General features: G+C 43.3%; 3 protein-coding genes and 1 pseudogene across 11 annotated transcripts; 3 read left to right on the top strand and 1 right to left on the bottom strand.

Annotated features, from left to right (window-relative positions):
- Positions 1 to 3936: 3936 nt before the first annotated feature.
- Positions 3937 to 16843, top strand: ZSCAN25 (zinc finger and SCAN domain containing 25). 9 transcript variants are annotated; one of them, XR_009047472.1, is made up of 8 exons: positions 4257 to 4343; positions 5250 to 5371; positions 6276 to 6692; positions 7844 to 8048; positions 8644 to 8735; positions 10217 to 10343; positions 13841 to 15327; positions 16212 to 16843. XR_009047472.1 is itself a non-coding variant. In XM_057695610.1 (7 exons), exons 3-7 carry the CDS (start codon positions 6306 to 6308, stop codon positions 14671 to 14673), a joined length of 1644 nt encoding a protein of 547 aa, XP_057551593.1. In that variant the 5' UTR covers positions 3937 to 4144; positions 5250 to 5371; positions 6276 to 6305; the 3' UTR covers positions 14674 to 16190. The 9 variants fall into 9 exon arrangements, 7 of the variants coding, with proteins under 7 accessions (XP_057551593.1, XP_057551590.1, XP_057551594.1 ...); XR_009047473.1 differs by lacking the exon at positions 16212 to 16843 and adding an exon at positions 11550 to 11682 and having other exon boundaries at positions 13841 to 13980; XM_057695610.1 differs by lacking the exons at positions 4257 to 4343; positions 16212 to 16843 and adding an exon at positions 3937 to 4144 and having other exon boundaries at positions 13841 to 16190.
- Positions 16844 to 49798: 32955 nt separating this feature from the next.
- On the top strand, positions 49799 to 51600 carry LOC130861065 (acyl-coenzyme A synthetase ACSM1, mitochondrial-like). The gene is made up of 4 exons (XM_057749555.1): positions 49799 to 49904; positions 50129 to 50229; positions 51298 to 51417; positions 51545 to 51600. Exons 1-4 carry the CDS (start codon positions 49799 to 49801, stop codon positions 51578 to 51580), a joined length of 363 nt encoding a protein of 120 aa, XP_057605538.1. The 3' UTR covers positions 51581 to 51600.
- A 17009-nt stretch (positions 51601 to 68609) lies between these two features.
- Positions 68610 to 78034, top strand: LOC130861064 (transport and Golgi organization protein 1 homolog). The gene is made up of 10 exons (XM_057749554.1): positions 68610 to 68676; positions 68831 to 68932; positions 70263 to 70335; positions 70512 to 70650; positions 72038 to 72139; positions 72803 to 72863; positions 72966 to 73001; positions 73276 to 73357; positions 74441 to 74511; positions 77969 to 78034. Exons 1-10 carry the CDS (start codon positions 68653 to 68655, stop codon positions 78032 to 78034), a joined length of 756 nt encoding a protein of 251 aa, XP_057605537.1. The 5' UTR covers positions 68610 to 68652.
- A 4095-nt stretch (positions 78035 to 82129) lies between these two features.
- On the bottom strand, positions 82130 to 117580 carry LOC130861616 (acyl-coenzyme A synthetase ACSM1, mitochondrial-like; annotated as a pseudogene).
- Between the last annotated feature and the right edge of the window lie 26599 nt (positions 117581 to 144179).

Genomic DNA, 144179 nt, shown 5'->3' with positions numbered 1-144179 from the left:
GGTTAGGGCTCTGTGTTTCAACTGCAGGGGACATGGGTTCGATCCTTGGTGGGGGAACTAAGATCCTGCAAGCTGTGTGGTGCGACCAAAAAAACAAAAGGATTTATCCAACATATACACCTGCGCACATCTTTAAAAATGACATAGGTGCAGGGTGATTAATTGCTGCAGCATTTGCAATAACAAATGATTAGGAGCAACTCAAATGTCCATCAACAGGGGACACTTTAAATAAATTATGTGACATCCACACCAGCTTAAAAAAAAAATGAGAAAGATCTCTGTGTACTGATATGGAATATTTTCTAGGACATATTACATGATAAAAAGCAAGGTATCTAGTATATTTCCTTTTGTGTAAGAAAAGGGGGGAAGGTAGGGAAAATATATGAATATTAGTATTTGCAAATAAATAAACACTTGAAGACCATATAATAAACTAATGAATCTTTAGGGATAGGGGTAGATTAAGAAATGGGGTGGGTGGAGTGGACAGAGGGAGGAGTAATAGTTCTGTGTGTAACTTTATGAGAGTTTGGCTCTTGAATCATGTAAATGTATTACCTATTCAGTAGTTCATATTAAATCTTAAAAGGTGAGTTGCATAATACCAGTCAAATATCCAGGGGACTTCCCTGGTGGTCCAGTGGGTAAGACTGCGCTCCCAATGCAGGGGGGCCTGGGTTTGATCCCTGGTTGGGGAACTAGATCCTGCATGCATGCCTCAACTAAAAGATTCCCGCATGCTGCAACTAAGACCCGCGCAGCCAAAATCAATTAATCAATAAAACAAAAACAAAAAAAGAAACATGAAAAAAAAGTCAAATATCCAGAACTGCCCGTACCAGCACTTTGAACTCCTCTAACCTTCATTTCTATAGTTAATGCTAAAACAACGTTCCCATCTTTCATTTCACTTTGTCCTGCTAAAGACAAGCCAGATACAATTCTACTCATTTTCTTATTAAAGAAATAGGTGAAGCGCTCTGATGTTCAGTACAGCTTTTAAAATTTTAAAGTAAACTCTGCTGCCTCTTTAAACGGTGGGAGTCAGTGATATAGAAGATGTCTTCCAGATGTGAAAGCATAGTATATAACTGCAGTAATTAAAACAACCTGGCAGGTCCTGGCACAGGGTACCCATAGATTACAGATCAGAGTCCTAACATAGAGCCTACTCTATAGAGGGATATAATATTTGGTAAAATTAGCCTTTTAAATCAGGAAGGATTATTGATCCTTCCGTAAATGGTGTTGAGGAAAACTTGCTAGCAATTTGGGGAAAAAAAAAAGCCTGGCTGGATTTTCATTTTTTTTTCCTTTGACCAGAATGCGTTTCAGACAGATCTAAGATCTAACCGTACAATAAATGTATTGGAAGGGTGTACAGGGGATTAAAAAAAATCATCTTGGAGGATGGAAGGCACAAAAAGGAGAAGATTTAAAGACAAAGGAAGGATTAATGTGAATACATAAAACATCTACTCTTTTGCAATACATGAAGTTCCATTAAGAAAGACAAAAGGCAAATAGGAAAACATTTGCATAACATATGAAAAGGGGCTAATTTCCTTAATGTTAAAGAAAAAACCCTCATATATCAATAAGAAAGAGATAAACCGACAGAAACAGAGGAAAGGATAAAAATAGCCAGTTCACAGAAAAGGAAATGCAAGCAGCTAATGAAGGTAGGAAAAACGACTTCACTCATAATTAAGAAGTCCAAACAAAAATGTGGGCATCATTGATTTCACTTATCAGATTGGCAAAGATGAAAACGTCTGATGACATCCAGTGTTCATGAGACTGCGGGAAAATGGACATTATCCCCCACTCCCCACTGTGGAAGTGGAGGTTGGTGCAGCCTCTTTGCAGGATAATTTGGCAAGAGCTGACAAACCTTAAAATGCATGTAACTTTTAGATCCAGTAATTCCATGTACAGGAACTCATCCTTTAGATTTATTTGCCAAAAAGTGCACAATGAATTCTGTATAAAAATGTTCATTCCAAATTTCTGGTAAATCCAAATGCTGGAAACCACCTAAATGCCCCTTGATAAGCTTTATAAATCATGAGAAACACAGTACATACAATGGAATACTGTAGAGCTGGTAAAGAGTGGAGTAGAGCAGTATGTGTAGGTGTGGAAAGATATGTTGTTTACCGGATAAAAGCAAAGTGCAGAACAGACTATAGTATGGTTCTAAAAAAATTCCTGAAACCTGCTTCATGACCTCACCCTAACCTCTGATTCCTCAGGTCTCCTGTTTTTCTTGTTGGTTTCCACCCCTCCCCTGCTCAGCTTGGACTCCAGGGTCACTCCATACAGTCTTCTCCTACTAGAGCCCTCACTCCCTCCCCCTTGGCATTCTTTCATAATCGTCCTAATGACAAATCCTAGCACTGGATTAATCCAGCTGTTTTCTGCAGATCAGCCTGAGACTGCACAAACAATTGTGTGGACTGATTCTGTCATTTTTGTTTTGTTTTGAGTATCACTCATTGTGTCCCTTGACAATCTTTTCATTCATTCTATGATTTTTTCCTATATCATTCCTCAGAACATATTCCAATTTTCACTCCATTATTTAAGCTCCAAGCCTATCATTGTCCTCTGCACTTTCAGCAGATAACATCACTGAGAAAAGAGGTTAAGAATGAACTCCTTAAACCCCTCTCTAGAATAATTTTAAAATAATCTATTTTAGGGGTGAGCAAACGACAGCCTTGTGTCAAATCCAGCCCTGGCTGCGAGCTAAGAATGGTTTTTACGGTTTTTAAAGGATTGTAAAAATGAAGAACTGGTGACAGACTGTGTGTTCCAAAAAGCTTAGGACAGTTACTACCTGTCCCTTCATTGAAAAAGTTTGCTGAGCCCTAACCTAGAATGTAACCCATCTTTGATTCTTTTTTTCCCAATTCAGAGGAGCCCCTTTCTCTTCTCCAAGGTGAACCTGGAAACCTGTGATCTGATCCAATCTCTCTCTGCCTCTTCCAGAATGCTTTCTCCCTTGTGTCTTCTCCATGGCAAGCTGAACAATGGTTTTTGATATCGCTAGGTATAGTTCAGTTTTCCAAGACAGATTTCCATCAGGCTGTTTCTCTTGGTCCTGGATGGTAAGGTTCAGCCTTGTCCCTCTTGGATGTGAGGGCATGTTAGTGCATGAGGAGGCCATCCCACACCGTTTCCAAGGTGGGTGGATAATATAATTTGTAATATAAAAGGGTGTGAGACCCTGTGAGCAGGGTTGGACTTTGCCCTGGCATGTGGTATAAGGAACGGACTTACCTTCTTCCAGATGACCAACCAGTTCTCCACTTTCTAAAAGTCCAGTCTTATTGCTATGAGATGTGGCCTTTGTCATGTACTAGATGACCCCGCTTTCTCTCTCATCCTTCAGATCCAATCAATCCCTAAACTTTGCCAATTTTACTTTCCCAGTAGGTTTCATATCTAAACCCTCTTTGCAATCTCTAGTCTCACGACTGCCCCAGTCCTGTCGCTCATCCTCTCTCTCCGAGGCTGCATTGTTTAGCCTGGTTTAACCCACGGCCAGCCTTGTCATCTCTCCACCTCCCCGCCTCTGGTTCAGTCTCTCACAGGTTTCTCTGTCTTATCTTTCTAAAATCGGTTCCTTCCCACCCTTTAATCTTTCCGCGGCTTCCCACTGCCTCCAGGTTATCACCCGAATTACCCAGCCCAGCCACCTGCTCCAGCGGCTCTGAGGGTGAGGGAAAGCCGCCAATCCCCACCACTCGCTGGGCTCGTCGTGCTCCCTCCGCTGGGGGCACCTGACCTCACTCTTGGGTCCACCCATCAAATGTGAGCTCAGGTGCCTACTCCTCCAGGAAGCCTTCCATGACTAGCGCCTACCCCTACGCCCCCACACTACCCAGGGTGGAGGCCTCTTATGTGAACCCACAATACTCGGTGCTCCCCTCCGTCACCCTCCGCCCCTAAGCCTCGCACAGAGCGCCGGAGGCTGCACTGAACACGTGTTGGCCGTCGGGGCTCTAAAGCCCCCTAAGGGAGGCGCGGCATCCGGCGGTGTGTCTGGAGGGCCCTTTCCATCGAGGGAACGCAGGTGCAAAGGCACGGAGGCGAGAAGGGGCCTGGCGCCCGCGAGCCTCGAGTGGAGCAGGTAGCCGGGGCGGGGTGGGGCGCCCCTGGTGGTCCCGCGCGCGCTCCCGAACGGTCCCCGGGGACGACCGACCATCGAGAGTCACCGGCCTCCGAGCGTCCTAGAGAGGAAACGGAAGGGGTCCTTCCTTGACGCACCTGTCTGATAGCGTCCGTCGCCCATTTCCGGTCCGCCGCGGGCCCGGGCGAGCCCGGCGCAGGTGCGGGGCCGGCGTGGGGAAGTCGCGGCGGGGCGGGAGGAGGCGAGGGCGGCGGGGCCGGGCGGCGGGGCCGGGCGGCGGGCGGCGCGTCTCCCCGGAGCGGCCTCCCGCGGCACCGAGGGCTCAGGTAGGAGCGAGGCTCAGATCCCGCCCGGCCAGGGTCGGTTTAACGGAAGAGTGTCCACGACCCCGGTATCTTGAACCAAAGCGGAACACTGTGAAGCGCGAAGGTGGTCATTTTAGAACGTGTCGCTCATTTAAAGAAGCCATGGGACGCCTGTTTGTTAAGTGCTAGGGGTAAAAGATGAGTGAGGACCTTTCTTGCCTAAAGGGAAGGAATCTTGTAGACGGTGGCACCCGGGTAAACATTCGTACTATGATACGATAAATGCAGTCATGAACAAATGCAGTAGCTAGAACGCCAGGAAAGAAGTTTCAATTGATGCAGCAGAGAAAATGAATAGACCGAAAATGAATGTAGATTTAAGAGGGATAGATAAATACACAAACACCCAATAGAATATTAAGCAGACGCTTGGGACGTACATACGGCCAGTTGCTTATTCTGTGCTCCATTTAGGGTGACCCCCCCCCCCCCCCCCGCCCCAAGTCTACTACAGACCTCTTCTTTCTCATGAGTACTTGAACCTGCATAAAGCTTTCTCTCTTTAGCTTCCCATGTTTCTCATCTGTACCACATGTTTTGGGAGGCCAGCGTTGGCCTGCAGTCTAACCTCTTACATCTTCAGTTTCTAAAAAGCAGGGGGAGTAGTACTCACCCAACAGGATGGTTTAAGTATTAGAGTGTGTGCCCACGTGCTTTCTGAACGGTAAAGGCCACACAAGTTAGAAATCTTTTGATCAGTTATAGTGATGGTATATGTGGTGTTCTGTTGTTTTCTTTAGGCTGAGCACACAGTCACATCCTCGCCACCAGGAAGTATTGGTTTTACCTCCAAATTGTCTTGACTTTGCTTCTTTTGCCACCACCCTGATCTAAGTCTCTATCATCTCCTGCTTGGACCACGGTAAGTGCAGCTTCCCTTCTTGACCCTTCTTATCTGTTCTCTGCTGACACTTCCCAGGCAGAATGACTTTTGAAGAACATGTATGTCTGCACAAAAATAAGGAACAAGCGTAAAGCCCATAATTCTTACTGTGTGCCCAGGCCCTGGATTATCTGGTTTCTGCCTGCCCCTGAGTTCTGTCCCGCTCTCCCTCTGCTGAAGACACACTGCACTTTGGCTTGTTGTCAGGCTGCCAGTAATGTCCAGCCCCCAGGCTTTTGCCTGGAATGTTCTTTGAATAACTGGCTCATCCTCATTCATTCGTTAGGTCTCATCTTAAGCATCATTTCTTCAGAAAAGCCTTTTCCAAGTTGATTGGCTCCAGTAACACCCTGCTTATTTCCTTTTTAGAACTTATTCCCATTTATAATTGAAATTTATTTGCTTATATTTGTTTTTTTTTTGTCTGCTGCACCAGTTTGTGAGTATCAAAAGGCAAGCACCTTATCTGTCCTGTTTTCTATTTTATTTCTAGCTTCTGTGTGCCAGCCATACATGGATGTGTGCTGAATGTGTATTTTCTTTAGTGTTGTAAGAGTGGACCCTGGTGACTGACCTGGTTGTAACCGTCTTGTATTATTTTATGATTATAGTATTATCTCCCTCATGAAATCCTAAGCTGTTTGTGGGTATAAGCTAAGTCCTGTATGTTTTTTGTTTGCTTTCTGCACATAATAAGTGGTTAGTAGGTACTTACTGATTAAATTGACATGACTTTCAGGATATATGTTCACTCTTTTGAAAATGCCTTGTTATCATGTTCTCCAGAGGAATGTTCATTGGTGTAGAGACAGAACTGGGATGGACTGACTTTCCCTGTGTCTTATTTATGCTGTCCTCATTGTCTGTCTGGTCTTCCCAACAGACCCTCAGTCTTCTGGGAGGGGATGTGAAGATGCTTAAAGAGTGTCCAGGGATGGCGGGAGATCCTCAGCAGCAAATGGGTGTCCCTGTGGTGAAACTGGAGAAAGAGTTGCCATGGGGCAGGGCGAGGGAGGACCCCAGCCCAGAGACTTTTCGCCTGAGGTTTCGGCAGTTCCGCTACCAGGAGGCGGCTGGTCCTCAGGAAGCCCTCAGGGAACTCCAGGAGCTCTGTCGCCAGTGGCTGCGGCCCGAGCTGCACACTAAGGAGCAGATCCTGGAGCTGCTGGTGCTGGAGCAGTTCCTGACCATCCTGCCCCGGGAGTTCTACGCCTGGATTCGGGAGCAAGGCCCAGAGAGCGGCAAGGCCCTGGTGGCCATGGTGGAGGACTTCACGGAGAGAGCCCTGGAGGCCAAGGCGGTGGGTGAGAAGGGGGTATCTGGGTCTCATTTCGTTGGTGTGGGAAGGGAAGCTTTAAAGGATTGAAAGATTCAAGGAAGCAGTGGGAGTGGATGAGGTGCAGAACCTCCCGCCTCTGCTCCCAGACCACTTGAGGTGCTTTCTGGAGGGCAGAGGAATTTTCAGCAAGGAAAGCCATCCCCAGGGAAGATGTAGGGCTGGTGGAAGGGCCGTTAGCTTCTTTTTTAGTCACCAGGGGAGAGGCCAGGCCATGTTTCCCTTGTGAACCTCGGGTCCAAAGAAGGCAGTTGTGATTGGTTTCCTGGTACCTGGTGGACCCATTCCTCTTTGGGCAGAGGTGCATGTGGGAATGCAGGGAATTCCACTTGGTGAAATGTTCTTCCTGAGAAGCGTTGTCTGTAACAGTGCTGTTTCCACGTCTGGGATGCTGCCTCAGACAGCTCACATGGTGAGTGACTTTGCACCTCAGATGTTTCCTTGGGACTCTGGCCATGTGTCTGTCCTTCTCTGGTACGGTTTGATTGCTGTCTGGGAAACAGAGGGCAGGACTGAATGTTACTGTTTTGCTTGCAGGTAACAATCTTTCTTCAGTGTATCCTCCCTATCCCCCCTGCAGTCACCCCTGACTTCCTGTATAATCCTAAAACAGTTATTTTGTTTTGTTTTTTGACTGCCTACCAGGGTGCTTAAAAGTGGACCAGGAGGGCCTGTTTTTGTGGGTTTTGGTTTTCCTTGCTATTTTTAGAGCAGTTTTTTCTCACTAATTCACTGCACAGTCTAGGCTTTGTATTTTTTACTTTCAGCATCTGTAACTGGGAAATCTTTTTTCTAATGGTGAGTGTTTTGGGCTAAAGTTCTCAACAGATTACTAACAACATCTCCCGGTGATGTTGGTGGTGGAGTTTGATCAGTATGGAGGTGGGTGGAAGGGACCCTTGTAAAATGGCATGGATACATAGAAGTTGCCCGGAGCCTAATAAAGACAGTTTAGCTTCCTGTTCACCTGTTCACTGATGTCCTAGGGCAGAGCTGAGCTGACTGGTCCTTCCTCTCCCCTGCAGCTGGAATGGGTCTCTTTTTCAGGTTTTAATTCAACTCCTTTCACAGCCTTATGCATCCTCATTCTAGTAGGTGTTGGGGATTGTTCTTAGGTTCTGTGCCACATGCAGGGAGAGCAGGAGGAGACAGCGCTTTGCAGAGGTCCTTGGGAACCAAGTGCCCACCTAGGGCCAGTGGAGGTCAAGCCCGAGTGGGGGATGCCTCATGGAGAAGGAGTTCAAGGCCTAGGCCAAGGCACTGAGGCACAGCAGCTCAACCAGGACCTCGGAGAGGGGACGCAGGCCTTCCAGGAGCAGGGTAAGACGCAAGCAGTAAGAAAGAAAAGGCGCAGAAAATGGTGCTTCGTGCCCTGCCCCTCCCCTTTCCTTTACAGACCCTGCGGTTGTAAACTAAGTTACCTGCAGGGTGTGGTTCTGTTTCCCCAGCTACTTCCTTGACTTGTAGGAGACAGATGAAGTGAAATTGTTTTCTATAGCTTGATCTCTCGATTTCTGTGGGGTATATCTGGTATCATGCTCTTATCATTTCTTCTTTCCTTCACATCCCTTATAGAAACTGCCAGGAAATATGTAGCTGACATGTAGGGATTTTTCTCTTAAGTGGGCAGATAAACTGAATCCCTGAAAGTAACATGTGACTTTATTGTGTTGCTGAATCTCAAAGGGGGTTATTGTCAGAGTGTGACTTGGGAGGGGTGAACAGCCCTGAAGGGCAGCACGTGTTGGGTTGGGCCCTTCTTCCCAGCTGAGAACCGGGTAGGGTACACCCACAGCCCTGCCTGTGTGGAGTCTCCTCATGGTTCCTGGGGTCCTGTGTGTTAGGCGGGGGACGCCTGTGAAGGAGCTGCTGCAGGGCAGCGCTAATCCTGCTCCTGGTGTATTTCCCTGCTCAGCTCTGCCAGTTCTTCAGGCTGGTCCTGGCCTCCCTGCAGTGAACACCAGAGACCAGGAGATGGCAGCGGGGTTCCTTACAGCTGGATCCCAGGTGAGCTGTGACTGCCCTGCAGGGATCTCAATGTTGCTTTGAGTGAGGCTCACCTTCCCAGAGATTTCTCCGCACAGCAGAGCGCCATGCACAGAGTTGAATTATTCTACCTTTCTTGTTCTGATGGGTGTGACAGCTTCGTTTTCCCCACTTTACTGTCCTCAGTGATTAGTTTGAATTGAGCCTTATGCCTTAGGGTCCAGGCATGAAGCTCAATTCACTCATTTGTATTACTCTTTGGTTTTTTGCCCCCTTGTTTTCCCTCCAGCGACTCAGTATTACTCCTGTAATTGTGAGGAGGAATGCATCAGCGGTGGCAACCCCACAGGCGTGACCTAGGCTGTTCTGGGTGGCCAGGAGATCAGTAGCCCTTTGTGGAGAGCCTTTGTGGCTCCTGCTGCCGCTCTGCCTGTGGACCCCACGCCCCTGTGTCAGCAGGAGTGTAGCTGACTTGGGTGGGGGCTCCCAGGAGCACCGTGCAGAGTGGTCTCTGGCCCCTCCTGTGGCTGCACCAGGAGTTTGGGCCTTGTTAGCACTTCTTGGCCTGCCACAAATGGGGGTCACCAGAGCACAGGTGGGGCACTCCCGCCATGGTGTAAATGTCTCCCATGGGATGCCCAGAGTTCCTAGGGAGGTGGGGGATTTTCAGTGTGGCACTTTTCTGAAGGGGACATCGAGTCTGAAAGTGAAGAGCTCCTTACAGAATAAAAGATGTCATTTGGCAGAAAAAAAGAAGTGACTCACGTTTGGTTTTTTTTTTTTTTTGGCCATGCCACGTGGCTTGTGGGATCTTAGGTCCTGACCAGGGATTGAACCTGGGCCCTCAGCAGTGACAGCATGGAATCCTGACCACTGGACGGCCAGGGAATTCCCAGAAGTGACTCAAGTCTGAGCTCACTAGAGCTGTGTTTGGGCGAGGTTTGATGCCTGTGCTGTTTCCTGTTTCTGTTTTCCAAGGTGATGGTTTAGAGGAGATGAAGAAAGAATTCAGCGTTTTTGAATTTGGTCAGATATTCTCCTTCTGCCACAGTAGTTCTTCATGCTGTTGCGATGACAACACAATGATTTTAACATGGCGCTGTTTCTTAAGACAGGGCCTGCCCGAGTGTTTACTTTTCTCTGAGGAAAAATCAGTTCTGGATGAGGGGCGGAGCAGCAGCCCCCAGTCTCCAGCGAACGTGAGGGTCGCGTGGAGGGGATTGAAGGGTGGACGTTGGAGGCCGCGGTTGTTGGGGACCAGCTAAGTGGCTGCAGCAGAGACACAAAAATACAGTGGCTCAGACAGGTCCACCCCCGCTCTGTCACAAACCTCGAGAGGGAGGCGCTTCTGGGCCCACTCGGAGCCGTCTCGGGACCCCGGGTCCTTCTGTCTTCCTGCTCTGTTCTCCCCTGGAGTGTTGTCCTCTGTGTCTCTCTGCTTTTTTACTGCTCCAACCTTGCGATTATTTCTTTATCCATCGCCATCTCCTGTGCTGTTTCAGGGGTTGGGTCCATTTAAAGACATGGCCCTGGCTTTCCCTGAGGAGGAGTGGAGGCACGTGACCCCAGCACAGATAGACTGCTTTGGGGAGTATGTGGAACCCCAGGACTGTGGGGTTTCATCTCCAGGTAAGACTGTTTCCATCCTGGAGGTAAGAAACTGAGGAGCTTTGAAAGCTGTAGGTCAGGGTTCTTGCCCCAGATTTCAGAACCTGAGGCTGCTGGTAAGGGTAGGGAACGTCATGGCAGACGAGCAGACGGGTCTGCGGGAGCATGTGGACCGAGTCAGGAGAGGAGCGGACAAGGGGCAGGAAAACGTGAGGTGGTTATTCCAGCTGAGATGGGACGGGTCGGTCATTAGGATGCCCTGAACGAACTCCTTCTCTGCGTCTGCGAATGGAGGGGACCGAGGCTTGAGAGCAAGAGAAAAGCAGCAAAAGAGGGACCCCCCCAGCCCGGCCCGGTCTCGTTCACCAGCAGGTGTTACTGAGTGCCCCCCTGCGTGCAGGCCTCACGTTAGCAGCTCTGTGTTGGGGCAGGACGAACATCTGTGAAACCTCAGAGCCCGCAGTGTGTGTGTGGAGGAGGGCACGGGGCTGCCGTGGGATCTCAGCAGTGGGAGGGGCTGGTGTGGGCCCGTGTCACAGAGCAAGCAGGGCCCCAGGTGGGTGTCTTGGGTGGCAGCCGGGTTTTATCTGGGGTCAGAGCTGGGAGGAAAGGAGCTCATGGGGGAGGAGCGGCAGGAGAAGAGAGGAGGGAAGGGTGAGCCTGGGACGTGCAGGCTGAGGGCCCATGGGGACAGCCGGCAGACTCCGCAGGGGCTGGGGCCGTGGAGTGAAGGAAGAGCAGTGCGGGGCAGCCCTGCCCGTGGGATGGGGGGCAGTGGGGAGAGGAGAACGGGGGCTGCGAAGGGCGCCCTCCTTTGTTGCCTCTGACTCTCGTTGTTTCATAACTTCTTTGTAAGCTGTGTGCTGACCACTCACCTGTACTGACATCACCTGGTCTTTTTTCATCTTAAAACATGTTTCACCTTGAAACATGCAAAAGTATCATACAGTCGACCCAGTAACAACGGAGGTTTGATCTCTGTGGGTCCACTCATACGTGGATTTTTTCAATAAACTTGTGCTGCAGTCTGGCACGATGTGCTGTTGGTTGAGTCTGAGGAGTAGGAAGCTTGGATACAGAGGGCGACTGTAAAGTTAAGTGTGGGTTTTTGACAAGTGGTCGTCATGGAGTAGTGTCAGCGGGACTAGCCACGGGGGCTCAGGAAGCCTGGGTCCAGGACAGGGTTGCTACGTGTGATGAAAAGATGTGATATTTCTGTGACGGCAGAGGACGTGGAACCCCTCTGAGGTATCGGCACAGTGCAGGGGCCATGCACAGTGCCCGCACGGAGGTGCCAGCACCCCAGCGCCTTCATCCTACTGCCAGGGACATGCCTCTGCCAGAGACGCCACCGTGTGGGGTAAGGGTTCCGCCCTCCTGTTCCCAGTGAGTTTTTACACCCTCCTGACCATTCTGACTGTTCTAGAGACTGGCTTTACGTGTGTCCTCTTATCTGCTCCCTGTTTCAAAGCAGCCCACGTGCTTCCTTAACGTTTAGGTTGAGGCCAGGTGAGCCAGAGGTCGGCTTCCAGAGCGTAGCATCCTTTAGCCGCCTCAGCCTTGAGTCTTCCTCAGAGTCCTTCCCACGTGATGGCAGCTCTTGCACTGACAACTACGTAGGCTTGGGCCTGAGAAAATAAACGTAAATTCCATGATACGTGATCTCTAGCACGTACTCACATTCCCCATGGTCCGGTTAGGTTCATGCATTGCATTTAATTTTAATTTTGCTCTTCATAACACCTCAAACCCGGAAACCACCCAGATAAATATCAGCCAGACGAATAAGCAGAGTGTAATCTTACAGTGTAACATCATACACGGATGAGAAAGAATGCAGTGCAACCGCAGCTACACCACGATATGGGGGAATCGCACAAGCTTAGTTGAGCAGAAGTCAGACACAGTGTGTGAATCAAATACGTAAAGTTCAAGAACAGGCAAAAATACTTTATGGTGATGAAAGTCTGGACAACACGTCCCCCTGGGGGCAGGATAGTGTCTCTGGAGGGGATGGGAGGGAACTTCTGGGTGCTGGTGATGTTATTTCCTGAACTCGCTGCTGTTTACATGGTCGTGTTCATTATGAAAATTCTTTCAGCTCTATGTGTTTTGCACATTTTTACTTTCGTTAAAAGTGCAAAATAAAAGACTACATTAGAAATGAGAGTTGTGTCCTTCCTATTTTTATCACGTCAGGAGGCATGAAGTGTCCTTTTATCTTAACGGGCTTGCCTGAAAGGAGTCTTTCCCATTTAAGCATCACTTGTCATTTCCCTCTTCTTTCTTGGTTTCTTTGCTCCCTGGTACCTCTCTCCTCTCGCCGTGGTCTTCTGTAAACAACTGTTCTGTCAAGTTAGAGACAGTATAAGAGGGATCAGGGGAGGGCCTTGTAGAAGGGCGATTCGGTCCTAATAAACACCCTGATGTAGGGGCGGCCTGTACACACTGGGTTCATTCCTCATGGCAGTCCTGAAGCGTCTCCCGAGTCAGCCCCTGTGCCAGGCTCCCAGAGACCCCAGTTAATAAAACAGGGTGAGGCAGAGGGCACGGTGCCAGCAGGGACAGCGAGCTGCGGGAGGACGTGGAGAAGTGCTGGGACCTCCCCGTTGCTGGGACAGGTCTGTGTTCCTGGGGCAGCTGAACGAACATCTCGGCCATTGGAGAGTAGCACGTGCAACAAGGTCACGTGTAAGTAAGTGTGGAATACACAGTGCTGACTGAGTACATGTGCTGACGCGACCCAGGGAAGGGAGTAAACGGGGCATGTTCCTTAGAGGAAAACATTGAGTCAGATTTTGAAGGAAAGCAGAGTCTGACTTGGTAGGAAGTTAAGAGGGAGGGCATTAAAATTTAGCAGACTCTTCCATGGGAAGGCATGGAGGTTGTCTGAGCTTGGGCTGAAGTAGCAAAATAGCACAGAATGGGCAGCTTAAACAGCAAGGCATTTATATCTCTCAGTTCTGGAGGCTGGGAAGTCCAGGGTCCAGTTGCTGGCGTAGTGGTTGTCTCAGGGGAGGGCCTCTCTTCCTGGTTCATGGATGGCCACCTTCTTGCCATGTCCTCACGTGGCAGAGGGAGGGAGAGAGAGATTTTGTGTCTCTTCCTCTTTTTATAAGGACGTTCATCCCATCAGGGATCATGCTCACGTGACCTCTGTGTGTGCAGAGAGCCAGCTCTGGCTTCTCCTCTTATAGGACACTATCCCGTCCTGGGGGCGCCACCCTCACACCTCACCTAATTAGCGCCCAAAGGCCCCACCTCCTAATAGCAGCACCTGGGGGCTTAGAACTTCAACCTGTGAATTTGGGAGGGAACACCAACATTCAGTCCCTAACAGATGGAAGGAAGTAAGGGAATGTCTGGTTTTAGAGTCAGAGAGTGAAATGTACTGAGGTGGTTGGTTAAAGGGAAAAAGAAAGAATTGTTAATGGGACACCCTCAGAAGCCAGGTTCTAACATAGAAGTCTGCTTTCAGGTGTGCTTCAGAATCAGTCTGTATCTCCTTTGTCCTCTAGGCCTGGGGAGCAGGGAAAAGGAGGCGAAGATCCAGCCGGCAGACCCCAAGGGGCCGCTTGCTCGGGGGCCGGCAGAGAGGTTTGGGGACACCGCTCTCCAGGGCCCGGAGCTCGGAAGAACCTGTGAGCAGGAGGCCGGGAGCTCCGTGGGAAACGCGCCCGGGCCGCCTCCTCCCCCGCAGGGCGTCACCCCTCTGCTCAGTGACCTCAAGTCCCAAAGCTCCTTCTGGAAGCCTTTCCAGTGCCCCGAGTGTGGAAAAGGCTTCAGCCGGAGCTCAAATCTGGTCAGACACCAGCGGACCCACGAAGAGGACAAGTCGTACGGCTGCGGGGAATGCGGGAAAGGGTTCGCGCTGCGCGAGTACCTCCTGAAGCACCAGAGGACGCACCTGGGCAGGCGGCCTTATGTGTGCGGCGAGTGCTGGAAGACCTTCAGCCAGCGGCACCACCTCGAGGTCCACCAGAGGAGCCACACGGGCGAGAAGCCCTTCCAGTGCGGGGACTGCTGGAAGAGCTTCAGCCGCCGGCAGCACCTGCAGGTGCACCGGCGGACGCACACCGGCGAGAAGCCCTACACCTGCGAGTGCGGCAAGCGCTTCAGCAGGAACGCCAACCTGGCTGTGCACCGGCGGGCCCACACCGGGGAGAAGCCCTACGGCTGCCAGGTGTGCGGGAAGCGGTTCAGCAAGGGGGAGCGGCTGGTCAGGCACCAAAGGATCCACACCGGGGAGAAGCCCTACCGCTGCCCTGCCTGCGGCCGGAGCTTCAACCAGCGGTCCATCCTCAACCGGCACCAGAAAACGCAGCATCGCCAGGAGACCCCGGGGCAGTGAGGGCGCCCTGCCCGAAGGCCCCTCTTTTACTCACGGACGGTGCTGCAGAAGGCGGGACCTCCCGGGAGCACTAGGCGGAGGGAGACCTCATCGGAAGATGCACCCGTCTTTACTCACGGAAGGGCTGGGGGCGTGGAGGAGTGTTGGGGGCAGAGAGGCGCGTTGACCCATTTTCTTTCCTCTCGTTCTCAAACGTAGGGGAAGAGAGAGAGAGAGGCCTGGTTTGTTTGAGATGCCAGCGAGCACAGCGTCTCATGTCTCCTACCCAAGTGGTGCTAACACTTTCTCTGACCATCTTTTGAGGAAGCGACAGCCCGAGTTTCAGTTCAGGTCGAGGTTTTTCTCCTTCAGTGGGTGTTTTCACATCCACCTCCTGAGCAAGTCTGGTTGTCAAGGCGAAGTCTTGTCCCGTGTCAGCAGCTTGAACCTCGTTTTTCTGAGAGCTGTGTCCCTGCAAGGTCATTTGCTCAGACTCTGACTCCCTCCTTCCCCACACTGTCTTCCATTTAGCACGTATTTATTGAACACCTGCTGTGCGCCTGGCGCTAGGAGTACAGTGGAGGAGACCGCTGAGACCTCGCTGCCCCAGCGCGCCTGATCGGGCCCTGGAAGCAGACTCGCTGACAGCCCAGAGCGTCCTGAGTTTCGCTGGCTGTGAGTGCTGCGCGGGGGGAGGGTCCTCTCGCGCTCGCCTGCCCTGTTCTGCTCTGTGCTGCCCGCCCCCGGAGCCTGGTCTTTCTCTCCCAGCTGGGGTCGCTCAGGCAGCCTCATTTATTTTACTTTATTTGTGGCCCCTTTGTCTCTGAGACATTCTACTCTCATTGGTAGTGCCCCCCATTCCATTATTCCTTGAACACGAACAACTGCCCACACATCTGTTAGGAATTAATATTCTGCTGTTGCTCACTGTATAAACTTGGGAGTGTTTTGAAAATCATCCAGTCCTGTATAAAGTTCTAATTCAGTGAGTCCAAAAAATGAGCTAGTATCAATACCCTGTATTTGATGGCACTTTACAGTATATAAAATGCACTTCCCTGCTTCCTCACTTGACCCATTCCACAAATATTTATTGAGGCCGCAGTGTGCCAGGAACTCTTCTAGGTGCTTGAGGTACATCAGTGAATAAAATAGGGGAAAATCCCTGTCCTCGTGGAGCTTGTGTGTGAGTGAGCGTATTTGATCTTCAGAACCACCCAAGGTGGAACCCATGGATGCCCCCAGGAACCCTCTGGACCTGGCATCTGAGCCCGTGCCTTGGTCCTGACAGCTTCTGGCCCTGAAATGCATTCGCCACCACCTACCTCTTGTTCCTGAATTATCTCTGTCCTCGGTACATCTCAGTCCTTGTCATCTGAGAGGTGCTTGGGGTCCCTCAGGGCCACCTGGGGATGATGAGATGGTAGCTGTCTGTTTTGCACGAGTGCCAATTTAGGAAAAACAAAGATGTTTGTAGGTGTTAAAGAAAATCATTAAAAAAAGAGGAGATCCAGTATTTGTAACTGTGTTTAAGATTTCTTATTTTGCCATCGTTAAAGGGTTTCCTTTTTCTTGGACATTCTGGAAACGGCCTAACTAGCCTGGACCACGCTGCAGTGTTGTAATGCTGTGCCTTTGGACGCCGGCTGCTGAGTGATTGGTCTTCTGATGGGACTGTAAGTTAGGCTTTGGACTGTGTCCTGTAATTGCAAGATGTGATTTGTCTAATGGTGCCTCGATATTATATTCTTTCATTGGGATCCACCCCCCCGCCCCTATTCCCCATTTTAAATAAGGTAAATGGTAATGACTTTAGTACAGAGAGTTGCGTTACTCAGTCCACTTTGAAACACATTATTTTATCACTCGTTTCTTGGCAGATAACCGTGGTGCTTACTTTTGATTTAGTGAATGACCTCCTGGCCCTTCAGTTGTCCCCACAGGGCTACACTGACCAGGGCCCTTTGAGACGTCCACTCTCTGAGATGCTGGGCTGCTACTTCTCAGCAACGTCGAGGTCCACGTGCAGGGTCAGCGCTTTTCTTCCCCACGCCCCAGACAAGCCAGGCAGGGCTTCCAGCCACCTGGAGGCCAAAGCCAATGGAAGGCTTTTCCTAAGCCTCTGGCTTCTAGTCTGTGGGATGTGGAGGCTGACCTCCCTGAGTTTGGCCTTTTGTAGGAAGTGTGTATTCCAAAGCTGGGGGTGGGGGTGGGGCGGAGTGGGGGCAGCATGGATTCAGAGTTGCTCATCAGTCATCAGTTTACCTGAATTAAATAGTAGATTCTCTGATCTTACACTGGGTTTTCAGCCAGTTGGGATCGCTTAAGGGAACTTCTGTAAGAGTCAGGCCTTGCCGTCTTTCCCACGTGGGCTCCCCTGTCTGCTTTGAGATCAAAGCTTATGGACAGTTCCTCAGAAGAGTCTCAAAAGAAAACTTTTTCAGTGGAGTTGTAGCAGCCTTATTTTTGATACCTATTCAAGTGTCAAATATTGTTTTCTGTATTTTTCTATCTAGGAATTTTTCATAATAGAAAATGTCAAACATTCACCAATGAATCCTCATGTATTTGTCATTCAGCTTTAACCATGGTTATATACTGATAACCAGTCTTGTTTCATCTCTGCCCCATCCTTCTTCTCATCTTCCTCCCCAACTGAAGTATTTTAAAGCAAATCCCAAATGTTGTTTATATTTTAGTGCATACCTCTAAATAGTAAGGATTCTTTAGAAAAGAAAACCCACAATGCTATTATCATACCTAAAAAAGTCGAACAGTTCCTTAATTCCCAATTAATGTTTTGTTAAAAAACCACATAATTTTTAAAAAGCTTTGTTGAGATCAAAGTAAGATCCATAAATTGTAATTTGTTGCTTTGTCTTCTAAGTCTAATAATCTATAGTTCCTATCCCTTTTTCCCCTTGAGAATCTTTTTTTTTTTTAATTTTTTATTCGGCCACAAAAGCTGCACGGCTCGCGGGCTCTTAGTTTCCCGACCAGCGGTCGGACCCATACTCCCTGCAGTGGAAGCACGGAGCCCTAACCACTGGACCGCCAGGGAAGTCCCCTTCCCCTTGAAATTCATTCATTGAAACAACTGCATTATTTATCCTGTGGAGTTTCTCACATTCTGAACCTTATTATTTGCATACTCATGGCATAATTTAATATAGTTCTCTGCTGACTGATTGAGTAAAAAAACTTACAGGTGTAGAGGTGTAGCCAGATTCATATTTCACATTTTGGCAAGAACGTATTGCAGATGGTGGCATGTCTGGTTGTTCCTCATTATATGATGTTAGGAACCTGAATGCATTTATTTCACTCAGTCTGTGAAAGATTTTTCGTTTATTAGCTGGAAAGCTTCTGTAAGAAGTGTCCCCTCACTCTTAGATACAGTTCATAGAGGAAAGGAAATGCTTGATTTTTCCTTCCTCTTGTTTACCTGTTTTCATAATAATAATGATCTGGTGGCTTTGCTTCTTGTGAAAGCGATCAATTATTATTATTTTTTAATCAAAATGCATTCATGAATTTAAACCAGTCCACCATAGTTGTTATTGATGCTCAAATCATTTCACTTTTGGTCAATTTGAAGTGGAGGCCTCTTCACATTGGCTCCTGATTCGACATAACCTTAGTCATCTTTGATAGCTTTTTTGCTCTCTGGTGTGACAGGGTATTACAAGCTCATCTTGTCCATTTCCTGCCCCTTTTGAGAGTGAAAGGAAGTGCTGTTAATTATGTCAGGACAGTGGTGTAAACTGGGGCTCCGGGACAAACAGGGACATTTGGTCCCTTTATTTTTAGCCCTCACCGCGTAGGATTGAGTGTCTGCAGTGCCCTCACGCCGGACTAATGGGCGCTTTCAGGGCCTGGCTGTGTGCGCCCTGCTGCTGTGACCGTGAGGAAGGGTGCCACTCCCAAGGGGTATGGCCTTTGTAAGAGAAACCCTTTTGTCCCCGGGGTAACTTTCTGCCCAGGGTCTGTCCCTGGGCAGAAATGCATTAACAGTTTGCTTCTCACAGCGTGTGCCAGGGTGAGTGCTGTACACAGGCTGAGTGTGCTGATGTACTTGCCATACCTAGGGGAAAGTAGAAGAACCTTTGTTTATTAAAAAATAAGCTGGTTTCAAGTCCACTCCTGAGACAGAAGAACTGGCAGAACACATTTCTCTGGAGTCTACTTGCTCTTTTAAACTCTGCCTGAGTTTCTCAACCTTGGGACTGTTCTCCCTTTGTGCCGGGAAATGCTTTGTTTTGGAGGCTGCCCTGGCTGTTCTGTGAGTCTGTAGGCTGCTTAGCAGGATCCTTGGCCTCGGTCTACTCAATGCCCAGTTGTGACAACTGAAGATGTTTCCAGGCTTTGCTAAATGTCCCCTGGGGGCCAAACTGATCCTGGCTGAGAACCCTTGCCCTTAGGTTCAGGGTAAGAGCTGAAGCAAATTAGATGGTTTAGCTGTTGAAAGAAAGGACTGAGCTTCCAAGGCCTAGAGCTATTGCCTGCTAATTAAAGACCTTGTGGCCTAATTTCTAGAAAACAGAGGATTTACTAGAGATCAGAGGGTTAACTGTAGTGTTGCTAAGCGGAGCCCAGAGTTATTGAAGCGGAATCTCAGGGCTGGATGCTCGGATCCATCACAGGCACCCTGGCTGGTTGCTTGGGTTCCTTTCAGGCAAGTACCTGCTCTGAAGCCTCCACACGGCAGTGAGCTTTTGCCCGGGCCTAGATTCACCATCCCCAGTGAATGCATGTGCATGGTGGGGGCCACTTAAGCACAGTGTAGCCAGTTCCAACATTTTTGCCTCCATAATAACATCTTCAAGGCCCATAGTAGATCTAAATACTTGAATGGATGAAAGATCTGGATTTCTACCTTTTCACAGTTAGAAGGCTCTCAAGGGAAGAACACTGCAGGAAGTTGCCCCGCAGCGGGCCCCCAGTCTGGCAGTCATCTGTAGCTGCTGCCCTGCCAGTTGCAGGGTCTGTCCTGGGGAAGTAATGCGTCAAATTCACTTAGAATTTCTACAAGTCAAAGAAATTCCCTTGGGCTTCTTACCATTTCATATTCCTATTGTTAACCAAGTCCAAGCTTGCTCTGCTTGCTGCACGACAGGCCAGTGAATCGGAAATGAGGTGTTGAGGCAAGGAATTCAACTTTATTCGGGAAGCTGGCAGACTGAGAAGATGGCAGACTAGTGTCTCCAAAAAACCATCTTATCAGGGTCTGGATGCCAGTTTCTTTTGTAGAATCAGAGAGGGAGAGGTGGGGAAGTAAAGTAAAAAGGGTTATCAGTCTTGCAAAACATCTCCTGGAATGACTAGCCTTGGGGAAGGGATGTGGGTGGGTAGGGTTCCCTGAGGCAGGCCATTGTGTATGATTAAAGCAACGAAAAGCAAAAGGTTAAAGTCAAAGCAACAGATCCAACATGGAGTCCAATTTAGCTCTTCCATGTCACACTATCTTGCCTTTCTTTCTTTCTCTCTCTCCCTTCCTTCCTTCCTTCCTTCCTTCCTTCCTTCCTTTCTCTCTCTCTCTCTTTCTTTCTTTCTTGGCTGTGTTGGGTCTTCATTGCTGAGCTTGGGCTTTCTCTAGTTGTAACGAGTGGGGGCTACTCTTCACTGCAGTGTGTGAACTTCTCAGTGAGGTGGCTTCTCTTATTGTGGAGCATGGGCTCTAGGTGCATGGGCTTCAGGTGCAGGGGCTTCAGTAGTTGTGACTCACAGGCTCTAGAGTGCAGGCTCAGTAGTTGTGGCTCACGGGCTTAGTTGCTCTGTGGCATGTGGGATCTTCCTGGAGCAGGGATGGAACCCATGTCCCCTGCATTGGCAGGCGGATTCTTACCCACTGTGCCACCAGGGAAGTGCTTATTTTTTTCTTTATTGTCTCCAGTGAAGGGCATACTTCTGGAGATTGGTCTTGTCCAGTCCATTCTCAGGACTGATGTTTCAATAAAAATTTTCAGAAAACATTTGTTATGAAGTGGGGAGGGTAGGCAATTGTCTTCCTTATGTTTGCCTCTGGGAATTTAAACTGCTAGGAGAGTGAGGATGGACAGGGTGGGTGTTGCACGTGTTGTGCCCTGACAGCAGAGGGACTTGGGAGAAGCAGTTTGGAAGAGCAAAGAGGTAACAGTAAAAGGGCCGCCATCCCTGCCACGTGTAGTGCAAGTCAGCTCCATTGTCTAAGTGGCCAGAATCCAGGAAATACAGCAGGTGCAAGAGCTTGCTTCATGTTTTCCTTTCCTAGTTAAAACATGTACTTTATTGAGAGGGTGGTATATTAGCTTTTAGAGAGACTGGGAAAAAGAGGTGGTAGAAGTCTGTATTTGCCTTCTTGAGTCCCACCTCCAGAAGCTGTTTAAGTCTTGCCATCTCCATGTCTGTGAAGAATTTGAGAAAAGCCAGTCTCTATCATCTAGACGTTTCATTGACTCCTGCGGAAGGGCTCAGCATGTGCTGTGAACGGGAAGAGCAGAGTGGACGATAAGCAGTTCTTGTTGGGAACCTGTCCTCTCCCTAGGTTTCCCAGTCTTCATTTCTCAGAGTTCCTGCTGCCTGGTCTGAGGTGCTAATGGAAAGAATGAAAAATAAGAGATGGAAAAACCAAGAGTTTAAACAGTGTGGTAGTAGCACAAATGGACAGATGCAGTGGAATACATGTGTCAGAAATGGATCTAGCTCTGTATGGAAATTTAGCATATGAAAAAGGTGGTATCTCAAATCACTGGGCAGAGACTGATTTTTAAAATAATGGTACTGTGATACCCAGATAGCCATTTGGAAAAAGATAAAAATAGATCCGTTTCTCATACCATATTGAAGAATAAACTTCAAATAAATCAGAAATCTAAATGTGAAAAAATGAAACTATGCAAGACTAGAAGACAGTGTGGACGAATTCCTCTAAAACACGGGTTTAGAAAAAAGGCTTTTAAAGTATGATTCAAATTCCAGATGTCATAAAAGAAAAGACTGATGAATTCCTACGTAAAAAAATCAAAAACTTCTGAATGGCAAAAACAATAAGCAAAGACAAATGACACATCAGAAGAAATAATTGCAACATAATGCAGAGATCTAATATTCCTAATATACCAAGAAACAAAAGACCTAAAATCCTATGGAAAAATTGACAAACTTGAATTTACTAAAAAGATAAAAACGGCTCTTAAACATATGAAAAGGTTTTCATCACTCAAAATGAAGTAAATGCCAGTTAAACTACCCTAAGATATTATTTCTTATCCCATCAAACAGGTCAGAATTTGAAAGCCTGATAATACATGCTGTTAAGTTTGTGGGGAAACAGGAATTCTTCTGCACTGCTGATGCAGTGCAAAATGGTGCAGCCTCATGTGGAAGGGAACTTAGCAATGCTGTATCTGACAAAGCTGTGTGTGAATTAACTCTGAAGACACGCCCCTCACAATGTGAAAATACATCTGCCCAGGATTGTTCATTGCCGCATTCTCTGTAACTGCAGAAATATCGGAAACTGCCTAAACAGGCAAGACAGGTAGTTGGAAAAACAATGGCACATCCACGTGATGGAGTATTAGGTAGCTTAAAAAAAAGAACATTATTGGGTCATTTGAGAAAATTGAAATTTGGATCTAGATTACATTATTGTGTCAAGGTTAAAGGCACTAATGCTGAGAACTGTGCTGTGGTTATGTAAGAGAATATCCCTATTAGGAAATTACAGGAGTATTTAGGGATAAAGGACTGTTGTGTGTCTGTGTGTGCGGGGTGTGGTAGAGAGGTGGGAGTGGAGAGAGAGGAAGAAGGAGGGGGAGGGAGATGGGGAGGGAGAAAGAGGAAGAAGACAGGAAATGGGGTAAAAAAGTTAATGATAAGTGAATCTGGGTAAAGGATATATGGGTATTTTGCACCATTCTTATTGCAACTTTTATGTAAGCTTGGAATTATTTTCATATAAGAACTTTAAAGGTAAACAAACAAACAAAAAACAGGATTTACTAGTTAGTGTGGGAGGAAAAGGGTTCTAAGCCCTTGTCAGATGATAATTGCCCCAGGGGGGAGTGGGAGGGCGGGGCAGCATATAGGTAATGAGGTGTGCGGGTTATGTCACACCTTGTCTTACACCACAGCCGCAGATTCCTGTTTTCACCGTGTGCCTGCTTGGCCAGGGCTTGTTCACACGGTGACTGCAGGAGGACCTCTGGTGCCGGCAGCTTTCTTTCTTTATGGAAAGTCTCATTTTCAGTGTCTCTCTTCATCCTTGCTCTTGGTTTTGTGTTGGTATCCTCACAAAAGACTTTCACCAGCCCTTAGACTGATAATTTGCTTAAGGCTTCGTGGTCTCTATAGGTGATCTCACCCATGTTACACCTCCTGCCCCACATTAGAGACTGTTTTTCCAGAAACTGCTGGTTTTAGGCCATTGCTTCAGTGAGCATCTTTTGTAGTTAATGTGCGTTCTGGTTCATGCATATACGCAGGTGTCCCTGTGGACATTGAATCTCACAGTGTTTGGAAATTATCTCACAGTTTGTGGTTTACTTGGTGCTCATGACAGACCTCTACAACAGGACAAAACTGAGGCTCAAATAAATGAAATGTGGAAAGGTAACTGGTTTGAGCAGCAATGAGTTAAAAGGGAAAAGTTAGTCTAATTTTAGAATTGTTGAGTCTGAAATAACAGGTGGTTAGATGTTGGGGACCAGTCCAGAAGGCAAGTCAGGACTGAAGGTCCAGTTTTTGTTTTCTTAAATTCAGCTAACTGGCTGGGAATTCAGCACCCAGACAGCATTAGGTCCATACTTCCAGTGTGTGATGGAGTTTATGTACCACCCAGTGACTGGGGGGGTACATCTGGAAGCCTCCCCAACATCAGGCCCTAAGAAACCTCAGAGGAGCTCAGCCCCAGCCCACATACAGTAGCCTTTTGGGCTGTCAGGTCAGCAGGAGCTGCCACACCTAGAGCCTGCAACATTCCGGGGTCCACACTGTTCCCTAGCTTCTCTGCCCTTCCCCGCCCCAGAAGTGCCCCACATACCTCCCTGGTAAATCCCACCTGGTGCTGATCACATCTCTGTGTTGAAGTACTTTATATTTTGGGGAACTCGGGAGCAGTGGGGCAGGTAACTAGATCACGTGGGGCTTGACTGTAGGAGATTGTTTTCTCATGGGATAATGGCATCTGATTCGAAAGATTCAATATAGGGGAGCCAGAGGGGACCAGATCCATTGTCTTAGAACATTCCCAGGCTTCCCATGATACCGAGGGGATATTGCTGCCTCTGGTTGGTACTCAGCACTCAGTCAGATCAGCTCTGTCAACTTGCTGAGGTGTTATATATGGCTTTGCCAGTTGAGAGGTTGGTGAGTCCCTGCTTACTCAACGCTCAAGGTGAAAACTATCCTTAGGATATTCCGGACTGAGGTTTTTGTCCTTCATGCTGTTAAATTAATTAAACAAGGAGGCCATCAGACAGAGGTTATTCTAAAGCCTTGGCAGCCTGCATAAACAAACCAAAACCTAAGCCTGTAAATGCCTCAAGGTTAAAAAAACCTAAGGACAACCAATCACAAACAGCCAACTTGACTTTCCTGTGTAAGGCCGCTGTATGCTATAGCCACTCAAATAATTTCCTCGCTTTGCTTTCTTGTCTTCTCTAAATGTCTTTCCCCTACCTCCTGCAGCTGGAATGCTGCTAACCACTTCTGGTTTGGTGCTGCCTGATTGGAATGAGTTTTGCTCAAATAAACTCTTAAAATTTTTAATATGCCTCAGTTTATCTTTTAACAATGCTTTTCAGCAGAGATTCTCAAAGTGTCACCACTTACATCAACATCATCTGGGGAACTTGTTTGAAATGTATTCGGGGATGGAGCATCTTTCCACTGGGACCTGGGAATCTTCATTTTACCCAACTCTTCAGGTGATAATATGCATGTAAATTTTGAGAAAGATTGCTGTGTCACTGCGTGGAACACTGTGGCTTCACCAGAGCACTCACTGAAACATTTGAACAAATCCACCAGCCCAAAGCAGATATGAGATGGTCCTGCCAGCGAATAGCAAGGCATGATCTTCACAGCAAAGTGTTGTTGCCACTTTCAGCTGTTACTACACAGGAATCTCCTCAGCAATACAGGGTAGTCACACCCTGATTTCACACTAGGAAAAGACTCTGATTTTGGGGGGGATGGGGTGGGGAATCAGAAGTTCATTTACTGCTGCTATGTCTGAGCACTCAGCACAATGCCCAGCTTAATAAAAGTGCTTAATAAAGATTCTTCAATGAATCCATTTCTTCTGCAGCAGTTACCTAGCGCCTCCTCCGTCTGTGCCCCTTCCCTAACTTTCTCAGTTGCTGTCGCTCCACTCCACTGAACAACCCGTGATGAGGGAGGCAGATGAAGTACTTTTCCTTGGGCATCCCAGGAGTGCAGCTCTACGGAAAATGCTTGAATTCTCTTACAGAGGAGGTTGTGCTTATCCAGGACCAGGCGCTGGGTTGGGTACAGAGATCACAGCAGAGCTGGTGTGATGGAGCTGGGAGAGCTGAGTGTGGAGGAGGATTCTCCAGGAACTCTAACAAAACCACATCTGTAAGTTATTCTGAGGGCCCAGCAACCGCCAGAAGTACCAGAGAGCAAATACGTGATTGCTGTTATTTTAAGCCACTGAGTTTGGGTGGATGGTTATGAAGCAGTAGATAGCAAGCATAACCCAGCCACGCTCCCTGTCCACCTCTGGTCCCTGATCCAGTATATTTTTCTTTATGGCACTTACAACTCTCTGATATGTTCTATGTTTGTTTGTTTTTTTCCCCTCTTCTTCCCTATTCCCTGGAACATCAGCTGCTGCATGAAAGTGGAAACTTTGTCTTGTTTGCTGATGTCTCCCCAGTGCTTATAAGGTACCTGGGACATAATTTTGTTAAATGGATGCAGTACCTGTGGCCCCTGGCGTGGGGAAGGCACCCTCTGTGAGCTGAGGAAGTGTTATATGACTTGGGAAGATGCGATATAGGAAATATTTATTATTCTAATTATTGTCGAAGATACTTCTGCTTTGCTGTTAGAAATGCTTGGAGAAAGAACACTAGGAAAAATATGCCAAAATATTAATAGTACTTTATTTGCGTGACAAGATTATGCCTGTTTTCTTTTTCTCCTCCTCCTTTTCTTTAATATTTCTTTAGATTCTGCAAGTTTTCCACAATGATTGTGTTGCTATTATAAAAAGAAAAAATAAAATCTAAACAAAGTCTCATCTCCAGGGAAAAGATAGCCTGATATAGCAAAGATGACTTTAACTCCTAAAACACAGGTGGACAAATATGCCCATAACCATAACTTTTCAGAAAAAAAAAAAAAAAATCAGTAACAAGTGGATATTTCTCGTCTCAAAACCCTTGAGTTTTATGAAACCCCTGGAAATAGGGATGGGATTGTAGCACAAATAGTTCCTCTCTAGAGTTGTTCTTTTAATATAAAATCGGGGGGGGGGGGAACTAGCTTTTCTAAGCTTTTCTACTCAACTGTTGTTCTAAAGTAAAATTTCTATAAAACATCAAATAACAACAACAACAAAATGTTCCATTTTGCCAAAATAGATCATTGTTTTCAACTGGTCTTGATGAGAACACTCAAAAACAATGTTCAGATCCTACCTGTCTCATACATAGTTGTAGATAAATTTTACATTATGTTGGATCAGAGAATTTTAAAGCTGAAAAACACTCTCAGAAATAACACATTGATTGAAATGAAAGCTCAAAGAGACAAGAAATCATAATAGCTAGCCTTTACTGGGCGCTGGCTCTTTCCGAAAGGCCCATACAACAGGATTTATCACCCTTGGAACTATTGGTATTTGAAACCAGATAATTCTTTGCTGGAGGTGGGGGGGCTGTCCTCTGCATCACAGGATGTTTTGCAGCATCCCTGGCCTCTACCCATTAGATGCCAGTAGCAGCATCCCTCAGTCACGGCAACCAAAGTGTCTCCAGACACTGCCAAATGTCTGATGACACTTGAGAACCACTGCCACACAACCTTTTAAAACAATCCTTCTTAACAGGGACTTCCCTGGTGTCGCAGTAGTTAAGACTCTGCCTGCCAGTACAGGGGAAATAGGGTCGATCCCTGCTCCAGGAAGATCCCACATGCCACGGAGCAACTAAGCTCACGCGTCACAACTACTGAGCTCGCGCTCTAGAGCCCACGAGCCACAACGATGGGGCCTGTGTGCTGCAACGACTAAAGCCCGTGCGCCTAGAGCCTGTGCTCTACAAGGAGAGAAGCCATCACGATGAGAAGCTGGTGCACTGCAACGAAGAGTAGCCCCCGCTCACCACATCTAGAGAAAGCCCGGACGCAGCAATGAAGACGCAACACAGCCATTAAAAAATAAGTAAGTAAGTAAGTAAATAAACAAAATCCCTCTTGACAAAGGAGATGCTACGATGCCCATTTTACACAGAGGTAAGTATCCTGCTTACAGTCACAGAACCAGTACGTAACAGAACCAGGATTCAAATCCAGCTCTCTAAAAGTCCATGTTATAGTAACCTTAACTACCAACGAGTAAACATTTACCCACAGTGTCAGGCATCACGCTAAGCACTTTACTTGTATACCCTCAGAGAATCTTCGTATTAACTGTAAAATGGCAGTATGCCCATTTTTCCAGCTTTTTTGTAGGAGCAAACGGAGGTTTAGCGAGTTTATCTAACTTCGCCAAAGCCGCAGAGCTAAAACGCTGTGAGCCTGCATTAGAATAAACCTCTGTTTGATTTCACAGTTGACATTATTTACCTTCGTTATTTACCAACAACCACATAGGGGAGGTGGGAGAGTTGAGAAAATATGATTTGCTCATACAATTAGAGGTAAGGTCTGCCGTAAGTCAGCTCATTGGTCATTCATTTACTCATTGCACTTGCCTAAACACTGAAGAGCATGGTCTCTGAAACTAACACAATATTGTAAACCAACTATACTTTGTCATTTTAAAATTACAATTAAATAAACATTAAAAAATCAACAAACAAAGGGCGGGACTTCCTAGGTGGTGCAGTGGTTAAGAATCTGCCTGCCAATGCAGCAGACACAAGTTCGATTCCTGCTCCAGGAAGATTCCACATGCTGCAGAGCAGCAACTAAGCCCTTACACCACCATTTACTGAGCCTGTGCTCTAGAGCCCGTGAGCCACAACTACTGAAGCCCGTGTGCCTAGAGCCCGTGCTTCGCAACAAGAGAAGCCACCACAGTGAGGAGCCCACGCACCACAATGTAGAGTAGCCCCCACTCGGTGCAACTAGGGAAAGCCCGTGTGCAGCAACAAAGACCCGATGTAGCCAATAAATGAATAAATAAATTTGTAAACAAACAAAGGGCATGGTCTCAAATCCTGCTCCACCAATTACTCGCTGTGTGAGCTTGGTCATATTGCTTTAGTTCTCTGAGCCTGAAACCTCATTTTCCTCATCAGGGATAAATTGGGATAAATGCCTGCTTTTTAGGATTATTATGAAAAGGAAGTAAAATAATGCATGGGAAACGAGGAGCATAGTATGAAACACTCTAAGTGATCGATAAAATTTTTAAATAAATGTTATTAGTGTTGTTGTTACTTCCCAGAAAGAATTGAGCTGGCTACGTTCTGAATGCCTGCAGAGTTTAATAATATGAAAACAGCCAAAGAAAACTCATCATGCAAGGAAAATGCAATTGAAATGCCAAAGCAGTCCCAAATCAGTTTAATATGATAGCATTTACCTGCTATTCTATAAGTTAGTTCTGGGGGAAAAAAATCCACATTTATCCATGTTTCTCATTAAAATTTTTTTTTTTTAAAAGGAGAGTGACTTTATTTTAGCAAATGCAATGAGATATCCTTACAACACAATTGCACTCTAAAGAAACTAAAATATATTTACAATTTTCTAGATTTCTTATCATCGTTTTGCCTGTTTCTACTTTGAGGATTTGGGGGCAAAAAAGAAAACAACTTCTGTTGCTAGGAACATGTCAGTAAATGAAGATATTTCTCTGCCCACAAAGATGCCCCCGTGAATCAGTTCTCCTGTTCTCCCCCAAACCAAATTACACACAGGTGTATAGCTAAGCCTGAAGATGTTTATTAAGGCCGGTCATTTTGATTCTGAATTTAGTTACAGATTCAAGACACCAAATGGGAGGGGGAAAAAAACCACATTGGATGAATAATATAAATTCTTTCTCCCAGGGAAACTTTGCTTCATCTACTTTGAATCTAATCATCTCTCCAGTTTGTATTTATCCTTATGCAAATTGGTCAGATATTCTAAAAACATCATATACAAAGGCTAGTCTAATATCTAGGGGTCAGGATTTAGCATTGGAAGTCAAATGGTCATTAGTTTTATTTTCTAGAGTTACTCCTAAATAAAACCCGTGGAACTAGCTAATTCACCCACCCTGGATGTATCTTTCAGCTTCCCCCTCGGGAGATGAAATTTAAAAGCACAATCCATTTGGAAAAATTCTAGAGTCCATGTTAGAATAACCGGATTAATGTTTCTAAGATGTAATCGGGGTAATTTGCCTGGCAAGACAATAGCGCACAGGGGTTTACTGTGGGGCGCTTCAGGGTTTGAAATGACTGGCTTCAAATCCTAGTTCTGCTACTTAGTTGATGTGGCAGGTAGAATCTATAAAGTTCTCCAATGATTCTCACCTCCTGGTATCTGTGCCCTTGTGTAATGCTCTCCCTTTGAGTGTGGGCTGGCCTGGTGACTTGCTTTGAACCAACAGAGCATGGCAAAAGTGATGGGAAGATACTTCTGGAATGAGGCCACATAATATGTGAGCTCTGTCTTGATAGAAGATTCTCTCCCTTACTGACTTTGATGGAGCAAGAACCCATGTTGTGAGCTGCCACATTGGAAAGGTCATGTGCCAGGAACTGGGGGCAGCCTCCAGCCAACAGTCCTCAGGGAACTGAGGCCCTCAGACCAACCACCCTTGAGGAACTAAATCTTGCCAACCACCAACCATGCAAGCGAGCCTGGTAGCAGATTCGTCCCCAGTCAGGTCTTCAGATGGGACCCCAGCCCCAGCTGACACCATGATTGCAGCCTGTGAGCTGAGCATCTAGTTAAGCTATGACCAGACTGCTGGAAAATAACAAATATGTGTTGTTTGGGACGTCCCTGGTGGTGCAGTGGTTGAGAATTCACCTGCCAATGCAGGGGACACCGGTTCTATTCCTGGTCCGGGAAGATCCCACATGCTGTGGAGCAACTAAGCCCATGTGCCACAACTACTGAGCCTGCATTCTAGAGCCCGTGAGCCACAGCTACTGAAGCCTGCATGCCTAGAGCCCGTGCTCCACAGCAAGAGAAGCCACCACAATGAGAAGCCACCGCAATGAGAAGCCTGTGCAAAGAGGAGCCTGTGCACCACAGCAAAGAGTAGCCACCGCTCACCACAACTAGAGAAAGCCCACGTGCAGCAATGAAGACCAAATGCAGCCAAAAAATTTAAAAGATAAAAATAAATGAATAAAAAGACCCAAGACCTTAAAAAAAAAAAAAGAATCCATCTGCCAATGCAGGGGACACAGGTTCAATCAATCAATCAATACATATTGTTTTAAGCTGCTGTGGGTGTGGTGACCTGTTATGTGACAGCAAGTAACTAACACAGGGGCTATGCCAACTTGGGTGAGCCACTAAACCGCTCTGAGCCCAAGTTTCTCATCTGTAAAATGGGAATGGTAACACATTTCCCAGGGTGGCTGTGAGGAATCAATAAGTAAAAAGCTTAACACTGTAGCTGGCACCTTGTAAGCTTACTTCATGCTTTTAAAAGTTTTTAGAATTGAAGTATAGTTGATTTACAATGTTGTGTTAGATTCAAGTATACAACAAAGTGATTCAGTTTATATATATATGTACTTTTTCAGATTCTTTTCCCTTATAGGTTATTACAAAACATTGAGGATAGTTTCCTGTGGTATACAGCACATCCTTGTTGGTTATTTTATACATTGTAGTATGCATATGTTAATCCCAAACTCCTAATTTATCCCTCCCTTGCCTTTCCCCTTTGGTAACCGTAAGTTTGTTTTCTATGTCTGTGGGTCTATTTCTGTTTTGTACATAAATTCACTGTACATAGGTGTCATTTTTTTAGATTCCACATATAAGAATATCATATGATATTTGTCTTTCTCTGTCTGGCTTACTTCACTTATGATGAAGCGTGATACTGTCAAGGTCCATATCCAGGTTGCTGCAAATGGCACTATTTCATTCTTTTTTATGGCTGAATAGTATTCCAGTGTGTGTGTGTGTGTGTGTGTACCACATCTTCTTTATCCATTCTCCTGTCAGTGGACATCTAGGTCACTCCCATGTCTTGGCTATTATAAATAGTGCTGCTATGAACATTGGGGTCTGTGTATCTTTTCAAATTGGAGTTTTCTCTGGATATATGCCAAGGAGTGGGGTCACTGGATCACATGGTAGTTGTATTTTTAGTTTCTTAAGGACCCTCCGTACTGTGCTCCATAGTGGCTATACCAATTGTAAGCGTACTTTAAACTTTGCCTTCATTTTATCAGCACTCTGTATGCACAATGCACACCACTCTTAGAAGTTAATAAACACAAAGCACAGGAGATCTAAACATATAAGTCAGTTGCTTTTAGAAATCACATTTCAGGAAATTCTGCTAACAGCTGACATGAGAGAAAGCACAGTGCAGGTTTCCACCTCCTGGTTTCCGTGTGGTACGGAGCAGGGGAGGCAGTAGTGTATGTGTATGCCAGAGGAAAGATGACTCCGAAGGGAGGCAACTGCAAACAAAATTCCACAGAAAAACCTAAAAGAAAGAGGAATGCATCATGCTTGATAAGAGTGAACTGGTCTACCCATGGCTTAGTGTGTGGATGTCAAGCGTGGAGGGCCATTGAGAGGCCTCATACACTATTGGTGGGAAGAGAGGGAACGCTGACAAACCCCATCAGCGTTTCACATGTGTAGACTCCTTAGCTTAATGACGCAACTTCCAGGAACTTATCCTGAAAAAAGTATCAGAAAAGTGCACCAATGCGGTTCAGCTGTTCATTGTAGTATTGCTTATAAACATTAAGTTGAACCACATGAAATCGCTGATATTTGACCGCATCTGAACTATGAAAACAGCAACTTCATACAGTTCTCCTGAAAAGAACAGAATTTGAAACAACTCCAGAATCCAAATAGAACTGTGGGACAATGGGGACTTCCCTGATGGCACAGTGGCTGAGACTCCGTGCTCCCAAGGCAGGGGGCCCAGGTTTGATCCCTAATCAGGGAGCTAGATCCCACATGCCGCAACTAAGAGTTCGCATGCTGCAACTAAAAGATCCCACATGCTGCAGCTAAGACCTGGCACAGCCAAATAAAGAATAAAATAAATAAGTATTAAAAAAACAGAATTGTGGAACAGTGGAATTTTACACACACACACACACACACACACACACACACACATTCCTACAGGCATTAAAATGTTGGAATATGCTATATATGCCACTGTGGTAATGTCTGGGGAGAATGAAATTACAAAAACACTATCTTTTTCTCTTACTTGATTTAACATTTTATAAAGACCATACATTTGTAAGGTAATTGGACTTTCAGGGAAAATTGAAGAAGTCCCTTAAATTTCATTAAATTTCACACATGCTATCATTTACATTTTTCATAATACCATACTACCCAAGTGGCAGACAAAACACATGAATGTAACACCAGTAAAGAAGGGTCATAAAAGAAGGAAAAAATCAAAAAGGATTTGATGTTATGATATTTCAAAAATATACGCATCTAAGTGCCAATAATGGAAAAAAAATCAAGTTTGTTGGACTTCCTTATCCTTATTTTGGCACTATCCTCAACTATAAAGGAGGAGGCACCATGATTTCAAGTCAGGCTCCTAAAATTCTTAAGCTAGCTCTAGCTTCATGGAATTTTGACATAAATTTGATCTCTCCAGGAACTAGTGTTTACAAAGAGTGGCTCCTCTAATGAAGCACTAAGGGACAAAACAGGAAAACAAATCTCTTTGCTCTCTTCTTTTTGAATTTCTCTTCCACTAATAGTCTCTGTCAAGAAGTGTAGGGCTTTGGAATCTAAAAAAAATGGTACTGATGAACCCAGTGACAGGGCAAGAATAAAGATACAGGTGTAGAGAATAGACTTGAGGACATGGGGTGGGGGGCAAAGGGAAAGCTGGAACGAAGTGAGAGAGTAGCACTGACATATATACACTACCAAATGTAAAATAGATAGATAGTGGGAAGTTCCTGCATAATATAGGGAGATAAACTCGGTAATGGGTGATGACTTAGAGGGCCGGGATGAGGAGGGTGGGGGGAGGGGTATGGGGATATGTCTATGGATACAGCTGATTCACTTTGGTGTGCCTCGAGAACTGGCACAACAGTGTAAAGCCATTATATTCTGATAAAGAGCTTTCAAAAAATAAATAAATAAGTATTTCCTGGAAAAAAAAAGAAATGCAGGGCTTTGAAAAGATACACATACCCCAATGTTTACTGCAGCACTATTTACAAGAACCAAGACATGAAAGCAACCTAAATGTCCAACAACAGAAGAATGGATAGATGTGGAGTGTCTATACGTACCCCCCCCCCTCCACACACACACAATGGAATACTACTCAGCCATAAAAAGAATGAAATAAGGCCATTTGCAGCAACACAGGTGGACCTGGAGATTATCATACTAAGTGAGGTAATCCACACAGAGTAAGACAAATATCATATGATATCACGATATCACTTATATGTAGAATCTAAAAAAATGATACAAATGAACTCATGCACAAAACAAAAATAGACCCACAGACGTAGAAAACTTATAGTTACCAAAGGCGAGAAGGGGAGGGACCAGTTAGGAGTTTGGGATTAACACATACACACTATTATATATAAAATAGATAACCCGTCTTCCCTGGTGGTCCAGTGGATAAGACTCCACACTTCGAATGCAGGGAGAGCAAGTTCAATCCCTGGTTGGGGAACTAAGATCCCACATGCCTTGCGGTGCAGCCAAAAAATAAATAAACAAAAATTAAAAAACAAAATAAGTAGATAACCAGCAAGGACCTACTGTATAGCACAGGGAACTATACTCAATGTCTTGTAATAACCTATAATAGAAGAGAATGTAAAAAAAAAGAATATATATGTATATGTATATATGTATGTATAACTGAATCACTTTGCTGTACACCCGAAACTAACACAACATTGTCAATCAACTGTGTCAATAACATTTTTAAAAATAAAATTTAAAGAAAGATTCTTGATTCAAGCTGGAAAAAAAGAAGTGCAGGAATACGTGTCATCCTGTTGTGTGGTGCTCATGGCTGATTGCGGATGTTGCTAGAGTCCTAACAACTGGACTGTAGGTTGTCCAGCATGGAGTTGGGCACAAGGGCCAGCTTTGCTGAAGAACACAGGCTGAGTGACTGGTTTGTGGTCACTTCTACTGACGGTACCACCCAAGGCCTTTCACAAAACTGTCTGTTTTAAGTAGATTTATTGTGTATCTGACAGATCCTAGTGGGAAAGACTTAAAAGGGTCAGGTAGGATGAGATTCCACGACTCTTTCTTCCCATACTATGAGGTCCTTCCCTCAAATGAGGTGTCATCTTAGTTTCCTAATGCTGTTGTAACAAATTATCACAAACTTAATGGCTTAAAACCACACAAGTTTATTATCTTGCGGTTCTGGAGGTCAGAAGTCCAAAAAAGTTACCTCTGGGCTAAAATCAAGGTGTCAGCAGAGCCATGTCCCTTCTGGAGGCTTTAGGGGAAAATCAGTTTCCTTGCCTTTTACAACTGCTGGAAGTCACCTGCATACCTTGCCGCAGGTCTCCTTCCCTCCATCTCTAAAGGCAGCAGCATAGCATCTTCTGTGCTCTCTTTGGATCTCTGACCTCTGCTTCTGTTGTCACAACCCCTCTCCACCTGCTTCCACAGTCCCATAACCTTCTTTTTCCCTTCTTCCATTTTATAAGCACCCTTGAGATTACATTGGGCCCATCCTGATCATCTAGAGAATCTCCCCATCTTACCTCGTCCACATCTGCAAAGTCTCCTTTTCCATGTAAGGTGACACATACACTGGTTCTGGGATTAGGACACAGATATGTTTGGAAGGCCATTATTCAGTCTACCATAGATACACAACCAAATTCAGGTGATACATACTCCAACATCAGGTTGAAGTCACATCATGCTTAATGTTTCTGCTTTCTCTATTCCCTTTCACTCACACCAATGACAAGGGGAAAGTCTCCGTTGGTACTAGCATGCCTTCAGGACCTTTCTAACACTTGCTAATTTTCCCCCTTTACCCAAGAGAAGGCCTCCGGCTCAGAACTTTCAGCAGACAACATATCTTCCTGGATTCCAACATTTTCACTGTATTTGTTTTCAGAGTTACCTTCTATTACAAGAGTCGATAGGAGGTTTCCATTTTCAGTGGTGAATATAAAGTTACTTTTAAATTCAAGATTTAAAAGAGACGATTTTAAAATGCATATTTAATGAGTAAATAGTCCAGAAAGGATACAAATAAGACAAAAATTGCAGAGACTGTTCCCAAATGGCTGAACTTTGAGAAAACACTAGTCTAGTGCAAAGAACTCCTAGTCAGAGACACCAGGCTGCACTTGCCTCCTCTGGGTGGCCTTGTCAAGTCTAATTCTGAATCTGTTTCTACTCTATAATCCACGCATAATAAATGAAGATAATGTATGTAACCTGTGAAACATGACAGACCCCAGTAAGTAGTGAGTGTTATTATAATTATTTCTGTGAACGTCCATGAGTCAATTTCTTTAAAAGCCTCTCTGTAATCACTGTTCATTTCTCCTTTATCATTCTCCGGGCATGACTTTCTCACACAGTATATAGTCTCCATAGACAAGCTACTACTCTTGGTGACAAATGGCCTGGGATTATCCTAAATTCCCCCATGAAACCAATAAGGTTATTTACAATTTTTACTTAAAATATATCCCAAACATTATACCTCCTGAGTGACCCTTCTCCTGATCTGCTCTGTATTGCAGGGTGCTGGCTCCTATGAGCTGGGATCCCATGTTCCCACAGCAGCTGGCTCAGTTCAGCCAATGATGGCAGCCGTGGAAGAGTGCAGAACAAAAGAGAGATGCTTCTCCTCCTTCCTCTTTGCCTTGAGCAATGTCTCTAGCAGGGGTCATGTCTCCTCCATGGCTCTAGCCCCCAGCTAGACTGGCCCACCATGGAACCCACTTCTCCCAGGTGATGCCTGCATGGTACCACCACCTCCTCCCTCTGTCCCCAGCCTAGGAATGGGAGTGGTTTCCTGCTATTGCTAAACTCTGGTGGCCTCACGGATCCCTGTTTGGCTTCTCAGCTTTTCCTTCCCCTGTGTAATGAATCCCCTGTATTAAATTCCCTCTGTTGTAGACACTTGGAGAGCACTGTCTCCTGGTGGGACCCTTACAGATGTAATGATGTTAGAAAGATGAGAAGAACCAGTGACACAAAGCAAATCACATAAACACTCAGATGACACAAAGATCTTCTGAGATGGGATGATATCATCACTTGTCAATCAAAAAGGGGAGAAAAAACTGGCATCCTCAGAAATTACCCCAGTTCAGTCAGAAGGTCAAAAGTACAGTCAGTGACTGAAATAACTTGAAAAAGCCACCTTTGGTTGTCTTTTTCAGCTGAGTATCCTTTACATAAAACGTGCACCAATTACTTCTCTGCTTTCATTCCCCCTCAACCCTTGATGGCTTATATTCTGTCTTTGGGGACACCCTATGTGCTTAAAAACGAGTGACTTGTTCTACTGGTTCTAGATTTCCAAGAATTTGTGGGAAATGCCTCATTATATATGACTTTGGGCTAGTTATTTACACTTCCAGAACCTCGGTTTCCTTATTTGTGAAATAGGAAAAATGATGGTACCCACCTCATTGGGTTACTGTGAGGATAAAATGAACACACATACATGCTCAATATGTCAGCCATTGCTATAGTTTCTCGTTGTTCCTGGATTCCCTGAAATCTCTCTGACTTCTACTCCTTCTAGAGACTTCTTTTGTTTCTATCAAGCCGCACTGTCCCTATCCATCTAAACTCTCCTTTTCCTGTCTTCTTTTTTACCTTTCATCTTTCTCCTGTCCTTAACCTTGACCATGCTTAGCCATGGGTGAATATCCTCTACCCTGATTCTCTCCTCTCCTCTCCTTTTTCTACATTTATACCCACGGTACAGCTCAAGGGTTTAACTATAACCTGTCATGTAATTCCTGAATCTGTACCCCAAACCCTGACTTCCCATTAGACTTGTATTTCCAACTGAAAATGGAGGAAAGATTTAGACTTTCTGAACTGAAAGGAACTTTAGAGAGTGTCTAATCCAGGGATTTCAAACTCCATTGCCTCAGAGGGACCAGGAAGGGAACTTAAATGTGTGAAGCCAAATGGGTATCGATGACAATTTGACCTCAGTGTCAGGAAGACAATAGGGCATGGTGGAGGCTGTGGAAAAGCCAGAGAACATATTCATGGCCAGTCTAAAGGGGGCAGCTGATGCTCAGTGTTAGCCAGCTGCTGGAGGCAGAGATCTGGGCTTTTGTGTAAAATCTCCCAATTTCAAAATGTTGGCAGCTGAGTAAATGTAAAACCCTGTGTAGAATAAACAAACCACATTTGCCACGAATTTGCCAATTTGGGTCTAATGCAGTGCCCTAGATTTTCTTTTCTTTTCTTTTCTTTTTTAGGGAAAGCTCCTGCCAAGTTTAATGAAAGAAAACTTAATTTGGAAACAAGTGAGTCTTCATTTGGTGATCTTTGGTAGAAATGAGGAGACAGAGAGAGAAAGAGGAGAGAGAGAGGAGGGAGAGAGGTGTCTGGCTTTGCATGGCTCCAGGGTGTACACATTTCAGTGAGTATGTGAGATCACACCAAGAGCCTAACCACATGTTTCAAATACCAGTTTCCACAACTGATGAACTGTAGCTGCATAAAGTACAGTTTGCTACTGCCTCTGCACTCTGCAGTGACCACAAATAACAAACGTGCATGCTCCCCTGTCCAGTGACCGATCCTCTTTCAGAGCCTGTCAGTGATTGCCTGGTGCATATCTCTTTTCCAAGGTCAGTCACACGCAGCGCCCTCAATTTTTAAAATCAAGTGACTGAAGCCCAGAAGAGTTATGTGTTGCATTCACTGTTAACATGTGGCTCAGCCACGACCATAATCCACTCTTCCTCCCTCCAAACTCCCTCAAATTCCACTTGTTCAAAAACTAACTCATCCTTTTTTTTTTTTTTTCCTTCCCCAAACTGGCTTTCCCTTCCAACTAAGCTGTTTCTGAGACCAGATTCATTTTTTCTTCTGTTTTCTCAGGCTAGAAACCCAAACTTTTTTGGGGGGCGGGGGTGGAGGCCGGGGGGTGTTTTAATTTTATTGAAGTATAGTTGATTTACAATGTATTAATTTGTGCTGTACAGCAAAGTGATTTAGGTATACATATATACACATTCTTTTTCATGTTCTTTTCCATTATGGTTTATCACAACATATTGAATATACTGTGCTATACACTAGGACCTTGTTGTTTACCCATACAATATATACAATACATCCTGTTTGCATTTGCTGACCCCAAACTTTCAATTCTTCGCTCCCCCACCCCCTCCCACCTTGGCAACCACAGCTCTAGTCTCTATATCTGAGTCTGAGGAAACCCAAGCTTTTGATTCTGGTCTTAGAGTCCCTGCATCTGTCCTGTCACCGGGTTACCTCTTTCATGTTATCTCTGTCATTTTTTTCTCTTCCCTTCTGACAGCCAGAACCTTACCCCTAGCCAGTCCAGGTTTCAGCTGTTCTCTTTATGTCCAGTTCCTTCCAACCACTACCGTGGATTTTCTTTCTTGAAACAGCTCCTCTGTTTGGCATTCACGTTTCTTCCCCAACAGTTCTTCCACCTAACCTGTCTTACTTCCCGTTCTTCCCACAGGTGTATTTCTCCCCTTCCTTCCTCTCTTCGCATCGTTTGTTACCCACACTCACCTCTAGGGGACCTCAAGACCCTCCTCCCTTTCCTCCTGTCGCGTTTGTTGGCCAAAGACAATTGGGCCAGGAGAAGGGGTGAAGCTGTAGCACAAAGTCAGGAGTAAGTTCTGATTTCTCCTTCTCTGGAGAGCATCCTGGCCAGCTTCATCTATTATTAACGCTAATATTAATGACAATCATTACAGGTACCTTTTTGTTTCGTTTTGTTTGGCATTACAGGACCATTTTTGAGAGTAAGTCAAGGTATTTTTTTCCTATGGTTTCTCTTTAGGGAGAACTTAATTCTCTGTAAAACTCTATGAAGTACTGTGTTTTGGAGATGAGAACATGTGGCTTAGCGAGACTAAGGGACTTGCCTGTGGGCATATGGCTTGTAAGCAGAGGAGCTGAGATGCCCCCAGGTCTGTCTCCTCCACAGCCCAAGCTCTTCATCTGCACATGTTGCTTTCCTGCAGACCCGGTGTAAACTCTGGTGGTGGGGCCCACGCGTAACTTCTTTGTACCTTCATGCTGCCTGAGTTTTCTCATCTGTCGAGTGGCGATAATACACATCTGTATCAGTTTCCTAGGGTTGCCATAACAAATAAGCACAAACTGGTGGCTTAAAACAACAGGGTCCATGAATAAATCCTCTTTCAGTTCTGAAGCCTAGAAGTCCGAAATCGAAGTTTCAGCAGAGCCGTGCTCCCTCAGAAGGCTCTAGGGAAGGATCCTTCCTTGCTGCTTCCTTAGCTTCTGGGGGCTGCCAGTACCCCTTGGTGTTCTTTGACTTGTGGCTGCATCACTCCAATCTCTTCACCTGTCATCACATGGGCTTCTTCTCTGTGTCCTCACCTCTTTTTATGAGGACATCAGTCATTGGGTTCAGGGCCCACCCTAATCCAACATGACCTCCTATGAACTTGATTACATCTGCAAAGGCCCTGTTTCCAAATGAGGTCACATTCACAGGTTCCAATGGACATGAGTTTGGGGGACATTATTCAGTCTTTCAAGATTGTAGTAAAACTTAACTGGGGCTCCATATTATTTTCTTTTTTAGTTTTTATTGAAATAAAGTTGATCTATAATGTGTTAGTTTCAGGTATATCACAAAGTGATTGGTTTTTATATATATAATATACATATATATATTTTATGTATAATTATATATTTTTATATATATACATATTTTTTAGATTATTTTCCATTATAGGTGATTACAACATATTGAGTATATGACTTCCTTGACCCAACAGTAGGTCCTTGTTGTTTATTTACTTTATATCTAGTGTGGAGCCCCAAGTTAAAAGGCACACATCCCAGCATCCAGGGACTCAGCAAATCTTACTGCACTACTTGTCACACCTGCAGCAATAGGCTGTGATCGTCACTTGCTATTCACCTGACTCAGATATTGGCCTCATCATAGAGTCTAGACAAGCAATTCTCCACCCTAACTGCATATCAGGATCACCTGGGACATTTTTAAGACCAGTGCTCATGTCTCACCCAAGACATATCCAATCAGAAACTCCAGGGTGAAGTCTGAGAATAGGTGTGCTTAGAAAGCTTCCTGGGTGATGGATTCTCACGTATAACAAGGCTGAGGACCACTCACTGAGACTAACGTCATCAGAGAGAAAATCCAGAATCATGCTGTTGGAGTGACTTTAGATACAGCCCTTATTTCTCTGGAACATTAGCTCAAAAACAAACTAGGCTAGAGCTCTGGAAAGATAAAAACCAGTAAGACTTGTCAGATTCAAACCTGTGCATAGTTGATCCTTCTTGTGGGAAATAAAACCATTGTTGTGACATTAGCAAACACAAGATTTGCTTTCAGTCAAACAGTACCCAGCAGGACGAAGATGGAAAAATAAAATGAAAACAAAGGAAGGGCCAGTATGTCTGCAGAGTTTTTCAGTGAAACCAGTGGCTTTCAGTTTGGTCCTGAGTCCCCAAAGGCAGAAATGCCATCCAGAGAGGGCCAGGAATCAACTGCAGTTACTTTGCATAAATAACAAATTAAAGAATGCACAATACAAGGGGCAGGCTCTGAAGTGCGTGGCATTCTGTCGTTGTCATTCACTGTGAACTGATACAATACCAATGGAAAAACTGAGCAGAATTTGAAATCTGCCCTCAAGACTCTTAGCGTTATTAAGTTTGAGAAGCAATTCAATTTAATTTAATTCAGCAGATTGACTGAAGGCTTCCTATGTGTCAGGTTTGATGCTGGAAATTGGTATATTCCATGCAGCTTATATTTCTGCAAGGAGCTTAAATTGTACACTAGATGTACAATCTAGTACACTAGGATTGGAGCTTTAAGAACACTAATTCTTTATTTAAAATTTATTTTAATTTATTTTATTTATTGGCTGCATTGGGTCTTTGCTGCTACGTGTGGGCTTTCTCTAGTTGTGGCAAGTGGGGGCTACTCTTCCTTGCGGTGCATGGGCTTTTCATTGTGGTGGCTTCTCTTGTTGCAGAGCACGGGTTCTGGGCATGCAGTCTTCAGTAGTTGTGGCACGTGGGTTCAAGAGTTGTGGCTCATGGGCTCCAGAGTGCAGGCTCGGTAGTTGTGGCACATGGGCTTTTTTGCTCCACGGCATGTGGGAATCTTCCCAGGCTAGGGTTTGAACCCGTGTCCCCTGCATTGGCAGGTGGATTTGTAACTGCTGCACCATGAGGGAAGTCCCGAGAACACTAGTTCTTGTTGAGAAAAGGAAAAAAGGATTTTTCACAACCCAAAGTGAGTAGTTGTGAAATATTTAAATGCTTCAGGAGGCTGAGCTCAGTATTCAGATAAAGCAAATGAAGATTAGAAAGGGAGAGTAAGTCCCTACAATCACGCCACGTTTCACACAAGGGGTATTAAGCAACGTAGGGGAGCCAGAAAAGAATATAAATGGATGAACAAAAGCCTAAGTGAGGAAATTAAATTCAAATTTTGGGAGGAAAAATTATTGGAATAATTTGTATTATCTGTTTCAAAACCCTTTCTATAGGGATACTTTGGGCTGTTTGTGCTCTACACGCCTATCCCGTGTCATTGGACAGAAGAACAGAAGTAACAGATGGGTTCATTAGCTATAAGTTGCTCGTTGAGGTTCTTTTTATATGTATATAAATTTATTTATTTATTTGTTTGTTTATTTATTTATTTTTGCTTGCTTTGGGTCTTCACTGCTGTGTGCGGGCTTTCTCTAGCTGCAGTATGCGGGCTTATTGTGGTGGCTTCTCTTGTTGCAGAGCACAGGCTTTAGGTGCGCGGGCTTCAGTAGTTGTGGCGCAAAGGCTCTAGAGCGCAGGCTCAGTAGTTGTGCATGGGCTTAGTTGCTCCACAGCATGTGGGATCTTTCCCGACCAGGGATCGAACCTGTGTCCCCTGCATTGGCAGGAGGATTCTTAACTACTGTGCCACCAGGGAAGTCCCGTTCATTGAGGTTCTGAAGCACTGCTGTCCAGTAGAGATTTCTGCAATAATGAGAGTGCTCCACATCTGTGCTGTCCAATATGGCAGCCACTAGCCAGATACAATTTGGAGCCCACTTACATTTGACTTTAGATAAACAACAAATGAGTTTTTCATCTAACTAGGTGGGGACACACTTCATCTGAAATGCAAGTTTAACTGAGTGTTCTGTATTGTTTTTCTCCCTAAAGCAGGTCACCCAAGCCCCATGTGGTTATTGAGCACTTGAAATGTGCTTAGTATGATGGAGAAACTGTCATTTAATTTTAATTTTGATTAAGTAGCCACATGCAGCTAGCAGCTTGCAGATTGGCCAGCTTGATCTGAAGGAAGAGGCTGAGAGGATGTCTGCCAGCATGAGACTTCATTAGGGATGGTTTTTAAAAATTTTTTCATTAAAGTATAGTTGATTTACAATGTTGCATTAGTTTCTGGTGTACAGCAAAGTGATTCAGTTATATATGTATTTATATATATATATAAATATATATATTCCATTATAGTTTATTATAAGATATTGACTATAGTTCCCTGTGCTATACAGTAGGACCTTGTTGTTGATCTATTTTACATATAGTAGTTTGTATATGCTAATCCCAAACTCCTAATTTACCCCTGCCCCCAACTTCCCTTTGGTAACCATAAGTTTGATTTCTATGTCTGTAAGTCTTTCTTTTTTGTAAATAAGTTCATTTGTATCATATTTTAGATTCCACATATAAGTGATATCATATGGTCTTTCACTTTCTAACTTCATTTAGTATGATAATCTCTAGGTCCATCCATGTAGCTGCAAATGGCATTGTTTCATTCTTTTTTATGCCTGTGTAATATTCCATTATATATATATACATACACACCACATCCATTCATCTGTTGGTGGACATTTAGGTTGTTTCCATGTCCTGGTTATTGTAAATAGTGCTGCTATGAACTTAGGGGTGCATGTATGATTTTGAATTACAGTTTTCTCTGGGTATATACCCAGGAGTGGGATTCCTGGATGGCATTTCTATGGTATCTCTATTTTTAGTTTTTTAAGGAGCCTCCATACTGTTTTCCATAGTGGCTGCACCAATTTACATTCCCATCAACAGTGTAGGAGGGTTCCCTTTCCTAGGGATGATTTTTTGAACTCCAGTTCTCCATTCCAGATTCTGAACGCCAGGAAGCCCTGCCGCACCGCATGAGAAGCCGGAGTGTGCTGTCGTACTGGGAGGTCTTCAGTTGCTTATCTGAAATGATACCAATGACAATAATAACAAGCAATTTATGGAGCACTTATTATGTGCTGTGATACACACTAAATCATCCATGCTCGGAATCCTGCCAACACCTCTGTAGGGAAATGTGATTATCCCCACTTGAGGGATGAGGAAAACAAAGCTCAGAGAGGTTGAGTTACTTGCCTAAGGGCACAGAGCTAGTAAGTGGAATAAACACGTTTATACTCAGGTCATGTGACTGACCAGCCTGGCCTCTAAATGGGTACCTCCCTATTGACACAAGTTTTCAAAGTCAAAACTTAAGAAACTTAAAATCAAATGGTAGGCAATAGTGAGGCTTCATATATGTCTAAGGAGTACCCAGTAGGCCTGAAAATTGACCACAAGAGGCAGAAAGAACGTGGAAAGAGGATTTCTGGCTTTACCACTTTTGGTATATGGTGAACTGACTCCAGGCAAGTTACAAAGCTTCCTTGAGGCTCTATGATTTCGTTTTTAACACAAGGTGGAACTACGTTTTGTTTAGGGGATAAAAGGAGAGAATGTGCATGAAAAGCCCTGTAGATACTTGCAAAGAATAATTACATATAACACACATAATAGTTATATTTTATTTCTAATAATGAGAACAAAAATATGTAAGCTGTACAACTCACCTAAGAGATTTGCAATGATGTCTCAAAGGTCTCAAGGATGTGATTTAACTTTCATGCTGGAGAATATAGGTATACCTGGAACATTTCAGAAATTTCTCTAATATCTTAAAAAGGGAGAAAAAATTGTGAAGAATCTTTTTAATACCAAGCTTATGACGCTATCAATGAAGTCAGTAAATTAAAAACACAAAAACTATAACAGTCATTTTGGGGGTCTGAAGTATAATATTTTGACCTGGTCAAAGCAAGTTATTTTCAGGTTTTTTAAAAAAATGACCCGGGGTCTTCCCAGGTGGCACAGTGGTTAAGAATCCACCTGCCAATGCAGGGGACACGGGTTCAATCCCTGGTCTGGGAAGATTCCACTTGCTGAGGAGCAACTAAGCCAATGTGCCACAACTAGTGTGCTTGCGCTCTAGAGCCCACAACTACTGAGCCCACACGCCACAACTACTGAAGCCCGCATGCCTAGAGCCCATGCTCTGCAACAAGAGAGCCACCATGATGAGAAGCCCACACACTGCAAGGAAGAGTAGCCCCAGTTGCTGCAACTAGAGAAAGCCCAACCTCAGCAACGAAGACCCAACTCGCCGCCCCCCCCCCAAAAGAAAAGATCAAATATGTAAAACTGACATCTTCATGGACTTTCCTTTATCCCGATCCCATCCCATCCCCTAGTCCATCATCCTTGAGTCCCACCTGAAGAGTTTCGGGTCAAGACTGGGTAAAGGTGGGGGGCATCTGGTGCCCACATTGCTTAATACTTACATTGAGCTTTCACACTTCTGTGTATCTCAGATATACTGTCAGGATACCATCCTTCATTCCAGAATGATGATACCAAACTGAGTTAGGAGCCCAACTCTGCAACTCTACTGCTTCCAAAGTAGACCTCTGATAGTCTGTATTAGTCCAAAGGAACAGAAACAATAGGATGTATAGATACACAGAAAGATTTATTTTAAGGAATTGGGTCACACAATTACACAAGTCCCAAATCTGCAAGGTGGGCCAACAGGCTAGAGACCCATGAAGAGCCGGTGCTGCAGGAGAAATCCAAAGGCCATCTGCCGGCCGAACTTCTTCTCTCTTTTTTTTTTTAAACTTAAAAAAAAAATAATTAATTTATTTAATTTTTTATTTATTTGCTGCATTGGGTCCTTGTTGCTGCGTGCGGGCTTTCTGTAGTTGTGGAGAGCAGGGACTACTCTTCATTGCAGTGTGCAGGCTTCTTATTGCAGTGGCTTCTTTTGTTGCAGAGCACGGGTTCTAGGCACGGGTGCTCAGTAGTTGTGGCACTCGGGCTTAGTTGCTCCACGGCATGTGGGATCTTCCAGGACCAGGGCCCAAACCCATGTCCCCTGCACTGGCAGGCGGATTCTTAACCACTGTGTCACCAGGTAAGCCCTGAATTCCTCTTGTTTGGGGGAAGTCAATCTTTTGTTCTATTCCGACCTTCAACTGATTGGATGAGGCCCACCCTCATTATGGAGGGCAATCTGCTTTGCTGAAAGTCCACTGGTTTAAATGTAAATCTCATCCAAAAACATCATCACAGAAACATCCAGAATAATGTTCAACCAAATATCTGAGCCCAGGGTTGGGAAGCGGGGGGTAGCCTGGTTGACACATAAAATTAACTATCACACAGTCTAACCAGGAATGACGATGTTCATGAATGTAAAGCCCAAGCGGACGTCTCTAAATGAGGCCTCAGGCTCTTAGGCCAAGCCTCCTGGCTGAAGTCCATAAACCAACGTGGCTTAGAATCCTAGCAACCATTGTTGTCTGGTTTTACAAACCGGGGCAGGTAAGAAACAAGGAAAGAAGGTAAAAGGGAGGACCGGCTAGAGGCAGATGCCAGAGCAGTGAGAAGAGACAGCTCACAGCCTGACAGTGAGGAAGAGACAGAAGATCTATAGAAGCTCAGCTGCCTAGGGCCTCTGAAGTGTTAGGACAAATTGCTCTGCTTGCTTCATGGAATGAGGCTATAATATAGCCCAGTACAGCAACTGATGTTCTTAGTAATATACCTAGGTCTCTAAATTACAACACATTTGGATTAGCTGTTACCAGGGGTAGGATGGAAGAAAGGGGGCAGTTTTTAAAGAGTGGGGAAGGGGGCATAATAGTCACTAGCAGATATGCTGCCCAGCAGCACACTCCCCTCTGGTTGCCAGAGCTATAAGCTCTAGGGGTGGGACTTCCCTGGTGGCGCAGTGGTTAAGAATGTGCCTGCCAATGCAGGGGACACGGGCTCCCTTCCTGGGCCAGGAAGATCCCACATGCTGTGGAGTTAACTAAGCCTGTGCGCCACAACTACTGAGCCTGCATTCTAGAGCCTTCGAGCCACAACTACTGAGCCCACGTGCCACAACTACTGAAGCCCACACACCTAGAGCCCACGCTCTGCAACAAGAGAAGCCACCACAATGAGAAGCCCTTGCACTGCAACAAAGCGTAGCCCCCATGCACCGCAACTAGAGAAAGCCCGTGCACAGCAACAAAGACCCAACACAGCCAACAAGTAAGTAAGTAAATAAATAAATTTATTTAAAAAAAAAAAGCTCTAGGGATCCCCCCTATGTGGGTTGCATGGGCCCTTCTGTTCTGGCAGGGCCAGTGACTATGGGCATGCTGGTAGGCAAAGGTGGCCCTCGGCCCAGTTGTCTGCCAGGCCATGCCTTGTGTGGAAGCGGCCAGCCTGCTCGTGGGCAGGGCTGAGCCCTGGCATGACTAGCTGCACAGCCCAGGGAGTGCTGGGGCTGGTGCCAGCCTGCTGGTGGAAGTGGCTGAGTCCCGGGTTGGTCGGCTGTGGGGCCCACAGTGTCCTGGGATTAATGCTGGCCCACGGATGGGGGGGCAAGCCCCATCACTAACAGGCTAGAGGGAGGCTCCAAAATGGCTCTAGCCAGCACAGGTGTGCTTATGGTAGAGGGAGCTCCCCCCAGTGGCTGCCACCCATGGTTCTGTCCCCAGGTGGAGTCCCATGTGGCTCCTGCCTCTCTGGGAGGGTCTCCAAGATCAGCAAGTACGTCTGACTCCTTTCAAATTACTCTCTGGGCTGGGACTCAAAGTGATAAGGAAATTGAAACTTCCTCTCCTCTATCTTGCAAAGGCCTGCTCGCCACTCTCAGTTAAACAGTAAAATGAATGACTAAGAGTGATCAGATAAGGGAAGACTGTCTCGCTCTCAGGCACCCACCCCAAGCCTTTGAGACCCTTTGCACATAGACTTGTTAAGTGACCATTAACGTCAACCCGCAACCAATGTGAGAATGCAAATTGGGACCTTAGTCCTGATAGGAATGGAATGTCCGGCTCCTACAAGTTCCTGTTAGGACCCCCTACTATGTGTGTAACCCCTGGCAACTCCCGCGCTCTGTAACTGCCCGTGACCTATAGTAATTTGTAGCCAATCAGTTTGTACCAATTATAGCTGTATGTTTTAACCTATATAAGGAGAAGACTCCCCTGAAACGGGGGCCCCAGAATTTTGGAGCGTTAGCTCGTCTGGGTCCGCCGGCTCAATAAACCTGAGTTCTCCAACTCTCCTAGTGTTGTGCTTGGTTTCTCGTGGGATCAGTTTTTTTCTGCAACAAAAGCACGTGAGATTTTGTGTGCAAACTTTTATTGACACCTCCCACCTCTCCAGGTACTGTGTGAATGCTGAGCTGATAACAGTGAATAAAATAAACCGAGTTATGCTCTAGTGGACATTTTATTCTCCTGGAGTGCCACAGGAACGTGAGTTGTGAGTTTTAAAAATTGTTTTTAAATTGGCTTAGTATCGTTCAGTAACTGATCAGTAGCATGTATTGAGTGCTGGCGTGTAATGAAAGCCGACTCAGAGAGATGATAAACATTGCCCAGGTTCCAGGCAGAGCCAGGAGCAGGATTCAAACCCAGATCCAAGCCCTGTGTTGTAGCTCATCATCTCTAAACTCACTGTTTTCAACAAAGGAGTGCTGTTCTCTTTGCAGAATAACCCAGTGAAGACAGCTGAAGTGGAGTGTGGGGACGTTTACAACACAGGGGACAGAGCAGCTATTGATGCAGAGGGCTACATCTGGTGCCTGGGGAGGGCTGTTGATGTCATCAATGCATCCGGGTAGGTGTGGCTGACCCTGAGCAGAAGGTGTCACCCTCACATGCCTGGTGGGATCTATCTTGCCCAGACATCCCTTCATGCATTGGTGATGGACTCTCAGCCTGACTCTGAACCATAGTAAGACATCACGCAATTTAAAGTGAGTGGGAAGGAAAACTTCACTTTGGTCCCGATTTGTTGATGGAGCTTATTCTGTGTGCTCCTCTGATGAGGCACACGTCACAGAAAAACACAGTGATGTCAACTTAAAAAATATATCCACAATGTGAAGACTGAGACTTATGAGGACTGCAGCCTGTGAGTCAACATTTCAGATAGCTCAGAGAAACTGCTCCAAGGAGGCAAGTGGAGGAGCCAGGATATAGAGGAGTTTTGCAACAGAGGACAGGTAGTCCAGAGAGTCAAGAGATTATTGTTAATTAAAAGAAACCAGATATCGTTAAGTTAAGGAATTTAGTGCTATTCTATGTATGGGAAGATGCAAAGTCTGGGCTCTCTGAAATCTTTCCTTTGATATGCACTTCAGCTATCTGGGCCAGTATCCTGACACATCCTGAGTTTCCTAGGCTTGCAGTCTGATGGCTCCTAGAAGGTATGCATTCTTTTCATCCCTGAGTTATCTTGGTTCACATTGGAGGGCTACAATCCTAGATGACTGTGACATTCTTTATTGACATGGCAGGAAATGTCCCATTTCTCAGTGACAACAGCAATAACAAAATTCACCTTTATGGAATATGTACTATGTGACAGCACTCTCTGTAGTGCTTTATACAATCCATCTCTCAGTGCTAGAAGGTAGATGTGATTATATTTATTTTATTTTATTTTATTTTATTATTTTATTTTATTTCGGGGAGGCCTGCACTGCACAGAATGAAGGATCTTAGTTCCCCGACCAGGAATGAACCCGTGACTCCTGCAGTGTAAGCATGGAGCCCTAATCACTGGACTGCTAGGGAATTCCGGTGACTGCATCCACCTTATAAGAGGAAACTAAGTCAGTGACCACTGAAAACAGTTGCCTGAAGTTTCAAAGATAGCTGGGATGAAGTGAGAGAGTAGTACTGACATATATATACACTACCGAATGTAAAATAGATAGCTAGTGGGAAGCTGCTGCATAACACAGGGAGATCAACTCAATGGTGGGTGATGACTTACAGGGCTGGGACAGGGAGGGTGGGAGGAAGTCCTGGGCGGGAGGGATTGTGGGGATATATGTGTAAATACAGGTGATACACTTTGTTGTACATCAAAAACTGGCACAAAAACTGTGTATAGCAATCATACTCCAAAAAAGAGCTTAAAAAATAAATAAAAAATAAAAAGCATAAAAGAAAAATGTTAGTACAGGGTGCAGCCCAGATTTGAACAATGGCAGTCTGACTCCAAGTCTTTATAAATCATGTAACTCTGACATGTTTTATAAAAAGGAAAAGAAAATAATGCATTGCACTAGAATAACATGTTTTCTTGGATATTTCAGGAAAATTGAGATTGTATTATTTTTTTAAATTTCTAAAACAAATTCTGATACAGTGAGGAATACGGTGTAAAATTTGTACCGATGTTTAAGATAAAGCGTTTTCATGCCAGAGGAAGCTGCTTGAGCTTGAGCCAAGCCGCAGAGCTCTGGGAGGACAAAGCATTCACCTCCTCCCTCACCTGGGGCAGTGAGGTGAGCAGCCCTGGGGAGCACCTGAGCCTCGTATTTCTTAGCATGGAATGTTCAGGACTTCCCATTTCAGTCCCTCTACATAGCCTTTGCACAGGCCTCTGGCTCCCTGTGACAGATACCCTCTGTGCCAAGAGAAGATGTGTCTCCAGAAGATGAGGTGTGAGGGCTTGGGTGGCCCTAGCCCTGGAATGGGCTCAGAGGGAACCCTTGGCCCTGCAGGTTACCGCATTGGGCCTGCAGAAGTGGAGAATGCGCTGGCCGAGCACCCAGCAGTGGCTGAGTCAGCTGTGGTGAGCAGCCCGGACCCGATTGGAGGGGAGGTAAGGAGGCGGACGCGGAGGTCATTGTGGCAGGTGTGGGGCTGGAAAGGTAGGTGAGGGGGAAGTTTCAGGCCATACCTACCCAGCCTTGGACCTGGGGTGGAGGGAGGGCGTGGTTGGTGGGCATGTGCACTTACCCGACATGGTCGGCAGGGGGCACTGTGGCCTCCTCTGGGACTGAAGTACTGCTGACCGTGGACTCGCTGCTGGCGCCATCTAGTGGTTAATGAAGCCTCACTGTGCACCGCTCATTCATCCTCCCAGGACACAGGGAAGGCTGGGCTCTGTTTATACCTTTTTCACTGAAGGAAACAGAGGCGGAAAGAGGGTCAACGACTTGCCTAATTACACAGCTGATAAGTGGTGGGGTCAATGGGAGATTCAGCGCGCTGGCTCCCGAGCTCGCGGTCCTTGATCGCACAGGTGTTCACTGCACACCTTCTGTGTACTGTCCCTGCGAAATTAAGTGAGGACATAAATAGTAACATGAACTAATAAATTACCAACCTTTATGAAATGCCCACAAGGTTTAACCATTATTAAATGCCCACAGAACTCTCCCTACGATGCAGTGAAAATGGTGATGATAACACTGGTAGGAATACACATAAATGTCAACTCGCTTCACGTTTTATATGTACTATCTTGTGGCATCTTTACATAAACCTGATGAAGAATGAACCTGTCCGCCCCCACCCCCCCTTCACAGAAAAGGAAACTGAGATTAAGCTGGGTTAAGTAACTTTCCGAGGCAAAGAGTGGAAATTGCAAGTATTGGGATTTGAACCTGGGATTTCCAAAGGCTCACCTGTCAATTTGTTTTTCCACTAACTTAATAAGCATTTACTCTTTAGTTTTAAATTTTTCTTTCTTTATTCTTTTGGCCGTCCAGTGTGGCATGGCGTGGGGAATCTTAGTTCCCTGACCAGGGATGGAACCCGTGCCCCCTGAGGGTGGGAGCATGAGTCTTAACCACTGGACTGTCAGAGAAGTCCCAGGCATTTACTCTTGAAACTCTGCATTTGGTCGTCACTCGCCCTGAGCCTTCACTCTGGTTCTTCACTGCAGGTAGTGAAGGCATTTATTGTCCTGACCCCGGAATTCCTGTCCCATGATCAGAACCAGCTCACCAAGGAGCTGCAGCAGCATGTGAAGTCAATGACAGCCCCATGCAAGTACCCGAGAAAGGTGAGTGAGAGTGGAAGGAAGGGGCTGCTCCCGTGAGTGGTGCTGGGGGCGCCACTGCCTCAAGTCTCACAGGGTGGCTGGCGTGAAGCTTAAGTGGTCAAGAGAACTAATATTTTTTTCTCTGCAGAAGAAGTATTTCAGCTTAGGGGTGTGGGGGAGCTAACTGAATCGGACGGAACCTCTATCCTATGTCAGAAACTCATGCATGCCTGGCTGTCAACCTAAAGGAAAAAAATTGGACAATTGCTCAGAGATATCCAAGAAGGTTGTTTATAATGTTGAAGAATTTGAAAACGACATCCAAATCAGCAACTTCTAAACTGTGGAAAAACAGTATTTGTAGTGAGACATACATTCTATATTGCAACCCAGTACACATATACGTACATAAAAAACAAACAAAAATGTACAAAATAATATTTACCCTAACAACATGTAATACATTCTGATTTTTTTTATTCAACTCCCTTTGTTGAACTGCCAGGCACAACCTACAAAAAAGTCCAACAACAGAGACATAATTAAATTACTCATGAAATTTAATGTTATTCTGTAATTTAAAATGATGATGTAGATTTTGTATTTTTAACATAAAAATATCCCGACAATACATTATTCAGATTCAGAAAAGCAGGTTATGAAAGAATGTACATAATACGATCCTATTTGTTTAAAAACAAAAACAGTTAGTATTTCCTTCTTTTGCAATCATACTTGGCTGCATTGTCTGAGTGTTTACAATCAACACATATTATACAGCTATATAACTAACATTTGTTGAGCATTTACTATGTTTACCAGGCCCTGGACTCAATGCTTTACATGCATTATTATTTCATTTAATCCTCTCCGCAATCTGAGATAAACATCCCAGTTTTCAGAGAGGAAACTAGGCTTCAAGACTCAAAGTAAATTCCCTGAGATTAGAGGATGCAAAAGCTGGAATTCAACCCCGTGTGTGTGTGACAACAGAGCTCATGCTTCTAACACTAGGATCTGATGCTTTATGGAGGGTAGGATAGAGGATGCATACCAGTTAGGAAGGGCTCGATGTTATTGTGGGTAACAAACAATCCCAAAGACGTGGTGGATTATGACAAGGAAAGAGTCTTTCTTGCTCTCGCCACTTGTCCAGCATGGCTCTCCTGTGGCCTTTGCTCCACATCCCCTCATCCTGGGACCAGGATAAAGGAGCAGCCACCAGGTAGGTACCCACCAGAGGACTAGAGGAGATGGACACGGAAGGTGGCCTGTCTCAGTGACTCCCAACTGCGCTGTTGAAGTGAGGTGGCACACCCCACTCCTACGCATATTTCATTGCTCGATGTACATCACAGGGCTGCATCCCACTTCAGGGGCCAGAGGAAAATCAGACGTGAATGGTGGACCGCATGGAGGCCCCCACAGGGTTCCAGCCTGTCTGGGGGACTGTGAAGGGGCAGGGGAGGAGAGCTGGGGGTGGATAGATGATGACAGGGGGACTTAGTTGGAATGGGCTTGCTTTATGCTCAACCAGGTGGAGTCTGTCTCAGAGCTGCCCAAAACCATCACTGGCAAGATCAAAAGAAGTGAGCTTCAGAAGAAGGAGTTTGCTCAGGTGTAATTGGCAATAAACGCAGAAGCCACTGTGTGATCCTGGCCAAATCCTATGCTGCCTCACTTTTATCATGATGCTGAGGGTGAGGAGAGGAACGTTGAGAGAGGTGACTTGAAAGAGAACCAGGAATGCCAACAGTCCAGGATTTTTGTTCTTTGATGTTAATATCAGTCACTATCCTTCCTCCACACTCCCTGCTCCTTTCAGATTGCCCAGGTGAGTTCCCAGAATGAGACTGAAGGAAATAAAATACTGACTCAGCATCAACAGTGATTCTCTTGTGCACGTCTCCTGCGAAAGATCCGGTGCTAACTGCTGTCCCTCTGAAATCCCCCCACCCCATCAGAGATTGCCCCAGGGCCTGATTCTCCCTCCTGGTCCCAGAGACTCTGGGCCACCCTCACCCCAATTCAGTGACCAGGACATAGAGGTCTAGCAGGGACAGTCCCTGTTGCCCCAGGGCTTTGCGCCTGCCTGGCTCCCCTCTACCCAACTGGAGGGTGAGGCGGGAGGCAGGGCAAATGTGGTGTCTGGTGAATGAGGAAGAGGCAGGGAAGCCTAGCTTGGTGCCCACACTCACTGCCCGACCTTCCTTCACCTGCCACCCTCCAGTGGGTCCACGGCCTCTCCTCTCTCCAGGAATGCTGTTGCTACTGCTTGCAGGTCCCAGCCTGGACCAGTGCAGGTGAGTGAGGCACCTGACCTCTGAGCACCCAGGAATCCTGCAGGACTCCTCCAGCCCTTCCCAGGGACCTGGGAGCTTTGTTCCCCAGCCCCTGCCCAGAGGCCCAGAGGCCTCCCCAGACACCCTTGCTTACATTGCATAATCCCCTCTGACATCCATAGCCCTCTGACCCATCCCTGGTCTGTGGTCCTGTGACCTAACCCTTCACTCCATCCATCCTTGTGGCCTGAGATGGAACCACCAGAGGCTGGAAGGAGCAGAGGCAGAAGAGGCTGAGCCTGGGTGTGAGAGAAGCACACATGGTCTCCTTCTCACCCCTTCCTGGGGGTCCCCGAGAAGGAGATCCCCTCTGCAGCTGCCCTCTTCTGAGGTGCACAGATACACACATGCACAGGGAAATATACAGACACCACCAACACAGAGATGCACAGGCACAGAATCACCCCCAGCCTCATCTGGGGACTCAGGTGTAGGGCTCATGGGCGGTTCACTCACAGACCAACACAGGCAATGACACCCTGAGGGGAACACACACACACACACACACACACACACACAGGTACACATATCCTGGGCTGTGTGAGACAATCCCACAGGGCAGACCCCCACTCCCCACGGAGGCACATGGGTGTGCTCGCCCACGCACACACACACTCACACAGGCAGAGACATAGACACAGAACACAGACACACACACACAGGCACAGAGACGAAGACAAACACACAGATACCCGCAGGGACACCCAAAGGGACAGCAACTTCACACACAACACGTTCACACACATAGAAAACACAGACACAACTCCATGGACACATATGCCCTGAGTCACAAACACACACACACAGATTTGTACAAATAACATACACTCACTCAGGGACAGAGATGCAAACAACACAAATACGTACAGAGAAAAACACACAGAGAAGAACAGAGACATTCAGTGTCTCAGTGCTGTGCAGTGGGAAATTTATGCTCAAAATCAATATACTCACAGAAACTCCGACACACAGGTCCATACATCAGACTTATACAGCCACAAGCACACACACGTACTCTGGCAGTCCAGTGGAGACCCCCACAGGCACACAGCGTGAGTAGACCCTGGCCTGAGGTAGCAGGTAGATGGGCTCCAGGCTGAGCAGCTGGAGCTTGTCTCCTGCTGACAGTTCGAGGCAAAGAGAACAGCAGGAGCAGGGAGGAGCTGAGCTCTGCTTGAGTAAAAAGATAAGATGACCACATTTTTCATTCTCGAGGTCAAGGAGCCCTCCCTGACTACACATGTGCAAAATGGTTCCTCAGGGGTCCAAAAAGGGAGGCACACTAGCCCATAATATGTCCGGCCAACCTCCCAGAGACCCTCATGCTGGAATCCATCATGGCTAAAAGATGCTTGCGCACATTGGAGAGGACCCTGAGTCGGACCACACATGGGCCAAAGCAAGATGAAGCAAGATGCTTGGCTGAGGGAACCTGCGACGCTGCCCCCACATAGGCAATTTAAGCCCCCCCAAAAGTGTGCCTCTCTCTCTCTAAGCCCATCCCTGAGCCTTCCGCCTGTGCTTTTCTTCTCATAAACACTTTACTGCTTCACTAACTTTGGTGTCTTTGCTGAATTATTTCTTCAAAGAGGATAGGGGCTGAGGTCCTGTTTCAAGCCCACTGGTCCTCAGGGTCCTGTGGTTAGGATTCAGCACTTTCAGGGTCACAGCCTGGGTTCGATACCTGCTCGGGGAACTAAGATCCCACCTCAAGCCACCATACCCCCGAGATCAGCACGACCTGCGCATCGAAGCTGCACTGGAAGGGGGTATCTTCCTGGCTCCAAACTAGTGCTAGGCATCTGCCCCATTGCAAAGCCTTCCAGAGGGCTGTGGCTGTGTCTTGAGACCCAGAGAGTGGCCATGGTCGGGTGGCTCTGGGGACAGGGCACAGGCTAGGGCCTGGGCTATGACAGCATGCACTTAAAGTGCGGGTGTTGCGTGGGGCTTAGCACATCCCAAGGTCAAGAGAGGGGAAGAAGGAAGCCTTCCCAAATCCTCCACTGTGTGCCACAGCGGGGCGTGCCCTCTCCCACAGTAACAACATTGACAGCAGACACATCATCAGGACGCTTGTATCATAATAGCATCCTCACCACAGCAACGACTGACCATCAGCCCAGGGTGGAGGAGTGAGGTGTGACCATGGCCGCCTGGTTTGCTTCATCTTCTGTGCAGGGCTCACCCTGAGCAAAGTGGGACCACAGGCAAACATCGTCTCTGGCCCCTTCTCTCTCCGGAGAGACTCCAGCCTCAGCTTCTTCCTCTCCCCACATCGCCTCCCAGACCCGAGTCCCCTCTGCCCCTTTTCTCATCCTGGGTACAACACCTCTCCCTGACCACCCTGACCTCATTTTCCATCTGTGCAATGGCGATAGAGATGGTATGGACCGTAAGAAGAGGCCTGTTTCCAGTTACAGGCTGGTAACAGGAGAGGCCTTTAAAGGCTTCACAGCTTCTAGGGTGCCAGTTCTGGGAGGACAGGTGCCCCTGGGAGAGGATGCTGCTAATGTGCACATGGGCTCAGCACATGGCCTCCCTTCGTCCTCATGGCAGTCTTTGGATGCAGGAATGGACACTCCCGTTTAGGGAGGAAACCCACCCAGGGTCCCAGGGCTGGTAAGCAGCACAGCTGGGTCTCAAGGCCAAGGCTCTTGGCCCTGCCTCCAGGGGCCATGGAGGGCTGCCCTGCACGGGAGGCTGAACCAGCTTTGGGGATGCTTCCTCAGCTGCACGAATGGTCTCACCACTTCCAGGCCCCCTGACTCTGTTCACTTCTCCTTCTTTCCCTCACTGCTGCTTGAGCTATAACCAGGGTGACCCTGGCACTGTTCATGGAAGTCCCCAGACCCTTAGAGGCTGTGTCTGCCTCCTATTCACTTCTGGGCTAGTCTGGCTTCTACCCCTTTTGTGCCTAGTCTGTCTTCTTTAAGCAGACAGCACAGTTCTGGGCCTAGGTAGGCAGGCATTGGCTTCTAAACAGATTTTAACCCTATTGTTTTGTTATTCCTGTTGTTTTTTTGTGTGTGTGTGTTTTTTCCTTGTTTTTTTTTTTTTTTTTGTTTCTTTGTACTTGTGGTAAAAAACATTAATTTTTCCATTATAACAGTAATAGAATGTTTCCTGTTTACAATAAATTTCCATAATAATAAAAAGCTACGGAATTAAAGCAACACTTTAAAGTTCCCATGGGCCTGAACAAGCTGGAAAAACAGTGTCAATTATGCAGAAAATCATCTTTAGGAAGCTCACCTCAGGACAGAACTCAGAATAGAGGATCACCAGCGGGGTTTGACGAATCACCTGGGGCCCTGGGTCCCAGCCCACCTGCTTGGCTCTCCCAACCCCCAACATTCCTGCTGCTGCTAAGCTGTTTGGGTGCTGTCCTCAGGTCCCCCAGAAGAGAAACTGATGAATTTTCTCTGTTAAAATTCTCAATTTCTGGAGGTCCCTGCATCAATAATGAGAGTCAGATTGGATTTGTTCCCCTGCTGAGGTTCATAATCTAAAGGCCCTGCTAACACGTGATGTCTCTAACCCCGTTTCAGGTGTTAAAATGTCTAAATTATTATGGGATGATTGAAACCATACTCAATCCATCTTGTCACACAAAGTGGGATTTGCAAGCCAGAAGGAAGCATATTGTATCACCATATGATCATCACCATGTAATTCAGTTCCCCTACAGCCCCTTTCCCTTTGGGATTTCTTGTTACTCACATTTCATTCATAAGGGCACTTCTCAATTTCCAAACATGGGACATTCTACTTAGCTTTTCATCAGTGACTTTTCTGGCACAATTACATCACCAAAATCATGCTCTGTGTGATTTCATGCCTCTGACATATGTTGAAATTAGCATTGTGGCCAAAATAAATAGGGTTAGCTTCTGTAAATATGCTATATGTGCCTCCAATTAATGTTTCCTCTACAGTTGTTATATGATATTGATGGATATATGGATATAGCTATATGATTAAAATGCTTTGCTGTTAAGACCTTCTGCACCTGACAGATGTTCTGTGTGCTCACTGTATGACTTGTTGAGGGAGAGGTGTGAAAACCTCCCAGTGTGCTTGTGTATTTAATTATTCTTGTATCTCTGTCACCAATGGCTTTGGGCCACTGCCGATGGGCAATCATGGGAGCTCTCAAAGAAAGGAAGAAGTGCCCAGAAGTGGGCAACAGGGGACCCCGGTTGAGGAGGACGAGAAGCCATAGGTCTGAAACCTTCCAGAGAGGTCCTGGGGTAGGACCGCGAGCCAGGAAGCAGCAGGTGGGGGAGGGGCGTTCTAACAATGGGGTCGTGCGGCATGTCCATTGTGATGGACCAGGGGCGACGGCAAGTGATTGGTTGAGATAGAATATAAAGATCCGCGTTTCTATGGCATCGTCCAAACAGGAGAAGACTCAGAGGAAGATGGAGCCTCGTCCCCTCCAACTGCTCCTGCGAAGCCACTTTACCTGCTACTTGTGTCCTGCTGGCCTGCTACCCTGCTGCCCTACTGACCTACTGACCTGTCTGAACCCTCCTTCCTCCCCTCGAGGGCTTGGTTGACCTCCCCGGTACTTTTCCTGACCCACTTTTACTCCGCGCAGGTGCCCAAACCTCCTCCCTGCCACACCCCCTCCTCAATCCCCTGCCTGATTGATTCCAATCCCAGCCCCGCCCCCCCTCCCCACCCCTCCCCCCCCACCTCCTGCCTGGCGACCTCAGGGCCCTTGAGAGGACCAGGGCATGGAGGTGAAGAGGCTGCTCTTCTGGCTCCTCCTGCTGGGCTCTCCCGGTTACTCAAACACGAATGTGAGTAAATCCCAGACATGGGTGGTTTCTTCCTTTCTGTTGGGCTCTTTCACACTGTAGTTAAATAACTGTTTTTTCATGGGGTCCTTGATGGGAACTAGGTCCTTTGTGAGACAGAGGCCCTCAGGGCAGATTTCTGGACCAGCCTGAACCGGCTCTGGCCACAGCTTTCATCATCACAATCTGGATCCTGTCACGGCTGCTTGGACCAAACACAGCAGGGGTGGCAGGATGAAACCTGAAATAGTAACTTTATTGTGTCAGAGGAGGAGATGGGGATGGACAGAAGCCACTGACTTGTGTGCCCCAAGTGGGGGAATTGTGCCATAGGTGAATTATGTCTCAATAAAGCTGTTTTTAAAAAGTAAGGAACTCTTACTGCCATATATACATTACTAACAAGAAAAAAAAAATCAAATTGTACACTTTAAATACATGCAGTTTATTGTATGTCAATTATATCTCCATAAAAGTTCTTAAAAAAAAAAAAAAGGAAGGAACTCTTATTGATTAGGAGTCCTGGGAGTTAGACTGGCTTCTGGAAAGCTTGTCAAGATCCTGCTTCAAGCAATGAAAGTTTCGGGTCCGCCCCCTGTGTAGGCTGTTTTCCTGTAAGTACACTCTAGCGCCCTGGGAAGAGTGGTATCTAAGCATTCGGTTGGTACTAGTCTGTCAAAAAGTGAAATGCCACTTCTGCTCTGTGCTTTCTGGTTTGTTGACTTTTAGCCACTTCTGAGCCATCCTTTTCCTTGTGCTTTGGAATGCTGCCCCCAGGGACTCTGTCCAACCAGGTTGGTGTGGGAGCCCTGAGAGCCCAGCCAAAGTGGCTGCATCCTGCTGGGATGTTTCTAATGGGAAAGCCCTGGGAGTGATGTGACCAGGAGGTGAATGAGTCATTGTCCTTTCTGCAGTGACGCATCCATGTGCAGAGTGTTGATTTCCCCAACGCAGAACGCGTCCTTCAAGGCCTTGGAATTGTTCAAATATAAAGAAATGCCAGGTTCCTAATGTGAACGTCTTCAGTCTCAAGAGGATTCCTCGCCACACTAAGGAAAAGAGAGAGAAAGACTGAGAACACCCCACAGAGATGAGTGGGTTTGTTCTGATTGCTGTGCAGGCAGTAGGTTCTGAGGGATCTGGAACGGTCCAGTGTCAGGAGGCCTCTTTGCACGGAGATGGTGTCATGCCACAGGTATACCTCCAACCAGAGAAGAGTCTATTCTGTTTCTTTGGTGTCTACAAAGGAGGACATGTCTAGATAATCTTTGCTGGAATTTTTCCCTCGAAGGGGATGAGGCTGTGTTCGCAGAGATTAGTTAGGCTCTCTTTCCCCACCTCGCCTTTGGGTACTTGGATAAAGTAACCTGTCTTGCATGTCCCACCTCCACTGTTGTTCGTGGACACTGCCTGGGAGCACCTGAGTTTAGGGCTATGCTGGATCAACACGAGGCGGGAGTCAGTTGCTGATGTCAGCATTCACACAGTTGCCGTATGTAAGAAGAGGGCCCATGACTGAGGATATTTTTTACCCATTTGTGAACAGATGAAGTTTTTCCTTTTTGTGCATTTGATCTGTATGTTTAACCTTTGTGCTGAGGGCCCCTGCTCCCTCTCAGACAGTGGCTACTCAAAGGCAGTGCGTGTCTCCTACCAGCACACGTTTTACCGACCTCAGCTGTGAGGGTTGGCAATGAAAAGGTTATTCATTTCAGAGGCTACTTTCTAAAGAGGTTCCATTTGCACAAAACTGGAGCTTGGTATGTGGATTAGTATGAATCACATTGAGTTTATTTCCTCCTAAAATGCTTATAGATCTAGATTTTTGGAAGATGATGTGCTTGCCTTTTGCTTTCACTATCCAGAAATTCTGATATTTTTTTACAATTTAGTGTCCGTGGTTGTTGTTATTTTTATAGGTGCAATACGATGACATACAAAAGTGAATTCTTTTTATTGGATTTTGGAATTGTATTTTTAACTAAATTCAATTCTTCTGGTTTTAATCCTAATATACAAGAGATCACACTATTGTGCGAATCTTGATGTACTTCAGAAGTCTGACATTATGTGCTCTGGTTCAGAATCAGAGTGTGCATTGAAAGAAAACCTTAATGGTTTTACAGGCTAGGGCTAAACAGTAATTTGTCATTAATTTTGGTTGGAAAAATAGTCACTGTTTTATTCTAACAGCAGCTGCTCATCTTTCTTACTTATATCCATATCTATAAACATTTCTCTATTATTCTCACGTCTTTAACATACATTTTTATTGTTATTTTTTCCCCACCCTTTCATATATTTTGGGCTTATTTTGGGAGATGTTCAGTAGGACTTTATCCAGGTACCTCACAAATATACAACAGAAGACATAGGCTTCCCATCCACTCTAAGTTTGTATTTACTTATTTTTCAATTTTAAGTTGTCTTCTACATCCATAAATTAAGTTCCGTTAAGTATTTTTAAAATATTTGCAGTGTGTTTGTAGGCAAAATAAAATTTCTAGCAGTTTGTGTATCACATTTTTTTTTTCCCTAGAGCTTAAGTAGTGTATAACTTACCTATGGTAGCAGCACCTCTGTAATGAATACAGCTTGGTGCTGTTTGACACGGGTGTGCAGCAATGAAATCGTCACCGTATTAAGGTAGCAAACACAGCCACACTCCCAACAGTTTCCTCCTGCTCCTTCAGAATCCACCTGAGCCCTCGCTCCTCCATGAGGAGACATACGAGGGGTGGGGCTGCCTCCTGGGGCTGGTTTGTGTTTCCTAAACATGATTCTTTGTGACAGATCTACTGTAAATGTCTTCGAGTTTCCTAACATCTCAAATGTTGTTTCAGCTGGTCCGTATTCTGCCTGAGTGCTACCATCTTGGGCCTGATGCTTATGACCTTCTGCGGAAGCTTGCCGTTATCACCGCCTCCTTGGCAGTTTCTGGATTTGTCATTTTCCTTTGGAGGAGTATCCTTGCTGTGAGTATTACTCAGGTACCTTATAGGTATATGTTTAATCATATATAACAGGAATTTTTATAGTCATGGGCATTTTATTTGCATTCAGTCCTACAAATTTCCCTCTCAACAGCGCTTGCACTGCATCCCACAAATTTTAATGTCCTGTATTTATTATCACTTAGATTGAATTATTTTCAAATGTGTGTTGAGATGTCCTCCTTGACATGTGTTTTCTTTAGAAGTGTGTTGTTTAGTCTCCATTTTCCTTTTGGTGTAGCTTTCCAGTTATCTTTCTGTTACTGATTTCTACTCCACATCCTTTGTGGTCTGAGAACAGCCTATCTATGACTGCTATTCACTTTAAATTTGTTAAGAAGTGTTTTATGGCTCTGAGCTATGGTCTGACTTAATGAATGTTCTATGTGAGCCTGAGAAGAATGTGTATTCTGCTGTCATGGGACGAAGTCTCCTACAGATGTCGTTAGATCCAGCTAATCGATGATGCTGTTCAGTTCAAGAGTATTCTTCCTGAATTGCTGTGTGCTAGATCTGTCAGCGACTGCTAGAGGGTTTCAACCTCTAGAGCTAATGATGAGTTCATCTATGTATCCCAGAAATTCTGTCAACGTTTGCCTCTTGTATGTCGACACTCTTGTCAATGCACACACATGCAGGTTTGTGGTGTCTCCTTGGAGAACTGACCTCTTCATCATTCATGGCCTTCCCAGTGACGCCCTTCATTAGCTCTGACAATTTTCCTTACTCCATAGTGTGTTTTGAAGGATAAATTTGTGTTTACAGTATCTTGGGTTATGGTTCTTTCTTTGTAACACTTTTAATATGTTTCGTTCCCCTTTCTTCTTGACTGCATGCTTCCTGAATAGAAGTCTGATGTATTTCTATCTTTGTAGATAGGAGTTATTACTGCATAAGGTGTTATTACTCCTGCACCCCTCCACCTGGCTTCTACAAAAGTTTCTCCTGGCTTTGATTCTCTGTAGTTCAACTAGTGTATGTTATATGAATATATCAATAACATACAAATATATATGTATGTATTCATCCCCACCTGGGATTCGGTGAGTTCCTGGATCTGCAGCTTGGTGATTATGATTATTATCATTATGTTGGAATTTCTCAGCCATTATTGCTTCAAGTGGTTTTTTTTTTTTTCCTTTCTTCTACCTGTTTTCCTTTCTTCTTCTACGTTCGTCATGGTCCCACTGTCTTGAATAATCTGTGCTGTATTATTAATTTTTTCTTTGCCTTTCTGTTTAAGAAGTTTCCACTGACATTTCTTCAAGTTCATTGATTCTTCCTTAGGTGTGTTGAGGGTTAAGAAACCCATCTAGGGCATCCCTCCTTTCTGTGATGGTGTTTTTGATTCCTAGGTTTTCCTTGGATCCTTTCTCCTCATCTCTTCTTGCATGCTGTCCACGTTTCCCGTTGGATCCATTACCGTGTGGTCACAGTGGAATCATAAATTCCCAGCCTAATGATTCCATCATCTCTGCCATGTTCTGTGTGATTCAAACACTGGCTCTTTGGGCTCAAACTGTGTGGTTTCTTCTTTTAGTGTGCCTTGTAAGGATTTGTTGAAAGCTGGATATTGTGCCCTGTTGTAGTGGAACTGAAGTAAGCAGGCCTTTAGTGCGAGGTTTTATGTTTATCTGGCTAGGAGTTAGGCTGAATTTACTCTTAGTTGTGACAGGAAGAAGAGAGAGAACATTGAAATTGGGTATTTCCCTCACCTATGTCACCCAGTCTTTGGGAAAAAACAGTTAAGCTCCGATACATTGTTTCTCTTGAGGGCCTGACTTTGTTGAGGTATAGTTGATGTACAATACTATATAAGTTTCAGATGCATAGTATAGTGATTCACAGTGTTAAAGGGTAGAATGCTCCATTTATAAGTATTATAAAATTATTATAAGATATCTTTAATCACACGGCTGAGACAGTGTTTGTCAGGCTCCCCTCGTCCATAGTGTACCTTCTCTTGGATGAAATCACTATGTGCCCATCACAAGGAGAGGGAAGTTGTATTTCACATCTTTTAGGACTGAGCATCTACATAATCATGCAGATTTTATTCTGTATGGGAAATATTAATTTATTTATTTCTCTATGGACTGCTTGAAATTTATTGTATATTTTCTAGAATAACGCAATCCCTCTCTGTTTTGTTGCTCAAATAGCTCCAGCTTTGGCCCCTGGGTTCTCTTTCAGGTGGTTGCCGTCTCCTGCTTGCACACCCCATCTTTGCTTTCGTTCTTTTGTTGGTTAGTTTGTGAGAACCACCTTACTTCCTGGCACTAAGGAAAGTTGCGGTGCCCTCGTTTGCATATCCTGCTTCAGTCATTAGTGTCAGCCTTTTCTTCAGGCAGCCCTTGTTTCTCATTTCGGCACATTGCATTTAAAACCTAAGTCAGGGCGCTAAGTGGGCTCGTCCCTGCTAAGGTGTCCTCGATTCTTGGCCCTCCTAGCAGACAGTGCAAGGAAAAATGTGCCTATACACCAACCTGTGCGTATACATGTTAACAGCACCATTTATATGGGACAAGCTGAGTGTATAAAATCCAAACATGAAACTCATCCAGATGACTCCACCTGTTACCCATCCACATGCTTGTCTGCTAAACTTCCACTCCCAACTGTGCTGCAAAACCTGGCTCCCGCCATCTGCTGTCTGTTACTGGTCAATTCTAATATACTTGTTTGGTGGTTGTAGAATTCTCCAGTCTAGTCTTGGGAAAATACTTTATCAACAAGAATCCATGGCTCATGTACATTTCCTTTACTTTGATGTATTGCACTCATTTCCAAAGCTAATAGGTGAGCAGTCTTCCTCCCATGAATTGCACTGAGTTCTTCTTTTATTGAAGTATAGTTGATTTACCATAATATATTAGTTTTAGTTGTATAACATAGTGATGGTATTTTTATAGATTCTGCTGCATTTGAAGTTATTATAAAATAATGCCCATATTTCCCTGTGCTGTGCACTATATTCCTGTTGCTTTTCTATTCTATACATACTCACTTTGTCTATACACACTCTTCTTTGTTTCCTTTTAGATTACTAACTTGAACAGAAATTAGTTTTGAAATGGAAATTCTTTGTGAAATAATCTTTTTAGTAAAGACCTCAGTGAGCAAGACAGAATATATTCTCAGTGGAAAAATGACAATCTGTAAACCCCTCTCTTCGTGATAAAAACAGAAATATTAAGTATCTGGTGAGACCATCCCTCATCCCACATGCCCCTGCCTGTGGGGTTGGGTGACCAAGACAAGGAAGGTCGCTGTTTCCTGAGCAGTGTGTGAAGTTAAAGGAATATCTTTAATTTTCTGTTTGCCCTCCATGGATGCATTTTCCTATAATGACATGATTATGATGAACATTTTCTCCTACAATGATGTTTTAATATCTTGGCAAGTTTTTTGGGCTAGCCTCAGAAAACAACCTCCAGCCTCCATCTGATCATTGGTAATGATTTCGAATGAGGAAATTTGTTTTAAGGGTCTGGAAAATGTATCCTTATATGATATTACAATGAAGCCCTTCCTGAGCTACAATTCCTTAAGTTATAACTTATGTCTGGGAAGCACATTGTGCCTCTCTTGAAACATTTGTTGTCCTTTCATTTGTTGCTTGTGCTTTTTATGTTGCCACCTCCAAGTTCTTTCTCGTTAATGACCCTCTTTTTCAGTGGTCTGGAAAAATCAAAAGTTCTATGGTTTAATGTTTATCAGTTCAGCAAACAGCCAAGTCTGTGTAAGATTTCAGAAAAGCGTCTAGTGAGTGAAGAGGCATATCTTATCACAACGATTTTGCCTTTTCTTTTCTTTTTTCTTCTTTCTTCTTTTCTTTTTTCTTTTTGTTTTGGAGGCTGTCAAAACAATCCCAGCTTCTGAACTGCAGTGTGGACATTGGGTTTGAGGGGAAAAAAAAGTCAAGTAATGATGCTTTAGTATGTTGATAAAATTGTATTAGTAAAACTAAATAGCTTGATTATCAAAATTGTTAAAATCAAATACATTGCTTTATCAAAACTGAATAAATTGATGTTCATTTAATAGAATGTAAATAGTTCTTTTTTAACTATTTACAAGAATAAGTTACTTAACTTTGTGATCTTTATCAGAAATGGTGCATGAAGTAACATGACTTAAATAGTAAAGTCTAATTTAAAAAATTTTTAATCATATGAAGCATTATCCTGAACCAAAATGATTATTCTAATTTTCTTGGAGTATTATTTTGATATTTTATTGGGAACTATACATTGTTAAAATAATATGTTTTGACACCAAATTTAGTTTTGTTTCTTCCTTTCCTAGGTAAAGCCTCCAGTATATCAAGGTAAGAGTTTCAGCTTTAGACTTCTCTGTCATATTTTCTCAGTACTGGTATCTGATGTCGGTTTTAATTCAACTAGAAGTAAATACAGTGTCTTCTGATGTCTAATTGACTTCAGAAAACTTTGTTCCTCTTGGGTTGGAGTCTAATGTTAATGTAGAGGAAGTTGCCATCCAATGAGATAAGAGACAAGGAGGAACAGGTCACAGGAGTATGGAGAAGAGGATGGGTTTAATTTTGCATAGAAATGCTTAGGAAGCAAGAGATGATGAGTCTGCAGTTTGGAATGAGGACCTGACATGACCTGGTTCTTGGTGAAATGCGAAGATGATAAAAACTACTGAAGAAGCTTCAGGTTTAAGGAAGAATGCAGATATTGCCAGGCAGTGTGTGTCACAACAGAGGTTGAAACCACGGGTTATGAGTCTGAAGTGGAGGGAGACATTCAAGTCACTGAACGATGAGTGGAAATGAGCATGATGCCAAAGAGGCATAATGTATTCTGTATGGGCTTCATAGACTGTGACGATGACGTGGGGCTGTCTTTCGAGAGCAGGGTGGCTGCCTAGCACTTAGTAGGCCCTCAGATGCTGGTGTTTGTCACAATGCATGCAGCAGTGGTGGCAGCGAGAAGAGTGATCTCAGCATCTGTGATTTCACGTTGGGCAAACAGAAGATAAGTTTTCACTGTGTGGTCAGATGAGGGAATGCAATGCCTGTTAGAAGAGTGGGATCGCGGGCTGTGTTCTAGAGCTTTACATGTAATTGGATGCTTTATGAACGCTGTCTTCCTGAAACAGTGAGGGGAAGCTTCTCATCCTGGGGATGAAAACACTTGTCTTTTAGGATTGTGAGGTATCCAGGTCCTCTAGTGCCTAGGTGGTGAAGCCCACATTGTATGCAAGTGTGTTTGATTCTAAAGACTTTGTCCTGCAGGCCCCCAGTGTGGTTTTCATGGAAGCCAGTCTTCTGGACGGCAGGAAGGCATTGGAGGCCTTTGAAGGGCCAATCAGTCAACATTTTGAACTTATCTTCTGTGCAACTGCAAATAGGGCCTGGATGTGGGGTGAATCTGGGTGAAATAAGGATTTTTTTTTTTTACCTTTGTAACTGGAGGCAAGAAATATCAGTTGTCAGGGTGTTGGATTTCTCTATTTCATCTTTGGTGATGACACGATGAATTGAAGAGATTGCATTTTCTAAGCATGGTACTTAGAGATGGAAGAGAATTTAGAAGTCATTTTATTGTGTTTCTTCATCTCTGAAAACACTTTAGATAGGAATCTCATTGAAATAATGTTTCTTACATTTAAACTTCTACTAAATAAAATTCACTTTCTTAGCTATCATCATAAAGATAAGAAGTTAACTAGGTAATGTGTGTCTGCTGCTAATACATTGAGATAATTCAGTTTTACTGGGTTTTCTTACTAATCTTAGCAATTGTTTTATCTTTTTTAGTTAATTTACAGCAAATATCAGAGAAGATCAATATTTTCATGAAGGAAAACAGAGAACTTGCAGAAAATATATCCACTTTGGAACAGAAGGTATCTTTGTCCTTTTGTTATTTTTCATCATTTCACCTTCAATTCCTTCCACGTCTGGGAGTTCAGTTATTTGGCTCTTTTTTCTATCATCCTGCCGTCTTATTTCATATGTTGCATAAATAGTCCAAAGCTCCATAGACGTAAAGCGCTGTGCTCTGTAGGTGTGGAAGGAGTCACACACAAGAAGCTAGGTTTGGCTAGCTCTGTAATCAATATTTGTGACTCTGTTTCCTTTCGTACATATTTGCATAGGTGACTATCTCAAAGAAATGTCTTCATGAAACCACTAAACAAAACAAGATGCTCTCTGATGAAGCACTTAAATTTAAGGTAAAAATCCCTTCTCTGCCTGGACTACATTCTGAAAACAGAAGTAAAAGTAGTGAGGGATTATCACTGATTCAATATGCTTTTGTTGAAGGATAACATCAAAAGAATTGAGAGAGCTAATGAATATCTGAATGACATCCTTCAAAGTACTCGTGCTAGGCTGCAGTCTGTGAGGGATCAGAATGTCAAGAATCGAGCCTTGGTAAGAATTTGGCTTTTGAGGCTTTTGCACGTTGGGTGAATTGAGTGCTCCATCTCCTCTAGAGTGTGGGAGTCTGGGAGCTGAACCTCCTTCGGATCCATGCTCCAGAATTTCACATACTCATACCTCCACGACTTTTCTATTTCAGAGACTAGGAACCCTATGTTTTATTTTCACAACATAGGGAGTTTTCTCAGCATTTGGCACTGCCCTCCAAGATACAGAGACAAAGCCAGGAAATGTGTGAGAGGGGAAGGAAGATATCTAGCCATGCTGTACAGCCCCTGTTCCTCTTTAAGCCGAACAGAGACTTTTCAATGGGAATTTGGGAAAGTTTTCTGTTTATTCCTTAAAGAAGACCCACTTTTGAGCTGTTTGACATGGACTATTTTCCACCCTTGTCATGCAGTCATCTCTTCCATTAACCAGTGAGCAAGACATTTGTTGAAGCTCTGAAAAATTTGGGCCTTAAAGGTCTTTCTTTTTTCTGTATTGTTTTATGGGCTTGATGTTTTTTCTGGGCCCAACCTGGATCCACTACTGTCACATGAATCTGAGGGGTCACTGTAGGATTTGTGTGGTTCATGTTACACCTTTTGAGTATGTCACCCAGTGTTTCCATTGAAATCTCAGTGCATTTTCCGTTTCTATCCTATGTGCAGATATTGGAAAGAGGAAAATCTACAGAGAGCTTGAAAGGTGCTATTTCAATGAAGACCTCAGGAATTTCGGAGGTAAACTACCTATGTTTGCTGCAGGATTTCCATTGTACTCATTAGCTTTCACAAGGAATAACATTTTCATGTTTTAGAAGGTTAAAATGATGATATATCTCCTTGGAATTTTTTTCTTGGATGTTAAGTCATCAATGAGAATATTTTGCTTTAGGTTGAAATTGCCCTCAATGAAGCTTGTGTGGGTGAAGTGGGAGTGAAACCTGGAGAAACCCGTGAACAGAAGACTGTTTATCTCAATGCTGAGAAGGAGCAGGTAACAAGTTTTACTCCCGTAGACTTTTTAAATTTAGGAACCAAAAATCATTACTCCCTTTCCAATTTTCGAAAAACTTTTATTCTATATTGGAGTGTAGTTGATTTAAAATGTTGTGTTAGTTTCAGGTGCACAGTAAAGTGATTCAGATATACCTATATCTATGCTTTCTCAGATTCTTTTCCCATATAGGTTATTAGAGAATATTGAGTAGACTTCCCCATGCTATACAGTAGGTCCTTGTTGATTATCTATTTGATATATGTTAATGGGTACCTATTTAATCCCAACTCCTAATTTATCCCCCCCCCACACACACACCTTTCCCCTTTGGTAACCATAAGTTTGTCTTCTATGTCTGTGAGTCTGCTTCTGGTTCATAAGCATCATTCTTTTAGATGCCACATACAAGTGATATCATATGATACTTGTCTGACTTCCTTTGCTTCGTATGATAATCTCTAGGTCCATCCATGTTGCTGCCAATGGCATCATTTCCTTCTGTTTTAACAGCTGCATAATATTCCACTGTATATATGTACCACCTCTTCTTTATCCATTCATCTGTCGATGGGCATTTAGGTTGCTTCCATGTCTTGGAACTATGAGTATTCCCTGGTACCTCCATCACCAGTGTCCTTGTCCCCTCAGTGAGCTACAAGCGCCCCCACCTCCCCAGGAGCCGCCCTCCAAGACCAGCAGGCAGGCCTGGCCCAGGCTGTTATGAAGTCAGTGCTTTATTCCCGGGTCCCAGTGTGCATGAGACCTTGCCTGCACCCTCCAAGAGGGGAATGTCTGTTTCCCTCAGTGCTGTGTGGTTCCCGCGATCACGCCCTGCTGGCCTTCTAAGCCAAATGCTTCAGGGTTCCTCCCCCAGTGCAAGCCCTCCAGGCTGGGGAACTTGATGTGGGTCTCAGAACTCTCATTCCTGTGGAAGAACCTCTGCAATATAATTATTTTCCAGTTTGTGGGCCGCCCACCCGGTGGGGATGGGATTTGATTAATTACGGATACACCCTTGATGCCACCTTGTTGTTGCTTCTTCTTTGTCTTTGGATGTAGAATATCATTTTTGGTGGGTCCCAGTCTTTTTTGTCCATGGTTGTGCAGCAGTTAGTTGTGATTTTGATGTTTTTGTGACAGGAGGTGAGCTCAAGGGCCTTCTACTCTGCCACCTTCTTTCCAACCCTTCCTTTTCAATGTTTGACTGTGGGGTAAAGCACATGGACCATCTTAGCCATCTTAAGTGCACAACCCTCCTGTGTTAAGTACACTCACATCATTGTGGATCATCACTTCTGGAATGTCTTTTCTCATATCTGTCTTAAAGTCACCAGATGCCAATGCTGAATTCAAGGATTCAGAGCTGAGAGGCTTGAGGAACAAAAAATGTTACCTTGAAGGTATGTTGTTTGTTGGCAAGAAAGCCCCACAGAGTGGAAATGGGTTTGCCTGGGGAAGGCACAGAATGCTTCCTGCCTTCAGGACTCTTCCCCACCCCAACCCCCTGCCCTTTTCCCACCCCAGCCAACGTCTCAACTTCCTGTGCAGACACACAAAGAAAGCTCTTCCTTTACAGAAGGTAAAAAGAACCTGAAAGACAAGTGTGACACACTGAGGGCGGTGAAAGCTAAGAAGGAAGTGGAATTCAAACTGCTGAAGAAGAATGTAGACATCCTTGTTGAAATCTATGAACAAAGAAAAATGGCTGCAGAAGAGTAAGCTGTTTGTGTGTTCATTGTTCCAAATGCTGTTGTATGAATGAGCAAACAATATGCATGTACTTTGTAGATAATTGTATTTCTTTTAGAATAGGTGCAAGTGGATTTTTGCCAAAGTCATCCAGTACAGAATGGTGCCTGCCCATCCGACCTTGATTTCTGTAATCTGCGTTTTTGTTTCTGCTCTAACTGGTTGCTACACATTCTTGTCTGTAATTCATTTGGGTCGAGGAGGGATGAGACAAGCATCAATCACTTTAATACCTGGATCCCCGCCAGAGCCATTTACGTTGTCCTTTAGGTTTTGATCCCAATGCATTGTCTGGTCCAGCCCAGTGTCAAGTCATATTTCATTCTGTCCTCATCACCTTACCACACAGCAACTGCATCGCAGACCCTCCAGAAGCATTTGCTGAAGGACTGCCTCGAAGGCCAGACCGAAATACACTTACCCATTCTCCTTAGTGCTTTTGTCCTTGTTTCTACAATTTTTAAATTCTGCATATGATTCCACAGAAAATCACGTATCCGATTGAAATCCTTTGAATCAGAACCATGAGCAGAATACTCTGAGACCAACACAGCACATCAACCTTTGTTAAGCCATTGCCCTTCCTTCCCTCAATGTCAACGAGCGTGGTCTTGTGAAAGTAGATTACCACCTGGACGTTGTACGTTTTTCACCTGAAATCTATTTCCTGACTATGTGACACCCTGACTGTGTGACAGTTCACATCATTTTATAATTCAGTAGATATTGTCAGCACTAAGATTTGGTTTCCCCCCCCAGGATGTTTGAATACGAGGTAGGGATTCCACTCCTGAAGCATAGAAATATTGGGTAGTTCATTGGCAAGTGTTCATGAAGCCGTATCCTGAAAGACTCTTTTTGGCTGATTGTCTGTGTCGAGGCACAGCATGGACTGAGGATCAGGGCTCTCCATGCAGGTGTAAACCAAATTACGATCCCTTGCTTCATCCTAATGTGTTTAGTTGTGATGATTTGGTCTGGCATCATTTTCCACATTGAAACAAAATGAGCCTTTACCATCTCAAACACAGGACTGACCCCGGGGAGAGTATGTAGTACTTTTTATTTGATGAATTATGATGAATTAATAGGGGTAAAGAGCTACAGAGAGACACTCAGACTGCAGAGCACTTGCTAGCAGGTCAAACTTTGGTTTTTCTTTAGTCCTATATGTGGGGGCTGGGGGTGGGGGGAGGGCTTCAATTCATTCTTCTGATTGTGTTGTCAATGTATGCATGGATGCAGAAGGTGGGGAGGGACATTTGAAGCTAGGCCTTCTGACTCCTGGGAGGTAAGGAAGGCAGAATGTCACACTGGCTTCTGGACAGTGTATATATCTTTCTTGCATCTTAGGAAGCTGAAAACAAAACAATGTGAGCCGGTGGAAAGGGAGAATCAGCTCTCAGCTTCAGAGAAACAATGGAAATTGGTTTCAGAGGAAGCACACAAGTACAAGTAAGTTCAGATACTAAATGCCAGTGGTTCATGACGTTGCTTTTGATTTTTTGTTTTTTACTTTTCTACGTTTACAATCAGTTGGCATAGTAATAGAAACAAAAGTTCAGAAGACATATACATAGAGAGTTAACACAAGGAAAAAAGTTAAATTTTACAACGAACAATTTAAGTCACTAAAAATTTCCTGATCCCCAATGCTGGCCACATTATATGGAAACTCAGTTCATACCAATGTTCCTAGGGGTTGTGTAAATTGTCATAATCTTTCAGAATGAAGCTTGTTTTAGGAAGAATCACATCCATTAATATAATAGTGTCACGTAAGGGACCTAGTTTTCGGAACCCTGGGGAATGATGGTAAGAATATAAGTAAAAAGAGAATAAAGCTTTCTGATAAAAGTTACGCATCACACAGTAAATCAGAGAAATACTGAAAATGTGTATGGGAATTATATCAACTCAGAACCCTGCAGGCATTAAATAGTAAATAAGAAAAGGATGTAACAATAGCTTTGCTCTTACAGTCCCTTTATAATTATGTGAAAAGTGTTTCATGTGTATTAATAAATTACATTGGGGACAGATATGAGGAACTTGGGCAATTATTAAAATCACACTCAATGTTAAGCTTTATGTGATGAAAGCAATTGTAACTCACAGGCAACAAATTGAACAAATGAAAGAACAACTGCAGCAGGAGGAGTACATCTTCAGACACCAGGTGACCTGCCCCCGCCCAAGTTACTGAGCCCCTAATGCAGCTGATGAAGAGTCCTTAGAATCCCTCATCCTGGGAGCTTTCCTGATGTGTTGCCTTTTACAGATCGCCCTTCATGAGAAGAAGGCTCAAGACAACTGGGTAAGTGTTTCTTTTCGCTTTCTCTATTGTGTACACAGTCTGCCACACCTAAACTGGGGTGTGTTTTTCTCCCACAGATCAAGGGTGGGATTTTGGAGGGGGAGATGGCAGGGCAGAGCAGAGCAGGGAAGCCGCCTACGTGAAACACAGGTGTGGGATTTTGACGTACATTTTTAAAGAGTGATTTTGAGGCATTAGGGCTAAGCCATTTAGTATCTCGTAGAGGACTGGTGTTGGAATTCTTCCTAAAGCCCATGCTTTTTCTATATTTAAGATTGAAAATAATGGAGGCTGCAAGAGAAACACAGGATGCAGGAACCGATGCTGGGAAGACCTGAGAGGCAGCCCCGCCAAGGGTGAGCTAGGGAGCATATTGTGAAGTGCGACCATTTAACTTCTGCTGCAAAGCCACGCCATGGCATGCTTGCCTCTGCAGGGGATGACTGTGTTACCTGGAAAGAATCCCAAGTGCTTACTAAAGATGACACGTTGTCTCAAGGTGTGACAGGAAGATGTTTTCCTCAGGTTCCCCAGCCAGAAGGACTCTCTGGGCCTGTGCCCTGTGATTGTGGAGCTCACGCCCCCACCGCCGACTGAAGACCCTCCCTACCCCCCCAAGAGCCCCCGATCTTGGTTCCTCCAACTGAAGTGATGGGCCTAGAGGGCAAGTGGGTCCATGCTTTCTTCCCACCTTGAGAGTGTGGGGGAGAATTTACTCTTTCTTATGAGAGAAAAAGGGCATTTATTTACTATTTTTGGAGGTTCCTTTATTCTCTTTGTTTCATTAGTTTTTATTACTGATTCGGTATTCCACTCATTAATTAAATTTCTATGTACTTTTACTCCTCCAACACCATCATCATGACATGACAACTTTACTGTTGAATCCTTATAGCTTTGCTTTTCTCACTACTATAATACTAGTCTAAGTCCATTTCCTTTCATGAGTGTTTATGGAATGCCTGGTCACATATGGAGGACAGCTTATACAGAGACTGAGAGACTGAGAAATCCCCCTGTAGCCCGAAGAAAAGTACTTCCACTATTCATGTTGAGGGTTATTTATTTCCTTCCTATCCAAGGCTATTCTCCTTTCAGTTTTTAATCAATGATTAAATTCTGATTTCCTCTGATGTGTATTGGGAAACCGTTATTTCAGTGTTGATTTCCAGCTAGTTGAGCCCCGCCCTGTCCACAGTTGGTTGATGAGTTATGAAAATGCATGCACTCAGGCCCAGTGTTGTCTTCCTTAAGGGTCAGGGGACTGGTCTCACCCTCCTCGCTGGGGACACCTGAGGCATGGGGGAACCCTCGGCCTCTAGTAATGGACCTGAGAGTGGCAAAGAGTGTAAGATGGTGGAGAAGGTGTATAGGGTTGTTCTTCTTTCTCACAGTCAGTGCATGTTGGACAACAATCTCCATCACTTCTCCTTTACCAGATTCAGAATCTGATGCAGCTCATGTGAGGAACAGCAGTTCTTTCCCTACTGAGGACGTAAAGAAGGACCAGGTAAATGCTGTGGTCATTTCCTGTTGTAACTAGTTCTGGAAACTTTTTTATACAGCACGAAGCCTTTATACAGCACAAACACTTACCTGGCTTTGTCTCTAGTTTGTGTGGTTATCTGTGATATGTCTACTATTTCATTTTTACTTTGGAAAGCAAACTCATTCCCAAGAGTTTACAGCCTGCTCTGTTTTCAGCTGATCACATTTGGTGTCACCTCCAGAACCGTAAGTGCTTAGAGGCTGAGGACTGTAGGACTTTCTCTGTGTGTTTCTGGAAAATACTGTGAGGAGAAGGATGCCTAAATCCACACTTAGTTCTCCTGGCCCAGCTGACTCCTTCCTGACCTCCTTTAAATGGGGATGTTTTTGGGCTACTGGAATGTGATTATTACTGCAGTTATTTTAGTCCTTTGTGTGCTTTGTGAAAATTGCTTATTCTTAAGTAAAATAGATTTTGTAATTCATCATTGCCCCATCTCTGTTGGAAAGTATGCTAAACAGAATCCATCTACTAGTGTAACCCAGGTATAAAATCTCAGGTTTTTGAGGTGCTGTATTTCTTAGAAGAACATGTACACTGTATCCAAAGCAGTGAAGAGTTAAAGTCAATAATTACCTGCAGGGCTGATTTCTAACAAAGTTTTTACATTGTGTTTACATAAGCAGGGTCTGTTGTGTCCTATAAGTGGTTACAGCTGTTACATTCTCTCATCTCAGGTCATGGGATTTTTACACCTTAAGTCAAAACACATTTGGGTTAATTCTGTTATTTGGAATTCTTAACTCGTTTTTCCCCATAGTACACATTTAGTCTGCATCGGCATGTAGTTAAAATTCAGAACTCCCTGTGAATTCAGGTAAATGTACCTGACCCTATCTTGTCTATAGGTAACGTGTTCCTTTAGGATTCCCTAAAATCTTAAAACACTTCCCTTGCAGCACTCCAGGAATCCCCGTCTCCCCAGAGGTCTTTGTGCCCACGGGCAGCACCTCCAGAGAGCAGAAGAGCCCTTTGTCAGGAGGGAAGCATAAGGAGGACAGGCAGGGTCTTGCAGGCAGAGCTTTCTTTCACCCAGGAGTAGCTAAGATCCCATGTGTGGAGAATGGGCTTTTCCTTTCCTTTCCTTCTCTCAGTTCTTAGTGTACAAAGAACAAGCTTCTGTGGTGGTAGTGCAGGGTTGGTGGAGGGTTGTCCTGCAAACAGAGACCTTCCTGTCCAGAATATGCTACTTTATCAGCTTGGTATTACCCCTGTTAATCCTCTAGGACAGGACCCTTGCCTTTCTACATTTATAGATATAAGCGGTGACATGTGGTGACAGTGTTCTATCCCCGTGGCTTCCTTTGCACCCAAGCTGTAGGCAGGACCCAGAGGGATGCCTGGAACTTTCTGGCACTGGGCTTCTCTCCTGGAACCTGGAGGAGGGGGAGTGTGCCAGGGGCTGACACCTGCTTCTTTGGGTTTTGGCTTCTGTTGGTGGTGGGGCTTTCATCTGTCATCTCAACATACCTTTAACTTCTGTTCTGCAGGTCAGTGTGGATGCAGGAGGGCCACCTCCTTTCCCAGGACCACTCTGCCTGCCCTACCCCATGGGCTGCCCTTCATCACCACTCAAGGGCTGTGGGCCTCCTGCACTTCCTCTATCCTGGTGGCCTCTAGGACCTCCCCCACCGCCTCCACATCTGTCGTATTATAAGATGGTCTGAAGAGTATGCTGGCTTGTAAAGCATATTCATCCATTTTTCTCATGCAGTTTTTGGAGGAAATGCAGGTGGGCTTTGTAATGCAAAGATAAACTTGACTGAGGACATTGTAACATTCCTCATGTTTCTCAGGTCATACATATGATGAGCTGGTCATCATTTATATGAATGGTCTGGTCACCCAAACTGAGCTGGGCATGATGTGTTCCTTGCAGAGAAGCAAAGAGGCTTTTGAAAGAAAAACAGAAATAACAGTTCTGCAGATGTGCCTCACACATAAAGCATGTGTTGGATTCTATGACAGATGAGACACATCCCTACCTTCAAAGATGTACACTGTTCCCTGAGAGAGATAGAGAGATAAATGATGTAAAGGACACAGAGCTTGTGGTCACCATCATAGAAGCACCAGTACAAGGCTCTAGAGTACAAAAAAGGGACCCATGAGTCCGCTGGAATGAATAGGCAGTTCTGGAAGGAAAAGTAGAAAGTGAGGAGGTGCCACTTAGATGGAGCTGGAAGGCCTTTCCCAGCAGGACAGGCAGTATGGGCAGGAAGTGTGAGGGCAGCACATGCGGTCCACCCAGCACTGCTCTGTGTGTTTAAAGGACACAGTGCAGTGCGGGCAATACATCGTCCCTTTGGATGCCATCATGGCCGTAAAGCCTGTGAATAATATTCTCTCGTAAGGATTGTGGTTTCCCTTGCATTTCTGAAGATTCAGGCTCTGGGTGAAAGAAGGCTCTGGACATCAGGGAAACAGGGAAGTTTAACTTGGTTCTTTCAGGATATTTTGTATGGCTGAAGGTTTTTTTGGCCCAGTGATTTGAAAAGGCAGCCGAGATCTAGATGAGCTGAACAGCTGCCTTGGCCTTCAGCCTCAGGCAGTCTCTTCTGGAGGAACTCAAGGTTGATCAGGAGCCACCCCTACAGGACCCCTCCCACTACAAACATGCATCCTCTAGTCTCCACCCCTGACTGTCAGCTTTGCATCTCCCACATTTACCTCACAAAGGTGATACCTGATTCTTTGCTTGTATTCCTGCTGTTCAGTCCTGAATACCAAGACTCAGTGGGGCTCCACAGAATCTCAGCTTTGATCTTTGAAACATGGATAATATTGGTTTCTGATGTGATTGAGAGGTAGATGGGATTAGGTACACAAGGTATCTGCAAAATGTCTGAAGGGCATTCACCATTCTCATAGTTTAAAAGAAAATGTCTCCACACAAGAAATCAACAAAAGGTGTTCTTGGAAGCACATTAACTTAAACTAAATGTTTAACACCTCAGACCCTGAGGTTTGTAATCTCTGTTTCCATAGATAAGGCAAAGGACCCCCCTTTCTTCTATTAAAGTTTATATCCTCAGATTAGAGAAATAAAAGGTAATTATGGGAATGTGTATGTTCAGAGATCTACCTCTGAGATCAAAGACAATTATTTTCATTAAGTATAGACACATAGATGCAGCCACACACTCGTGTTCATCAAAGGCCACAGATCTTTAGAGAAGACAAAATGCATGCAGGAAAAAAGCAGAGCGTGTTGAAATAACTCAAAATCGCTTTGCCTTACAGAACAATCAGTTTGGCATTTAAACAAGACCCTGAGCTGCGGTGCACAGTCTGCAGAAATTGTATATGTAAAGAAGATGTCAGATCTGCATTAGGGCCTGAATGTCTCCCTGCTCAATCCTGCCCTCTCTGCTGTTGTCTCTCCATAATACTGTCAGCCCTGATAAACCTTCCGCAGTTCTATCTCGGTGTCATTGTCTGCTTCCTGGAGGACCGACGGATACTCCCTCTGGAGTGTACCTAGATTCAGGTCCACAAAGTTCAAAGAGAGGCCGTAAGAATGGTGATGGAAGATAGAAGCAAGAATATGCACTTCCGATTGTATTGACTGCAAGGGAGCCTGAGGGAGTCTTACATGTTAGTGGGCACATCCTATATCTAGAGCTATGTGATGTTTGTGCTACCTTATTCTGGAAATATTCACTTACTCCCTGGTCCCTGCCAACCACAGGAGTGCCTCATGATCAGATAGACAGGTATCTGTCCCCAGGGAGCAGCTGTTTTCTAAAAGAGGGGAACAATGGGGGGTCAACTGTGGCAGTGGGAGACCAGTGAGGAGGCCCCACGTTGGGCCATGCCGTACAGGGTCCTTGACCCAGGAAGCCAGCTTTCCCCAAATAACACCAAATCTAGGAAGGCCTTGTAAATCCAGTAGACTCCTTAAGCTCTGCAATTTCCTTATGGGGGATGGGCAGGGCAGAGGTTGGTGGTGAGGGTCTCCCTGAACAAGGCTGGGTAGAGCAGTGGGCCTGTGGCATTGTGTTAGAGAAAGGGACAGGCAGAGAGTAGAGGTAGAAGAGAGATGGGGTAAAGGAAGAAGAGGAGGAAGAAGAAGAAGAGGAGGAGAAGGGGTAGAAGGAGGAGGAGGAGGAGAAGGAAGGGAAGGGAATTTCCCCACTGATTTTGCCTATGATTTCAGATGTATAATATGGGATACCAGCCTCTGAGGGCACAGAAGAAGGCTGGCATAATGACAGGTAAACTCTCAGCTCCAGTACCCAGAATATGCAACTCATTCTCAAATACCTAAAAGAAGAGGACCGATTTCTGCCCTTATCGGTTGTGCAATTAGTGCTATTTTTTTTAAAAAATCAATCCAGTTATAAAGCTTCAAGCATTAAAATAATACAAAACATTTTATGAATAGACAAACACAATAGAAGAGAAAGTCCAAAACCATAAGGAAACACGTGTGGGAATGTAGAATATGAGAGAAGAGGCATTTCAGTGCAGGGGGCTTCAGACACCTGGGCAACAATCTGAAAACCAAAAATGAAAAGTGCTTCTCTCAAACTTTGACATCAGTTATAAACAGTTCAAGGTGGCAGAGTAGATGGATGTGCGCTCACTCCCTCTTGCAAGAGCACCAGAATCACAAGTAACTGCTGGACAATCATCAACAGGAAGACACTGGAACCCACCAAAAAAGACACCCCACATCCAGAGACAAAGGAGAAGCTGCAATGAGATGGTAGGAGGGGCACAATCGTGATAAAATCAAGTCCCACAACCACTGGGTGGGCGACTCACAAACTGGAGAACAGTTATACCACAGAAGTCCACCCACTGGAGGGAGGATTCTGAGCCCCATCTCAGGCTTCCCAACCTGGAGGTCCAGGAATGGGAGAAGGAATCTCCACAGAATCAGACTTTGAAGCCCAGCGGGACTTGACTGCAGGACTTCCACAGGACTGGGGGAAATTCCACTCTTGGAGGGCACACAGAAAGTAGGGTGTGCACCAGGTCCCAGGGGGATAGAGTGGTGACCCTGTAGGGGCCTGAACCAGATCTACCAACTGATGTTGGAGGGTCACCTGCAGAGGTAGGGGGAAGCTGTGGCTAACTGCAGGGACAGGGGCACTGGCAGTGGGGGTTCTGGGAAGTTCTCATTGGCATGAGCCCTCCCAGAGCCTACCATTAGCCCCACCAAAGAGCCTGTAAGCTCCAGTGTTGGTTGCATCAGGCAAAACAACCAACAGTTTGGAATGCAGCCCCACCCATTGGCAGAGAAGTGGATGAAAGTTTTACTGAGCTCTGCCCACCAAGGCAATACCCAGCCCTACCAACAACCAGTCCCTCCCATCAGGAAGCACAGACAAGCCTCTTAGAGAGCCTCCTCCACAGGAGGGCAGACAGCAGTATCAAGCAGTATCAGCAGTATTTTGTTCTGTGGAACTGAAAACCATAGCCACAGAAAGATATGGAAACTGAAAAGGCAGAGGACTTTGGCCCAGATGAGGGAAAAAAAAGACAAAACCCTGGACAAACAACAAAATGAAGTGGAGATAGGCAAGCTTCCAGAAAAAGAATTCAGAATAATGCTAGTTAAGATGATCCAGACTTTGAAAAAAGACTGGATGCAAAGATCAAGAACATGCAAGAAAAGTTTAACAAAGACCTAGAAGAGTTAAAGAACAAACAGAGAGAAGCAATACAATAACTGAAATGAAAAATACACTAAAAGGAACCAATAGCAGAATAACTGAGGCAGAAGAACGGATAAGTGACCTGGAAGAGAGAATGGTGAAAACCACTCACATGGAAAAGAATAAAGAAAAAGGAATGAAAAGAAATGAAGAGAGCCTAAGAGACATTTGGGAAAACATTAAATGCACCAACATTTGCATTATAGGGGTCCCAGAAGGAGAAGAGAGAGAGAAAGGACCTGAAAATATATTGGAAGAGATTATAGTTGAAAACTTCCCTAACATGGGAAAGGAAATAGCCACCCAAGTCCAGGAAGCACAGAGAGTCCCAGGCAGGATAAACGCAAGGAGAAACATGCCAAGACACAGAGTAGTCAAATTGACAAAAATGAAAGACACAGAAAAATTATTAAAAGAAACAAGGGAAAAACAACAAATAACATACAAGGGAACTCCCATAAGAGTAACAGCTGATTTCTCAGCAGAAACTCTGCAAGCCAGAAGGAGTGGCATGATATATTTCAAGTGATGAAAGGGAAGAACCTACAACCAAGAATACTCTACCAAGCAAGGATCTCATTCAGATTCGAGGGAGAAATCAAAAGCTTTCCAGACAAGCAACAGCTAAGAGAATCCAGCACCACCAAACCAGCCCTACAACAAATGCTAAAGGAACTTCTCTAAGTGGGAAACATAAGAGAAGAAAAGGACATACAGAAACAACAACAAAACAATTAAGAAAATGGTAATAGGAACATACATATTGACAATTACCTTGAATGTAAATGGACTACATGCACCAACCAAAAGACACAGACTGGCTGAAAGGATAAAAAACAAGACCCATATATATGCTGTCTACAAGAGACCCACTTCAGACCTAGGGACACATACAGACTGAAAGTGAGGGGATGGAAAAAGAGATTCCATGCAAATGAAAATCAAAAGAAAGCTGGAGTAGCAATAGTCATAGCAGATAAAATAGACTCTAAAATAAAGACATTTACAAGAGACAAGAAAGGACATTACATAAAGATCAAGGGATCAATCCAAGAAGAGGAGATAACATTATAAATATATATGCACCCAATATAGGAGCACCTCAATACATAAGGCAAATGCTAACAACTATGAAAGAGGAAATGCAAGGCAGAAATAGAGACGCAGATGTAGAGAACAAATATGTGGACACCAAGTGGGGAAAGCAGGGAGGGTTGGGGGGGAGTGAACTGGCAGATTGGGACACCAAATTGTACACTCTAAATATATGCTGTTTATTGTCTGTTAACTGTATCTCAATAAAAGTTCTTAAAAAAAAAGAAAAACAACCTACAGCATTCTAAAGCGTGTGATTGTAGCAAAAGTGGTGCTGAGGAGGAATTTTAAACAAATATATAAGGGAAAAAAAATTCAAGTCAATAAACTTAACATTTTAAGTAACTAGAAAGAGGGGAGCAAACCAAATCCAAAGGTAGCAAAAGAAGGAAATAAGAAAGTTTAGATCTGTGACTAATAAAATAGAAAATGAAAAACAATAGAGAAAATAATTAGCCAAAAGTTGGTTCCTTGATAAGATCAGAAAATTGACAAATCTTTCCCTATATTCATTAAGAAAAAAAGGGAGATGATTCAAATTATTAAAATCAGAAATGCAAGAGGAGATATTACTATCTTTTTACATTCCCAAAACAAAAATTTATAAGTGAATACTATGAGCAATTATACACCGAAAGACTGGATAATCTACATGAAAGAGACAAATTTCTAGAAACACACAATCTACCAAAAATGAATCCTGATCAAATAGAAAATCTGAATATACCTATAACTAGCAAGGAGATTTAATCAATAATCAAACCCTCTCATCCCTCCCCACCCCAAAAAAAACAAACACAAGTAAACAGACCTGATGGCTTCATTGGTGAATTCTCCCAAACATTTAAAGAAGAATTAATAACAATTATTCTCAAGTGTGTCCCAAAAGTTGAAGAGGAGGGGGATATTCTTTAACCCAATCTATGAGGTCAACATTACTCTGACACCAAGACCAGGCAAAGATACTACAAGCAAAGCACACTACAGGTGCTTAAGAATAATTGACGCAAAAGTCTCAACAGAAGACTAGCAAACAGAATTCAGCAACATATTAAAAGGTTTATACGCCATGACCAAGTGGGATTTATGCCTGGTTCAACATATTAAAATCAATCAATGTAATAAACCATGTTAACAGAATGAAAGTGAAGGCTGGGTGCCACATGTCTATTCAACTGACGCAGAGAAAGCATTTAACAAAATTCAATACCCTTTCATCAATAAAAAAAAGAAAATCAGTTTATTTAATAAACCAGGAATAGAATTAAACTTCCTCAACCTAAAAAAGGCCACATATTATAGAAAAACAAAAAAAGCATAGCTAACATCATTCACATGGTAAAAGACTGCAAGATTTCCTTCTAAGATCAGGAAGAAGACAGAGGTGCCTGATCTCATCATCTCTACTCAGCAGAGTATTGGAAGCTTAGCCAGATCAATTAGGCAAGAAAAAAGAAATGAGGCATCAAAATAAAAAAAGCATTAAATTAGATCTGTTCACAGAAAACATGATCTTACATGTAGAAACCCCTGAACATCTCTCTCGCACAAACACACACATGCACACAAACACAGAATTTGGTAGAGCTAGTAAAGGAATTCAGCAAAGTTATAGGAAAGAAAATCAACTCACAAAACTCTAGTTGCATTTCTATACATTAACAATTAACAATCCAAATAGGAAATTAAGAAAACATCAAAAAGAATACAATACTAAGGATAAATTTAGTAAAGAAGATGAAAGACTTGTACACTGAAAATTAAGAATCACTGCGGAAAAAGAGCAAGAAGACATAAATAAATAGAAAAGCATCCCATATTCATTGATTTGAGACAACATTAAGGTGACAATATTACCCAACATTATTTACAGACTCAATGCAATCCCTATCAAAATTTCAATGGTGCTTTTGGCAAAAATAGAAAAACCAATCCTAAAATTCATATAACATCTCAGGGGATCCCAAATAGCAAAAGCAACCTTTAGAAAGGAGAAGAAATTTGGAGGACTTAACACTCCTGGTTTCAAAACTTATTTCAGAGCTAAAGCAATCAAAACAATGTGATACTTGTATAAAAAGAGACATACAGACCACTGGAATAGCATAGAGAACACAGAAAGTAACCCTCACTTACACTGTCAATTGATTTTAGGCAAGGGTACCAAGACCATTCAGTGGGAAAGGACAGGCTTTTGAACACATGGTGCTGGGAAACTTGAAGTCCACATGCAAAAGAATGACGTTACCTTATATCATACGCAAAAACTAATTCAAAATGGATCAAAAACTTAAATGTAAGAGCTGAGCTTGTGAAACTCTTGGAAGAAAACACAGAGGAAAATCTTCTTGACGTTGGATTTGGCAATGATTCAATGATTTGAATATGACACCAAAAGCACAGGAAACAAAAGAAAAAGCATTGAATACATAAAAGGGTCTTCATTAAACTTAAAAACTTTGTATGCCAAAGGATACTATCAAGAAAGTGAGAAGACAATGCACTGAATGGGAGAAAATGCTTGCAAAGCATATATTTGCATATCTGATAAGGTATTAATATCCAGACTATATAAAGAACTCTTACAACTTAGGAAAACCACCACCACCAAATGAACAAACCAAGTTTTAAAAATGGGCAAAGAACTTGAAAAGGCAATTCTCAGAAGATATGCAAATGGTCACTAAGAACGTGAAATGATCCTAGTCATTCGGGAAATGTAAATCAAAACCACAATGAGATACCACTTCACACCCATTAGGATGGCTGTTATTAAAAATAAATGGATGCACAGTGAAAGAAACCATAAACAAGACAAGAAGACAACCCTCAGAATGGGAGAAAATACTTGCCAACGAAGCAATGGACAAAGGATTAATCTCCAAAATATACAAGCTGCTCATGCAGCTTAACACCAAAAAAGCAAATAACCCAATCCACAAATGGGCAGAAGACCTAAACAGACATTTTTCCAAAGAAGACATACACATGGCCAACAAACACATGAAAAGATGCTCAACATCACTAATCATTAGAGAAATGCAAGTCAAAGCCATAATGAGGTATCACCTCACACCTGTCAGCATGGCCATCATCAAAAAATCTAGAAACAATCAATGTTGGAGAGGGTGTGGAGAAAAGGGAACTCTCCTGCACTGTTGGTGGGAATGTAAGCTGGTACAGCCACTAGGGAAAAAGAGTTTGGAGGTTCCTTAAAAAACTAAAAATGGAACTACCATATGATCCAGTAAGCCCACTACTGGGCATATACCCAGAGAAAACCATAATCCCAAACGAAACATGTACCACAATGTTCGTTGCAGCACTATTTACAATAGCCAGGACATGGAAGCAACCTAAATGCCCATCAACAGATGAACGGATAAAGAAGATGTGGCACATATATACAAAGGAATATTACTCAGCCATAAAAGGGAATGAAATGGAGCTATATGTCACGAGGTGGATAGACTTAGCGTCTGTCATATAGAGTGAAGTAAGCCAGAAAGAGAAAAACAAATACCATATGCTAACTCATATATACCAAATCTAAGAAAAAATGGTACTAATGAACTCAGTGACAGGACAAGAATAAGGATGCAGATGCAGAGAATGGACTGGAGGACGTGGGGTTGGGTGGGGGGGCGAAGGGGAAGCTGGGATGAAGTGAGAATAGCATAGACATATACACTACCAACTGTAAATTAGATAGCTAGCGGGAAGTTGCTGTATAACAAAGGAAGATCAACTTGATGATGGGTGATGCCTTAGAGGGCCAGGACAGGGAGGGTGGGAGGGAGTCGCCGGAGGGAGGAAATATGGGGATATATGTCTAAATACAGCTGATTCACTTTGGTGTACCTCAAAAACTGGTACGCGTGTAAAGCAATTATATTCCAATAAAGAGCTTAAAAAATAAAAAAAAAAATACACTGAAAATAGCAAATTCATGTGAGAATATGGAGAAATGAAAACCCTTGTGTATTGCTAATGGGAATGTGGAAAACAGTTTGGAAATTCCTCCAAAAGTTAAACAGAATTAGCAATTCCACTTCCACCAAGAGAAGTGAAAGCAGGGACCTAAACAGTTACGTGCACAGCCAGCGTTCACAGCAGCATTATTCACAAGAGTCAAAAAGGCAGAAACAACTCAATTGTCCACCAAGAGATTCATGAATGTAGAAAACGTGGTATATACATACTATGAAATATTATTCCATCTCAAAAAAATGACATTTTGCTACAACATGGTTGAAGCTTGGAAACATTGTGCTAAGTGAACTTAGCCAGACACAGAAGGGCAAATGTTGTATGATTCCACGTATATGAGGCAACTAAACAGGCAGGTTCCTAAAGACAAACGTACCATTAGAGGTTACCAAATGCTGGGGAGATGGGGGCTAGGGAGCTATTGTTTAACGGGAACAGAATTTCTTCTGGGGATGGTGAACACTTTCTGCAGGTGCCTAGCAGTGATGGCTGTGCAATATTGTAAATTTTACTCAATGCTAATGAATTGTATGCTCAAGAATGGTGAAAGGGTAAATTTTATGCTTTATATATACATGACCCCAAAGAAACAAAAGTAAAAGAACAGAACAGAAGCCAACAAATCTCATTGGAAAAGTGACATGTCTCATTTCCATCAGAGCATGTGAAATGGGAGAAATCGGTGTGGCCATAAATAAAGACATCTTTGAAAAATAAAATATGTCATGGACAGTTTTTGTTTTAAAAAGTCATTGCTCTGGACCACTCCAGTTCAATTTAACCAGAATCTCTGTGGATAGAGCCAAATATTAAAAAAAAAAATTGCTCAAATGAGTCTAATGTGCAGGCAGGATTAAGAACTGCTGATTTATATACCTGTTCTGCTGTGTTTATTTTCTCTTTTATCCAGCTTTGACATTGTGCTGCTGGGAATTAAGGCTAAGGCTTGCATGTTAGCTTCTGGACATTGGTCCCACAAGAGGAGCCGGACCCCTCCCTCCTTAAGGCCATAGTGTGAGGACAACAGTGACACCACTGGCTGTGACTTTATAGAAAGGAGATGGAGTCTGAGATCAATTTCAGGGCCTGTCTACCCTCCTACAACCAATCCTGGAAGCTGAGAATTTCCTCCAGGTGGCCACTGCTAGCTAGGGTTTGTCTGAGGAACAGCTACAGCAGATTTCCCTACAGTCTATTACAGGTAGCTGTAATCCCTGAGTTTCTCATGTAGAGTTTGGGGCCCAAAACACACCACTTACAATCCTAGACCTGCCATTTATTTGACATGGGAAAGACACGTAAAGCTTCCAATCTGCAGTTTCTTCCTCATTCAAGTGGGGATAATAGTGCCCCTGGTGGCTGAGAGACATCCATAGATTTGTTTGTACCTCGCTGGTAAGTGGGGTGGTAGGATTTGAACCCAGTCAACGCCAACGTTCTTAACCACAAGAGATCATTGGACCCCAAGTCTGCTGGTCCAAAACAGCCTGAAGCCACGCTGTTTCTCCCCCATCACTCAGCCCATACGTGCCAGATGGGTTATGACAGAAAGGGATGTGGGAACATACTAGAGCTTTGAGATGAATAAGAACAGGTGTCGTTGACTTGGAGCAACTAAAGGAAGATGGAAGAAGCCTCAGCATGCAGAGTTGCGTCCAGTCCTTCTCCCTACACAACTCCCTTCAAGGATCCTTGGGCCTGTATGGGGGCAGACCGTGTGTCCTTACCTCATAGCACAAGAGGAGGCCTATGGGCCTGCTGGGCTTGATCCTGATGCCAATGTTTCCTTCAGTGTTGGGCCGCAGGATGTTGCCCTTGTCATCAATGATCTGGAGCAAGAGACTTGTGAATCCCAGCCTGCAGGGCTCCTCAACACTCCTGGCCCCCAAAACACTGCCTGGCTTATTCATGTGACACAGTGGGGGAAATTGGGGGAGGGGTTTGTGGTAGAGGAGCCCTGCAGAAAATAGAATAATACTGTCAAAAGGCTTTGAAATCAGCACATGGTGAAACCTAAGTAATGCGTCTATTTGTTTCATACATATTTAGACATCACAAATGAGTCTTCAAGCTAGAAAACATGGATCAGCAAAAACTGAAAACACCAGCAATGGAGGCAGCCACCAGAGCTACTCAAGTACTCTTTTTCCAGGCTTGGTGTGTGAGGCCTCTGGCAGTCCTGGCGGGCTGCACTATGCCCAAGACGTTGCAGTTCTCAGCTGAAACTTCCCCAGGAAATTGGAGGAAAAGTTGGCTGAGAGGAGGAAGGACAACCGGGATGCATGACTGGTTCTGTCACCTTGTGTCACACAAGGGTCCAACCCCAGCTGAGCACTAACTGCTCTCTGCCTATGTCTTCAGCACCAGACCTGAATGTCGTAGGGTGGGATGGCCTTCCCCGTGGAACCTGGCTTGATCTTCATCCCCCAGAGAGTGCCACAAGTTACTCCCTGTTCACAAAAGAGAATTGCGATTGGCCAAGAGTCCAGGCAAATCACAAAGCAGCAAGAATCAAACACAGTGTCCTTGCTCACAGAGGTCATTTGATGCTGTGGGAAGAGCCCATGAGGGGAAGCTAGGAGGCCTTGACCCAACTCTAGTCAGCAGACATTCACTGCACCTGACATGGGCTGGTTCTGAGCCCAGTTCTGGGGCTACGGAGTCCAGTGGGGGAGGCCAAGAAGGGGCAGAGGGGTGAGCCCATGGCTGTGAGCATGTAGTGTAGGCTGTGGGATGCCCACTGTATGCCAGGCATGTGTCCATTTGCCAGGGGAGGGCCATGAGTCCATTTAACACACATGTACTTGGAGCTGCCTCAGCTACTTCTCAGAGCTGTGCTGAGGTTACTCAGATTGTCCGCGTGGTCCCCTCTGCACTGCCCTACCCCCTTTGTCTTCCTGATGAATCTTGTTCTTTCTTTGTGGGTCTCTAAAACATCATTCTTCCTAAAGCTAAGCACTTTACCCTCAGACAGACCAAGGCTTGAATCTGGACTCCACCACTCACTAGCTGTGTGCAAATGAAGCCCCCTCGATCCCCTCCTCTGTGAAAAGGGGGGAATTACAACATTCCCTGTTAGAGTGCTCGTGAGTGTGTGCCAGGCACACGGCACGTATTCAATACACAGCTACTGCCAGCAATCATTCGGGCCCCAAAAAAGAGAGCTGGGAGATTCTCTTTCTGTGCCGTTTCCCCCACACTTCTAGTGTTGCCAACAGGGCATTATACTTAGTTTTGCAGGTCAGTTTCCCCCAGTAGATAATGAATATTCAGAGAATAGAGGCTGTCCCATCCATCTCTGCTCCCCAGCATCTAAACACAATACCCACCTAAAAACAACAAAAACCACCATAACAGCAAAAGGGCTTGGACACTGGGGCCAGAGCTTTGTATACTTTCTTTCATTGATTTTATCACCACCTGGCAAGACTGGCATTTTGTTTCCATTTTGGAGAAGGGGAAGTTAGACTCAACAAGGTTCAGAGATATGCCTACAGTCTCAGCCTATAACTGGCAAGGCTGAGATCTGAACTGGGGTCTGAGCTCCTGGGAGAGGAAACACGTTCCCCTCTGGTACGTCACTGCTCACACTATAAGCAAGTGGAAAATGTTGCACAGATGAGTGGATAGGGGTGAAAATGTTTGGAGCAATAAAGTACCATCTGAGTATCAGGGAGTATTCTGTTGTTACAAATAGTTGATGCGAGGGGACTAGGGTCATGGGGTGGTGCCTAGTTTTAATCTCACCCTCCTTTTCTGTATATAAACCGTGAACCAGCAAGGACAGATCTAGAGTCTCAACATTTCTCAGGCCTGAAAGCACACCCAATAACTCATCTAAAAGGGCTCTTTTTTATACAAGAATGTTCACAGCATCGTGCTCATGACAATAAAGTCCTGTACCCACTGAAGTGACCATCACTAGTAGAAGGGACAAGCAATCTGTGGTATATTTATACAGTAACATATTACTCACAGTAAACAAATCTTCGTATTGATACACCCAACAACATGGACAAACTTCAAAAATGCTATGCTGAGTGAATCAGGAAAACCATAAAAGCACATTTGATTTATATGAAGTTCAAGAAGAGGCCAAACTAGTCTGTAGTGACAGAGATCAGAATGGTTGCTGGAGGTAGGGGATGCTCAGGGAAAGTGACTTGGACTAAAGAGGCATGAGGGGACACTAGGATAATTAAAATGTCTTACATCTTAACAAGGATATTAGGTACCTAGTTAATTAGGTTTGTCAGAACTTGTCACACTAAAAAATTATCTGTGCATTTACAAAAACTTGATTAGGAAAGAACTCATGTCTGTCTTGTTAACTTCATATATGCTTAATACCTATATCTAAGTAATTTATACTTAATACTTGATAAATAACATCTACTTTGCTACAGGTCCTGAGATGGCAGTCATCCCTCTGTCAGCTAAAGGGATGATGGAGAGGTAGGGAAAGGGGCTCTGTCCAGAATCTGAAATGGATTGAGGATGTGTTAGAAGAGAGATACCTGCCCACACTCTCATGGATAAAGGGCTAGAGGTTCAAGACAGGCATGATTCTCTGAATGCCCTGCCCACCTAACTGATCAGTGATCCTCTTTGGGATCACATTCTGTGTGTGTGTGTGGGGAGGTGGTATATATGGATGGTCTCTCCTCCTGCTAAGTGTCTCACAATCAAAGCTGTGTGCTCTCCTCATAAACATCAGAAGTGAACTAGTGAACTTCTGGGGCCAGCTCCTGCCTGCTCCTGTGACTGCTGCCTAGGAAGGGACGGTGAAGTGGACAGGACTTGTGGTGGTGACCTCCCTGTTTGTGGAGAGTGCCTTCTATCCCACGGCCCCTGCTGGGCTCCCTGAAGCTAATTATCACAGTGGCACCACGTCCTTAGACTACTTTGCATGGTTTTGTTCAACAGTTTTGAGCACATTGGACTTTTGACAAGTTGAGGAGCTATGAATTGTCTTCTCTGCAAATTTATTTGGGAGAAGTTAGCCTGGAGCTCTGGAGCCTCCCATTGGCTTTGAGCAATGCTGTGCACACAGTGGGGCCTCTGCACACACTCATAGCAGGATTCAGCTCATCGGCTGGGCTCAGTGGATGGAGAATCCTGACTGGCCCAGGAGGGACCGTTCACCTACCGTTTCTGACTGTCCATAGGCCTCGTGGAGCAGAAGCCCTGTCTGTCTTCTCCACTGCTCTTGATCCTCAGGCTGCAGGGCTTCCCCACCAGAGACGCAGGGCTGCAGAGTGGGGAACCGGAGACTGAGGGGAAGGCAAGATGTCAACAGAACTTCAGACTGGGCTTAGGTGCTCTGCCCCACGCCCAGGGTTAGGGGCTCATGACATTGTCAACTGGATCATTCATCCTTCTGTTTCTTCACTTTCTTACTCGCCTTCTGGGCATTTTACTGATGGTCAAGTCCTACTGGAAGTCACTCACTTCCTATCGGTCCCTGTTGACTCTTTTGGCAGGAGAAGGTGGTGGTGGTGGTGAGGCTAATGGGTTAAATCAGGGAGATCAGGATTGAGTTTGGATGTTGATGTCACAAGAGGGAGAAAAGTGTGCTTAGAACACATTCTCAGCATTCTATGTGACTAAGAGGAATATTTTTATAAACCATAATGGCTGATGGATAAGACCTCAAGAATATGAGAGGATGGTAATAGAACTGTACCACCTGCTGTGGAGGGTGGACTTTGTGAACTGAAGGGCTTTTGTGTCTGGCTGGCGAATGCAAATTAGGGGTTGGAAATGAATTGCTCAGGACATCAGGGAAGACTGGGCTTCATGTAAGAAAGGAAAATAAGGATCGCAGGTAACAGCCGTGAGAGAAGGTATTTTGGAGAGAACAGAAAAGTCTGCTGTGAATATGTGCTGTAGTTTGCTAGGCACATTGGGGGATGAAAATCCTCTCATCTATTTTCCCCATGAAAATTTCCATAAATAATACAAAAAACTATCACAAAATAATGATAGATTCCCTGAAGGAAATGGGCAGAAGTGACGGAGGTCTTAGTACCAACCTGCATGGGGCTGAGCTGGGCCAGCTCTTAGGGATGAGGGAGGTGGCAGGCTCCCTTGTCACCCTTTCCTGGTACATACAGAGGCAGTAGTGATGGACAGGAGGGCTGGTTTCATTGAGGGTATGTTCCTCACTCTTGAGCTTAATCCAAAGTACATAAAATAGGCAGAGTCTCCAATAGAGTCAGGAGTTATGCCCTGGTTGAATGTCCACTGGCTTTGGTCACCATCTCAGGGGTGTTCCAAAAAGTGGCTGTACTATGAGCTTTGAAATACAGCTGGAAACGTAAAAATTCAGCCAGATTGAGGCTTCATGAATACAATCAAGCTGTATTTCCGTTATCTTCGTACACTGAACTCCTTTACACTGTAACTCTTATGTCTAAAACATGTTAGCTCTGATTTTGAAGTAGCCATTTCAATTTCAGAGTTGCTAAAAGACAGGTAAACAACCATAAGGTTCAAAGAGCAGATTTCAGGTTAGTTAAAAATTAATCTGGAAACATGGGGAAATGCAAAACTAAAATTACGTTATGTTACTACCTACCCATCAAATGAGCAAAAATAAAAACTTTGACAATAGCAAATATTGCCAAAGATGTGGAAAAATGGAAATTCTCCTACCCTGCTAGTGGGAGCATACATTGGTTCAAGACTTTGGAAAATAAGGTGGTAGGTGCAATGTCAGTGTGACCCAGCAGTTCCTGTCCCAGAGAAGTTCCACAGAAATGTGTGTTTATGTGTTTATGTACATGTGCAAGGGTTCAATGCAGCATTACTCATCAATAGCCCCAAACCGAAACCTACCCAAATGCCCATTAATAGAACTGATTAAAAATGTGATACTTGCATAAAACATATTCTTAAACAGCAATGAAAATCAACTATGGCATTATGTAAAAACACGAACACATCTTAGAAACATAATGTTGAAAAAGGAAGCCAGGTATTACAGAAAAATGTATGACTACATGAACTTCAAAAGCAAGGAAAATAGGGATATTTCCTTAGGAGGTAAACTATGAAGGAAAATAAGACATGAACAGCATAAAAATCAAAGAGAGTGGATTCCTTTAGTGTTGATGAAGAGGCATGGGCTGGTCTCTGGGGTACTGGCAGTGTTCTATTCTGTGACTTGGGTGAGTGGTTACATAGGTGTTTTATTTTCAACGATTCAGTAATCTGTAAATGTGTATCTTAGGTACTTTTCTGTAGGCTTATTTCACAACACAAATGTTTAAAAAAGAAATCCACAGTTATGCAAGGCTCACTGAGTGTTTCATTTGGTTCTCTGAGTCCTGTTTAAAGAGCTAATTAGACTGGGTGCTAATTAAAACCACCAACACTTACACCCCCCCCCCCACACATACATACACACACACACACACACACACTAACACAGAGTATCCTCAAAGAACCATAGTTAAAAGCATTCAGACCGCAGTGCATGAGGTACTTAAAGTCCTACCCAGACATTCTTGTTACCTGCCTCAGCCACCTCTACATACCTGGTGAAATTCTGCTGCAGAACCGTTCGAAATACAGAGGGTGCAGCAAAGCATCTGGTAAAAGGGTATTTGAAAAATGTCTAGGACATGAGGAGAGAAGAAATTTTAGTTTACAATTAAGATTTACAGTATGGATCTGTTATTAGTATTTTAATTCTGACCTCCCCTCCAGGAGAGCCCATTTATTCATTTGTTAGTTCTTTTAGTCTGCCTAAATTGAGCATGAATTTCCTACATAGCATGTGTCAGGTACTATTGGGGGAACACAAGGAAATCTTTGTTGAGGGAGTGGGCAGAGAGGGAATGGAGGGAAAGTTTTATTTTGTGAATTTATATAGTAAATTTTTAATTTAACATTTTTGGTTTTAGTCACTATCTCCTATCTTTAGTAAGAGAGGCTGAAACTAACTAAATTTAAAAGTTTATTACTAAAAATTCACAAAAGAAGTAAGTATCAAATAAATTAAACATTTAAATATTCAAATACTGGGTTTGGGGTAAATTTGTAGAATTAACACTTTGAAATAATGCAAGCTTAAAATAGACTGAGACTTTGGGGCCACCTCTTGTAGGCGAAGGAAAATTAGACCTGGTGGGGAAAGGGGAAAGGTGGATTCAATGCTGTTTGTGCAGCTATAAGCCTCAGAGCCTGGCAGGATTCAATCAGAAAATAATGATGGAGAGGGAGGTACTGATATAAGGGGAGGGTACGACAAACGGGAGGCGCCATTTCAGGCGCTGGAGGGATGATCAGACGGACTTAACCAACCAGCGTAAAAATGTGGGAGAACTAGCTCAGAGAAGACTGGACGGTTTTGAGAGCCACCTGAGTAGATGTGCCTGCTGGAGAAAAGGAAGTGAAGGAAGTTGCTTAAAAGGGAGGGAACATGTCGGGCAGAGCTTTGGAGGACTGCCGTGTTGAGCAGTAAGCTGTGGGAAGAGGAGGTGACTGCAGCAAGGGGAGAAGGTTCAGTGGAGCAATTTGACCTTAAGGCAGGAAAGACAAGGATGGGTCAACGTCTATTAGGGTAAAGGGAAGGTATTTTAGGAAGAGGAAATTTGAATACGTTTGTGGACTGAGTGAGCAAAGCCAATGAAAAGTGAGAAATTGCAAAGAGAGGAGAAAAGGTTTAAGGAGTTAAAAGATTAACAGAGAGGGGCTCCGGACAGAAGAGCAGGGACAAGAGCAGGACCAGCAGCAGCTGTCGGGAGGGAGCTGGACCTTGAGAGGTGAAGGGGCAGGGCTGCCTCTGAGATAGAAAGCAGGGGAGTGAGCAGACACCCAAAGACAATTTTCAGATGAAGACACACGCACTACATGGAAGGAGTTCACGCTGGTGACCAGTTATCATCATGATCTCTGCATGCCAGCAACAGCTACCACTCATTGCCTGTTTTCTCTGTGCCTGTTTCAGGGCTAAGCACTTTACACACCTTTCCTATATCAACTCATTAATATTCCCAACCATTTTGGGGAGGTGGTAACCATTAAGACTCCCATTTTACAGATAAGGAAACTGAAGCTCAGAGTGATAAGTAAACGACTAATAAACTCAAACATGGGATAAGAAACTATACCTGTCATATTCCAAGGCCTCTGTTTCTAACACGTCATTTAATTGAGCAGCCACACACACACATTTATACTCACACATTTACACACACACTTATAGACACACATTTATACTCACACATTTACACATACATGCACATTTACACACACACACACACACACACACATACACACCTGGTACCTGGCCCTGGTAAAGCCAGGATCCAGGGTCCAGGAGACCTGAGCTTGTTCTGGTTGCTTTCATTTCTCCAAATGTATATCCTACTTCCCGAGTCCACAGAGTCTCATTCACAGGCCTAGGGACAAGTGTGGAACATGTGTTCTCATCAAGGTTGCATCTTCATATAATTCTGATACAATGATTGATTCAGTGCTCACACTTTGAGAAAGCCAGAGCCAGGGCATGCTAAGAGGCTAAATAAAGTATTTCTCAGTTGGGTCCAGCTTTTGAGCTCAAAATGAGTTTCGTCTGGAAGTTCGTTGATATTGAAATGTTAGTCTTCTTACCAGTACAATGACCTTGGGGTCAAACTGGGGCAGATGATGGATAAAGACTGTAGACCCTGACGCCCATGGTTCAAGCAGGCACTCCAGGACAGCAACAGCCCAGCCTGTGTCTGACATGCACCAGAAGCTATCAGAGGTCTTCAGCTGCAGTAATTTCCTGCTAACTCCAGAATAGGGTGGGCATCAGATACTATTCTAACTGCTATACTATCCTCCCCTTCTCTCCACCCCTGTTCCTCCAGGGTTTGGCTGTTCAGTTGTTATCGTTAGCACAGATACCAGCTGTGTCTGGTCCCTGATCTGGTTAGCAAGTTAGAAACTATATAGAATGTGGTCTGGTTTGAATATTACTAGCTGGGGGAGGGGGAGAAGGGAGAAGAGTTTGGTTTAAAATTGATTAAATGGTTAACCCAGCCATGGTCTGTGTGTTTGTTCCAGGTTACGGCAGTGGCCTCATGTGACTTGGTTCCAGGTATTAGTTTTCCGTAACAGCTCATGATTGGGAAACCACATGCCTGATCTGTGCACAATTGAGGAGAGGAGAGGTCCTGTCACGTAAGGTCACATTCCTGGAGCATTTTATCTTTCCCCACCAAATGCTGGAAGCACTGACAGGGACACAGGGGCTTGTCATTTGTGTGGTTTGCAGAATGCCTGATGTTTCTACCCACATCTCCTCCACACCTCCTGTGAAGGTGCTCAGGCAGGACCCAGATGTGCCTCCTTTGTCATTCAGATGCCTCTGTCAGCCAACACTCAAAGAAAGCCTATACTTCTCACACACCTAGGGGTCTGAACCAAAGAGAGCAGCAGGGATAAACAGGATGGGATCAAGTCCACCAGCAGTTCCTTTCCTAGCACATACACATACATGCACACACTCGACCCCAGATCTGTGGCCCAGCTCTTACATTGGTGCCTTCTTTCCTACCATGAAGGGAAGCAAGGTCGCACCGCATGTCCGTGGCTGCGCTTTGCCATCTTTGGAAAGCCTGCGGTCCCACTGGTGAAGAAGATGACCACTGCGTCCAAGGTCTTTGACTTAATACAGGTGTGATCTGGAGATGCTGATCTGCAAAGGAATTCAGTACAAAAGTACAGAAGTCATGTTTTCTGTTTTCCCATCCTCTGGGGAAGAAAAGAAACATGAGTCTTGGAGTCAGACAATTGGGGTTTGCAACTCCTAGCATTATGCAGCAAATAAAGTTTATGGGTGACTCAAAGCGCTGGACTGACATTTCTTCATTGTAAGAAATGTGGAAATATGATGAATTATGTTTTAATTTAACAAACACTGAAATAGTATTTCCTATGATTCCCAACAATGCTGTAAATGATTTACAAATAAGAACTCATTCAATCTTCAGAGCAACCCTAAGAGGTAAATGCTGCTTGTATGCCCATTTAGCAGATGAGGAAACTGAGGCTCAGAGAGCTTAGGTAACTTACCTGAAGACGTATAGCTAGCAAGTTGCAGAGCCAGGATTCAAACTCAGACAGTCTGACCCATACAATATGCTTTTAGTCACACTGCTAACATTGTTTATACACAGACTAGCTTTACAGGAATTTAACCTCACAAACTTGATGTTGAGGGATGGGAAAGAGAAAGCTGGGAGAATAAACTCGGCCCTGGCATGAGCTTGAGGTGGTAGGTAGAATCCGTAGTTCCTGTTTGCCTTGATTGTTGGAGAACTTTTCCTAGACTGAGGGTCTCCTTCTTGAGCCTATAACTATTTTAAATGCTAGCTTCCTATAGGGTTCAGTCAGAGAGACTGCAAGCAATCCCAGTGCTGGGGGAAGCACTGCCTCTTGTTGAGAAATAACACTATACTAACTCTAGGCAATTTGGGGGAGTTTTAATGAGTATGCTTTGTTTAAGATATTCATTTAATTCTCTGACTTTAGAATCTAGCATCAGATGTGATTTCACTAATAATTGCCTTTTGGGGATGAAGTAAAGAGCTTTAAAAACAGTGGAGTTACTTCAAGAAAACAAATCCAGCATGGTTTGTGTGTGATATGAAAAATACCCGAAGGCTTGCAGAATCAGAGTTTTGGGGGTGGAGCAGGTCTTTCTTACCTTCAACCCTTCCCTAACTTTCCCTTCAAGGTGTCCCTATAGGCACCCGCCCCCTAGGAGATGGAAAGTCCTTGCTCCCAAAGCTGCCTGTAATTTTTCTTTCAGTCTCACGTTTCATCTTAAAACTTCATCTTAACCTGTCATTCAACTTCTTTCAATGTTAAACTTATATAAATATTTCAAATTCCCCAGCTACAAAGAAAATGCTACACAATACCCCTCTGACTTTACACATCTCCTTTGCACAGGGCTGATTCTATTTTAGTGAGAGAGGCATAGAAGTTCACTTTCCTTATTTTATACATAAAATAATTGCAGCCAAAAGAGGAGAAGGAACTAGCCCAGGGTCCCACAGCAAATCAGTGACATACCTGGGAAGAGAAGCTCAGACTTGGTGAGCTTCCTCCCACTGGCTGCTTCTCTACCAGCGCTTGGGAGTGAGTGGTCTTCTCCTGCCATTCCTCAGAAAGCACATTCATCAGACAAGAAACTCACTTAATCAGTGATCGGAAGTCCAGCCACACTTTATGGCTGTGGTCAGACACCAGGAGCTTGGTTTGCAGAGCAGGACACTCAGAAGCCACAGAATCCACCTCTGGGGCAAGAGTATCTGTGGTCATGATGCCCTTGGCTTTAGACACGGAGTCGGTAGAGAATGTCCTTGGCCTTCATCTGGGTGGTCCCTGGCATGAAGATGATCCCTAGGGATGAGAAAGAAACAGTTTGTTGTGGTTTCTCTTTCACAACCTCACAACCATGGGCGTCAGACCTGGTTTATCTGCAGAGAAATCCACTATCCTCTGGCTGTGCTAGGTGTGGTCCAGAGCATCAACACCCCTAGGACACAGCATCTCACACCCCACCCCAAGCGTACTGAATCAGAATCTGCATTTTTCTCCAAGTGATGTCTATGCACATGAACATTTGAAAGCCTGTCCTAACCTTTTCTGCTCTAGATGGATCTAGCCAGTAGACAGGTGAGTCCTTCTTTACACAAATTTACAGGAAACCTGGGAAAGACACAAGTAAGACAGTGTCCCTGACACTGCCTCCCTGCCCCCATTTTTCTCCTCTCACTTCTTTCTCCGTCATCTTGGAGCTCTTGTCATCTCTTGCCGTCATTCCTCTTGTCATCTTGAATTTCCTCTCTTTCCTGCATTCCACATACCCAGAGTTAACTGCAACGTCCTTTGAACTTTCCTACCTTCCCTTCCATTCTCCATCACCAACAATTACTTCAAGTCTTTGTGTGCCCCAATTGGATTCTAACTTCTCTCTCCACCAGGTGCCATGTCCTGAATCTTCCTACTACCCCCTTTCCATATTATTAGCCTGCTTAGACTCCATGGAGCACTGACTTTTTCCCCTCCACACCTCTTCTCTTCACTAACACCTGTGCCCTCTCTCCAGGAAAACACCACATCCCCACCCTGACACCCATGTGCTGTGCCCATTCTTGGAATTTCCACCTATTTCTTCTACTCCTCTTGAATTCTTCGTATCCCAAAGATCTCAACTCATGTCTTGCATTTCTCATGGACCATCTCTTAACTATACAGATGGTATGCCTTCTCTATAATTCCTCAGCCACTGCTGTTAGCTCTTGACCTTGGTGGATTCATCAACTACTTGTGAGAAAATATGAGAGAGAGAATGTATGAGCAAGAGCATGGCATGTTGTGTGAGCATGCGTGATAGAACAACTGAAGTGATTCAAAAAAGAACCCATGAGTCCCATACTGATTATGTAGATGAATGCATAGATAAGCAATTAGAAGGGAAAGGAAAATCTCTGCAGAAGAATGCCAACTTATAAATACACAGGGAATGATATAAATGGAAAATCCTAATGCAAAACCACGACTGAAATATTCAGTTCAGTCAAGAATCATCACGGGATTCTCAAACCATAAGGTGAAAAACAGTTGGGGAACAGGATGGTCACATAGTCCCATAAATATCACATGACCGGGTGCTTATTCAATACAATGGAAAAATGCACATTTCCAAAGGTGGATACGACCTTGCTAAAGTGATAAAACTATATCACTGATGTTAGGAGAAACCAACTTTATATATTCCCGATGTGATGCACCACGAAAGACACAATAGTGCCCTTCTAGTACTTGTGCTGAACATGTTTAACCTGAGTATAATCATGCAGAAGGAGTCAGAGATGCCAATTTTGGGAACCTTCTGCAAAACAAACTGGCTTAGACCCTTCGAAAATGTCATTGTCACGTAGACAATGTAGAAGGTAGAGAAACATTCTAGATAAAAGGAGACTGAAGAGATATACCAACTAAATGCAATGCATGATCCTCAGTTGGATTTTTTTTAAATCTTTCGTCTGCTTTTTAATTTTTTGGCTGCTTTTTAATTTTATGGCTGCTTTAATTTTTTAGCTCTTCGTTGCTGTGTAAGGGTTTTCTTTAGTTGTGGTGAGTGAAGGTTATGCTTCATTGCAGTGCACGGACTTCTCATTGCAATCGCTTCCTTTGTTGCACAGCATAGGCTCTAGGTGTTCAGGCTTCAGTAGCATGGTGCGAGGGCTCAGCAGTTGTAGCTCGCAGGCTCTAGAGCACAGCCTCAGCAGTTGTGGCTCACAGGCCCAGATGCTCCGTGGCATGTGGGATCCTCGCAGACCAGGGATCACACCCATGTCCCCTGCAATGGCAGGCGAATTATTAACGACTGCAGCAGCAGGGAAGTTGCTAGATTTTTCATTTAAACAAACAAAAAAATGGTATAAAGGACATTATTGGGACAATTGAGTAATATTGACTGTGGATGTATATCAGGTAGCTATATATGTTGGCCAAAAAGTTCGTTTGGGTTTTCCATAACATCTTTCAGAAAAATCTGAACAAATTTTTGTCCCAACCCATATATTGCATCAATGTTAAACGTCTTGTGTGACACCTCTACTGTGGTGATGTGCAGGAAAGGTCTTGGATCTTAGCAGATGCATGCTCCAGTGTTTATCTGGTGTTTGTATGTGTCACAGTGTCTGCTAATGATTCTTGAATGACTCACTGAGAGAGAGGGGCTCAAATATGGCAAAACAATAACCATTGATCAATCTTACAAAAAAGTAAGAATGTCTGAGACTGTGGAAGAGAAAGTGTGTGTGTGTGTGCGTGTGTGTGTAAGAGAGAGAATTATGACATTTTGTTTGTGGGAGCATGTGTATAAGGGCAAGAATGAATGAGAAGGAGTGAAATCATATTTGAGGGAGTCTCAGAAGAAGAAAGACGTGAAGAAGACAATGCTGGGGGGAAGGGCAAGCAACCAGCATCTCAGGACCAGTTGACTCCAGGCAGCCCTGAGGTCCATGTGGGTCACTGACCTGTTCAGACTCAGCCCACGGTCACCAGCCACCATTCGGGCACTCGGGGCCGAATCAAGGCTAGGTGGTCTCCCTCCTGGAGGCCACAGGTCTGGGTGAAGGTGTTGGCTGCACGACGGGTTAGGTCTGTCATCTCTCTGAAACTCCACTTCACTTCATCCCCTTGATCATTCACCCACCACAGGGCTAGGTTTGGACCTCTCTTGCCCTCCTGGTTAGGATCATATGCCACATGTTATTTCCTGCTTCAAAGGAAAAGGGCACTAATTTGGCCCATCCACTACCATATCACATTCCAGTGTGAGTGTAGCTCAAGGTCTGAGATCCCATTTCCACACATTTATAGAGCCAAGAGAGGTTGGTGGGAGGTGAGATCCAGCCAACTTCTTCTGGTCTGCTGTAACCCTCGCCTCTTAAGTCACATAAAACCATGAATAATCTTCATGTCACTTATTGAAGATTTAAAATTGCATCCCCCCATGTGTCTGTCTTAGTTCCATATGGACAGTAGGTTACTCTCTGTGCCTCAGTTTTCTTACCTATGAAAAGGGTATAATAATACTACCTAGAATGTAGTCAAGTTTAAATCAAGTATTTTAAAAGCCTAAGTGTGGATAACAGTGCCTGGCACATAGTAGGTGCTCAATAAAAATACTGTTGTGGTTGTTGTTATTACAACAAAATTAAAGAGGATAATTTAATTCCTGAATATTTGGGGAAATTATTTTTAAAATTATGGTACCTGTAGAGGTGGAAGAAGTCAGTGTTGGAAGCTTCAGGCTTTTTTCCGCCCTCACAAAAACATCAAGTAAACAATAGACAAAGATAGCTTCCTCAGAACTTAGAAACAGTCACAAATCTGCAGCAACCAACAAATGCCCAAACAATAAAAAGTCATAATGAAAGTGGTAAGAAATTTTGTAGTGTTTTTGCATGCTCTTTCACCACCTCTTCTGTGATGTGGTACAGTGTAGTCAGGAGGCAGCCGCCCAATTCCCAGCCCCTCCCCTAGGATAAATGAAACATACTGGAACTTATTTGCAACATTCTGGCTTGTCTGGAGGCTGCTTTAGAAACTAGTTACTGTCTTGACTGACTTGGAGCTCAGAAGGGAATGATGGCATATTGGAGGTGTCTGAAAACAGTGACAGATGTCACAGAGTGTGGAAATTGTAGACCCGTGGTTACCTAGGGGTAAGAGACTACAGACAGAGAAATAATAGAACATCTAAGTCCTCAAGAAAACTCACATACGAGACTTTTAAGAAAGTTAAAACATTTAAAAGCAGCCATGTATTTGGGAGAACTGCAGGAAAAAGCACAGGCCCAGGAAAGACACATGCCAGAGAAGACCTGAGATACCTTACATTTTCATATTGGGCAGATTACTGAAGGTCTTTCCTTGCATGGAGCCAGTCTGCAAAGACTTACAGAGGTGGCTATTTTCTTTTTTTAATCCCAATTTTTAACAACAGATCACAAGGTCTACAAAGAAAAAGAGAAGCAGCCTATTCAAAATAACAACAGAAACTGACCCTAAAGAGACATAGGCTGCATTTACTAGACAAAGATTTCTAAGTGACTCTCTTATGTATGCTACAAGAGCTAAAGGAAAACACAGACAAAGAACTAAAGCAAATCAGGAAAAGAGTACATGAACAAAGTGAGAATATAAACAAAGAGATACAAATTATACAAAGGATCAAAGAGAAATTCTGGAGCTGGAAAATACAATAACTGAACTGAAAACTTCACAAAAGGACTCAAGAGCAGACTTGAGCAGGCAGAAGAAAGAACCAGTAAACTTGAAGACATCATTAAAGTGATTGAGTCAGAAGTGCAAAAAGAAAAGTAGTTCACTTTTCCACAAGAAGAAAAGTGAACAGAGCCTATAGAATTTATGGGGCACAAAGAGACCAGTATGCATCGTATGGGATATCAGAGGGAGAAGAGAGAGAGAAAATGGAGCGTAGAACTTACTTGAAGTAACAACGGCTGAAAACTTCTCAAAGGTGAGGAAAGCCGTAGAGAGACAAATACAAGAGCCTCAGTGAACTCCAAGTCGGAAAACCCAAAGACGCCCACAGAGAGACATTACAATAAAACCACAAAAGACAAAGACAAAGAGAGAATCTTTTTTAATTTTTTTTATTTTTATTTTTTTATTTTTTTGGGGGGTACACCAGGTTCAATCATCTGTTTCCATACACACATCCCCGTACTCCCTCCCTTCCCCGACCCCCCCCCCTCGAGTCCCCCCCACCCTCCCTGCCCCAGTCCTCTAAGGCATCTTTCATCCTCGAGCTGGACTCCCTTTGTTATATAACAACTTTCCACTGACTATTTTACAGTTGGTAGTATATATATGTCTGTGCTACTCCAAAGAGAGAATCTTAAAGCAGCAAGAAAAGAGTGACTCATCAAATGTAAGCAGTTCTTAATAAGATCACCAGTGGATTGGAGACCATAAGGCAGGGGATTATATACTTAAAGTGTTAAGGAAGAAAAAACTGTCAACCAGTAATTCTATATAGCGCAAAATTATCCTTCAAAAATGAGGGAATATATACATAGGGCTGAGTCACTTTGTGGTGTACCCGAAACTATCACAACATTGTTAATCAGTTATACTCCAGTATGAAACAAAAAGTTGAAAAAAAGGAGAGAGAAATTAGGACATTCTCCAATAAAAAACATTGAGGGAGTTCATGACCCTTAGACTTTCCCTGCAAGAAATGCTGAAAGGAGTTTGAGTTGAAATGAAAGGACATTAGAGAGTAACCTAAATACAAAAGTATAAAGTTCTTTAATAAAGTTAAATACACAGACAAATATAAAAAGAGAATTGTTATAATTTTGGTTCATAACTTCACTTTTTATTCTTTCACCACATGTAAAACACAAAAGCATAAAAAATAACTATAAATCTCTGTTAACGGGGAGGCAATATGTAAAGATGTCATTTATGAAATCAATAACATGATGGGAGAAGGTGTGAGGTAACTGCAGAACAGTAGGGTTCTGTATGTGAACAAAGTTATGTTGTTATTATTTTAAAATAAAGTGTCCTAATTTAGAATGTTACATGTAATCCCCATGGTAACCACAAAGACATTATCTACAGAATGTACACAAAAGGAAATGAAAAGTAAATCAAAGCATGTCACTATAAAACATCAACTAAACTCAGAGGAAGGTAATAAAGGATGAACTGAGGGACACAAAAGCTGTGACATCAAGGAAACAGTTAACAATATGGGAATAGTAAGTCATCTTTATCAGTAATTACTTTAAGTGTAAGTGAATGAAATTCCCCAAGAAATAGATTGGCAAAATGGATAAAACAACTCAGAATTTTATTATATGCTGTTCACAAAATTGTTAATTCCATGTGATGGCTTATGATAAAACCAATCCAAAAAACTTTCAGAATATTTTTTGCAATAAAAAACCTCACAATACAATATTAATTTAGAAAAGTAAACCCATATTTACATTAGATATAAATTTATGTAATAGTATGCATTCATTCATTCCATATATATTTGTGAAGTTCTCACCATTTCTTGGGCACTGCTCTTAGACCAAAAGGATACAATGGTGAACAAGACATACATATACACATGTAAGTAAATGGTTTTAAATGTTTATGGACAATTTTCATTTACTTGTTTAAATCAAGTCTTTTATTTTCCCCAAGTAAAAGAATTAAAGTTGTATTTTTGCTTGTTGTTTTAATTCCCAAAACAAAACATATTCAGAATAAAAGTTCAGACAATGCACAATTTTATTAAAAGAAAAATTTCTTATAAACAGAAACGTTTCTTCAAATTCTTCATCACATTTTCACTCCCTGAAGGTCAACACTGATAATTGTTTGGTGTATAATCTTTCAGCAATTTTTTTCCCACACATGTGCAAACATGATCCTGCCAACTTTGCCTCATATCTCACCTGAGATAATATTTATATACATACATACACCCACAAATCTATCTATATATACATATATATATATATAATATATATACACACATATGTACACACACACACACATATATATACACACTCATATCTATGGAAAAATCAGTGCTGTGAAAAAATTCTCTTCCAACCGATTAAGGAAATTTAGCAAGTACAAATGACTAGTTGTGCACTGTCGATTTAAGGGGAACAGAATAGGTAATATTTCTGTAGGAATTTATAAAATGATAGAAATTCTGGGGTATCAAGGTGAAAAGAATTGTTGCTTTAATTCAGACCAAAGTTTAGACGCAGCTTTTGTAACTTGAAGAAGATTTTGCTTAAGCAATTACGGGTTTTTATGCTCAGAATTAATCTGATAATGTGATATTAAAACTAACATGTTTTCAAGAGGATAAAACACAACCTTTTAAATGAATATGACATTTAAGTTTTATGCAGTGAGATTTGAAGCCAAAGGAAACTGAGAAATAGATTTAAAAAATAAAACACTAACTCAGCAATAAAAAGGAATGAAGAAGTAATACACAAAGAAATATGGATGAATCTCAAAAACATGCTGAGTAAAAGAAACCAGACACAAAAGTGTGCATCCTATATTATTCCATTTCTGTGAAACCTTAGGAAAGAGAAATAAAATGTCTAGGACAGCAAATAAATGGCTACCTGGGGCTCAGGGAGGGGTGGGTGGGTATTGACTAGAAAAGGACAAAAGGAAATTTTTGAGGTGATAGAAGTGCTCTAAAACATTAAAATTTCACTTAAAATGTGTGAATTGTATTCTAGGGAAATTATAGATCAATATAGTTGATTTAAACAAACAAAAATCTACATAGTTCCTCCTTGTTAATCTCTACCTAAAATATACTTTAAAGAAGGAAAATTGGAAAGGTAGACCAATTACTCATGTGATTGATGAATGACATGATTCTCTCTGAATGTGAAAACACAGAAGAGGTTATTGCCTATAGAAAGGGCTTGCTTTGTTTTTAATTAAAATGAAATACATGTCGAATTTCTATAATTTCTGTAAATTAATGCCAGAATATGATAGATTTCATAGAATTTAAATCCTAGTTGACATAGATAAAACACTTTGCCAACAATGATATAATTCATATTCTTTTCCATTGCATTTGGAATATTTACTAACCTCCAGAAATTTCAAAAGTCAGAGTATGCTTTTTGACCACAATGGAATTAAGCTAGAAATCATTAACAAAAAAAGACAATGAGAAACTCTCCTCAACTATCAGGAAACTAACCAATACATTTCTATGTAACCTATGGCCCAGAGAAGAATCAAAAGGCAAATAAAAACTATTTTGAACTGAATGGTAATAAAATATGACATAGCAAATTTGTATAATGCACCTAAAAGGAGTGCTTAGTGAGAAATTTATACTTTTAATGCATATATTAGAAAAGAAGGAAGGCTGAAAGGAACTAAAAAAAGAGAGATAGCATATTAAATCAAAAGAATGCAAAAGAAATGAAATCATGGAGATAGCAGGCATCAATGAAATGGAAAGCAAATACATATTGGAGAATATCAGTAAAACCAAAACTGGTTTTGGAAAGACTAGTAACATTGGTAAACTCTTAGGAGGACTTCTCAAGAATAAAAGAGAATAAACATATTAACAATATCAGGAATAAAAAAGTGCACATTATTACAATTCTTGTAGACATTAAAATAAAAATAAGAAAAATATTAATAACTTTATGTCAAAATATCTGACATTTTGAATGTAATGAACAAATTGCTAGAAAAAATTAACTATCCAAAGTTGATGAATAGAATTCTTAATAACCTCCTATGTATTAAAGTTAAATCCATTACCAAAAGCTTTTTACAGTGAAAACCCCAGATTTTTTGTCTAAATATTTTGATAGGCATGCTAATGTGTTGAGTTTGACTTGAGAAGATGCTGCTTTTTGTTTTTTTAGGAAAACAGTGATAATTTTATTTCAATTATTTCTCAAAACAACAAAAATTAGTGATAACTTTAAAATTCTTTATCAAAGCACTTAGAAGAGCACATATTAAATGTTCATTAGATATGTATTGAATAAATAAATAAACAACTCTGGAATATAAATAAGGAATAATAAGGAATTTCAGGGTTTAAGTAAATCTAAAGATGACCCCAGTCACCATTGGGCCAACACCAGCTCTAGGTGCCCCCAGTCCCCATGGCCAGCTATCCCAGGATCCAGCTTCACCCACTAGTGGGCAAGGCCAGCCCTGGAACACACCAGGCCACATGGCCAGCCACACCAGGAACCATCCCTGCCTACTGGCTGGCAATGACCACATGAGACAGGAAATGTCAGCCAACCAGTCTAGTGGTGGGGGCCAGCCTTGCCTACCAGTACTCCCACAGCAGTTGGCCACGCCACAGGATAAGAGCCCACATTGGGGGGAATGCTAAAGCATATAACTCTAGTGACCAGAGGGGAGTGTGCTGTTGGGCCCATAGGATATTTCCTACAGTAGGCTGGTTCTCCAAGATCAGGAACCACTTATAAAGCTAGCAGGAACCTTAAAAGGCAAAATTAATAAAATCATCTCTACCCACAATAAGTAGTTAAGGGATATACAAGACTAAAACGTGTAAAACATCTCATCAAAAGCAACCAATATGGGGGAAACACTAAAAATGTAGGGTGGTTAGAATGCATTTGACCTGCCTAGGCTGGGGGGCAGAGTCAAGATGGCAGCATGGGAAGATATGGATTTCCTGTCTCCCCACCATTAGGCCAGTTGCCCAAGGCTAGTGGGGGACCTTGAGGCCCAAGGAGACTGGAGGAACCCCTGAGCTACAGGGTAGGATGTAGGGGGAGCCAAGTGGGAGGATAAGTGGAGAATACAGGACTGCTGCCCCTGAGGGGTGGCTGGGGGAGGGGGAGGTTCCTGCCTGGTGGGACCCTCAGGGTCTTGGAGGATAAAGGGGGAGTGCTTTTAGGCTTCCCCTGCCCAATTGGCTGGGAGGCCTGTTGGGCTCTCTGGCTGGGTCCTCAGCCTCCAAGGGCCCTCCAGGCCACCTTGGTCCTAGGGGTGTAGGAGGGAGGGAGGAGGGGGGAAGAGGTGGAGAGGTGGAGAAGTGGACTGGTGGGGGGACATTCTGAGATCTGAGGACCAGGGGAGGCAGGAGGGCATTTCCTCTGCCCACTAGGATCCTGAGAAGCCTGCAGTTCTCCTGGCTTGGTCCTTCATTCTCTGGGGTCCCCTCCAGATGCATAGGTCCTAGGTGCATGGGAGAGAGGGAGGGTGGGGGAAGAGCTGGAGAGGCAGACTGGTGGAGGGACCTTCAGAGATCAGAGGACCGGGGAGGTGGGAGGCCATTTCCCCTCCCCACTCAGCCCCAGTAAGCCTGCTGGGCTCCCTGGCCTGACCCTTCATTCTCTGCGGCCCCCTCCAGCTGCTAGGGTCCTAGGTGCCTGGCAGGGAGGGAGGAGGGGGGAAGAAGAAGGGAGGGAAACAGTGGGTGTGGGGAGGGACCCCTCAGGACCAGAAGAGCAGGGGAGGCACCTCCAGCTATTCCTCCACCCACCTGGCCCCAAGAAGCCTTCTGAGCTCCCAGGCCAGGTCATCCACCTTCAAAGGGTCCCTCTGGGCCATTGATCCTAGGGGTGTAGGAGGGAAGTGGGGAGGGGAGGAGAGATGGATGGGGAGAGGGTTCCTCTGGGATCAGAGGTTCAGGGGAAGTGTGGAAGGCATTTCCTCTGCCCACTTGGCCCAGGAAGCCTGCTGGGCTCCCAGGCCTGGTCCTCAGCCCTCCAAGGGCCCCTCCAGGCCACCTTGGTCCTAGGGGCATAGGAGGGAAGTGGGGGAAAAGAGGAGAGACAGATGAGGGGAGGGACTCTCTGGGATCAGAAGATCAGAGGAGGTGAGGAAGGCATTTCCCCTGCCCACTCAGCCTGGGAAGCCTGCTGGGCTCCTGATCCTTTATACTCCAGGGTCCCCTCCAGCCATGTGGGTCCTAGACAAGAGGGAGGGAGGGAGGAGGGGGGAAGAGGAAGAGAGTTGGGCCAGGGACACACCAGGACTGGGAGATCTGGCAAAGTACCACAGATGTTTTCCTTGCCCACTCAGCCCCAGGAAGACTGTTGGGCTTCTGGGTCTGGTATCCTGCCTTCTGGTGCCTCCTCCAGATGTGTGGGTCCTTGGGGCATAGGAGGGAGGGGGCAGGGAAGAAGAGAGGCTTCTGAGATCAGAGGACTGGGGGAAGGCCCTAGCATTTCCCCCACCAACTCAGGCATAGGGAGCCTGCTGGGGTCCTGGACCTGGTCCCTCACCTCCAGGACCAGAGGCACTTCTGGGCTCCTCCTGCCTCATTGAGCCTCAGTGCCACTGCCCACCCACCCCTCCAGGGCATTTTCTGGCCCTGTGGGACCTAAACATAGGCCCCACCAACAGCCTAAACCCTGCCCCTGCCTCCCCACCCCAACCACCAAAACCTTTAAAGGCTTTGTTTTCATTTTTTTTCCTTTCCCCCCTCCTCCTCTTTTTTGCTATTGCAATTCTGTTTTACCTTCCAGTTGTTGCTTTATCTACTTTTCAAATTTTCTCTAACACATCTGTTAGTTTTCTAATCTTACTGTATTTTATATTTTGCTATTGTTCTGCTCCTTTTTTTTTTTTTCCTTATGATCCTGCTCATGCAGCCTGTGGGATCTTGGTTCACAAGCCTGGGGTCAGGCAGGAGCTTCTGAGGTGGGAGCTCTGAGTACAAAACACTTGACTAACAGGGAACCCCCAGACCCCAGGGAATATTCATCATTGTGAGGCCTCCCAGAGTTTCTGACCTCAGCATCAAGACCCAGCTCTACTCAACAGCCTACAAACTCCAGTGCTTGAAACCTGAGGCCAAACAACCAGTAAGACAGGAACATAATCCTGCTTGTCAAAAATAAATAAATAAATAAATAAATAAATAAATAAATAAATGAGATGACAAAAATAATTCACAGATGAAGCACCATGATAAAACCCTACAAGACAAAATAAATGAAGAGGAAATAGGCAACCTAGCTGAAAAAGACTTCAGAGTAATGATACTAAAGATGATCAAGAATCTTGGAAATAGAATGGAGCTATGGATTGAGAAAATACAAGAAATGTTTAACAAACACTTAGAAGAGATAAGGAACAAACAAACAGAGATGAACAATACAATAACTGAAATGAAAAATACACTGGAAGGTATAAATGCAGAAGAAAAAATAAGTGAGATGGAGAATAGAATGGTGGAAATAACTGCCAAGGAAAGGAATAAAGAAACAAGAAGGAAAAGAATTGAGGATACTCTCAGAGACCTCTAGGACAATGCTAAATGCCCTCACATTTGAATTATAGGGGTTCCAGTAGAAGAAGAGAAAAAGAAAGTGTCTGAGAAAATATTCAAAGAGATTATAACGGAAAACTTCCATAACATGGGAAAAGAAGTAGTCTCCCAAGTCCAAGAAGAACAGATTCCCATACAGGATTAACCCTGAGAAAAACACACCAAGATACATAGTAATTAAATTGACAAAAAATAAATTCAAAGAAAAAATATTAAAAGCAGCCAAGGAAAATCAAAAAAAATAACATACAAAGGAAACTCCATAAGGTTATCAGCTGGTTTTTCTACAGAAACTCTACAGGCCAGAAGGGAATGGCAGGAAATACTTAAAGTGATGAAAGAGAAAAACCTACAACCAAGATTATTCTATCCAGCAAGGATCTCATTTAGATTTGACAGAGAAAACAAAAGCTTTACAGACAAGCAAAAGCTAAGAGATTTCAGCACAACCAAACCAGCTTTACAACAAAAGCTAAAGGAACTTCTCTAGGAGGGAAACAGAAGAGAAGGAAAAGACCTGCAAAAACAAATCCAGGACAATTAAGAAAATGCTAATAGGAACATACATATTGATGATAACATTGAATGTAAATGGATAAAACACTCCAACCAAAGACACAGACTGGCTGAATGGATACAAAAACAAGACCCATATATACGCTGTCTACAAGACACCCACTTCAGACCTAGGGACACATACAGACTGAAAGTGAGGGGATGGAAAAAGAGATTCCATGCAAATGGATATCAAAAGAAAGCTGCAATAGCAATACTCATGTCAGATAAAATAGACTTTAATATAAAAAATGTTGTAAGACACAAGAAAGGACACTACATCATGATCAAGAGATCAGTCCAAGAAGAGGGTATAACAATTATAAATCTATATTCACCCAATATAGGAGCACCTCAATACATTAGGCAAATGCTAACAACTATAAAAAAGGAAATTGACAGTAACACAATAATAATGGGTGGCTTTAACACTCCACTTACACCAATGGACAGATCATCCACAAAGAAAATTAATAAGGAAACACAAGCTTTAAATGACACAATAGACCAGCTAGATTTAATTGATATTTATAAGACATTCCATCCAAAACCAGCAGATTACACATTCTTCTCAAGTGCACATGGAACATTCTCCAGGATAGATCACATTTTGGGTCATAAATCAAGTCTTAATAGATTTAAGAAAATTAAAATCACATCAAGCATGTTTTCCAACCACAATGCTATGAGATTCAAACTCAATTACAAGAAAAAAAAAAGTGTAAAAAACAGAAACACATGGAGGCTAAACAATACACTATTAAATAACCAAGAGATCACTGAAGAAATCAAAGAGGAAATCAAAAAATGCCTATAGACAAATGACAATGAAAACACAGTGATCCAAAACGTCTGGGATGTAGCAAAAGCAGTTCTAAAAGGGATGTTTATAGCAATTCAATCTCATCTCAAGAAACAAGAAATATCAAATACGCAATCTAGCCATACACCTAAAGCAATTAGAGAAAGAAGAACAAAAAATACCAGAGTTATTAGGAAATAAATCCTAAGGGTCAGAGCAGAAATACATGAAAGAGCAAAGGAGAAAACAATAGCAAAGGTCAATAAAAGTAAAAGCTGGTTCTTTACGAAGATAAACAAAACTAATAAACCTTGAGCCAGACTCATCAAGGAAAAAAGGGAGAGGACACAAATCAATAAAATTAGAAATGAAATAGGACAAATCACAACTGACACTACACAAATACAAAAGATTATAAGAGACTACTATTAACAACTATATGCCAATAAAATGGACAACCTCAAAGAAATGGACAAATTCTTGGAAAGGTACAATTTTCCAACACTGAATCAGGAAGAATTAAAAAAACATAAACAGATCTATTACAGATAATGAAACTGAAACTGTAATAAAAAATCTTCCAACAAACAAAAGTCCAGGACCAGATGGCTTCACAGCCGAAATCTATCAAACATTTAGAGAAGAGCTAACACCCACACTTCTCAAACTCTTCCAAAACATTGCAGAGGAAGGAACGCTCCCAAACTCTTTTCACAAGATCATCATCACCCTGATACCAAAACCAAACAAAGATACTACAAAAAAGGAAAATTACAGACCAATGTCACTGATGAATTTGGATGCAAAAATTCTCAGCAAAATACTAGCAAACAGAATCCAGCAACACATTAAAAGAATCATATACCATGATCAAGTGGAGTATGCAAGGATTCTTCAATATATGCAAATCAATCAATGTGACACAGCATATTAACAAACTGAAGGTTAAAAACCACACGATCATCTCAATAGATGCAGGAAAAGCTTTTGACAAAATTCAACACCCATTTATGATTAAAACTCTCCAGAAGGTGGGCATGGAGGCAAACTACCTCAACATAATAAAGGCCATATATGGCAAACCCACAGCAAACATCATTCTCAATGGTGAAAAACGGAAAGCATTCCCTCTAAGATCAGGAACAAGACAAGGATGTCCACTCTCACCACTACTATTCAACATAGTTTTGGAAGTCCTTGCCACAGCAATCAGAGAAGAAAAAGAAATAAAAGGAATCCAAATTGGAAAAGAAGAAGTAAAACTGTCACTGTTTGCAGATGATATGCCACTATACATAGAAAATCCTAAAGATGCCACCAGAAAACTACTACAGCTCATCAATGAATTTGGAAAAGTTGCAGGATATAAAATTAACACACAGAAATCTCTTGCATTTCTATACACTAACAATGAAAAATCAGTAAGAGAAATTAAGGAAACAATCCCATTTACCATCCTAACAAAAAGAAAAAAATACCTAGGAATACTAAAGGATGCAAAAGACATACTCAGAAAACTGTAAAACACTGATGAAAGAAATCAAAGGCAAGATGAACAGATGGAGAAATATACCATGCTTTTGGATTGGAAGAATCAATATTGTGGCAATGACTATACTACCCAAAGTAACCTACATACTCAATGCAATCCCTATCAAATGACCAATGTCATTCTTCACAGAATTAGAACAAAAAATTTTACAATTTGTATGGAAACACAAAAGACCCTGAGTAGCTAAAGCAATCTTGAGAAAGAAAAAGCGGAGCTGGAGGAATCTGTCTCCCCAATTTCAGGCTATACTGCAAAGCTACAGTAATCAAGACAGTATGTTACTGGCACAAAAACAGAAATATAGATCAATGGTACAGGATAGAAAGCCCAGAGGTAAACCCACACACATGTGGTCACCTAATCTATGAAAAAGGAGGCAAGAAAATACAAAGGAGAAAAGACAGCCTCCCCAATAAGCAGAGCTGAGAAAGCTAAACAGCTACATGTAAAAGAATGAAATTAGAACACTACCTAACACCATACACAAAAAATAAACTCATAATGGATTAAAGATCTAAATGTAAGGCTGGACACTATAAAACTCTTAGAGGATAACGTAGGCAGAACACCCTATGACATAAACCATAGCAAGAACCTTTTTGGCCCACCTCCCATAATAATGGAAATAAAAACAAAAATAAACATATGGGACCTTATGAAACTTTAAAGCCTTTACACAGCAAAGAAAACCATAAACAAGACAAAAAGACAACCCTCAGAATGGGAGAAAATTTTTATAAATGAAGCAACTGACAAAGGATTAATCTCTAAAATATACAAGCAGCGCATGCAACTCAATATGAAAACAATAAACAACCCCATCCAAAAATGGATGGAAGACCTAAATAGACATTTCTCCAAGAAAGACACACTGATTGCCAACAAACACATGAAAAGATGCTCAACATCACTAATCATTAGAGAAATGCAAGTCAAAACCACAATGAGGTATCACCTCACACTGGTCAGAATGGCCATCATCAAAAAGCTAGAAACAATAAATGCTGAAGAGGCTGTTGACAAAAGGGAACCCTCCTGCACTGTTGGTGAGAATGTAAACTGAAACAGCCACTATGGAGAAGAGTATGGAAATTCCTTAAAAACTAAAAATAGAACTACCATAAGCCCAGCAATCCCACAACTGGGCATATACCTGGAGAAAAGCATAATTCAAAAGACATATGCACCCCAATGTTCATTGCAGCACCTTTACAATAACCAGGACATATAAAAAACCTAAATGTCCATTGACAGATGAATGGATGAAGCAAATGTGGCACATGTATATAATGGAATATTATTCAGCCAAAAAAAAAACAAAAACAAAATTGAGTTACTTGTAGTGAAGTGGATGAACCTAGTGTCTGTCATACAAAGTGAAGTAAGTCAGAAAGAGGAAAACAAATACTGTATTCTAACATGCATATATGGAATCTAAAAAATCCGTACTGATGAACACAGTGGCAGGGCAAGAATAAAGATGCAGATGTAGAGAATGGACTTGAGGACACAGAGGGGAAAGGGGAAGCTGGGATAAAATGAAAGAGTAGCATTGACATGTATACACTACCAAATCTAAAATAGCTAATCTGAAGCTTCTGCACAGCGTAGGAAGATTAACTCAAAGCTTTCTGATGACCTAGAGAGGTGGAATAGGGAACGTGGGAGGGAGGCTCTAGAGGGAGGGGTTATGGAGATATATGAATAAATACAGCTGATTCATTTTGTTGTACAGTGGAAACTGGCACAACATCGTGAAGCAATTATACTGCAATAAAGATCTGAAGAAAAAAATAAAATAAATAAAATTTATCCATATTGTCATGTGCAGAAAAAAAAGAAAAGATACGTGTGCCACAATGTTCATTGCAGCACTATTTACAATAGCCAAGACATGGAAACAACCTAAATGTCCATCAACAGATGAACGGATAAAGAAGATGTGGCACATATAGACAATGCAATATTACTCAGCCATAAAAAGGAACGAAATTGAGTTATTTGTAGTGAGGGGAATGGACCTAGAGTCTGTCATAGAGAGTGAAGTAAGTCAGAAAGAGAAAAAGAAATACCATGCTAACGCATATATTTGGAATCTAGGAAAATAGTACTGATGAACCTTGTGACAGGCCAGGAATAAAGACGCAGACGTAGAGAATGGACCTGAGGACACAGATGAATGGATGGACACAGATGGGAAGCCTGGGATATAGTAAGAGAGTAGCACTGACATATATACGCTACCAAGTGTAAAATGGATGGCTAGTGGGAAGCTGCTGCATAGCACAGTGAGATCAACTCGATGCTTTGTGATGACATACAGAGGTGGGATAGGGAGGGAGGGAGGGTGCCCCAAGAGCAAGGTTATGGGGATATATTTATACATATAGCTGATTCACTTTGTTATACAGAAGAAACAAACACAATGTTGTAAAGCAACTATACTCTAATAAAGATCTGAAAAAAAATTTTAAAAAGAAGGTGATAGGAAGGATTTGCTCCTGTCATAATTTTGGCCAAAACAGAATTCAGTGTCACAGACGCTGTGCTCATCTCTCCTGAGACATGAAGTGGAGAATTACACTATCAAAAGAGGAAGGATAAAGTGTTGCATGTTGTTTACTTCTTTATCCCTTTTTTATCTAGAATAGGCTTGGTGCATGTTAGGTACTCACTAAATCATAACTGAATGAATGCAGTATCAAAGGGACAGAACAAATGATTCCGGACATGAAAGTGACCTCTCGTGAATAAATTTGGGAGGCTGCTCCAGGAATCAACTGGAGTGTAATACCCTAGAAGCCTAGAGTAATATAGTAACATAGGGTTTAATTTCCAACGATAGGAAGGAGTTATAAATTGGTGGCTTGACTGAGTGACTATATTCAACCCCTGGACACCTATGTTGCCTGGCTTATGCCATATATGTGTTGGATTTCTAAGTTAACATTTTTTAGAAGGAAAATGTGTTGAAAGTTGAGTCAAAATAACTTCTGCCAATTCATATGGTTGGGGGTGGGAGTCAAGAAGGCAGTGTGGGAAGACACGGAGATGCCTCTCCCCAGAAATAGATCAGTTGCTGGAGGCTGGTGGGGGACCTGAGGCCCAAGAAGACTGGAGGAACCTCGGAGCAACCAGGTAGGACCTGGGGGACGTCAGTGGGGTGGGGAAGGGGAAGCCAGATGGGACCGGCACCCTTGGGGGGTGGCTGGCTGAGGGGGGAGGTTCCCGCCTGGGGAGACCCTTGGGAGCTGGGGAGATCACGAAACCACATCTGGGTTTCTCCCGCCTAGGAGGCCAGGAGGCCTGCTGAGTTCCTGGGCCTGGGAGCCTACTGGGCTCCCCAGTGGGGTCCTCCACTCTCCAAGGTCTCCTCAGAGCTACGTGGGTCCTGGGGTGTGGGAGGGGGGAGGAGGGCGAGGAGGTGGAAAGGCAGACTGGTGGAGGGTGGGGGCTTTGAGGTGGGGGGATGGGGAGGCAAGAGGGCATTTCGCCTGCCCTCTTGGCCAGGGAGGCTGACTGGTCTCCTGGGCCTGTCCTTCGCTCTCCAGGCCACCCTCTGGCATGTGGGTCCTGTGGGCGTGGTGGGGAAGGCGACAGGGGAGGGAGAGAGGCAGGTAGTGGGGTGGGAAGGGATTTTTCCAGGTCAGAAGAATAGGGGAGGTGCCGCCAGGTATTTCTTCTGTGCCGGTGCTCCATGTTGAACCCTTGGAACCTCAGTCTCCTCATCTGGAAAATGGGGATAATTAAAGTGCCCATCTAATCAGAATATTACATGCAAAATGCTTGACCTGTCACATTAACAAACAAACAAACAAACAAACAAACAGAAAAAAGCTGTCCACAACTGAGGGCTCTATTTTCCTCAGAGTTATTGTGGAAATTCAGAAAAAGGAAAAAATGGAGGTAGGAAAAAAGTCTCCATGAAAGATGTAGCAGCTTTGAATACTAACATGTGAATGTATGTTCATGGGAAATTAGAAACACATCGACTCCCTGACTCCATCTCTGGTGAAGTCTTTCTTCTGTACAAGACAGTGTTGAGTGGGTTTTCATAATGTGGACATTACCAGCTGGGACTCACTAGCTGGAACACCACCCACAGTCTACCCCAACTGTTAGTAGCACCACTGCTCCTCTCTTGGTCAATCTCTTGGTAAAAGACAAACCAAGGACATGCATTTTTCTGCAGAGACCACAGGGACAGATTTCTCTGGACACACCCTAATGCCACGCTCAAGTAGGTAGTTGATACGGTGGGCTCCAGCTGTACCTGCCAACCTCACAGGAAGATAGATGATATGATGGAGTTACATGTGTCAGATGTTCACGTGCACAATCAGGGTGTCTGTGCCCTACCTCTCGGGGTAGACTGAAGTCAAGCCCAAGTTTGATAGGATGAATTCTAGTTACTCAGTCTCATTAGTTGCAGGTTCATACCAATATCAACTTGCTGACCTGTGCTTAGAACTTGACAGTTGGTCACAATTATCCGACTGTGTACCAGATACTTTCACCTGCTACCTTGTTTCTTAAATGAGATTGTCCCCATTTCATGGATAAAACCACTGGAGCTCAGAGATTTGAGGAAGTGTCCAGGCTGAGAATTGAACCCCAAAACATAAGTTTTTCCCATGACATGTATAAGCTTAGTCAGAAGTCGTTCTTAGTTCTGCACCCTTAGCCTGCTAGGAGCAAGAGGTGAATCCTGTTCTCACTCCCCATCACGGGTGCCTCTTTACCTTCTCCATTTGAGTCCAGTAGTCCAGTACATCACCTGCAAAGTTAAATTTCTCAGGTGTATCGTAGTCATTCCATCTTGGGGCTCCAGCTCCTGATAAAGACTGGGAGCGCAGGTGCAGAGGGGCAGGGTGGAAACCACGGCAAAATTTGTGGATGCCCCACAGGACCCGGAACTTCATCCGCAGTTGCATGGTGGAGCAGCCCTCAGGACGCAGGCACTGAATTCTCAGCTCACCACCTGCCTTGGGAAGAGAGGGCTAATAGGTTGGTCATCGGAGCAGGAATTTCTTCCATAAAATGAAGGCCCATTCTTAGTTAATTGCTAGAGTGATGCTTTGTTTCAGCTCACTGGAATTTGGAAAGTACAATTCATTGATTTAACTGGGGATTTCTCTTCCCAACTGAGCAATCATAAGGAAAAAAATGATGGGGAGGGGCTATAGCTACTAGATTCGGTTGGCACGTATTCCTGGGGGTCTCCTTCTCTGCTTTTACCCCCTGGGATGGCAGCCATGTGGCCACCCCCTTTGTGGTAGAAACTCACCATTGTGAAAGTCCTGCACCTCATGTTCTTGCTCTGCAGACCTCTCTTCCCACTGAGCCCAAATGTGTGAATCTCAGGGAATGTGTGAATCTCAGGGAAATTCTCACATTTGTAGATGATCCCATCTCCTGTGCAAAGTTTACTGGTCCAGAGTCAAGCAGTGATTTCCCATGATTTTTTAACCCAAACTGGGCTAAACCTAGTCCCTCTACAAAATGTGTGTGTGTGTGTGTGTGTGTGTGCGCGTGTTACCAAAGGGTATGTAAGGCAGTCTCTCCTGAGCGGAAGCCGTGAAATGCACACTTTGGAGACTGTCTGTGGCTATGATTCCTGTCATGTGGAGATAACTGCTCTGCATGAGGGAAGAAACCATGGAAGGTTTCAGAGACCTGGCAATAAGAGGCATAGTGTATCTCAGAGGCATGGAAATCTCTGGCTCAGAACTATTGTTTCTGAGGCCCGTCTGCATCTCGGCCCGTCTCTTGCTAATATCCTGTCCTGAGTTCTATGAGCCAACAGTTTTTCCTGCCTGAGATTGGCTTTCTGTCACTTGGGACTAGAAGAATATGGACAAATATGGACCACCATACTCAGGACAGAGGAGGCTAATGTCACAGCACCCTCCCTACTGGACTGGGATCTGGCCTCGGGGTCTTCCCCAAGACAGCATTCTAGGTAGCTATTACCAGTCCATCACTTGATCTATGAAATAAACTTTGCCAATAAATGCCTCTATTAAGGGAGCAGAACCCTCATTTATTAGCATGCTTCTCAAAGTTTGACTGGGAAAATTGGCTTAAGCTAGAAATTCTGTTCTATGATAAGAAAGCCACTTCACAAATAGTTTTGAGGTTCAAGCACTTTATCACTGCAAACAATTAAGTCTCCTCCCCCTCAGTTTCAGCAGCAAGATAATACTGTTTGACGATAGACCCGTAAAAGAAATCAATAAACCTTGACTCAATTTATTTTCAACCTGTTTAGAATTAAAATAACCTAACACCAATTAATTTTTTAACAACATATGCTGTCGACAAGAGACTCACTTTATTTTATTTATTTATTTATTTATTTATTTATTTATTTATTTATTTATTTATTTATCGCTGCATTTGATCTTCATTGCTCCACGCGGGCTTTCTCTAGTTGCGGCCAGCGGGAGCTACTCTTCATTGCGGTACCCAGCCTTCTCATTGCGGTGGCTTCTCTTGTTAAGGAGCACAGGCTCAAGGCACCCGGGCTTCCGTAGTTGTCATTCAGCCTCATTAGTTCTGGCTCATGGGCTCTAGAGCGCAGGCTCAGTAGTTGTGGTGCATGGGCTTCCTTGCTCTGTGGCATGTGGGATCTTCCTGGACCAGGGCTCGAACCCATATCCCCTACTTTGTCAGGCAGATTCACTTCCCACTGCACCACCAGGGAAGTCCAACACCAATGAATTTTGATGCTACCCTCAGATCCCTGCTAGTCTCTGCAGAAAAGGAGATGAATATGTGAAAGCTATATCCCTTAGAGTTTGCTTGTCAGTGCAGGTGCTTGGGCCACGTGAACTAAAGTATATTCCCTTCTTTTATAGTGTTTGTCCATCAGCAGTGTTCTCTTTTGTTTTATCAGCGCAGTTACAGGAAGAGAGACCCTAAGATATTAGCTGGCCCAGGTATTTGACCTCCACCCTTTGGAGAAAATATTTGAATTGCCAATATTTAAAATTTGGGAGATTTCATTTGAAATGTGAATTGAAGATTTCTCTTGAAAACTCAGAAGCCCCGGCAACATTGGGGCTTTCTTTCAACCTGGCATCAGCTGGCTGAAGCTGAAAATTGTCTGCTTCATTTAAATGAAATGTCCTCCAATTCGACGTGGTTTCCACCACTCCCTATTTTGTCACAACTACATGCTGTGGAGCCCTATATCAAAGTCGCCATTTGGAGTTAATTTATGACCTAGCAACTCAATTCTGGAGTTAGCTTGACTCCCTAGCAACCGTTGTTTTCTAACTTAGGCTATGTTTCCTAACTTAGACCTATTTCCTGACATAGGCTAGCTGATAACAGGACCCCATAATAGGGATGGTATTCCACATATAGGATCCTGGCCTATCACCTAACGACACCTATTGCCTTATGGCACACTGACCAATCAATTAATGCCATTTTCCTAGCAGTAATTTTCTTTATCTTGGGGTTATAAAAGTTGGCTGGAAGTCCACGAGAGGGTCGGCTCTCCCTGGTCTGCCCTCCCTGGTCTGCCAGGAAGTCTGTCCGCTGATTTTCCAGCATCTTTCCCACCCTCTCTGTTTCTTGTTTCCAATAAGTCTACTTTTCCCTACACTGCTTTGTGTCTGGAAATTCTTTTCCAACCCATGCTTGAGCCCCCACATTTTTGGTGGCCTGTATGGGGACCCTCTCTGTTGGGGAAAATCTCTCCCCCCACCACTTCTTCTCATTCCTTAGGCGAGTGCTTGTGAACAGGCGAGTGCTTGTGAAAGCAACAGGCGAGTGCTTGTGAAAGCAACAAAGGAACTCAGGCCAGGGCCACACCCTGGTGTGTTCTGAAGTCTTCACAGCTCACTTTGCCCCAGTAACTGTTGCCCAGAAGGGGTGAGGGTCCCACTGCCTTCCTTCTAACTGAGGACTAGGCCAACTAATGTTGTGTGGGCACAGGTTGGGCACTTAAAAGCCATTAGGGTGCCTGCCACTTGAAGACTCCTATGAAAGGATGAGGGGGATCATGGAACAGACCAGGCTGTTAGAGGGCCTGCCCCCAGCAAGACAATTTCCGAGCATTGAGAGGCACACATTTGTATAAGCAAAACACGGAGCCCCTTCCTGGCCACCGCCTTCCCCTTGCAGGATTGCAAGACAGGTTCCTCAGCCTTCTCCTTTCTGCTGCTTTCACCCTTTGCTTTTGATCAGGATCAATGGAAAGAACACTAAGTGCTGCCACGGAACCATCTTGAGAGTGCCTTTCCATGCTTCAGAGAATCGCTAAATGGTGAGTCTGGGTCGCTCCGCGAGGATCTCTTCTCTTTCCTGTCTTTTCCCTTCCCGAGACACATGGTGCCTTTGACGCACGGTTTATAAGCCTTTGACTCATGGTTTCTTGGGGTGTTTGTGTGTGTGCCTGAGCCGCATGCCCAGGGGTCACCTTTCACTGTCCCATGTGACTGTTGGGACGGTCAGCCTGTTGCAGAAAAGAACTGATCTCATGAGAAACCAAGCACAACACTCAGAGAGTTGGAGAACTCAGGTTTATTGAGCCGGCGGACCCAGACGAGCTAACGCTCCAAAATTCTGGGGCCCCGTTTCAGGGGAGTCTTCTCCTTATATAGGTTAAAACATACAGCTATAATTGGTACAAACTGATTGGCTACAAATTACTATAGGTCACGGGCAGTTACAAAGCGCCGGAGTTGCCATAGGTTACCCACATAGTAGGGGGTCCTAACAGGAACTTGTAGGAGCCGGACATTCCATTCCTATCAGGACTAAGGTCACAATTTGCATTCTCACATTGGTTGCGGGCTGAAGTTAATGGTCACTTAACAAGTCTATGTGCAAAGGGTCTCAAACAAAGGCTTGGGGTGGGTGCCTGAGAGCTAGACATTCTTCCCTTATCTGATCACTCTTAGTAATTCATTTTACTGTTTAACTGAGAGTGGCGAGCAGGCCTTTGCAAGATAGAGAGTAAGCAATTACAAGTATGGAAGTTTCAATTTCCTCATCAAGCCATTTTTGTGCCTTAGTCACACAGAGGGTTCACTGGGACAAAGGGGACCCCTTTCTGTGGCTGGTGACTCTCAGTACCCCCATTCTACGGCATGAGGCTCAGAATGGTTTCTGGTGTGTCTCAGGGGCCTCACTCAGACTCACCCCTTGGCTGTATTCTCACAAACTGGAAAAATATTGACCCTGAGAATCTCAAAAAGAATAGGCTCATTTTCTTTTGTAATAAGGCATGGCCGCAATATAAATTGGGGGACCAAGAACGATGGCCTCGTAATGGCACACTAAATTATAACACAATACTTCAGGTTGATCTCTTTTGTCCAAAGCAAGGGAAGGACTCAGAGGTTCCTGCGATTCCGACCTTTATGGCCCTGAGTCAGAATCCAGATCTGAGGGATTCGTGCCGCACGTGCCTTTCTGTTGCTGCCTTGTCCCCTTACCCCTCTATCTTCCTCCTCATCAGATCTCTTAGACAATCCCCTACTTGATCGTTCCTGTTCAGCACCCCATCAACATCCTTTACTTCAGCCCCCACCCCCACCTCAACTGACAGCCACTTCCTTATCAGGGCAAAGGTCTCCTTTCTCCTCCCTACGGAAGATCAAGGACTGCCCGACGCAAGGACTGCCCGACGCCAGGAAAGAGATTCTAAGAAGCTTCCCTTAAGGCAAGTAGCAAATGGAGACATGGGCACCGTTAGAGTCCCTGTTCCCTTCCCATGTCTGACGTTTCCCAAATTCAAGACAAGTTAGGTTCCTTTAGCCAGGACCCCACCACTTTCGTTAAGGAATTCCAGGCCTTTGCTATAGCATTTGATCTGACCTGGCAAGATATTCATGTAGTTCTGACCACGTGCTGTACTCACAAGGAAAAGAACAGGATATGGGCCTTAGCCTAAGCCTGGGCACACGAGGCACATGCTCGGAATCCCAATGACAATCGAATGGGAGCAGATGCAGTCCCAAGAGCAGATCCCGGATGGAGATACCAGGCCAGTGCCAACGGGCCAGCTGGGGGACGAACCAGGAGAGACTACATGATTACCTGCCTGTTGGAGGGCGTGAGGAAAGCAAGCATTGAGCCTGTCAATTATAGCAAATTTAGGGAGGTTACACAGGACCCTTCTGAGAACCGAGCCCTTCCTTCAGGCCCAGCTAGCAGAAGCAATGAGAAAATATACTAACTTAGATCCAGATACTAATGAAGGGGGAGGTTTTCTTGCAGTCCGCTTCATAAGCCAAGCAAGCCCAGACATTAGACAAAAATTACAAAAGCTAGATCAGGGCCCCCGGACCCCATTTCCTGTGCTACTGGATACAGCTTTTAAGGTTTTTAACAAAAGGGAGGAAGCATCCAGGAACAGGAAGGAACAGAGAGAGGAAGAAAAATTAAGAAAACATGCTCAATATATGGCTCTTGCCCTCTCCCAGTCCCACTCATGGCAGGATACAACGGAAGGTCCTCTTGTTGGTCAAAGGCCACCGATGACTTGCTATCCCTGCGGTCTGCCAAGACACACTGTCAGGAACTGTCATACTCCACCGCCCAATACCCCTTGTCCCATTCGCCAACGGACGGGCCAGTGGAGAAGGAGCTGTCCCTCCCGCCCTCAAGCGAGTGGGCCAACATCCCAAACTCCCAGTAACAGGGCTATGATGGCACCTTATGTCCCAGGCACAGGTCAGACCCAGTTCTCATCATCAGTGATCGCTGATTCCTAAGAACAGGAGCCAGTCTCCTGGGTCTTGACCTCCTGGAGGCAGATGATTGACAGTGCCTGGGGCTTCATGTGCAGGCCCTTATGGTTCCTATAAGACCGGAGGAGCCCGGGGTAACCCTGGATGTGGCAGGGGCCTCTGTAGTTTCTTGCTTGACACAGGGCCCACTTATTCAGCCCTAACTTCCTTCTCTGGTCCCACTCACTGTTCCTCAATCCTTCTAACAGGAAGAGATGGACAGCCTAGCCTGGGCCCTTTCACTCCCCTACTGCCATGCGCCCTTGAAAACATTCTATTCACACATTCCTTTCTGGTCCTGCCAGCTTGCCCCGTTCCCCTACTAGGCAGGGACCTCCTGACAGGGCTCAGAGCCACCCTATCTTTTACTCCAAGAACTATGGCTCTCAACGTGGAATCTGTTCCAGATAATATTCCACCTCGTGTTTACCCTCAGGTACCTGCCATGGTGTGGGACACTTCCACCCCTGGCAGAGCCACCACTGCCCCCTGGTAATTATTAAACTGAAAGATCTCAACTCCTTCCCCTGAGTCCCACAGTCCCCTCTTAAGGCGGAAGCTTTAAAGGGATTGCAGCCTTTGATTTTGAAATTTCTCAAAAACGGCCTTTTAATTCCCTGCAACTCCCCATGCAATACTCCAGTTCTTGCAATAAAGAACTCAGACGGCACACATCACTTGGTTCAGGATTTATGGGCCATACATCAGGCTGTGATCCCTGTCCATCCTACAGTCCCGAACCCTTACACCCTTCTCAGCCGAATTCACCCGGGCACTCAATGGTATTCAGTCCTAGATTTGAAGGATGCTTTTTTCTGCATCCCAATCCATTCTGATTCCCAATTCCTATTTGCCTTTTTTTTTTTTTTTTCCTATTTGCTTTTGAGTGGAATGACCCTAACACTAAACATACTCAACAACTCACATGGACTGTGCTTCCCCAGGGGTTCAGGGACAGTCCCCACCTATTTGGCCAAGCATTAGCAAAGGACCTCTTTTTTTTTTTTAATTTTTTAATTATTTTTTGGGGGGGTACATCAAGTTCAATCATCTGTTTTTATACACATATCCCCGTATTCCCTCCCTTCCTTGACTCCCCCCCACCTCGAGTCCCCCCCACCCTCCCCGCCCCAGTCCTCTAAGGCATCTTTCATCCTCGAGTTGAACTCCCTTTGTTACACAACAACTTCCCACTGACTATCTATTTTACAGTTGGTAGTATATATATGTCTGTGCTACTCTCTCGCTCCGTCTCAGCTTCCCCTTCACCCCCTGCCCCCTTCCCAAACCTCGAATTCTCCAGTCCATTCTCTGTATCTGCATCCTTGTTCTTGTCACTGAGTTCATCAGTACCATTTTTAGATTCCGTTTATGTGAGTTAGCATGCAATATTTGTCTTTCTTTTTCTGACTTACTTCACTCTGTATGACAGACTGTAGTTCTATCCACCTCATTACGTATAGCTCCATCTCATCTCTTTTTTATAGCTGAGTAATATTCCATTGTATATATATGCCACATCTTAGCAAAGGACCTCTTACCTCTATGATTGGAGGACAAAAGCTGTCAACTTCAATATGTAGACGATCTCCTGATTTGCAGTCCAGATACACAAACCTTGGATAACAATACTGTTTTAGTTCTCAAGCATTTAGTAGAATGAGGATACCAAGTATCCCCGTCCAAGGCCCAGATTACTTCCCAACAGGTCACCTTCCTAGGGTTGGTATTAATCCCAGGAAAGAGAAGCATTGCTTCACAGCGGAAGACTCTAAATCAATCCATGGCCCCGCCAGCCACTAAACAGCAGCTCAGGACTTTCTTGGGCATGACTGGCTTTTGCTAGATCTGGATCCCAACCTATGGGCTGTTGGCAAAGCCACTCTATGAGGCCCTTGGAAGACCAGAAAATCTCCCTCTTGAATGCACCACTGACGTGGAGATGACCTTTAGAAAAATGAAGGAGGCTCTTGTCACCACCCGGCCTTAGACCTGCCAGAATTAAACAAGACTTTTTCCCTTTTCACTCATGAAAGAAAAGGACTAGCCCTTGAAATACTGACTCAATCTCTTGGGCCATTCCAGTGCCCCATGGCATACTTGTTCAAAACTTTAGATGTGACATCCCAGGGGTGGCCTCCCTGTCTCTGGGCATTGGCATCTGCAGCACTGGTAGATGCTGAGGGAAGATATGCTCTGTCATAAAAGATTTTTTCTGAGATATGCTTACTATATGAACACACAAAGCTCTGACAATAAAGAGAGATCCTGCATAGCTGACACAGGCCTCCTCGTCTCTTCCTTGCACCGACGCCACTCATCCCTTGGGTACTCCTGGACCCTCCGGAGCTGGACTTCGGCAGCAGGTGAACTCATGGAGAGAGCGAGTCCCCACAGTCACACCTTTGGGGAGTTTAAATCCTTTATAGGGGGTAGTTTTCCTGGTCTTTGTTTTCCTCTGAGCCAATTGCAGTGTTTTGACCCCATGGCTAATTTGCCTCTGGACCCTCCCCCGGGTGCATATGCACCTCTCAGTCAAGATGGATCCCATTGCAAAGGCCTCTGGGAGTGAGATAGCAAGACATTATGGTCTGGCATCCTTGCCCTTCTGACCCCGTGAAGGCTTTTGTGCATGTGTCCCAAATATGGGGCGTGTATGACCTCTTGATCTTTTAACAGGACTTAGCCCCTCTCTGTCCCTGCCATAAAAGAGTCCAAATGTTCAGTTATCTACCCTATTCCTGTTGCTCTTTCTTATATCAAGGTGCAGATCTCAAAATACAGACAGAAGTCCAGTCTAAAATATGCAGTCCAGAGCCCAGTTGTCTCTTGCCTCAGGAAATGTAAACAGGGAGCTGGTAATGAATGTCTGGTCTGGAGCTCATCTTCTTCTCACCCCAAGAGGTGTGAAAAGAAGGCCAGTTGTAAATGCCTAGCCTGGAGCCCATCTATCTCCTGTCTCAATTCTAGGGATGGGAAGAAGCAACACGGGTAAATGTCTCCTGGATCATAATTGGACAGGACAACCAGAGGATCTTTAATTATCAATAGGACCTAATCTGAAAATTAGCACCTGTAGTGGCATATCATGAATTTTTGCCTGACTGGGATGAGCCTCCCAGCACCATGGGAGAAAATTTGATCATGGAATATCTCCCAAATATTGGTCAAATTCCTGACCAGAGGAAAGGATCAGTCATCAGTAATTGCAGCCCTCCAACATGAGTCGGTGAGCCCTGAGGAAACTCAAGAAAGAGAAGTACCTGCCATCAGCAGCCATCAGACTACAGCCACTCCCTGAGGTGAGCCCTGAGGAAACTCAGGATGTGAAAATATAGGATACAGGCCACAGAGAGCTGTGGTGCATGTCAAAGGAATGATTTCAGTGAGCCTAGGCTCTTGCAACTTCCCATACATAGAAAATTGCAAAATTCCTTAACTCGAGATCCATCCTCCCAGGCTTGAAGCTCCCAAAATTTCCAATAACTCTCAACTTTTAGATTGTGAATATTTTTTAAGTCTACAGGTGCAAAGTAGACACTTCCAAAGAGCAACAAAAGAAGACAAATCTCAACATTTGAAACACTGGCACTGATGACAGACACTCCTAGAAAGACCCATCTGACAAAGCAGTTAGAATGGTTGTCACCTTTTTTTTTTTTCCACCAGATTGGGGAATGGACATTGACAATGGGGAACTGTAAAAGGGAAGAGCCAATTTTTACTTCACGTTAGATCTGTTTCTTTGAATTTAGCCTTTGCTTTCCGTTGCTTTTGTTATTGTAATCCTACATAATGGCCCGCCACAGGGCCTACCCACCTGTGATTGGCTGCAAGAAAGAAGAAGTTAACACATTCCCTCCCCAAGGCTGGCCATTCCAGGAGATGTTTTGCAAGACTGACAGCCCTTTTTACTTTACTTCCTCCGCATCTCTCCCTCTCTATTCTGTGTTTTTACTTTACTTGCCTCTCTGATTTTATAAAAGAAACTGGCATCCAGATGCCAATAAGATTTTTTTTTTTTGTAGACATTAGCCTGCCATCTTCTTGGTCTGCCAGCTTTCTGAATAAAGTCATATTCCTTTCCTCAATACCTCCTCTCCCAATTTATTGGCCAGCAGTAAGCAGAGCGAGCTTGGACTCAGTAACAGTATCACATTCTCTTATACCTTCTGTGTGGCTTGCTGGGACATCTGGACTTCCCAAACCAATTGTGGGACAGGCGTTATACCCAGCTCACAGCCCCAGGGCTCTCTGTTTCTCTTCTACCAGGACCCTCTTCTTTTCAGAGTACCTGTGCCCTGGAGGGACTTGGCTGATAGAATAGTACCCATGAGTGGGTAGAGAAGAATGAGAAAAAAGTCATCACTCCATCAAAAAGCTGGATCTTAGATTCTGAAACTACTCCTGCTCTTCTGAGCAAATGCCCCTGCTCTACTCACTCCTCCCCTCTATCTCTCCTTATATAGGCAGATGGGCTCTTTTTGTGGGCTGAAGATTTAGTTAAGGGTAGCTAAAATTAAACAGCAATGTTAATCAGCCCTTACATTGCTCTCTTCTACCTTTCTGTCATCACATTCTGTCTTTTATGAGTCTTCTTTCTCAATACTGATCATAGGATTCTCTTCCTCTTTATTCTCTTAAAGTATTATTGTTCTCCAAGGACTCATCCACAGTCAATATTTCCTCTGATTCCATTCCATTTGTTTTCTCTCTCTTTCTCTCTGTCTCTCTCTGTCAATAATTTCCTAACCACATTAAAAATCTTTATTTCCCCCTTGTGTTGAAACTGAAACATCCAGCTGATTACTAAATATGTACTAACCTCAGTATTTCATAGATAATATAGATAAATTAACACGACCACAATTGAATTCTGTGTCCCTGTCCCCAAACCTATTCCTCTCAGTCTTATGACCACCTATCCCAGTTTACTTAATCAAAAACCTAGACATCATCCTCCTGTTCCTCCTTGCCCTGAACCCTATCTGCCTTATTTAATCACTAAGTTACCAGGTTCTAAGAAGAAGGAATTCTTCTTCTAAGCATTTCTCAAATTCTTCTTTAATATATTTACCACTAAGATGTCAAGGTAATCATTTAGAAATAAATTTTTGACTGAGTTCATTACTCTTCAGACAAAGTCCAAACTTTTTATCCATGTGATATAATGACCACCCCTTCTGACATTTCACAACTTAAACCTGATGTTGAAATAATGTACATGGGTTGACTATCCTTTTTCAGAGTAAGTTCCTCCTTCTATCTACAGATAAGTGCAGCAACCCAGGGGCAACTTATGCCATCAACACATACACAAATTAGTTAGTCTGTGGATTCTCTAGAGCTAATTATTGTCCAGGGAATTTATGCACAATGTATATGGGGTCACAGGGACTTGAGAATCATTAATTCTTGGTTCTGAGGGTTACTGGGGTATCTTAAAGGCTTTTACTAGTTAAAGACAGGAAAGATGAGGTAGTCTATTTTTATCTCATTATGAAAAAAAAAAAACAAAAACAAGAGTCTGTGATTTCCTTGTGCAGGCACATCTTGAAAATATTGCAGGTTCAGTTCCGGACCACTGCAATAAAGCGATTGTCACAATAAAGTGAGTCACACACATTTTTCTTGGTTTCCTGATACACATAAAATTATGTTTACACTATATTCTATTAAGCCTGCAGTAGCAATATATTTTTAAAAAGTACATACCTTAATTTAAAAATACTTTATTGCTAAAAATTGCTAACTGTCATCTGACAACATAGGGTTGCCCAAACCCCTGAATTTGTAAAAACTACAGTATAACTGAAGCACAATAAAGGGAAACAACAAAATGAGGTATGTCTGTAGTTATAGTAAGCCAATCTGAAAAGTACTGGCTTAATATTGTGATTTCTATATACAAGCCAAATGGAGAAGGAGATGAAGGGAGGGAGGAGAGCCAGCTCCTATGCTTTGGGTGAATAATAGATTTTCCCTAAAAGTATGGCTTCCCAGCATCACTCATTCCAGAGCCTGGAGAAGGTAAAGAGATCATGGGATGGGCTTTGAGTAAGGAAATATGACCCGAATTATTCTCACTGTAGGATAAATATAACAGTGAAAGTGTCACAATGATCAATCTTCTAGATTTAAAATTTTTGGAAGGTGTCAGTTAAATGATATTCCTTTCAAGAGTAATAAATCCAGATTGTGCAACAGAAAGTTTTGCTATTGGATTAGCAGCCTGTGTTCCTCTATTAGGCCAAACATAAAACTCCAGTGGATTTTAGTGGACTCCAGGAGAGGAGTATATCATGGTATATTCACCTTCTGGTGGGTATTATATTTTATTTTATTTTTATTTTATTTTATTACTGAGTTATAATTAATATACAATGCTATATCAGTTTCAGGTATACAACATAGTGAATTGATATTTTTATATGTTATAAAATAATCAACATAATATGACCAGTTAACATCATCACCATACTAAGTTGTTACAATATTTTGATTATATTTCCTATCTGTACATTACGTCCCTGTGACATTTATTTTATATCTGGAAGTTGTACCTATAATTCTATTCGCCTGTTTTGTTCATCCCCACCAACCCCCATCCCCTCTGGCAACCATCAGTTTGTTCCCTGTATCCTTGAGTCTGTTTCTGTTTTGTTTTATTTGTACATTTGTTTTGTTTTCTAGATTCCACTTGTAAGTGAAATCATGTGGAGTTTGTTTTTCTCTTTCTTACTTATTTCTCTTTACATAATACCCTCTAGATCCATCCACGGTGCCAGAAATGGCTAGCTTTCATACTTTTTTGTGGCTGAGTAATATCCCACTGTCTATTTATGCATCACATCTTCTTTATCCATTCATCTATCACTGGACGTTTAGGTTGCTTTCATTTCTTGGCTATTATAAATAATGCTGCAAAGAACATAGGGGTACATAAATCTTTTTGAATTAGTGTTTTTATTTTTTTCAGATAAATACCCAGAAGTGGAATTGCTGGGTTGTATGGTAGTTCTATTTTTATCTTTTTGAGGAAACACCATGCTGTTTTCCCATAGTGGCTCCACAAATTTACATTCCCAACAACAGTTCATGAGGGTGCCCTGCTCTCCACATTCTTGCCTGTTTCTTGTCTGTTTGATAATAGCCATTCTGATAGTGTGAGGTGATATTTCATTGGAGATTTGATTTTCATTTCCCAAATGATTAGTGATGCTGAGTACCTATTCATGTACCTGTTGAACATCTGTATGTCTTCTTTGGAAATATGTATATTAAGATCTTCAGCCCATTTTAAAATGTTTTAAATACTTTTATATTGAATTATATGAGTTCCTTATACATTTTATTAAATTTTTATGTTCAGTTTTATGACTTCTTTACATATTGTGTTTAACCCTTTACTGGATTTATCATTTGCAAATAACTTTTCCCATTCAGTAAGCTTCCTTTTTAATTTTTTGGTGGTTTCCTTCGCTGTGCCAATGCTCTATAGTTTGATGTAATCTCATTTGTTTTCGCTTCTGTTGCACTTGTCTGAGGAGAAAGATCCAAAAACTATTGCTAAGACCAATGACAAAGAGGCCACTGCCTATGTTTTCTTCTAAAAGCTTTATGGGTTCAAGTGTTACACTTGAGTCTTTAATATATTTTGAGTATATTTTTTCTATATGCTGTAAGAAAATTGTTGAGCTTATTATTTTGCAAGTAACTGTCCAGCTTTCCAAACACCCTTTATTGAAGAGACTTTTTCCCTTATTGTATGTTCTTGCCTCTTTTGTCATAGATTAATTGATCACATGAATGTGGTTTTATTTCTTGACTCTATATTCTATTCCATTGATCTATGTATCTGTTTTTGTACCAGTATCATACTGTTTTGATTACTATAGCTTTGCAGTAAAGTTTCAAGTCTGGGAGTATAATATCTCTAGCATTGTTCTTTTTTTTATATATACATCTTTATTGGAGTATAATTGCTTTACAATGTTGTGTTAGTTTCTGTTGTACTACAAAGTGAATCAGTTATATTTATACATATATACCCATATCCCCTCCATTTTGAAACTCCCTCCCACATTTCTCATACCACCCCTCTAGTTCATCACAAAGCACCAAGCTGATTTTGCTGTGTTATGCAGCAGCTTCCCACTAATTATTTTACATTTGGTAGTGTATATATGTCAATGCTACTCTCTCACTATGTCTCACCTCCCTCCCCCACCATGTCCTCAAGTCCATTCTCTATAACTGCATTTTTATTCCTGGCCTGTTACTATGTTCATCAATACCATTTTTCTAGGTTCCATATATATATGTTAGCATACGGTATTTGTTTTTCTCTTTTTGACATACTTTCACTCTGTATGACAGACTCTTGGTCCATCCACCTCACTATAATTCAGTTTCATTCCTTTTTATGTTTGAGTTTATTCCATTGTACATATGTGCTGCATCTATTTTATTCATTCATCAGTCAATGGACAATTAGGTTGCTTCCATGACCTGGCTATTGTAAATAGTGCTGCAATGAACATTGGGGTGCATGTGTCTTTTTGAATTATGGTTCTGAGGGTATGTGCACAGTAGTGGGATTGCTGGGTCATACGGTAGTCCTATTTTTCGTTTTTTAAGAATCACAATACTGTATTCCATGGAGGCTATATCAATGTACATTCCCACCAACAGTGCAGGAGAGTTCCCCCACACTCTCTCCAGCATTTATTGTTTCCAGATTTTTTTTAAGATGGCCATTCTGAGTGCTGTGAGGTGATACCTCATTGTGGTTTTGACTTGCATTTCTCTAATATTTAGTGATATTGAGCATTTTTTTCATATGCCTCTTGGCCATCTGTATGTCTACTTTGGAGAAATGTCTATTTAAGTCTTCCACCCATTTTTGGATTGGGTTGTTTCTCTTTTTGATATTGAGCTTCATGAGCTGCTTGTATATTTTGGAGATTCAACCTTTGTTAGTTATTTCGTTTGCCAATATTTTCTCCTATTCTAAGGATTGTCTTTTTGTCTTGTTTATGGTTTCCTTTGCTGTGAAAAATCTTTTAAATTTCATTAGGTCCCATTTGTTTATTTTTGTTTTTATTTTCATTACTCTAAGAAGTGAGTCAGAAAGGATCTTGCTGTGATTTATGTCATAGAGTGTTCTGCCTATGTTTTCCTCTAAGAGTTTTATAGTGTCTGGCCTTACATTTAGGTCCTTAATCTATTTTGAGTTTATTTTTGAGTATACTGTTAGGAAATTTTCTAATTTCATTCTTTCACATGTGGCTGTCCAGTTGTCCCAGCACCAATTATTGAAGAGGCCATCTTTTCTCCATTGTATATTCTTGCCTCCTTTGTCAAAGATAAGGTGACCATATGTGCATGGGTTTTTCTCTGGGCTTTCTATCCTGTTCCATTGATCTATATTTCTGTTTTTGTGCCAGGACCATATTGTCTTGATCACTGTAGCCTTGTAGTATAGTCTGAAGTCAGGGAGCCTGATTCCTCCAGCTTCATTTTTCCTTAAGATTGCTTTGGCTATTTGGGGTCTTTTATGTTTCCATAGAAATTGTAAATGTTTTTGTTCTAGTTCTGTAAAAAAAAAATGCCATTGGTAATTTGATAGGGAGTACATTGCTTTGGGTAGTATAGTCACTGTCAAAATTTGATTCTTTCAATCCAAGAACATGGTATATCTCTACATCTGTTTGTATCATCTTTGATTTCTTTCATCAGTGTCTTATAGTTTTCTGCATATGGGTCTTTTGTCTTCTAATGTAGGTTTATTCCTAGTATCTTATTATTTTTGTTGCAATGGTAAATGGGAGTGTTTCCTTAATTTCTCTTTCTGATTTTTCATTGTTAGTGTATAGGAATGCCAAGAGATTCCCGTGCATTAATTTTGTATCCTGCTACTTTACCATATTCATTGCCTAGCTCTTGTAGTTTTCTGGTGGCATCTTTAGGATTTTCTATGTATAGTATCATGTCATTTGCAAACAGTACTATTTTACTTCTTTTCCAACTTGGATTCATTTTATTTCTTTTTCTTTTCTAATTGTCATGGCTAAAACTTCCAAAACTATGTTGAATAAGAGTGGTGAGACTGGGCACCCCTGTCTTGTTACTAATCTTAGAGGAAAGGCTTCCTGTTTTTCGCCATTGAGAATGATGTTGTCTCTGGGTTTGGCATATATGGCCTTTCTTATGTTGAGGTAGGTTCCCTCTATGCCCATTTTTTGGAGAGTTTTTATCATAAATAGGTGTTGAATTTTGTCTAAAGATTTTTCTGCATCTATTGATATTATCAAATGGTCTTTTTCCCTTCAATTTATTTATATGGTGTATCACATTGACTGATTTGCATATTTTGAAGAATCCTTGCATTCCTGGGGTAAATCCCACTTGATCATGGTGTACGATCCTTTTAATGTGTTGTTGGATTCTGTTTGCTAGTATTTGGTGAGGATTTTTGCATCTTTGCTGATCAGTGATATTGGCCTGTAATTTTCTTTTTTGTAGTATCTTTGTCTGGTTTTGGTATCAGGGTGATGGTGGCCTCATAGAATAAGTTTGGGAGGGTTCCCTTCTCTGCTATATTTTGGAAGAGTTTAAGAAGGATAGGTGTTAGCGCTTCTCTAAATGTTTGATAGAATTCACCTGTGAAGCCATCACGCTTTGGCCTTTTGTTTGTTGGAAGATTTTTAATCACAGTTTCAGTTTCAGTGCTTGTGATTGGTTTGTTCATAATTTCTATGTCTCCCTGGTTCAGTCTTGTAAGGTTTTATTTTTCTAAGAATTTGTCCATTTCTTCCAAGTTGTCCATTTTATTGACATATAGTTCCTTCTAGCAGTCTCTCATGATTCTTTGTATTTCTGCAGTGTCAGTTGTTACTTCTCCTTTTTCATTTCTGATTCTGTTGATTTGGGTCTTCTCCCTTTTTTCCTGATGCGTCTGGCTAATGGTTTGTCAATTTTGTTTATTTTCTCAAAGAACCAGCTTTCTGTTTTATTGATCTTTGCTATTGTTTCCTTCATTTCTTTCTCATTTATTTCTGCTCTTATTTTTATGATTTCTTTCCTTCTGTTGGTTTTTGTTTTTGTTGTGGTTGTTGTTGTTGTTCTTCTTTCTCTAATTGCTTTAGTTGTAAGATTAAGTTGTTTATTTGAGATTTTTCATTTTCCTTGAGGTAGGATTGTAATGCTATAAACTTGCCAGTTGGAACTGCTTTTACTGCATCCTATAGGTTTTGGGTTGTTGTGTTTTCATTTTCATTTGTTTCTAGGTATTTTTTTTTTAATTTTCTCTTTGATTTCTTCAGTGATCTCTTGGTGATTCATTAGTGTGTTTTTTAGCCTCCATTTTTTTGCATGTTTTTGCAGTTTTTTTCCCTGTATTTGATATCTAGTCTCATAGCATTGTGGTCAGAAAGATGCTTGACACGATTTCAGTTTTCTTAAATTTACTTAGGCTTGATTTGTGACCCAAGATATGACTATCCTGGAGAATGTTCCATGTGCACTTGAGAAGAAAATGTATTCTTTTGTTTTTGGATGGAATGTCCCATAAATATCAATCAAGTCCATCTGCTCTAATGTGTCATTTAGAGCTTTTGTTTCCTTATTTAATTTCTGTTTGGATGATCTGTCCTTTGGTGTAATTGGGGTGTTAAAGTGCCCTACTATTATTGTGTTACTGTCAATTTCCCCTTTTATGGCTATAGCAGTTGCCTTATGTATTGAGGTTCTCCTATGTTGGGTGCATAAATATTTACAATTGTTATTACTTCTTCTTGGATTGAGCCTTTTATCATTATGTAGTGTCCTTCATTGTTTCCTGTAATAGTCTTTATTTTAAAGTCTATTTTATCTGATGTGGTTATTGCTACTCCAGCTTTCTTTTGACTTCCATTTGCATGGAATATCTTTCTCCATCCTCTAACTTTCAGTCTGTATGTGTCCTGAGGTCTGAATTGGGTCTCTTGTAGACAGCAAATATATGGGTCTTATTTTTGTATGCATTTAGCCAGTCTGTGTCTTTTGGTTGGAGCATTTAATCCATTCACATTTAAGGTAATTATTGATATGTATTTTCCTATTACCATTTTCTTAATAGTTTTGGGTTTGTTTTTGTAAGTCTTTTCCTTCTCTTATGTTTCCTGCTTAGAGAATTTCCTTTAGCATTTGTTGTAAAGCTGGTTTGGTGGTGCTGAACTCTCTTAACTTTTGCTTGTCTGTGAAGCTTTTGATTTCTGTGTTGAATCTGAATGGGATCCTTACTGGGTATAGTAATCTTGGTTGCATGTTTTTTCCCTTTCATCACTTTAAAAATATCCTGCCACTCCCTTCTGCCTGCAGAGTTTCTGCTGAAAGTTCAGCTGTTAACCTTATGGGGATTCCCTTGTATGCTATTTGTTGTTTTTACCTTGCCATTTTTAATATTTTTCTTTGTATTTAATTTTTGATAGTTTGATTAATATGTGTCTCAGTGTGTTTCTCCTTGGGTTTATCCTATATGGGACTGTCTGCACTTCCTGGACTTGATTGATTATTTCTTTTCCCATGTTAGGGAAGTTTTCATTCAACTATACTCTCTTCAAATATTTTCTCAGACCCTTTCTTTTTCTCTTCTTCTTCTGGGAGCCCTATAATTCAAATATTGGTGGGTGCATTTAGTGTTGTCCTAGGGGTCTCTGAGACTATCCTCAATTATTTTCATTCTTTTTTCTTTATTCTATTCTGCCACTGTTATTTCCAACATTTTGTCTTCCAGGTCACTTATGCATTCTTCTGCCTCAGTTATGCTGCTATTGATTACTTCTAGAGTGTTTTTAATTTCAGTTATTTTGTTGTTCATCACAGTTTGTTTGCCCTTAAGTTCTTCTAGTTCTTTTTTAAACATTTCTTGTGGTTTCTCCATCTGTGTCTACATTCTATTTCTGAGATTTTGGATCATCTTTACTATCATTACTCTGAATTCCCTTTCAGGTAGACTACCTAACTCTTCTTCATTTGTTTGGTCTTGTATGTTTTTACCTTGTTCCTTTATCTGCTACTTACTTCTCTGTCTTCTCATTTTGTTTAACTTACTATGTTTGGGGTCTCCTTGCCTCAGGCTGCAGTGTTGTAATTCCTCTTATTTCTGTTGTCTGTCTGCAGTGGTGAGGTTGGTCCAGTGGCTTGTTTAGGCTTCCTGATGGGGGGACTGATGCCTGTGTTCTGGTGGGTGGAGCTGGATCTTGTCCTTCTGCTGGTCAGGGCCACCTCCATTGGTGTGTTTTGGGGTGTCTGTGAGCTTAGTATGACTATAGGCAGCCTGTCTACTAATGGGTGGGTTTCTGTTCCTGTCTTGCTAGTTGTTTGACATGAGATGTCCAACACTGGAACTTGCTGGCTGTTGGGTGGAGTTGAATCTTAGTGTGGAGATAGAGACCTCTGGGAGAGCTCCCACTGACTATTATTCTGTGGGGCCAGGAGTTTTCTGGTGGTCCAATGTTCTGGACTCAGCTCTCCCACCTTGGAGGACCAGGTCCAATGCCCGGCTGAGGTACCAGGAACCTGCAAGTCTGCACAGCATGGAAGAAAAAGAAGAAGAAAGAAGGAAAAAAAGAAAACAAGAAAACAGACCCCAAGACAAATGGTAAAATCAATGATTTTTCAAAATCACACAAAGAGATGTACACACAGGCACTCACAAAAAGAAAAGAAAAAGAAAAAGAGCAGAAAAAAAAAAAGCAAGAAAACAAAGAAGCAAGCAACCAAACCAATAAACAAACCCACATACAAAAATAAACACTAAAAACTAAACTAACAAAGACATAGAACCAGAAACAAATCAAATGCAGAAAGCAAACCAGGAAGTCCTCCAATAATTCTATGTAGGTCTCTGGAGCTGCTGTGGGCACTGTGTTGTCAGCTCAGACTCTGATCTGGCCTTACTCTCATGTGTACTTGCCCCCAAAGTCCACAGCCTCAATTGTAGGAACACTCATTGTCTATTCAGGTAATCCACAGATGCAGGGTCTATCAAGCTGATTGTGGGTATTTAATCTGCTACTCCTGAGGCTGTACGGAGAGGTTTCCCTTTCTCTTCTTTGGTCCCACAGCCCCCGGGGTTCAGTTTTGGTTTTTGTCCTGCCTCTGTGTGTGGGCCACTTTCAGGTGTTGGTTCCCTGCCCAGGCAAGAGGGGACAAAAGTAGTGGCTGATTAGGGCTCAGTTGCTTACTCAGGTCAGGGAGAGGGAGGGATATGGCAGTCCAATTGAAATGTGCAGGAAGCACCTGCAGCAGCAGAGACTAGCATGAAGTTGCAAGAGCCTGAGGCATGCCATGCATTCTCCTGAGGAAGTTGACCCCAGGTTGTGGGACCCTTGGCAGTGGTGGGCTGCACAGCTCGCTGGGTGGGTGTAGGCATTGACTTGTCTTGCACACAGGACACTTGCTGGAAGTGGCAGCAGCCTTTGGCGTCCAAGGTAAGAGCTGTGGCTTGTGCTTGTGCAGGTGTTGCCCTGCCATCTGTGACCTCAGGGGGCAGGGAGCAACAAAGACCTCCTGCCTCTGCAGCAGGCCCAGGTTTTCCCCCTGGACTTCCCCTCCACTCCCAGCTAGTTGTGGCACACTAGCCTCCCCCCCCCCCCCAGGCTGTCCTCACTCAGCCAATCCCAGACCTCTCCCTGGGGTCCAACCTCCAAAGTCTGGGCATCAGTGCCCAGCCCTCACCTGCTCCAATGGGCAAGCAGACAAGAGTCTCAGGCTGGTGAGTGCTGCTCAGCACCAATCCTCCACGTGGGAATCTCTCTGCTCTGCCCTCCACACTCCTGTTGCTACCTTTTCCTACAAAGCTCTGAAGCTCCCCCTACCCTCCATCACCACCAGTGAGGGGACTTCCTAGTGTGTGGAAACTTTTCCTCCTTCACAGTTTCCTTCCAGAGAGGCAGGTCCCATTCTGATTCCTTTGTCTCTTTTGTTTGTTTGCTTTCTTTTTTCTTTTGCTCTACTAACTCATGTGGGAATTTTCTTGCCTTTTTGGAAGTCTGAGGTCCCCTGCCAGCATTTGGTAGGTGTTCAGTAGGAGCAATTTCACATGTAGATGTATTCTTGATGTATTTGTGAGGAGGAAGTTGATCTCCATGTCTTACTCCTCCACCATCTTGAAGGTCCTAGCATTGTTCTTTTTTCTCAAGATTGCTCTGGCTAATCTGTGTCTTTTGTGTTTCCATAAAAATTTTAAATTATTTGCTCTAGTTCTGTGAAAAATGACATTGGTATTTTGATAGGGATTGCATTGAATCTATAGATTGCTTTGTGTAGTATGGACATTTTAACAACATTGATACTCCCAATCCATGAGCATGGTATATCTTTCCACTTCTTTCTGTCATCTTCAATTTCTTTGTCAATGTCTTATAGTTTTCAGAAAACAGGTCTTTCACCTCCTCCATTAAATTTATTCTTAGGTACTTTATTCTTTTTTGATAAAATTGTAAATAGGATTGTTCTTTTTATTTCTCTTTCTGAAAGCTTGTTATTAGTGTATAGAAATTCAAGAGCTTTCTGAGTGCTAATTTTGTATACAGCAACTTTACTGAATTCATTTATTAGTTCTAATAGTTTTTTGATGGAGTCTTTGGGGTTTTCTACATACAATTTCATGTCATCTGCAAATAGTTAAAGTTTTACTTCTTTCTTTCCAATTTATATAGTTTTATTCCTTTGTTTGCCTAATTGTTACAGCTAGGACTTCCAATACTATGTTGAATGCAAGTGGTAAGTGTGGGCATGTTTGTCTTATTCCTGATCTTAAGTTTTTCCATTAAAGGAAACACTTTCAGCTTTTCACCATTGTGTATTGTGTTAGCTGTGAGTCATGTATGTATTATGTTGAGGTATGCTGCCTCTATACCCACTTTCTGGAAAGTTTTTATTAAAAAAAAAAATGAATGTTGAATGTTGTCAGATGCTTTTCCTGCATCTATATATACATAATTTTTATTCTTAATTCATTACTGTGTTTTATCACATTGATTGATTTATGGATATTAAACTATCCTTGCATTGTGAAATGAATCCTACTTGATCACAGTGTATGATCTTTTCAATGTGCTGTTGAATTTTATTTATTAATATTTTGTTGAGGATTTTTGCATCTATGTTCGTCAGGGATATTGGCCCTCAATTTTCTTTTTCTTTCCAGTATCTTTGTCTGGTTTTTGTTTCAGGGTAATGTTGGCCTTGTAAATTGAGCTTGGAAGTATTCCTTCTTCTTCAATTTTTTGGGAATAATTTGAGAAGGGTAGGTTTTAAGTTTTCTTTAAAGGTTTTATAGAATTCCCCTTTAAATCATCCGGACCTGGACTTCTGCTTTGTTTTTCTGTTTTTTTTTGTTTGTTTGTTTGTTTGTTTCTTTAAATTACTGATTCAATTTTATTACTAGTAATTAGTCTATTCACTTTTTATATTTCATCATGATTCAGTCTTGGATGATTATATGTTTCTAGGAATTTATTCATTTCTTCTAGGTTGTCTAATTTGTTGGCATAAAATTGTTTTTGTATTCTCTTATGATCCTTCATATTTCTGTGGTGTCAGTTGTAATTTCTCCTCTTTCATTTTTGATCTTATTTATTTGGGCTCTCTTTCTTTCTTTTTTTTTCTTAATACATCTGACTAAAGTTTACTGATTTTGTTTATCTTTTCCAAGAATCAACTTGTAGTTTCATTGATTGTTTCTATTGTGTTTTTAGTTTCTATTGCATTTATTTCCACTCTGATCTTTCTTATTTTCTTCCTTCTACTGACTTTGGACTTTGCTTCTTCTTGTTCTTGTTCCTTTAAATGTACGTTTAGCCTGTTTATTTGAGATTTTTCTTCTTTCTTGAAGAAGGCCTGTATCACTCTGAGCTCCTTTTACTGTTTCCATTTTCATTTATCTCCAGGTGTTTTTAGTTCTTTTTGATCTCTTCATTAACCCATTTCTTGTTTACTAGCATGCTTGTTACTGCCCACGTTTTTTTTTTTTTTTTTCAGTTTTTTTCTGTCCTTGATTTCTAATGTCATACTTTTGTGGTCAGAAAATATGCTTGATATGATTTCAATCTTTTTAAATGTAGTGGGATTTATTTTGTGACGTAACATATCCTTGAGAATGTTCCATGTGCACGTAAAAAGAATGTGTATTCTTATGGTTTTAGAAGGAGTGTTTTATATTATCTATTAAGGTCTAATGTGTCATTAAAGAGCAGTGGTTACTTACTTATTTTCTGTCTGAATAATCTATTCATTGGTGAGTTGGGTATTACAATCCCCACTATTATTGTAGTGTTATCTACTCCTCTCTTTATTTCTGTTAATATTTGTTTTGTATATTTAGGTGCTCCCATGTTAGGTGCATGAATATTTACAAATGTTGCATCCTTTTCTTGGATTGACCCCTTTATCATTATGCAATGCCCTTTCTTGTCTCTTGTTACAGTCTTGTTTTGAAGTCTACCTCATCTGATATGAATATTGCTATCACAGCCTTCTTTTATTTTCCATTTACATAGAATATCTTTTTCCATACCTCCATTTTCAGTCTATGTGTGTCTTTAGATATGGGGTGAGGTTCTTGTAGGTAGCATATACATGGTTCTTGTGTTTTGTTTTTTTAATATATCCTTCCAGCTACCCTACATCTCTCATTAGAGCACTTAGTTCATTTGCATTTAAAGTAATTATTGATAGGTATGTACTTATTGCCATTTTGTTAAGTGTTTCTCAGTTGTTTAGTAGTTCCTGTTTTCTTCTTTTGGTCTCTTCCTTGTGCTTACTGGATTCTTTAGTCTTCTGCTTGGATCCCTTTCTCTTTGTTTTTTGTGTATCCATTGCAGATTTTTGGTTTGCACTTACCATGAGGTTCATATATATCAAGCTGTATATATAGCCATCTATTTTAAGCTGATAGTCACTTAAGTTCAAAAACATTCTAAAAGCACTACATTTTAACCTCCCCCCCAAATTTTATGTTTTTCATGTTATATTTTATATCTTTTTATTTTATGTATCCATAAATTACTTACTATATAGTTAATTATACTACTTTTGTCTTTTAAACTTCATACTAGCTTTCTAAGTGGCTGATTTACTGCCTTTACTATATATTTGCCTTTACTGATGAAATTTTTCCTTTCATAAATTTTCTTATTTCTAGCTGTAGTCATTTCTTTTCTGTTTATAGAAAACCTTTTAACATTTTTACAAGGTCAGTTAGTGGTAATAAACTCCTTTAGCTTTTGCTTCTCTGGAAAACATTTTATTTCTCCTTTAATGTTTAGTGCCAACATTGCCAGATAAAGTATGCTAGTATGTTTTTCCCTTTCAGCACTTTAAATATAACTTGCCTGTAAACTTTCTCCTGAAATATCAGCTGATAGTCTTATGGGGTTTCCCTTGTATATGATTAGCATATGATTAGTTGTTTTTCTCTTACTGCCTTTAAGATTCTCTCTTTATCCTTAACTTTTGCCATTTTAATTTAATATGTCTTGGTGTGAATCTCTTTGTGTTCATTTTGTTTGGGACTCTCTGTTCTTCCCATATCTGAATGTCTGCTTCCTTTCCCAGGTTATGGAAGTTTTCAGTCATTATTTCTTCAAATAAGTTTTCTGTCCCTTTCTCTCTCTTCTTCTGGGACTCCTATAATACAGATGTCAGAATGTGTGATACTATCTCAGAAGTCCCTTAAACTCCCCTCGTGGTAAAAATTTCTTCTTTTTGGTGGTCTAATTGAGTGATTTCCACTATTCTAACTTCCATATTGTTTATTCATTTTTTTTTTGTATCATCTAATCTACTATTGATTCCCTGTAGTGTATTTTAAATTTCAATTATTGTATTCTTCAGTTCTGACTGGTCCTTTCTTAAATTTTTAAGTCTTTGTTGAAGTTCTCACTAAGGTTCTGCATTCTTCTCCTAAGTTCAGTGAGCATTTTTATGACCATTTCTTTGAACATTTTATCAGGTAAATTACTTCTCTCTGTTTCATTAAGGTTTTTTACTGGGATTTGATTTTGTTCTTTCATTTGGGATATATTCGTCTGTCTCCTCCTTTTGTTTAACACTTGTTTCTGTGAATTAGGCAAATGAGACACATCTCCTGGTCTTGAAGGAGTGGGCTTGTGTGGAAGCCTCCCCTGTATAGACTGCTTGCACCTGGCACCTTTGGCAGGCAAGCTGGAGCTGTAATGGATCTAGGCCAGGGAATTCTCTGGGGAGTGCTAAACCCAAGGCCACCTTGGTGGGGTGGCTAGGGCTGGAGCAGGCCCTGACTAGGTGCAGTCCCTGGGTCAAGGCTGCCTTGGCAAGTGGCTGGAGCTTGAGCAGGCATGGGTAACAGGGAATTCCAGGAGCATTCAAACAGTGATGCTCACCAGCACCTCCAACCCTGGAGAAGGCTCCAGAAGTTCCCTGTCCAGGACTTCCCTGGTGGCACAGTGTTTAAGAATCCTCCTGCCAATACAGGGGACATGGGTTCAATCCCTGGTCCAGGAAGATCCCACATGCTGTGGAACAACTAAGCCCATGCACCACAACTCCTGAGCCTGCGCTCTAGAGCCCACAAGCCATAACTAGTAAAGCCCATGCCCCTAGAGCCCATGCTCCACAACAAGAGAAGCCACTACAATGAGAAGACCATGCACGACAATGAAGACTAGGCCCTGCTCACCACAACTAGAGAAAGACTGCAGGCAACAATGAAGACCAACGCAGCCAACATAAATAAATATATAAATAAATAGGGATGCCTTTGGTGGTGCAGTGGTTAAGAATCTGCCTGCCAATGCAGGGGACACAGGTTCAATCTCTAGGCTGGGAAGATCCCACATGCCATGGAGCAACTAAGCCCATGCACCACAACTACTGAACCTTAGCTCTAGAGCCCGCAAGCCACAACTACTGAAGCCCATGCACCTAGAACAGTGCTCTGCAACAAAGAAGCAACCACAATGAGAAGTCCACACATCACAATGAAGTCGCCCCTACCCTCCATAACTAAAGTCCACACTCAGCAATAAAGACCCAAGAAGCCAAAAATAAATAAATAAAATAAAAAATAATAAACAAATAAACACATATGAAAATTAACAATAAAAAAGAAGTTCCCTGTCCTTTTGGCATATGGTCTAGGGTTAGTAAATGGGTTTCCTTCCTGCATAGCCTAGGTGTTCTTTAAACTGTTTCTTTACTGTGTCCCAGGGTGGATAAGTTTGCACTCAGGCCCTTCAGCAATACCACTTCCTGCAGATCACTGTGATGTAGGTGGGATTCCCATGGATATCATGCCTACATCTCTCCTACCTATTTCTATGTGGTCCTCCTATGTGCAGTAGCTATTTAATCAGTCCTGAAGTATTCTTCAAGAGGGACTGTTATATATGTAGATATATATCCCTGGCTCTGGGATACAGAGGAACCAGGAACTGGCTCTATGGTTTATTTTTCAACAACATCATGCTCCCCTTATTTACTTTCCCCAAAGATAATCTTGTGGTCTTGATTTGTAAATGATTTTATTATTGATACTAGGAAGAGTAGGTACAAAACAAAACAAAACAAAAGACATAAGCCATGGGGGAAGGGACACCTTTTTGAGGTGCCTAGACTCTTCTCACAGCTATGAGCTGAAGTCTGTAGATGCTAAATAGAGATAAGATATGATAAGATTTATGAAATGCCTTGCATAGACAGTGCCTTGCCTGTGGCAAATGCTCAATAAATGGTGTTCCCCCCCCGTCATGATTGCCCCCAAAATTTAAAGTGATTTGTGAATGATTCTAATTTCCCAACCACA

Source organism: Hippopotamus amphibius, chromosome 9, assembly GCF_030028045.1.
Source record: "Hippopotamus amphibius kiboko isolate mHipAmp2 chromosome 9, mHipAmp2.hap2, whole genome shotgun sequence".
In the NCBI taxonomy this organism is placed as follows: domain Eukaryota; kingdom Metazoa; phylum Chordata; class Mammalia; order Artiodactyla; family Hippopotamidae; genus Hippopotamus; species Hippopotamus amphibius.
The sequence above is the reverse complement of the archived record's forward strand: the minus strand, read 5'-3'. Positions and strand labels throughout refer to the sequence as shown.

Coding starts and splice junctions, on each gene's coding strand:
- ZSCAN25 (XM_057695610.1), top strand. CDS start 6,306: ATGCTTAAAGAGTGTCCAGGGATGGCGGGAGATCCTCAGCAGCAAATG. Junction 6,693..7,843: donor GAGCCCTGGAGGCCAAGGCG/GTGGGTGAGAAG, acceptor GATTGTTCTTAG/GTTCTGTGCCACATGCAGGG. Junction 8,736..10,216: donor TCCTTACAGCTGGATCCCAG/GTGAGCTGTGAC, acceptor GTGCTGTTTCAG/GGGTTGGGTCCATTTAAAGA.
- LOC130861065 (XM_057749555.1), top strand. CDS start 49,799: ATGTTTAAGATAAAGCGTTTTCATGCCAGAGGAAGCTGCTTGAGCTTG. Junction 50,230..51,297: donor CGGACCCGATTGGAGGGGAG/GTAAGGAGGCGG, acceptor TCTTCACTGCAG/GTAGTGAAGGCATTTATTGT. Junction 51,418..51,544: donor CATGCAAGTACCCGAGAAAG/GTGAGTGAGAGT, acceptor TTTTCTCTGCAG/AAGAAGTATTTCAGCTTAGG.
- LOC130861064 (XM_057749554.1), top strand. CDS start 68,653: ATGAAGACCTCAGGAATTTCGGAG. Junction 68,933..70,262: donor TCAATGCTGAGAAGGAGCAG/GTAACAAGTTTT, acceptor TCTGTCTTAAAG/TCACCAGATGCCAATGCTGA. Junction 72,864..72,965: donor AGTACATCTTCAGACACCAG/GTGACCTGCCCC, acceptor TGCCTTTTACAG/ATCGCCCTTCATGAGAAGAA.